Genomic DNA, 144,179 nt, shown 5'->3' on the forward strand with positions numbered 1-144,179 from the left:
AGCCCACAATGAGTGTAGACAGCCTACTGCCTCTCTGCTAGTCATCAGATGGGGGGAGGAGAGGAGGTAGGATGTATGTTTTTTTAATTCATTATTATTTATTTTTTATCCAACAACAGGAGCCTGCTTTCAATGTTCAAAATACACCAGAGAGTAATATTTGGCCACAGAGGATCCATTGTTTCTAAAACATTACTGTGGATTAAATTTTATCACAAGCACATACAGGTAACTGTCAAAATAAAGGAACACCAATTTAGTGTCTTAAAATGGTGTTTGGCCACCACGAGCTGCCAGAACAGCTTCAATGCGCCTCGGCCAAGATTCTACAAGTGGACCTAAACCATGCCAGGAAAATGCACCCACCCCATAACATAATAGTTATATTCCTCATTTACTCAAGTGTTTCCTTTTATTTTGGCTGTTAAAAGGCCATTATTTTCCGGAACCAGGGCCTATGATTTATTAATCTGCACCTGTGTACATTATACAATCAACTGAGAGATCGAGAGAAAGAGCCTAAAATATCACATTCATTTTTATATATCCATTGTATGCATGAATCACGGCAAAGTTGGTTGCTGTTTCAGTCATGTCTTTGGTCACATTCGCGTGGGTAAAAAAAAACAGCTTAATGATTGGTTGACAATAGAGCCTCCCACAATGCAGGCGATGGATGCAGGATTAAGCTGGTGAAGAGCAACTGCAGAAACTTGCAGTCAACTGCAGTCAAAACTTCTTGACCCTTGATCACATGATTTATGTAAGGTTTATGCAGTCATTGGCAGTGTTCAAGAGGATCGAAACGGTAATGTATCATGAGTAAATTGTGACTGACTGACTACAAATAATCCGAGGTCAAAGTAAGGCGGTACGGTCCGGGAAAAGATGAGCCTCTCACAATAATTAAAACAAAATGTCAAGAAAACTGTAAACTATTACACCACTTTCTATCATTACCGCATGTCAGAAGCATGAAAAATTAGCGAATGGACTTGAAAACGGGTGGTACAGCCTACGCTCAAAAATGCGATGTGGTTCAACACTGACATTTTGACAAGGCAGAGATGAGTGGCAGAGATGAGTGGCCGACACAGAGACGCAAGCAAACTGCAGTGGACGCATGAATTCTGCCCTAATGACAATCGCCAAATGTCATTACACTTTTTGGTGTCTTGCGTAACAGATGTCACTTTTCATTCACCAAGGTTGGAGGCTGAAATATGTTGCGAGTGGATGAATGTGCGCGGGTAGCCTATTAAAGGAGCCCTTTGAAGTGATTGTTTAACAAGCTGATGAAAACATAACTATTTGTGTTCATGCAACAATAAAAGGTAATCTGCTACTGTAAAAAGTGCTTTATAAATACATTTGATTGATTGAATACAGTTAAATGACAAAGCCTACAGAGATCCTATTGAATGAATAGGGATTCTATTTGTAATTCTCTGATTAGGCCCATAAATAATGTTGGTGCACACGTAAGTGCATGCAGATATACGAGGTCCCTACTGGGAAGAGTTGAATTCTACTTTCACCCCTGTAAATAAAAATAATGAGTAGTTATTATGATGCAAGGTTCTTTGTAGATCAGTCAGTCGGCAGACACATGCACTATCGGCAGCAGTAGTTAATATACATGTAGTACATGTAGGCGCAAGTCGAACAATTTTTTCCCCCCATAATGCAATACACTCTGAAAGGCGACTTGACAAAGTGATCTGCTCGAACGCACTCAATGTTGCAACTTCCAGCAGCTTTGCCATACTCGTTTTTTCCCCGCACATATCTATTGTCACGTTCAATAACTCAGTGGTCGTTCTATATGTTTGAGATGACAAGGGCGTTGTAACGCTGCGGGCGTACTGCTCCTGGAGAAGATAGTGTGTTATGTGATGTTTAAGCATACACCGGACAGCGTGTTGGAAGCATTGTTAGGGTTGTATAATGAGATGTGGAGGACTAGGGTGATGATACACACACAGCCCCAGGACAGCAACACAATTAGACCCAACCACATCATGAGAAAACAAAAAGAGAATTACTTGACATATTGGAAAGAATTAACAAATAAACTGAGCAAACTATAATGCTATTTGGCCCTAAACAGAGAGTACACAGTGGCAGAATACCTGACCACCGTCATTGACCCAAATTAAGGAAAGCTTTGACTATGTACAGACTCAGTGAGCATAGCCTTGCTATTGAGAAAGGTTGCTGTAGGCAGACCTGGATGTCAAGAGAAGACAGGCTATGTACACACTGCCCACAAAATGAGGTGTAAACTGAGCTGCAATTCCTAACCTCCTGCCAAATGTTTGACCATATTAGAAACACATATTTCCCTCAGATTACACAGATCCACAAAGAATTCTAAACAAATCCAATTTTGATAAACTCCCATATCTTTTGGGTGAAATACCACAGTGTGCCATCACAGCAGCAAGATGTGTGACCTGTTGCCACAGAAAAGGGCAACCAGTGAAGAACAAACACCATTGTAAATACAACCCATATTTATGTTTATTCATTTTCCCTTTTGTACTTTAACTATTTGCACATCGTTACAACACTGTATATAGACATAATATGACATTTGAAATGTCTTTATTCTTTTCGAACTTGTGTGAATGTAATATTTACTGTTAACTTTTTATTGTTTATTTCACTTTTTTTTTTAGCAATGTAACATGTTTTCCATGCCAATAAACCCCCTTGAATTGAATTGATACCTTCTGGGTGGAAACGTGCGGTTGTGTTGCCATTTGTAAAACCAAGTAATGATCCTGCTAGGGTGGGCAGTTATAGTGTAACGGGTGTCATGTGTGGAGGACCAAGACGCAACAGGGAAGTGTATACTCATCTTCTTTTTAATATTGACGAAGGTGAAACAAGTATACAATTACGAAAACGACACTAACAGTTCTGTCAGGTGAAGAACACAAAACAGAATACAACTACCCACAAAACCCCAACGGAAAACAGGCTGCCTAAGTATGACTCCCAATCAGCGACAACGATGTACAGCTGTCCCTCATTGAGAGCCATACCAGGCCAAAACAAAGAAATACAAAAACATAGAAAAAAGGACATAGAATGCCCAAAACCCCAAAACACACAGAAAAACACCCCCTGTCACGCCCTGACCAAACTACAAAATAACCCCTTTTACTGGTCAGGACGTGACATATAGGCCTATAGCGCTGACATCGAACATGTATAAATTGATGGAAAAGATTATAGTGAGTAGAATGATGTATCTCTTGGAAGTCAGGGGTTTGATGAGCGTTGCACAGAGTGGGTTCAGGAGAGGGAGGTCTGCCATGGATGCCCTGGTGACAGTTAGTACAGGGATCGCCAAGGCCCTGAAAATAAAAGAGGTAATGAGTATGGTATTTTTCTTCTACATTGAGAAAGCTTACGATACCATGTGGAGGGAAGGGTTGTTGATCAAGTTGAGTGCATTGGGCACTAAGGGTCGTCTGTATAACTGGATCATGGAAATCCTGTTTGATCTAGTCATACTGGTGAGGGTGGGGTCAGAATTGTCAATGGGGTTTGAAGTGGACAACGTTACTCCTCGGGGAAGTGTGGTTAATCTGGTTTTGTTCTCCCTGATGATAGATTCCATATTTAAGGATGTGGGACAGGGAGTGGGTGTGGCCTTGAATGCGATGATGGGGATATTTAGGAGAGAGGTGGGAAGGGAAATATGCAATGAGGAAGATACAAGAAGCTGTGGGAGTTGTGGAAGATTGGTCTCTGATATGCGGTTTAGGATGTCTGTGGCCAAGTCTTAATTTATGGTGTATTTTAGGAGGAAGGTTTTAACCTGTTAAATGGAAGGAAGGTTTTAACCTCTTAAATGTAAAAGACCCTATTTGATTTGTTTTATTCAATTCAGTCTGGTATGAGAACGGTAACCCCTATCTGCAAAAGTAGGGTGTCTGCGGAAAGCTGAGTATCTTGGCTATTGATCGGTGCTTTCACATCTTTGGTGTAATTTACAACCATATATGGGCATACAACTGTATAAACACAGGCCGAACCAATGACCTCATTTCAAGATGGCTGCTACCTACATTCCGGTTAGCGTTGTGAAGTACAAACGAAATAAACACGGAATACGTTGATACACACTGAAAGCTGGGACTCCACAGATCATGAGGATATCATATGTGTCTGCCTGTGACCTACCGTTATTGATCACCAGCCCCGAGAGTCATTTTTTATTTATTTTACACAACATTTTCACCAAACAGCAAACATCTTACAAGGTAAGCTTCGATTTGGTCTGTGTTTCAGCAATAACTACATGGGGGGTGTGTATCAAATTAATCCTTAGGTTGGTAGGAACAAATCTAGACTATTGCCAATGTTATCTGATTATATATGACTTAATGTGATGTTGCTTACGCTCTGTAGGCATCCATTACACAGGGGATTGGCGACTATGGCACCTTGACAGTCTTGTAGCCAATGAGATAAGCTTTCCAGGGATATATAGTTGATCTGGGTGGGACAAAGCAAGGCTTAGACCTTTATGCGTAATGCGAACTATTGCGACCTGGCTCAGAGACGAGACGCACTGAGCACCCTACATTACGTTGTAAACAGATTTAATCGCTTTAATTGAATTTCTTTAGCGTGAAAGATGGCTTCTCAAGGGGGGAGGAGTTAAAAACTAAGAATATTGAACAGGAACCTTAAAAGAAGGCAGTGTGGCGATCCACACTTATTTTCATGACATTATATAGCTAATTTACTATATGTATTTCGTTTTTTTATAAGTTGTCTGCTTTTTGTGCTTTGGATTTAGTTTACATAGGCCTATGTAACAAGTCATTTTAATGTTATATAATTCCAAAGTAGTTATTGGCAATGTTTCATATTAGTTCACTGTTTCCTGTTCCATTCTTGTAACTTTGGAGAGGCCACAAATCTCTCATGGCCGTGGTTTTCACCTCTGCCTTTTCTCCAAAGTGTTACTGTTTGCATTGTGTGTGTCCTTCACCTTCTATGTGAGTCACTGTACAGGTGAAGTTTAGGCTTGGTGTTTTTACTTTACAGTAATGTCATTTTGTAAATTTACTTAGCTGTAATTCTGTGACTTACAAAAATATCCCTTTATTTTATTCACCACAGAGTGGAGGATGCAGAGGATTTGGATGATGAAGTTAGGGAGAGACCCCTCCCCAGCAAGTGCTACCACCAGTCAAGGTCTTCACCCCCCACTGCAATGTCAATCACCCCGCCTGATGGTTCTACATCCACCACTCGACAAAGACCCCACTCCTCTTCAACCACCCCCACTGCAGCCCTGGCACCACTTCCCACTGCAAGTTCATCTGGAGGTGCAGGGCAGGGAGGAGATCTAGGCCTAAACAGAGGAGAGGCAGTGGAAGCAGCACAACAGAGGGAGATGACACTGAGGACAGGTGGCATACGGTCCTTGAGGATGATGAGGAGCCAGAACAATTTAGGTTAACCCAAAAGACCGGATGGCCCACAGTTGCACAGGAAGGAAGATGTCCTAGAAACCTGTCACCATGGGTGTCATGCTCAACTACATTTCCTTGGTGATTTACATGGGACTGGTAAAGGTATCAAGACTAGTTGACAACTGGAACAAGTCCCCACTCTATAGGTTCGAGTCCCTCACCTCCATCATTAGTGAAAACCGATTCTTGGCCATCAACCGTATTCTTCACATGAGTGACCCACAAAAGGATCAGGAGAATGACCAGAAGAGGGGCACTGCAGGGTATGATCGTATTACAAGAGTCATGGTGGAGGCATGCAAAACGTACTTCCAGCCTGCTCAAAATTAATCTATAGATGAGCGCATGGTTGCCTCAAAAGCTCGAATTGTCTTGAAGCAATATATGAAAAATAAGCCGACCAAATGGGGCTACAAGCTCTTTGTGCTAGCCGATTCTGCCTACACGTGGAACTTTTCATCTATGAAGGCAAGGTGATCACACCCACTGGGAAGGGCCTTAGTTATGACTCTGTCATGCAACTGATGGACTTCCCCTTACTTGGCAGTGGGTACAAGCTCTTTGTGGACAATTTTTATACTAGTCCCATGCTTTTCATAGACCTCTTGAAAAAGAAAATGGGGGCGTGTGGCACCATTCGTCCTAACAGATTAGGTTTCCCCAAGACCAAGGTAAACGACATGACAAAGACAGTGGAGAAGGGGACCGTACGTTGGGTCAGGACTAACACGCTGCTTTTTGTGAAATGGAACGACACTAGGGAAGTAACCATGCTCCCCACACAGCATAAGGCATTCAATAACGGGGCATGGGTGAGGAAGAATGTCCCTTTTTCTGTGAAGGACTAAAATGCCAGCATGGGGGGTGTCAACCTATCTGATGCTCTGACAGGCTACCACCCGGTCCTCCACAAGACCAGGATGTGGTATAAGACCATTTTTTTACCACTTTGTGGACATTTCTACAGTAAATGCTTTCATTCTGCACAAGCAGATGGCCAAAGCAAAAAAGTCAAACCCCTCTCTCACAGTTGGCCTTCTGAGAGCAGCTGGTGTTGGAAATGGCTGAATTGGGGGGCCCAAAGCAACCTCACAACCATCACAAGACCCCCCACTCAAGGTGAGCGCCACTATCCAACAGACATGACAAAAGGAAGAACTGCACAAAACACAGGGGCAATTTGTTTTTTGAAATGCCAAATCTAATGTCTGAAATCACTGCCTCATTGCCTGCATCCGTAATGGGTCTGCGATCAAACGACCACCCCTCATCACTGTCAAACGCTCCCTAAAACACGTCTGCGAGCAGGCCTTTCTAATCGACCTGGCCGGGGTTTCCTGGAATGACATTGACCTCATCCCGTCAGTAGAGGATGCCTGGTTATTCTTTAAAAGTGCCTTCCTCACCATCTTAAACAAGCATGCCCCATTCAAATAATGTAGAACCAGGAATAGATATAGTCCTTGGTTCAGTCCAGACCTGTCTGCCCTTGACCAGCACAAAAACATCCTGTGGCGTTCTGCATTAGCATCGAATAGCCCCCGTGATATGCAACTTTTCAGGGAAGTTTGGAACAAATATACACAGGCAGTTAGGAAAGCTAAGACTAGCTTTTTCAAACAGAAATTTGCATCCTGTAGTACAAACTCAAAAAAGTTCTGGGACACTGTAAAGTCCATGGAGAATAAGAGCACCTCCTCCCAGCTGCCCACTGCTCTGAGGCTAGGAAACACTGTTACCACCGATAAATCCACTATAATTGAGAACTTCAATAAGCATTTCTCTACGGCTGGCCATGCTTTCCACCTGGCTACCCCTACCCCGGTCAACTGCCCGGCACCCTCCACAGCAACCCGCCCAAGCCCCCACCATTTCTCCTTCACCCAAATCCAGATAGCTGATGTTCTGAAAGAGCTGCAAAATCTGGACCCCTACAAATCAGCCGGGCTAGACAATCTGGACCCTTACTTTCTAAAATTATCTGCCGAAATTGTTGCAACCCCTATTACTAGCCTGTTCAACCTGTTTTTCGTATCGTCTGAGATTTCCAAAGATTGGAAAGCTGCCGCGGTCATCCCACTCTTCAAAGGGGGTGACACTCTAGACCCGAACTGCTACAGACCTATATCTATCCTACCCTGTCTTTCTAAGATCTTCGAAAGCCAAGTTAACAGATTACCGACCATTTCGAATCCCACCGTACCTTCTCCGCTATGCAATCTGGTTTCAGAGCTGGTCATGGGTGCACCTCAGCCACGCTCAAGGTCCTAAACGATAGCATAACCGCCATCAATAAGAGACATTACTGTGCAGCCGTATTCATCGACCTGGCCTAGGTTTTTGACTCTGTCAATCACCGCATTCTTATTGGCAGACTCGACAGCCTTGGTTTCTCAAATGATTACCTCGCCTGGTTCACCAACTACTTCTCTGATAGAGTTCAGTGTGTCAAATCGGAGGGCCTGTTGTCCAGACCTCTGGCAGTCTCTATGGGGGTGCCACAGGGTTCAATTCTCGGGCCGACTCTCTTCTCTGTATACATCAATGATGTCGCTCTTGCTGCTGGTGATTCTCTGATCCACCTCTACGCAGACGACACCGTTCTGTATACTTCTGGACCCTCGTTGGACACTGTGTTAACTAACCTCCAGACGAGCTTCAATGCCATACAACTCTCCTTCCGTGGCCTCCAACTGCTCTTAAATGCAAGTAAAGCTAAATGCATGCTATTCAATCGATCACTGCCCGCACCAGCCCGCCGTCCAGCGTCACTACTCTGGACGGCTCTGACTTAGAATACGTGGACAACTACAAATACCTAGGTGTCTGGTTAGACTGTAAACTCTCCTTCCAAACTCACATTAAGCATCTACAATCCAAAATTAAATCTAGTATTGGCTTCCTATATCGCAACAAAGCATTCTTCACTCATGCTGCCAAACATACCCTTGTAAAACTGACCATCCTACCGATCCTCGACTTCGGCGACGTCGTCTGTAAAATAGCCTCCAACACTCTACTCAACAAATTGGATGCAGTCTTATCACAGTGCCATCCGTTTTGTCACCAAAGCCCCATATACTACCCACCACTGCGAACGGTACGCTCTCGTTGGTTGGCCCTCGCTTCATACTCATCACCAAACCCACTGGCTACAGGTTATCTACCAGTCTCTGCTAGGTAAAGCTCCGCCTTATCTCAGCTCACTGGTCACCATAGCAGCACCCACTCGTAGCACGCGCTCCAGCAGGTATATCTCACTGGTCACCCCCAAAGCCAATTCCTCCTTTGGTCGCATTTCCTTCCAGTTCTCTGCTGCCAATGATTGGAACGAACTGCAAAAATCACTGAAGCTGGAGACTCGTATCTCCCTCACTAGCTTTAAGCACCAGCTGTCAGAGCAGCTCACAGATCACTGCACCTGTACATAGCCCATCTGTAAAGAGCCCATCTATCTGCCTCATCCCCATACTGTATTTATTTATTATCTTGCTCCTTTGCACCCCAGTATCTCTACTTGCACATTCATCTTCTGCACATCTACCATTCCAGTGTTTAATTGCTGTATTGTAATTACTTCGCCACCATGGCCTATTTATTGTCTTAACTTACCTCATTTGCACTCACTGTATATAGACTTTGTTTTCTTTTTTCTACTGTATTATTGACTGTATGTTTTGTTTATTCCATGTGTAACTCTGTGTTGTTGTATGTGTCGAATTGCTATGCTTTATCTTGGGCAGGTCACAGTTGCAAATGAGAACTTGTTCTCAACTAGCCTACCTGGTTAAATAAAGTTAAAAAATAAATGCCAGATCGCTTTTTGTTTCCTGGCAGAGAGAGACTGCTTCAAAGACTATCATGACACGCACAAGCTATGGTGAAAGTGAAATCTAATCATCTACACCTGGGATGTAATATGAATGCCATTTGTAAATAGTTCAGCTTTTTTCTAATTTTGCACATTTTTAGTGAAGGGCACGTTTGTAACTAAGTTTGTGTTTGAGACATTTCTATAAATGTTTTAATATATTGTATGTCTGTTGCTTTTATATTGTTTTTGTTAACAGTTCATTTGTATGTGGGACCAATACATTGGACATGCCAAGGCTAAACGTTCAGGCACTTTGGAGAGGTTGGAAAAAACACATCCCTGTATGTCCCCTGACACCACCACAATGTTTGAGAGATGTTGGTGTTGTAATTTATTTTTTTAATAGTGAACAAAACTTAGCCACATCCAGTGTGCAAAAACAGTGCAGTTACCATATTCGGACTCTTTGGAGAGGTTGAAAAGACACTTGAATGTACCCTGGATACCCCATAACACCGCCACAATGTGTGAGGTTGATATGTTAGAAATTGTGTTTTTATACTGAACAAATAGCATTTAGGGATTGCAAATATGTAATGGCATGTGAATTATCTAATTTACAGACACATGCCACTTTGGAAAGTTTTAGGGACACTTGGAAATGTCCCGTGACCACACCTGACATCACGTTACGTGCTTCAGCACTCGGCTGTCCCGTTCTGTGAGCTTGTGTGGCCTGCAACTTTGTGGCTGAGCCGTTGTTGCTCCTAGATGTTTCCACTTCACAATAACAGCACTTACAGTTCACCGGGGCAGCTCTAGGTGGGCAGAAATGTTACAAACTGACTTGTTGGAAAGGTGGCATCCTATGATGGCACCACTGAGCTCTTCAGTAAGGCCATTCTACTACCAATGTTTGTCAAGGGAGATTGCATAGCTGTGTGCTCAATTTTTTTGTATACCTGTCAGCAGTGGGTGTGGATGAAATTGCTGAATTCACTCATTTGAAGGGATGTCCACATACCTATGTGTATATATAGTGTATATAGATATTTGTTTTTATTTGTTTTTAAGGATATATACAGATGGTTCAAAGGATTCAGTCTGTGGTAGGGTGGGGGCAGGGGTGTATATCCCAGATTTCAATGTTAGAGTATGAAAGCGGTTAACTGATTGTGTCAATGTATGTGGCCGAGTTCATGGCCGCTCAGTGGTGATCTGCTCTGATTAGGCTGCAGTGTCGAGTAGTGTATAGACGAGCAGGTCGGTTAGGGGAGACTTGTTTGTGGAGATGGTGGTGCTGTTAATGGGATTGAAGAGGATGGGAGTGGTGGTAAGCTTTTGCTGGGTTCCCACCTATGAGGGTGTGGAGGGTAATGAGAAGGCCAATGTGGTGGCTAAGAGTGCTGTGAGGAGAGAGGGGTCGATATTCAGGTCCCGCTTCGCCGCAGGGAAGTCAAGTCCTTGATCTGGGAAAAAAGGGCTCGATCTTTGGCAAAGGGAGTGGGGATGATAGTATTAAGGGGAGGCACTTTTATCACTTGCACCGGTCAGCAAAGGAAGAGGTGGTGTCTAGGGCTCTTTCACTTAGAGTAAGAGGAATAATGAAGATAATTTAATGTAGGTAGGCCATGACTGGCGTTACACTCCAGTACAGTAGGTGGCGGTGTTTGTACCTTAACGTTGGATGCGATCTGCCAACCCAATCCCAAAGAACAACGCCGTGGTCAGCTGACGAGCAGCGTCTTTGGCTGTCACAACACACGATATGCCGTGTTCAAAGTGCTGCTACAATCTCTAACACTTCTGCGGCTCGACTAGGGTGTTATGTTACGGATAGCCAAAACCAGCGAAGCAGCTAGGCCTATACCTCCGGAATGGCGGCACAAATACAACCCAAACCGCAGACTCGAACTCCTGTTCTGCTCAACAAAATAGAGGCTTCCCAAGATGTTGTAAACACGGCGGTCATAATTCCAAAGGAGGACGGGGTGATCAGCGTCTCCGAGGACAGGTAGGATGATACTGTTTGAGACCATGTCAAATATGTGACTACAGTAGGTAAAACATAATATTACAGATTGTGCACTATTTATAGTACCGCAAACATGTACTGGCCCTATCGTCATCATGGCTGGCGTTAAAACAGAGACAAATTACCCTCTATTCACGCCACTAAGATACGAAGTCATTTTCGTAGCAGGTTAGGAGAGCATTTTCTCCAGCCCTAAACCAAACCATAAACTCAGTATCCTAACTGAGGAACGCGAAACTCCGTTCTTACTTCGAGACGGAGTTGAGTATTGATAACTGGTTGCGCCATCTGTTAGCAATAACAATGCGTCACCATCAGTCGATACTTGTAAAAATGTAAGTAATGATAACTGTTAGGCCAGCCTGTACCTACAATTGCGGTCTTTCCGCGGGGTTCTGAAATTCATACTTGTCATGACTTTTTTCAAATACATCCACCGACTTATGAGAAAAAGGTCGGTGGTTTTATTCAATAAAAGTATGAACCCCACAGTTGTACAGGACAAGCATAGGTACAATCATTTTCAGAATTTACATTTTTACAAGTATCGACAGGTGGTGACTCAATGTTGCTAACAAATCGCGCGACCAGTTATCGATACTCAACTCCGCCTCGATATAAGCGAACGGAGATGAGCGTTCCTCCGCTCTCTTCCAACGTGCAGCATAAATTCTCATAACCTGTTATGAAAAAGTGACGTCGGTAACGAAGTGGTGTGAAAATAGTTTTCTTAACTAAAAGACGCAGAGATTGAAACTCAGCAAAAAAAAGAAACGTCCTCTCACTGTCAACTGCGTTTATTTCCAGCAAACTTAACATGTGTAAATATTTGTATGAACATTAGATTCAACAAATGAGACATAAACTGAACAAGTTCCACAGGCATGTGACTGACAGAAATGTTATGTGCCCCTGAACAAAAGGGGGGGGGGGTCAAAATCAAAAGTAACAGTATCTGGTGTGGCCACCAGCTGCATTAAGTACTGCAGTGCATCTCCTCCTCATGGACTGCACCAGATTTGCCAGTTCTTGCTGTGAGATGTTACCCCACTCTTCCACCAATGCACCTGCAAGTTCCTGGACAATTCTGGGGGGAATGGCCCTAGCGTTCACCCTCAGATCCAACAGATCCCAGACGTGCTCAATGGGATTGAGATCCGGGCTCTTCGCTGGCCATGGCAGAACACTGACATTCCTGTCTTGCGGGAAATCACGCACAGATCGAGCAGTATGGCTGGAGGGTCATGTCAGGATGAGCCTGCAGGAAGGGTACCACATGAGGGAGGATGTCTTCCCTGTAATGCACAGCGTTAAGATTGCCTGCAATGACAACAAGCTCAGTCCGATGATGCTGTGACACACCGTCCCAGACCATGATGGACCCTCCACCTCCAAATCGATCCCGCTCCAGAGTACAGGCCTCGGTATAACGCTCATTCCTTCGACGATAAACGCGAATCCGACCATCACCCCTGGTGAGACAATACCGCAACTCATCAGTGAAGAGCACTTTTTGCCAGTCCTGCGACGGTGGGTTTGTGCCCATAGGTGACGTTGTTGCCGGTGATGTCTGGTGAGGACCTGCCTTACAACAGGCCCACAAGCCCTCAGTCCAGCCTCTCTCAGCCTATTGCGGACAGTCTGAGCATTGATGGAGGGATTGTGCGTTCCTGGTGGAACTCGGGCAGTTGTTGTTGCCATCCTGTACCGGTCCCGCAGGTGTGATGTTTGGATGTACCAACCCTGTGCAGGTGTTGTTACACGTGGTCTGCCACTGCAAGGACGATCAGCTGTCCGTCCTCTCCCCCTGTAGCGCTGTCTTAGGCGTCTCATAGTACGGACATTGCCATTTATTGCCCTGGCCACGTCTGCAGTCCTCATGCCTCCTTGCAGCATGCCTAACATGCTGACCAGACCGGACACGTCACATGGGCGTGCGTCGCAAAATAAATGTAGAAATCCATGTTATTCAATTATTGCACCCAATTATTGCTTACGCGCGCCAACAAACGTCTGCGATGCCAAGGGCTAAAATAGAACTCCTTTCTATTTCTGACGCAGATCGCTCTGAAAGTCCTGCCTCTCCCATCTCCTCATTGGTTTATAGAAGCAGGTACCCACGTGCCATCTCCTCATTGGTTATACCCACGTGGGTGATTGAAAGACGAACTGTTTTGCCGGTCGTCGTGGTAATACTATGAATGTTTAGATGCCGATCACCATATAAAGTCCAAAGAAGAGATGACTAGAAACGATTCGGTTGGCCGTTTTATGTGTGAATTAATTGTCGGAGTAGAGGACCTTGTGCATTTCAGGTAAAATAACAACCTAATGTTTATATCCCAGGACAAATTAGCTAGCAACAGCAAGCTAGCTAAATAGGACAAATTAGCTAGCAAGTGCAAGCTAACTAGTTAAATTGCCATACATGTTTAATGCTTTTTGACCTGTCCCCAAATTAATATAATTGGTTGAGTTTGTTTTGATATTTTAACCTGCGTGTTGTGATCGCGTTTGGTGTAGGGGGACAAAATAAATTTATGCACGATGGCGCACACGCTCAGCCGTTTTGGGTTTCGAGTTAGGCACATTCACGCAGATGAGCAGGGACCCTGGGCATCTTAGTTTTGGTGTTTTTCAGAGTTCGTTGAATGGCCTCTTTAGTGTCCTAACTGTGACCTTAATTGCCTACCATCTGTCTGTAAGCTGTTAGTGTCTTAACGACCCTTCCACAGGTGCATGTTCATTAATTTTTATGGTTCATTGAACAAGCATGGGAAACAGTGTTTAAACCCTTTACAATGAAGATCTGTGAAGTTATTTGGATTTTTACGAATTATCTTTGGAAGCAGGGTCCTGAAAAAGGGAGATTTCTTTTTTGCTGAATTTATTATATGCTACTTTATTTTAGTCAATACCTCTCTGACATGGTGGTGCCTATGGCAGTTTGATAGTCCCGACCAATACATAACCAGAATGGCTTTATGTGACCCGCAGGACAATCCGGATATGGCTAAAGAGAGACAGTGGCCAGTACTGGCCCAGTGTTTACCACACAATGCCAGGTGAGTCATCACCTCTCATGACTTACTGGGCGATTCCACGCCAGCAGGAGTGGAAAATATGTTTGGTATCTCAGATTGTTCAGGCAATTCTCACGTTAGAACTTAATTGGGAGGAAGTATGTTTAATATGTTTTTTTACATTTATATTCCAAACCATTTTTGGGGAAAATCATGATGACATTTTGCCATTTTAGGTCCTTTTTTGACCTATACATGCCTCCTGTAAGACTTTGTCGTTATACTCCTTTATAGTGTGCTCTAACACATGGACTATGTCTAGATTCTGAAATGCAAATCTTCACATTAATTTATTAAACATAACATGAATATCTCAAAAGTACCCTTTTTGATTTAGTTAATTTTAAGACGTATTGTTTGGAACAATATACTATATAAGTGCATAACATTTCCAGAGTGGGCCTTGACTTTTTCCACATTTTGTTACATTACAGCCTTATTCTAAAATTGATTAAATTGTTTTTTTCCCTCATCAACTACACACAATACCCCATAATGACAAAGCAAAACGTTTTAAGTTTTTATGCATCTAAACTGAAATCACATTTACATAAGTATTCAGACCATTTACTCAGTACTTTGTTGAAGCACCTTTGGCAGTGATTACAGCCTCGACTCTTCTTGGGTATGACGCTACAAGCTTGGCACACCTGTATTTCGGGAGTTTCTCCCATTCTTCTCTGCAGATCCTCTCAAGCTCTGTCAGATTGGATGGGGAGTGTCACTGCACAGCTATTTTCAGGTCTCTCCAGAGATGTTTGATCGGGTTCGAGTCCGGGCTCTGGCTGGGCTACTCAAGGACATTCAGAGACTTGTCCTGAAGCCACTCCTGTGTTGTCTTGGCAGTGTGCTTAGGGTCATTGTCCTGTTGGAAGGTGAAACTTCACTCCAGTCTGAGGTCCTGAGCGCTCTGGAGCAGGTTTTCATCAAGGATCTCTGTACTTTCCCCGTTCATCATTCCCTCGATCCTGACTAGTCTCCCATTCCCTGCCACTGAAAAACATCCCCAAAGCATGATGCTGCCATCACCATACTTCACCGTAGGGATGGTGCCAGGTTTCCTCCAGATGTGACGATTGGCATTCAGGCCAATCTTTATTTCATCAGACCAGAGAATTTTGTTTCTCATGGTCGGAGTGTCCTTTAGGTGCCTTTTGGCAAACTCCAAGCGGGCTTTCATGTGCCTTTTACTGAGGAGTGGCTTCTGTCTGGCCACTCTACCATAAAGGCCTGATTGGTGGAGTGCTGCAGAGATTGTTGTCCTTCTGGAAGGTTCTCACATCTCCACAAATTCTTGGGTCACCTCCCTGACCAAGGCCCTTCTCCCCCGATTGCTAAGTTTGGCCGGGCGGCCATCTTCTTCCATTTAGAAATGGAGGCCACTATGTTCTTGGCGATCTTCAATGCTGAAATGTTTTGGTACCCTTCCCCAGATCTGTGCCTCGACGCAATCCTGTCTCGGAGCTCTACGGACAATTCCTTCGACCTCATGGCTTGGTTTTTGCTCTGATATGAACTGTGGGACCTTATGTAGACTGGTGTGTGTTTTTCCAAATCATGTCCAATAAATTGAATTTACCACAGGTGGACTCTAATCAAGTTGTAGAAACATCTCAAGGATGATATATGGGAGCAGGATGCACCTGAGCTCAATTTCACGTCGCATAGCAAAGGTTCTGAATACTTATGTAAATAAGGTATTTTTTATTTTTAATACACATTTGCAAAACATTTCTACAAACCTGTTTTCGCTTTGTCATTAGGGTTAGATCGATGAGGATTTTTTTTATTAAATACATTTGAGAGTAAGACTAACAATGTAGAAACAGTCAAGGGGTCTGAATACTTTCTGAATGCACTGTAAGTGCTTAGTTTGGACGTTGTCAATACTTTTTGGTTTATTGTCCTAGCTCTAGTCACCAGCTAGGCCAAAACTCTATACCATAAAAACAGGCTAACATTTCAGACAGTCTTTTCAAACAGCTCTTACACTAATTGTCCATTATCATATTGTTCACAATTTCACAGTATTAGTCTATTCCAACCTCCCATACTGTGGAAATGTAGAGGACACAGGAAAATCACTTTTGTCTGCACTGGGCTTTTAATGAATTGGTGCATTGTGCCTGGCAGGCTTTTAAGTTTTAAATGCATTCCAAATTGTGATTCCTAGAGATAAGCCTATGCCTGTCTGGAACGGCTGTCTTAAGTCATTCAGGAAGTCACCACCCTCTTCAGTTCCATTTCCTAAAGTGTACTGAAAGTAATCATCTTAATTTTGACATGTTCCCTACTTCCCTTGTTTTTTCTTTCTGCATGTTGTGCAAGACACTTTAATTCCATCATGTAGTCACTTGCCCAGTCAGTGATTTTCCCCTCAAAGCACATTGCAATGTCACTGGAGAGTGGAGACACCCCACACTTGTATATGTTGCAGACATTTTCTTACTTTATTTCCTTTCTCTTCCTAGATTCTTGCTCCTGTATGTCCTTTAACCCAGAGACCAGGAGGCTGTCTATGGGTATGGAGAATGGAACCATCTCCGTAAGTGACTGTTTCTGTTGTCGAAGGTACACTCATGATTGGCCGTCGTACTTTTATACCAAGCATCCAGCCTTATCCCCCAGTCAAGCCTGATACACATACCAAAACCCATACCCCAGGGCCAGATTGGGTCATGATTTCATGTTTAACATTTAGCAGGTCACTAAGTAGCTAGCTACTGTCTCTTGGTCTCGCGCTCTTTCGCACTGACTCTTTGCTTCTCCATACACCAGCACTGATCAATACTGCCAGAGGGGTTGCATCTCTGAGTAACCTAATCTTCCGCATGATTGGTTAAGCAGTTAGGTGTATCAATCAACACAGGGATACTAAATATGTCTATATACAGGAGGTGTAGATCTGGGTTTCTGTATGGGATTCATAGCCTAAAACTAACATGGATATACTTTGCTAAACCTAAGCTCTTCCTTTTGAGTCAGAAGGTAATTTCAAGCGTTGTGTAATTTTGACCTAAAAGTATGTCCATATCAAAGAAATACTGTGCTTTCTCTTGGGAAAACCAGTGAGTGACATACTTTCTGTGTTTCAGGAGTTCATCCTGTCAGAAGACTACAACAAGATGACCCCGGCACAGACCTACCAGGGTGAGATGGGAAGTGTGGCCACAGGCTGTGTTCTTTGTGACTCAGCTGACTCTGGTCAATGGCAGGAAGGGATGAAACATGGCAAAATAATGGATTTTTTTCTATTGATGGCGCTTTGGTTGGTTTTTAGCTACAAGGCCTCTAAAAGCAATGCACTAATATTGAGCTTCCTGCCAACAGTTCTACTGTACGACTGCCATCTTGTCTGTTTTTATCCATTTTAAAGGATGCAAAGAACACCAATCCGTTTACTTTTTTCCTATGTACAGTACATGACCAGTATTTTTTTGTTGATTATCATGACATTGTTCTGTGTCAGCCCACCAGGGCAGAGTGACAGTGGTGCTGTTTGTGTTGGAGATGGAGTGGGTCCTCAGTACAGGACAGGACAAGAACTTCACCTGGCACTGCTCTGAGAGTGGAACACAGCTGGGGTTATACCGCACCACCGCCTGGGTCTCTGGACTGCAGTATCCTTCATCTTTTACAAACCACATTTCTCTATTCTATTTTATTCTAGTCATTCTATTCCATTCACATGCTGTTAGTGATGGGGTAAAAAAAATCACTACAGTTACATATCGCAATATTATTTTTGGACGATATTTGATTCCAAGTATCAATTTGTAAAAAATAATAAAGATTTAAAATAATAATAATATGCTACTGTAGGTAGCGTTAGCTCTAGTTGCTCTAGTTGCTATGTAGCAAATATCTTAACAAGTACTACCTGTGTGTGAAGTCTAAAGCCACAGACAACATTTCAAGTGGTAACAGCACTCGACTGTCTCCTTCACCTCAAAGAAGTATATATTCGAGGCGCTATGGGAGGATATGGCCCTCTTGCGCTTTCTCCTACGATGCAGTAGACCAGAGAGGGAGCCAGGTAAGCGTTCCAGTAGCTTTTCTTAACTGGGAACGCCAACGATAGCTTTCAGTCATGCGGCCCAAGGCAATGGTCCGGGAAATTTCTGTAATGGCAAGATAAAAGGTTTGGGTCCACTCCTCTGTGGTGGACTCTCGCTATCAACTAGCTCTGTGAGGTCTTGAGACTGACTTATGCTTCAAAGACAGGGATAAAGAATTCCAATGTTAAGTACAACAAACAATTTTTTCGGATTTCTTCCTGACATGCATATGGCAGCCATTTTGTTTGTTTTGGCTTTGTATACCTTTTTACAAACCCAGAGAAGTCATTATTACATTTGTACATAGATTTTTCTATTGTGTTATTGACTGTATGTTTGTTTATCCCATGTATAACTGTTGTTTTTGTCGCACTGCTTTGCTTTATCTTTGCCCAGTCGCAGTTGTAAATGAGAACTTGTTCTCAACTGGTCTACCTGGTTAAATAAAGGTTAAATATTTTAATTTTTTATGTTATTCAAAATTCTTGACATGAAGGAACTACTTGGAATGTGTTTTTCCTTTAGTATGTCATCCAGCAAATGTTTCTAAACAACCACGGTTTCGAGTTGGCCTGGGATCAGATTAGTACAGCAACCCTTTTCAGGAGGAGAAATTTGATTGTGTTCTGAGAAGATTTGTCTTATTGTTTTCTCTCTCTTGATTGCTTTTATTTATCCTTCTGGCCTCTCACTGAAAGGTCTCTCTTGAGCTCAGAGACTAAATACATATGATTTTGTAGCTAATGAACAGTTAACTGTGGTGGTAAGTTTTTACTGATGTGGGTTGTTTTTTGTTGGTAATTTAAGAGGTGTAAGGCAGTCAGTCCTTCATTGAATAGAATGAACCACATACAGATCAGATACGAATAGGTTTCAACCAGGAAACACTGATTGAATAGAATAAATAGTGTGTGCAAATCCGTGAAGTTGCTCAGATGCAAACAGTTCAGTTAAACGATCATTGCCATCCTTGACCCTGCCCCTCCCAGGTTCGACGTGGAGACGAGGCACGCCTTTGTGGGCGACTACTCTGGTCAGGTGACCATCCTCAAGCTGGAGCTGGACAGCTGTAGTCTGGTCACCACCTTCAAAGGACACACAGGTATTACTACTACACCCCATGTTGCAAAACAACACTCGTCCCCTACCCCCTAGTACCCCATCCTCCCCCAGCCTTGAAACACCACCATTTGGGACTACTCCATTGGTTCCAATACGCAGAGGAAGCTAAATAAAGTGCCCCTGAATATTTGAAAGAAAACACACATACTATTTTAATCCCATGGAGATTTTATAAATCGGTCTACTACCACTGTTTATTTCCATGTTTTCACCCTAACTGACCGTCCCTCCTGGCCACTCGGCCACCTGCCACCAGTGACAGAGGTAGTGTGGGACATTGTACACTCCAGAGGACAACACTCACAGCTATTTATAAACTCTCTGTTCTGATCTGGGGTCAGTTGTTTTAGCACTCTCACATCTCCTACTTCCTATATTGACAGAAGAGCGTGTGACTGACAATGCTGCTGACAGCACCACTATTCCAGGCCTATCTGTTATCAGTGGGGTTACACATGTTTGTCATTATGCAAATATCTGCCGGTGAAAAGCACTGGAACATATTTCTCTTTGAATTAGACACAAGATGCATGGCTCAAGATGGATGAATTTTGGTTCATTAAAAGCAAAATACTTTTATTGACAATTATTGAGAGGTTAGTTAATTTCAACTTGAATTTGCTCTGAGTCACTTTTGTCCACTTTCTAATAATTGAAGCCTTTTAGTTTCTTGTTTTTGTTCCATTTGTCAAGTTTAAGATCCAGTGATGAGCTGAGGAATGTATGTTTTGTGTTCTGCTGTCTTTAGGCAATGTGACAGCTCTGTGTTGGGACCCAGTCCAGAGAGTGTTGTTCTCCGGCAGCTCAGATCACTCCATCATCATGTGGGACATCGGGGGATGCAAAGGCACCGCTATCGAACTTCAGGGACACAAGTAAGATTCACACACTGAACCTCAACAGAGTCCTCCAATACAGTCTTCAAATGTCTCCATTGTAGTATTAAAACCCCCATTATAAACTGCGTGGTTCGAGTCGGGAATTCTGATTGGCTGACAGCTGTGGTATATCAGACTGTATATTTCTACTGCTCTAATTTCGTTGGTAACCAGTTTATAATAGCAATAAGGCACCTCGGGGGTTTGTGGTATATGCCCAATATACCACGGCTAAGGACTGTATCCAGGCACTCAGCATTGCGCATAAGAACAGCCCTTAGCCGTGGTATATTGGCCATATACCACACCCTTCGTGCCTTTTTGCTTAAATATATTAAAGGTCCAATGCAGTCGTTTTTATCTCAATATCAAATCATTTCTGGGTAACATTTTCAATTAAAATGGTCAAAAAGAAGCAAAAATAGCTTCTTAGCAAAGAGCAATTTATCAAGCAAGAATTTAGCTAAGACTGTTGAAGTGGTCTGAGTGGGGAGGAGAAAGGGGAAAAGTATCTGTTATTGACAGAGGTTTGGAACACTTCTTATTGGTCTATTAATTAATGGTGATGTCACCAGGCAGGCCAAAATCCATCCCACCAAAATAGGCTGAAATTTAAGGCGGTCTTTTCAAACAGCTCTTACACGAAAAGGGCTTTATCATAATTTTCACAATTTCACAGTACTATACCAACCTCATAGTGTGGAAATGTGTATAAAACCACAGGATAATCACATTTTTGACTGCCCTGGGCCTTTGATCAATATGGTAGTCTTAGAAACTGTTGAAATGTCCTTAGTAGTCTCCTTTAGGGCGCTTCATTATCCATAACTCCAGGATGTTTCACGTTCAGTTATGTTGTTGGGAGAGTTGGAAAGTGACTCATGTCACACCCAAGGATGTCATTGTGGTGGTGGGGAGAATCTACAATATTTCTGTACCACATACTCGTGTGTGTGTGTGTGTGTGTGTGTGTGTGTGTGTGTGTGTGTGTGTGTGTGTGTGTGTGTGTGTGTGTGTGTGTGTGTGTGTGTGTGTGTGTGTGTGTGTGTGTGTGTGTGTGTGTGTGTGTGTGTGTGTGTGTGTGTGTGTGTGTGTGTGTGTGTGTGTGTGTTAACAATGCAGTGAGAAGGTCCAGGGCCTATGCTACGCGCCACACTCACGTCAGCTGATCTCCTGCAGCTCAGATGGGGGCATCGTCATCTGGAACATGGACGTGACCAGACAGGAGGTGAGGGAGGGATGGACTGATAAAGATGGAGGAGGAAGACACAACCTCAAGTCAGTGAGACGTGCGTTTGTGTGAAGTAGACAGGTTGAGTTCCTGGCACATATTGTCACCAGAAGGGGTTCGAAGGTTCACACACATCCCACAAACTTAAGCAACTTGGATGCAATAGGACTGTGAGGGAAGTAGAATTAATGTGCTATGGAGCTAAATCTGCAGTGAGGCCTGAGTGTTGGGCAGGGCTGTGTATAGGATTTGCTGGAGCACAGGGCCGGGTTGTGTCACTCAGACATAAGCACACCTTTCTTCCGTAGAATCCGTCTAGCCCTAGATATGGGCCAGTCACAGCTCTGTGAGTCACCTCTGTCATTGACAGCATGGTATGGCAGAGTGCTTTGTCTGGCTGTTTCTGTCACCATGGAGGGATACCTGAAATGTGAACACGTACAGAGAGAGAATGACAAACTCTGAATGAAATTCAGAATGGTAATGTACTGAATGCAAATGAGTGTTCAGTGTAGACTACCTGTGACTCTGACTGGTTCTTTCTCTCACTTTCGTTATACCTAACCACTGAATCTGGATTAGTTTCCTTTTAAAACTCCTGATAGTTAAAGGTAGGATTGAGTAAGGAAAAGCTGACTAGAGTAGTATTTAGAGTCTGTATTTAACCTGTCTCTGTTCCCTCAGACCCCAGAGTGGCTGGACAGTGATTCGTGTCAGAAGTGTGAGCAGCCATTCTTCTGGAACTTCAAACAGATGTGGGACAGTAAGAAAATTGGCCTGCGACAGGTAAAGTGGGCACCATACTGTCACTGTGGGATATAGTTCACATATTGTCCACAAGAGGGCAGGAGAAAAACGTAGTTAATGTTGTTCCTATAAACGGGTTCGGTCACAAACAATGCTCGCTCTTCAATGGGGCAGAAATTTGTGTTGTTGTGATTCTGGATGGCTAGATAGCTCGCAACAATGACAAGAAGCTGCCATGTGATGAATCAAGGCTCGTTTTAGCTAGTTTCATCTTGTTCTTGATACCATGTCTTGTTTTGACTGATATACTCTTGTCTGCTAATATGGCCAAAATGTGATGTAGTTGAGAGACAAGTGCTCATTGTGCAAATGTATTTATGTTTTCAATAAACATTGGAGACAAAATGGCCAACCCTGCCTGTTTTGCCCCATAATTGCTTACACGCGTCAGTTTTGTTGCTAAACAACCAAATCAAATTGTATTTGTCACATGCACCAAATACTACAGGTATTACAGTGAACCCCTCTGTGGCAATGTGAAATGCAGAAACATAGACCTGGTGTGGCCTCCGCTGTTTGTGACTACATGAGTGAGGGCAAGTGAGATACATGCACATTGGCCTTATCTGTAGGCTGAACCCAAGGCTCAGTGTCTCCTGTCTCCTCTCCCCAGCACCACTGCAGGAAGTGTGGGCAGGCAGTGTGTGGGAAGTGCTCGGCCAAGCGCTCCACCATCCCTCTCATGGGCTTCGAGTTTGAGGTGCGGGTGTGTGACAGCTGCCACGAGTCCATCACGGACGAGGAGTGAGTAACATGCACTCACAAAAAAGCCTTAAATATCATCCTCTGGTCATCACAAGTAATCCTATACTTTAATTCCCATGGTGATAACACTATTTTGCCCCCTCCCCATGTCTTACAGCCGGGCGCCCACGGCAACATTCCATGACAGCAAACACAGCATAGTTTACATGCACTACGAGCCTACCACGGGCTGGCTACTGACCTCTGGGGCAGACAAGGTCGTCAAGGTGAGACAAACACTATGTCTCTAAGGCAGTGTTTAGATAGGCAGCCCAATTCTGATCTTTTTTCCACTAACAGGTCTTTTGACCAATCACAGATCTTTTCACATCAGATATTTTTCAGAGTTGAGCTGATTGAGGGAAGAACAATTAGTGAGAAAAATATCAGAATCGGATTTGACTGTATAAACGCAGCCTAATACAGGAATGGGAGGCATTGATTTAATGACAGTGTGTATACACGTATGAAGGGGGCATTGTTTCTTTTGTTATATACCTTTTATGTTTGTGTCAACAGCTCTGGGACATGACTCCAGTGGTGTCCTGAAGGTCATTGTTGATGGAGCTTACATCATGGTGGCCGTCATCCTGAGAGGTGGTGGTAATGTCCACGAGAACAAAAACCACCACAACAATAGCTGAGTAATATCCACAGAACCTAGAAACACCAGGCCTTTCTTGCCTGCCCTTGTCCCTCTTGGTGACTAAATGTGCTGAGGAAGAGCTGTACTCTGGCACCCCATATGGATGGAAAGATTTGGAATAGACGCCTTGAAGAGGACAAAGGTGTGTGTGCTGTATCAGGACTATGAAAGAGCATTTTTTTTGTTTGTTTTATGGATCCCCCTTACCTACAGTATGTCACTCTGGAACAACATTTTGGAACTTCAACTAAAATGTTATTGTGCATACATAATTTCCTATATTCTTTGGTTTATTATATTTATAACAATGGGTCCATAGTAAAAGGAACTCCGTGTAGGCTACCTGCTGAACAACAAATACAGCTAGTCGGGCAAATATAAAGATTATATTTAAGTGCCTTCCTCTTATCATATTGCACCTCTCACTATGGCAAACAGAAAGCATGAAAAAAGTAGTTTATGAACGAATTGTTAAAATAACGTTATACATTTTTTTTTACTGGGGTTGTTATATGATTATCAGTGAGGTATGTACAGTAGCAAGACGGAATAATCTAATATAATCACGAAACTCAAGAAGGTCCCAAAGTTGACCTCCTTACAAGACTCATCCTGTTTGGATTGGCTCTTTGCTTGTTAGCTGCTGTACATAGAAGCAGCAGGTGGAGGGTAGAATAGCCCTGTTTCTGGGTGGACCCTGTTTCAGTTGAGGTGTCAGAAGTGTTCATAGCCTACTGTACATACAGATAACTGCCAAAATAAAGGAACCACCAACAGTGTCTTAATAGGGCATTGGGCCAACAAGCTGCCAGAACAGCTTCAATACGCCTTGGCGTAGATTCTAAGTGTCTGGAACTCTTTTGGAGGGATGTGTCACCATTCTTCCACAGGAAATCTGTAATTTGGTGTTTTGTTGATGGTGGTGGTAAAGGCTGTCTCAGGCACCGCTCCAGAATCTCCCAGAAGTGTTCAATTGGGTTGAGATGTGGTGGCTGAGACACACAGTTTAAACCCCCTATGCTCATTTGAGACCCCCCTTTCAAATTCACTAAGTTCTCTTCTAACCATGCTAGCCAAAATAATTGGGCAACTGGGCATTTTTGTACATGACCCTAAGCATGATGGGATGTTAATTGCTTAATTAAGTCAGGAACTACATCTGTGTGGAAGCACCTGCATTCAATATACTTTGTATCCCTCTTTTACTCAATTGTTTCCATTTACTTTGGCAGTTACCTATAGCTTATAGACTATCCTATAGTCATACATACACACAACTGGTGAACAAGTCTACATGTGGTATCTCACTGTCGGGTAACGGTTGACGACCACAGATGTAGGAGACGTGGAGTAAGACATTTCATTCTTTAGTATTTTTTTCAAATTAATATTGATTTGCTAACTGAAGTTCTTGATTAGGCTTGCCAATTGAAATGATAAATCGTAAAGAACACGTTAATACCAATCATCTTTTTATGATTTTTTTTTACTCTATTGTAGAGTTATTGAAATGTCACCTACTACTCTTTGGACTTCGGTGGTGGACCAAAACATTATTCACCATGTGTCGTCTCTAGTTTCTTTGCACTTCAGTTGTTACGGTTTGATTTCTAAGAGAACAAAATCATAGCTAAGCACTTTTTGTCCAATGCATACACTTACAATATGTTATTATCTACAAATGACACATGGTTCAAGGCTGAAAAGATTTTTCTATTGTGTACGTATAACTGACTGGTGATATGTTAGTGGCTGTGTGTTATGAGTTTATTTATTGCTGTGTGTTACTGTTGCCTCAAAGCTAGACATCTCTCATGTAGCCTACTACACCACACGTGTCAAGGTCATTCTCAAATGGTATTGATGGTTATGATAGGGGTTATCATGGATATAATATAGTTCAAGTTAAGTTCATGCACTGGATTTGCTTTTGGATTTGTTTTTAGACAGAACCACTATTGTAAAACAACAATCTGTCTGCATGTTGATATTTGTGATATAAAACCTAATTACCCATTGTCATTTTTCACGAGTACTAGCATGTTGATTTAATAATCAGTGAAGCCACACATCTTGGGCCTAGGCTAATGCATATCTACTGGTGGAGAATGCTCTATCAGGCTCTAATGCTATTTACAGTAGTAGTCAATCACTGGATTAAATAATTATACTATCCCTATTCGTTTCCTCATTTAATGCCCTCTGTACATTAAAGAACAATATCTGTTATCATTGTTGGTGGTAAAAATGTGTATTAGTTCCATGTTGATTCATACAGCAAGACTAATTTACATTATCTGAATGACTGCCCTAGGATTTGAAATAACTTCATAATAATATTATTAGGTGTGTATTGTAGCCTGGATACCAGTCTGTTTTTCTGCTCATGTCAGCGTTTTGTCATTGGCAACAGTGTTGTTAATACAAAAACTGTCTTGCTCCCAGGCTAGTGCTTCTGTGTGGTCTAGTATGATGCTCACAGGTGGCTGTACTGTATGTGTGTGTGTGACTCCAGGGGGGGTTTGTCACAAAGCCGGATCTGTTTATCAAAGTAAGGTGGATAAGTCCTTTATCCTGCTTTGTGACATTCTCCTCAGATCTTGATGTGCGTGGTGTGTCCAAGCAGCAGACTAATGAAGATCAGCAGTCCTACAGGAATATCATTACTGCATGTCTCGTCCTGGCCCTAAAGCTGATCTGGGTACTGATCATCTGAGTAGAGATGTGTTCATATCATTCCATAATTACAGTTCCTCTTGTTGTCCTGCTGCTGATGTACACATGTTTTGAATTTGATTAAATTGATATGAGGTGACTGAAAGACAGGATGTCTCTTTTTCATGTGAATGCTTGTGCTTACAGTGGGGGAAAATAGTATTTGATCCCCTGCTGATTTTGTACGTTTGCCCACTTACAAATCATTTATCAGTCTATAATTTTAATGGTAGGTTTATTTGAACAGTGAGAGACAAAATAACAACAAAAAAACGTTATAAAATTATTTTGCATTTTAATGAGGGAAATAAGTATTTGACCCCCTCTCAATCAGAAAGATTTCTGGCTCCCAGTTGTCTTTTATACAGGTAACGAGCTGAGATTAGGAGCACACTCTTAAAGGGAGTGCTCCTAACCACAGCTTGTTACCTGTAAAAAAGACACCTGTCCACAGAAGCAATCAATCAATCCGATTCCAAACTCTCCACCATGGCCAGGTCCAGCTATATGGACACTCAATCACTATGGTACTTTTTAATGGTAAATTTACAAACGTGTCTTATGGTGAAATAAGTATAGCCAGTTGTAATTGTAATGGCTTAGCAGATAAGAAGAAACATATTTACCTGGCTCAAAGAGAAGGAATATCATATCTATTGTTTACAGGAAACTCATTCAACAATTTTAGATGAAGTTGTGTGGAAAAAGGACTGGGGGGGGGGTGAAATATAGCTCTCCCATGGGCAAAGAAACTCGAAAGGGGTGATGATATTAAGTCATTTTGATCCGAATGTGCAAATTGTCCAAATAGATCCGCAAGGTAGATGGATGATTTTAAAAATGTTATTGGACCATAAACAGATATGGCTCATTAACCTTTACGGACCAAATAATTATGATCCACACTTTTTTGAAAATATATATAATAAATGATCAACCCTGCAAGCAATACAATATTCTATTATTATGGTGGGAGATTATAATACTGTTTTAAATACCTCAATGGACCAGAAAGGAAACCACACTACAGACTATCATCCTCATGCTCTTAAGGAAATCATGAATGTCATGGATATATTGGAATTAGTGGATATAGGCTTAATGATCTATGTTGATATAGGCTTAAATCTCCTGACCTAGTAAAATATACAGTTGAAGTCGGAAGTTTACATACACTTAGGAGTCATTAAAACTGGTTTTTCAACCACTCCACAAATTTCTTGTTAACAAACTATTGTTTTGGCAAGTCGGTTAGGACTCCTACTTTGTGCATGAAGCAAATTATTTTTCCAACAATTGTTTACAGACAGATTATTTCACTTATAATTCACTGTATTACAATTCCAGTGGGTCAGAAGTTTACATACACTAAGTTGACTGTGCCTTTAAACAGTTTGGAAATTTCCAGAAAATGATTTGATGGCTTTAGAAGCTTCTGATAGGCTAATTGACATCATTTGAGTCAATTGGTGGTGTACCTGTGGATGTATTTCAAGGCCTACCTTCAAACTCAGTGCCTCTTCGCGTGACATCATGGGAAAATCAAAAGAAATCAGCCAAGACCTCAGAAAAAAATGGTGGACCTCCACAAGTCTGGTTCATCCTTTGGAGCAATTTCCAAACGCCTGAAGGTACCACAATCATCTGTACAAACAATAGTACGCAAGTATAAACACTATGGGACCATGCAGCTGTCATACTGCTCAGGAAGGATACGCGTTCTGTCTCCTAAAAATGAATGTACTTTGGTGCGAGAAGTGCAAATCAATCCCAGAACAACAGCAAATAACCTTGTGAAGATGCTGGAGGAAACAGGTACAAAAGTATCTATATCCACAGTAAAACGAGTCCTATATCGACATAACCTGAAAGGCCACTGTGGTGGATGAATCAGAATTAGTTGGGTAACATAGGTAATTAAGATGTCTTATCTGCATAATATGCTTATGTGATATACTTGTTATTAGAATGTATCCCTTTGGACTTTGGTGTTGGCAGTTGTATTTCTTCCCTCAGCTGGGGCTCAGTCACTTGGGGCCCAGATAGGGGAGAGGTCAGGCTTGTCTTTTACATGTCTCTGGTGCTATGCAGAATATCAGAAAGGGAAGAGGACAGGATGGAACATTGTCTTCATATGTGAATGTGCCTTTACCTTTTCTTAAACCATGTGAAGGGATGGCGTGATTAATGGGGAACCAATTACTTGTCTCCACAATGTCTGTGCGCAAGTCACTCCCTCCTTTGGCATTGGGGGGAGGTATATGGCAGTGTCTGGAACCATTGTATGCCCCCTCTGATGTTGCACTTATCCTGGGATAGTGTATGACCTAGAGGCTCACTCCCCTCAGTGAGCTTGTCCAGGAGAGGGGTCAAGAAGGGGTTTTACTTGAGATGGGAGTATCTAGAGTTGACAATTGAGTTATGCAATTGGATGAGTTGGTGTTTTTGTGCTATGATGTACCAGGAACGAGATTAGAACCTCGTTTTAGGGACCAAACTGAACGATAATTTATAGCGAATGCTATCTGGCTACGGGATACTCCTTTCTCATTATAAAGTCTTCCTTTGTGAACTGTTCCTAATGTCTGTGGTTTGTTATGTCGACTAGGGGGGTGGATCTTTGCTATAGAAGATCTCAGTAGTCTTTGTGTTGTCACTCTCAACGGTTCATTAGAAATAGGGAATCGTTGAAAGTCATTGCTATTGCAAAGTTCTTATTATTAAAGATGTAGTTTAAGTATAACTCTGACTGGTGTGTGAAGTTTGTCTCTCCTCATTTGGTAATACAGAAATTAACCACCACACCGCTCAGCAAGGAAGAAGCCACTGCTCCAAAACCGCCATAAAAAAGCCAGACTACGGTTTGCAACTGCACTTGGGGACAAATATCATACTTTTTGAAGAAATGTCCTCAGGTCTGATGAAATAAAAATAGAACTGTTTGGCCATAATGACCATCGTTATGTTTGTAGGAAAAGGGGGAGGCTTGCAAGCCGAAGAACACCATCCCAACTGTGAAGCACGGGGGTGGCAGCATCATGTTGTGGGGGTGCTTTGCTGCAGGAGGGACTGGTGCACTTCACAAAATAGATGGCATCATGAGGATGTAAAATGATGTGGATATATTGAAGCAACATCTCAAGACATCAGTCAGGAAGTTAAAGCTTGGTGGGAAAAGGTTCTTCCAAATAGACAATGACCCCAAGCATACTTCCAAAGTTGTGGCAAAATGGCTTAAGGACAACAAAGTCAAGGTATTGGAGTTGCCGTCACAAAGCCCTGACCTCTATCCTATAGAAAATTTGTGGACAGAACTGAAAAAGTGTGTGCGAACAAGGGGGCTACAAACCTGACTCAATTACACCAGCTCTGTCAGGAGGAATGGGCCAAAATTCACCCAACTTAATGTGGGAAGCTTGTGGAAGGCTACCCGAAACGTTTGACCCAAGTTAAACTATTTAAAGGGAATGCTACCAAATACTAATTGAGTGTATGTAAACTTCTGACCCACTGGGAATGTGATGAACGAAATAAAATATTCTTACATTTCACATTCTTAAAATAAAATGGTGATCCTAACTGACCTAAGACAGGGAATTTTTACTGGGATTAAATGTCAGGAATTGTGAAAAACTGAGTTTAAGTGTATTTGGCTGAGGTGTATGTAAACTTCCGACTTCAACTGTACTGTACATGGCGGAGGCTTAATCAAGATAGTCATCTAGACTTTTTCTTATGTCATTCTCGTTGGCACCAAAAGTTTAAAAAGTGTTGATAGGAGATAGAATGCGGTCGGACCATCAGATAATTGGCATATACATTACTCTTACTGAATTTCCATGTGGGTGAGGATATTGAACATTTAATCAAAGCCTATTATTGCATCAAATGGTTGTTTTATGCAACAGAATAGAGTATTCTGTTAACTATTGTGTGTGTGTGTGTTCTACTGAGGATGGGCCTCTGGGAGATAACACTGAAAGGAGAGATTTACGATGTATTTTGGGTGATAAAACCTACAGAGCATTCCAGAGCATGAGTTAATGTTTCTGTTCTATACCGTACCAGGGAGAGATGGTACCAGTTTGGAGTCGGAGGGACAGACACTGGTCTCTATGCAATGAAAACTGTTGACACAGCAGATACTGTCTGCTATGTATTATAGGTATCTTTCATACAAATCTTAACCTTGTGACCCATTCTACATATCTGTTGTTCGTCATGTAGGTTGAAAGGGGTGTATCTTGGCTATAAAAGACCTTTGTACTTTTGTCTCGGCGCTCTCAACTAATCATCAGAGAGGGTGATTCGTCGACCAGCCATCGCTATTGCAAAGCTCTCACTAATAAAGATTCAGTTTAAGTATAACTCTGACTTATGTGATAAGTTTGTCTGTCCTCATTTGATAATACAGGAATTAACCACCACAAAGGTCTAACAGAACAAATAGAAAAGACTGGTTGATAAATGGATAAAAAAACTGTACCATGGAGGCTCAGAATAATTTAGAGGAAAAACAAAAAGAAATGGAGGAACTTATTCAAGAAAGATCAAGTGTAATATATTATAAAAAATAGAGCAAACTGTAGATAAGATCTTGCTACCATGTAAAGGTAAATACCTGCCTATTTGTGGAAAAATCCCCCCGATTAATTTGTTTGTCATATCCCAGTTTACCTTTTTGCTTATGGTCTTGCCTACACCTAGCGAACATTTTTTTTTTTTTTTTTGCGGAAAAAATAGTTTTTTTTTGGAATGGCAAGCCAGACAAAATTAAACGGGCCTATAGTGGTTCTGCTTCTCTAGCAAATTAGTAAGAATGTCTCACCCTATGTTCAAGAATGGCCTTTTTTCCTTTATTCAGATTACAACCTCTCACTTTCAGTTATTTGAAAAGGAAATCATCTCCCAAATATCGCTATGTTTAAAACAAGCCATAGAAAGTCGGTTGCAATTTCAATTTAATCCACCAGAAAAGACAGAACAAATAATACAACAAATTGTGGTTATACTCAAATATACAAATTGATAAAAAAACAAAAGTATAATCTACGCAAAAGATATCATAAATAGGACTGGTGGAGTTATGTCACACATGCAGCTAACAAAAACATTTGGAAATTTCTGCTCTACCCAACACTAAAACCAACTAATTGCAGCGTTACTGCAAAAATGGAAGAGGAAAGTGGAAGGGGGAAAATTAAGAAACGTGTCTCTCTGTGTACCTGCTCAAGTAATTCACAATGTTTCTACTTCATAAACGCTACCTTCATGAGCTTATATTGCAATAAAATGTTGGCAGCGTCCATTCCAAGTCGAAGAACAGGCATGACTGTAGACTCAAGGAAACCACCTCCTTCCTTCCCAGGTGTGTTGCTCTTCTTGAACTCCTCTATTTCCTGTCTCATTAAGTCAGCCTTCTCCTTGTGGCCCTTCTCCAGCAGATCCTTCTGCTCCTGCATCTTGCACTCCAAGGCCCTGTGGAAGTCCCGTTCCTGTTGCTTCATCTCCTCCTTCATCTTGTCTTCCATCTGCTTCAACTTCTCGTCTTTGCTTCTGCGATCGTCCTCCATGGTGCGCTCCATCTCCAACCGCTTCTCTTCAGCAGCCTTCTTCTCCTGCTCCAGCACAGCTGATCTATCCTTCTCCTCTGCATGGTCCAAAAGAAGAGTTGAGGTAGGAAAACACAATAACTTCTAGACTACTCATGTTCTCTTTCATATGGAGGCAACAGACAGCCCCTGATCTTTTCCAAGTTCTTGAGTAAGCCATAACTTTTAGGTTAAACTTTAGCCCGCATACGTACTCTTTCAAACATCCCAGATCTATGTTGACTTCGTGCAAGTGCTAGATTATCACATATTTATTGTGAGAAGTCACTCAAACCAGAAACCTGAATTCAAGCAGAAAATAACATCCCAATGCTATATTTTGGACTTACCGTAGATCTTTTTCTCATTTTCTGTCAATTTTTTGTCAGCCTGCAAGATGGAATTCTTCTCTAGACTCTTCTCCCTCAGGAACTGCTCAAGAATCTCCTCAGCCTGCAGAAAACACCCCCAAAGTCTACATGTTTTACCATTGTTTGATGGCAATCTAAAACCGGTTGGATGTGTTTCTGGTATGATGCTGTAGATGCCTAGAAATACTTTATGGAAGATAATGTGAATCATAACAGTCACAGAGGTTCATAGAAACAGCAATCCATCTACGACATTGAAACTACTGTGAGTCGATTGACCTGAAAGACGAGAACAACTCCAGTGTTCAATATGGATTTTTTTTAAATTAATGTTTCAGCCCTAGCAAGCATTCAGCTCGAAGCTCTTACCCTAACTCCTTTGACGGGCTCGGCTCGGTACTGTGCAACCATGTTGTCAAGGTGATTGCAGTAAAGCTCATATCCTCCAGGTGTGGTGTAGATCCCCTCCTTAATCTTCTGGGCCACCGGAGCAGACAGCTTCTCCAGAAGGGCCGCACACTTCTTCTCTGAGGCATCCTCATTCTGGATGAGGAGGTCAGCGTAGTGCTTTGCAATGGCCACCTGCAGGAGTCAAGACTGTTTTAGGGAAGCATTTGTAAAAAGTGGTCCTTGACAGAGTTAAGAACTAAAGCAGTGTTTGTGCCAGGCACAGATCTCAAATGATGACCCTTACCGCCAACGCGTTCAAGAAATCCCCATTTTCGTCTTTGAAGGATCGTTTCATGAAAGCCTGCGTGGCCTGGTGGTCTGAGCGGAGGTGATGAGCTGAAATCTGAACCATGTCCACAGGGAATAAGGCCTTCACCTCCTCCATGCCCCTCTGGTACACCGCCAGGCCCTCATCCACAGCAGCCTGGTTCTCAATTTGAGCCATGGCCAGCACCGCATTCTCCAGACAGGGCACAGAGCCTTTGGCTATGGTCTCCACATAGGTGTTAACCAAGTGGCCGAGCACTGCAATCAGATAGAGGCGGGAAGAAAAATATAAGTGTATACATTTGGTGGTACAATAACATAGGCTACATTCAATGCATCTGTGCAGAATCTGCTAATATTTGACTTACTTCTCCCGGTAACTTTGTGGCCCCCTTTGACAGTTTTTGTACGGCTCTCCTGGAAAATAAAGCAGCAGAAAGTGTCTGCAACCTTTCGGAAGCTTCCACAGAGGTCAGCCTCGTCCATGGAATCCAGATGGGGCATGTTGGCAGGAGTTGTAGGGGTGGGGAATACAAAGCACTTGCGCGAGGGGAAGTAGTTCCGGATGCACTCTCGTGGGAGGTTGTACATCAGGTTCTTTTTACCCCCACCTGAATGATAGTAAGCATTCACCATTACAGTTGACATTACTCCATTTTTAGGGCTGGTTTCCCAGACACAGATTAGGCCTTGTCCTGGACACAAAAGTGTGTTCATTGGAGAATCTTGTCTGGAGGCCTAATCTGTGTCTGGGAGACTGGCCCTTTGTTGACCATCCAAACACACAGTCATTACAGACAAGCATATACAGAGATATGCTTATATTAACATGAGGCAGAATACTTTATGTCCAATAAACCAACTGGATAAAATCATTTGGTTTATGTGTCTGTTTGATTATGAGTGTAATCCTATATTACATTTTCATAGCAATGATTTTATAATAGGTCATTTTGACAGGCAGAGCCAATATCAATCATCTTGTTTCACAACCCCTATGCTCTTTGTGAGATAGTGATTGTTCCAACTGAATAATTGTTCATGGGAGCTCTATTCTAGAGACATTGTGCACAGTTGATCATTGGGGTGGTGGCTAGTGCTAATGTCACCTTTTCTGAGTTCCAGGGAATGCTCCAGATACTCATCTTCGGTGACGTTTCTACCGTCGATCTCGAGTAGTAGAGTGAAATCTCTGATGGCCCACACAAAATTCGGAAAGAACTGCACAAACTGGGCATCCCCTCCTTCCTCGTCATCGTGAGAGGATGAAGCTGCACTGGAAGAATTCACCTTGATCCGCTCTGTCAGCTCACTCACATATCTATAGGGCCGGTTGAGGATTGACTGATAAAAGCTACCAAAGTAAAAAAAAATCATGTGCGTCTACATTGACATGTGCCTGCTACAGTTGTACAAGGACTTGCTATACAACAGTTATAGCATACGAGCAGTTTCAGTTTCTTTTTGAATGGACTGTGTCCACATGCACTGAGTAACCCCTAAGGGAATGGATCCAACAAAGTACAGTGTGTTGAATATTCTGCAAACACGTAATTAATGCTGTCAGTAACACACTATATTGCTCCAGGTCTATAAGGACATTTTGCTCAGCATCCAACAGATATACAAACATACAGCACTTTCACTTTCAATATAAGAGGGAGTTCTAAGAAATGGTCTGGTTGGGGGAAATATCCCCTACCCATGTGATATGTACACCTGTTAAGTCAACAGGAGAGGAAACAGGGGAGGTTTGCCATGGGGAAATAGATATTGGTTTAAAGGATACTGGAGATTCTCCACGGCTTGATTGTCGATGGTCCCTCGACTGTTGTAGACCAGAGTACTGCTTAACAGAATGGCCAAGGAGAAGATCCAGGCATCATTCTTAGAATCTCCCTGAAACAAGTATGACAACAGCAACATGCCTATTGGTGATACGGCTAAATGAAATGAAATCATTTCAAATACACTATATATACAAAAGTATACGACTCATTGCGAGCTCACAGAACAGGGCTCCGGGCAGCCGAGCGGAAATGGAGGAAAACTCGCCTCCCTGCGGACCTGGCATCCTTTCACTCCCTCCTCTCTACATTTACTCTTCTGTCTCTGCTGCTAAAGCCACTTTCTACCACTCTAAATTCCAAGCATCTGCCTCTAACCCTAGGAAGCTCTTTGCCACCTTCTCCTCCCTCCTGAATCCTCCTCCCCCCTTCCCTCTCTGCGGATGACTTCGTCAACCATTTTGAAAAGAAGGTCGACGACATCCGATCCTCGTTTGCTAAGTCAAACGACACCGCTGGTCCTGCTCACACTGCCCTACCCTGTGCTTTGACCTCTTTCTCCCCTCTCTCTCCAGATGAAATCTCGCGTCTTGTGACGGCCGGCTGCCCAACAACCTGCCCGCTTGACCCTTGCTAACAGGTGTATAAAATCGAGCACAAAGCCATGGAATCTCCATAGACAAAAATTGCCAGGAGATTGGCCTTACTGAAGAGCTCGGTGACTTTCAACGTGGCATCATCATAGGATGCCACCTTTCCAACAAGTCAGTTCGTCAAATTTCTGCCCTGCTAGGGCAGCTCCGGTGAACTGTTAGTGCTGTTATTGTGAAGTGGAAATGTTTAGGAGCAACAACGCAACGGCTCAGCCGTGAGTGGTAGGCCACACAAGCTCACAGAATGGGTCCGCTGAGTGCTGAAGCTCGTAGCGCAAAAAAATCTTCTGTCCTCAGTTGCAACACTCACTACGGAGTTCCAAACTGCCTCTGGAAGCAACGTCAGCACAAGTCCGGTTCATTGGGAGCTTCATGAAATGGGTTTCCATGGCCAAGCAGTAGCACAAAAGCCTAAGATCACCATGTGCAATGCCAAGAGTCGGCTGGAGTGGTGTAAAGATTGCTGCCATTGGACCCAGCAGCATTGAAAACGCGTTCTCTGGAGTGATGAGTCACGTTTCACCATCTGGCAGTCCGACGGATGAATCTGGGTTTGGTGGATGCCAGGAGAACGCTACCTGCCCGAATGCATTGTGCCAACTGTAAAGTTTGGTGGAGGAGGAATAATGGTCTGGTGCTGTATTTTATTGTTTGGGCTAGGCCCCTTAATTCCAGTTAAGGGAAATCTTAACGCTACAGCATACAATGATATTCTAAACAATTCTGTGTTTCCAACTTTGTGGTAACAGTTTGGGGAAGGCCCAGTTTGCACATGACTTTGGAATGAGATGTTAGACGAGCAGGTGGCTACATACTTTTGGTCATGTAGTGTATGTGTGTTTCGATATTTGTTCACTGTGCTGGATTACTAATGTGAATTGTAAAGAGACTGAACTTTGACCTCTCACCTTCTCCACGTCCCCCAGCCCCTCTGTATCCAGCAGCACCAGGGTGTGGTCTCTTTTTTCAGGGTGAGGCACACACCACATCCAGATTCCCTTAGTCTTGGATTGGATGGTGGCTCCCAGGGCAAAACCTAAATCAATATTTCAAAGACTGTTTTAAGACGAAAAAATTGAATATACTTATTCTTCTGAAAGAAATGTACAGATGCAAAAAATTGGGAATTGTCTATTGAGGCACAGATTATACCCAAACCAGTTTGTGAATTCAGATATGTCTCTCAGCATCAGTCAGTCTCTGTCTCACCTTCTCTCTTTCCAGCCAGCTTGTTCATGAGGTAGGACTTGCCGGTGCGGTACAGCCCGACCACCGCCACCACTATGACTTTCTGGTTCAGTCCCATCAGGTACTTAATGGCACCAGGAACTACATGAAGCTCGCCATCTGCGTTTTCGACCAGGCACATTGGGGAATCCATGGTCAAGTGGCTTCACAGGATGATCAGCCTACAGCTCCCACAAATAGTCAATCTATAATACAATTATGAATTAAATATAGTTCAGGTGAATTATGTGAATATTATATAGACTAGGACTATTGCGAAGGTTAGGTAAGAAATATTATTAAGATCTGCATAATTAAACAGCTGAGCCATATGCATACACAATTAAAAGTGAAGTAAAAATATTGTCCAAATGTTAGCTTCAATTTCATTACGAAATTTGTCTTCAGACATGTAACTGTTTTCCTGCTATGGAAAAGCATTAGTCGATAGTAGCCTACTCACATAAACGACCTCTCCAAAAGCCTGCTCCAAACCAACTGTAAAATTGCAGAGGATGTCGCAATCTCGAGTACCTATTTCAAGGGGGTTTCAACTAGTTACCACGTTACCACAGCCACAAAGTCAAAATTGTCTGTAATCATAAAAATGAATGAAAACCCCCAAAAAATGCTTTTTGGTCTTAATTTAAGATTAGGGCTAGACATAATGTTAACAGTGTGGTTAAAGGTTAGGTTTAAAATTATATTTTAAGAATGGTAATTATGGAAATAGATGAGGTTTATGACGTTGTGGCTGTAGTAACTAGTTGAACCTATTTGTCTGCAGATACAGAAAGTGAAAGTTGTCTAGACTATGTTTCATCAATTATTTTCACCAGTCAAATAAGATATTGAACTGACGCATCCGAATTTTAATTAAAAAAAAATATATATATATATTTTTTTTAATGGCGTTATTGAGCCAATTATCTGTCTTTTGTTCCAGATAGGAACAGTGATTCGTTCTAGTGCTAGTTGGAACAAGAAAACTCGGGTATGGTCGACTTGCTAACTGGTTGTAGTTCTACTGTAGGCTATTCACATATCGCGTTCACACCATTAGTAAGTCGAACTTTTCTGAGTTCCTAGTACCTACCAGCCCGTGAACGCGGTATTTGTCAGGTCATGTTTCACTGCAGCAGAGTTTTTTTGGGGGGAAACGTCGTGCTTTCCCGGAAGCTTAATTGTTAATTTAAGAGAAACACTTTCAGTTTCAATATCACAACCGATCTCTTTTGCCATGCAAACGCGGACAACAGACTGAACAACAAGCTCACTGTACGGTATAGTGTTGCCGAGGTAAGCCTAAACTCTCTTTCACTTCTAAATGTGGGCTTTTTTACTATATGATATATAGCTATTGATTTGCAAAATGACTGGTTTAATGTTGGCTGGTGAAAAAATATTTTTTACAATAAAACATTTGCGGTCAATTAATTGATTGGATAACCACGCCTGTACATGCAAGCACATTCAGAACTATTCATGGAGTAGCCTCTACGAATCAGAGAGTGGAAGACTCCTCTCCTGTCTTTGAATTTGAACCTGTTGTCTGCTGTTATTATTTTTATGACACACATACAGTACCAGTTAAATGTTTGGACACACCTATTCATTCCAAGGTTTTTCTTTAATTGTACTATTTTCTACATGGTAGAATAATAGTGAAGACATCAAAACTATAAAATAACACATATGGAATCATGTAGTAACCAAAAAAGTGTTAAACAAATCAAAATATATTTTATATTTGAGTGTCTTCAAGGTAGCCACCCTTTGCCTTGACGACAGCTTTGCACACTCTTGGCATTCTCTCAACCAGCTTCATAAGTTAGTCACCTGGAATGCATTTCAATTAACATGTGTGCCTTGTTAAAAGTTAATTTGTGGAATTTCTTTCCTTCTTAATGCATTTGAGCCAATCAGTTGTGTTGTGACAAGGTTGGAGTGGTATACAGAATATAGCACTATTTGGTAAAAGACAATAGGTAAAAGACAATAAAGACAAGTCCATATTATGGCAAGAACAGCTCAAATAAGCAAAGAGAAACGACAGTCCATCATTACATTAAGACAAAAAGGTCAGTCAGTCCGGAAACTTTTAAGAACTTTGAAAGTTTCTTCAAGTGCAGTCTCAAAAACCATCAAGCACTATGATGAAACTGGCTCTCATGAGGACCGCCACAGGAATGGAAGACCCAGAGTTACCTCTGCTGCAGAGGATAAGTTCATTGGAGTTACCAGCCTCAGAAATTGTAGCCTAAATAAATGTTTCACAGAGGTCAAGTGACAGACATCTCAACATCAACTGTTCAGAGGAGACTGCGTAAATCAAGGCTTCATGGTCGAATTGCTGCAAAGAAACCACTACTAAAGGACACCAATAAGAAGAAGAGACTTGCTTGAGCCAAGAAACACGAGCAATGGACATTAGACTGGTGGAAATCTGTCATTTGGTCTGATGAGTCCAAATGTGCGATTTTTTTTGTTCCAACCGCCGTGTCTTTGTGAGACGCAGAGTAGGTGAACAGACAATCTCCGCATGTGTAGTTCCCACCGTGAAGCATGGAGGAGGAGGTGTGGGGGTGCTTTGCTGGTAACACTGTCAGTGATTTATTTAGAATTCAAGGCACAATAACCAGCATGGCTACCACAGCATTCTGCAGCGATACACCATCCTATCTGCTTTGCGCTTAGTGGGACTATCATTTGTTTTCCCACAGGACAATGACTGTGTATTTTTAAAATCTATATATATTTTTAAATTTAACCTTTATTTAACTAGGCAAGTCAGTTAAGAACACATTCTTATTTACAATTATGGCCTACCGGGGACAGTGGGTTAACTGCCTTGTTCAGGGGCAGAACAACATATTTGTACCTTGTCAGCTCGGTCCAGCAACCTTTTGGTTACGACCCCAATGCTTTAGTGGATGTTGAGAATTGAATGTTCACCTCTCTACCATGTAAGGGCTATTTGACCAAGATGGAGGGTGATGGAGTGCTTTATCAGATGACCTGGCATCCACAATCACCCGACGTCAACCCAATTGAGATGGTTTGGGATGAGTTGGACTGCAGAGTGAAGGAAAAGCAGCCAACAAGTGCTCAGCATATGTAGGAACTCCTTCAAGAATGTTGGAAAAGTATTTCAGTTGAAGCTGGTTGAGAGAATGCCAAGAGTGTGCAAAGCTGTCATCAAGGCAAAGTGTGGCTACTTTGAAGAAACTCAAATATATATATAAAAAAAATGTTTAACACTTTTTTGATTGCTATATGATTCCATGTGTGTTATTTCAAAGTGTTGATGTCTTCACTATTATTCTACATTGTAGAAAATAGGAAAAATAAAGGAAAACCCTTGAATGAGTAGGTGTGTCCAAACTTTTGACTGGTACTGCGCACACACACACACACACACACACCACACACACACACACACACACACAGTGTCCTACTCAATCAAAAGTTATTATGCGTGTCCTTGCCTTCGTTTCAATAGGTCAGCATCATGTCAGGCCAGACAGTATCCATGAAGGAACCAGTATGTCTGATAGAGAACGACAGTGACGGGAAGCTGCGTGTGGTCCGCAGTGCACTGGACATCCTGGACCAGATATACCAGCATGTGGTAGTGGTGTCGGTGGTCGGGCTGTACCGCACCGGCAAGTCCTACCTCATGAACAAGCTGGCTGGGGAGAGGAAAGGTAAGCACATCCACTAAAGCATTTTTTAAATCTATGTTCCGATCAAGTTTCATGAGCCTAAAATAAAAGATCCTAGACATTTTCTTTATACACAAAAAGCTTATTTCTCTGAAATGCTGTGCACAAATTTGCTTACATCCCTGTTAGTGAGCATTTCTTATTTGCCAAGATAATCCATCCACCTGACAGGTGTGGCATATCAAGAAGCTGATTAAACCGCATGATCATTACACCAGTGCACCTTGTGCTGGGGACAATAAAAGGCCACTCTAAAATGTTCAGTTCTGTCTCACAACACAATGCCACAGATGTCTCAAGTTTTGAGGGAAAGTGCAATTGGCATGCTGACTTCAAGATTGTCCACCAGAGCTGTTGCCAGAGAATTGAATGTTAACTTCTCTACCATAATGTAACGGCTGTTTTTGGAAGAAGAGATCCAAGGTGCAGCGTGGAATTTGTTAATCTTTTATTTTGGATGAAAAAAGGCACTTCAAAGAAAAAACAAACGACAGCCAAACAGTCCTGTCAGGTATCCTAACACACTAAACAGAAATTAACCACCCACAAAACCCAAAGGAAAACAGGCTACCTAAGTATGACTCCCAATCAGCGACAACAATGTACAGCTGTCCCTGATTGAGAGCCATACCAGGCCAAAACAAAGAAATACAAAAACATAGAAAAAAGGACATAGAATGCCCCAAAACACACAGAAAAACACCCCCTGCCACACCCTGACCAAACTACAATAACCCCTTTTACTGGTCAGGACATGACAATACCCCCCAAAGGTGCAGACCCCGAAATGCACCTCAAACAACAAAAAAAACACAAAAACAACCCCAAACTAAAAGGGAGGGAAGGGAGGGTGGCCACCGTCAACGGCGGTTCTTGTGCTACACCCCACCCCCCCACCTTTCCAATCCTCCCCCCTACGGAGGTGGCTCAGGAGCGGGATGCAGACCCTGCTCCACCACTGGCTCACCCCACTTTGGTGGAGCCTCTAGAGCGGGGTCCCTCGCCGCTGCGCCGGACAGGCGGGCGACTCTGGCTGCGCCGGACAGGCGGGCGACTCTGGCTGCGCCGGACAGGCGGGCGACTCTGGCTGCGCCGGACAGGCGGGCGACTCTGGCTGCGCCGGACAGGCGGGCGACTCTGGCTGCGCCGCAAAAAGTGCTCTTCACTGACGAGTCGCGGTTTTGTCTCACCAGGGGTGATGGTCGGATTTGTGTTTATAGTCGAAGGAATGAGCGTTACACCGAGGCCTGTACTCTGGAGCAGGATCGATTTGGAGGTGGAGGGTCCGTCATGGTCTGGGGCGGTGTGTCACTGCATCATCGGACTGAGCTTATTGTCATTGCAGGCAGTGTCAACGCTGTGCGTTACAGGGAAGACATCCTCCTCCCTCATGTGGTACCCTTCCTGAAGGCTCATCCTGACATGACCCTCCAGCATGACAATGCCACCAGCCATATTGTTCGTTCTGTGCATGATTTCCTGCAAGACAGGAATGTCAGTGTTCTGCCATGGCCAGCAAAGAGCCCGGATCTCAATCCCATTGAGCACGTCTGGGACCTGTTGGATCGGAGGGTGAGGGCTAGGGCCATTCCCCCCAGAAATGTCTGGGAACTTGCAGGTGCCTTGGTGGAAGAGTGGGGTAACATCTCACAGCAAGAACTGGCAAATCTGGTGCAGTCCATGAGGAGGAGATGCACTGCAGTACTTAATGCAGCTGGAGGCCACACCTGATACTGACTGTTACTTTTGATTTTGTTCAGGGACACATTATTCTATTTCTGTTAGTCACATGTCTGTGGAACTTGTTCAGTTTATTACCCAGTTGTTGAATTTTGTTAAGTTCATACAAATATTTACACATGTTAAGTTTGCTGAAAATAAATGCAGTTGACAGTGAGAGGACGTTTCTTTTTTTGCTGAGTTTATATATTTGGCTTCTTCACCAGCGGGATCGTCTGAGACCAGCCACCCGGGCAGCAGATGAAACTGTGGGTTTGCTCAACTGAAGAATTTCTGCACAAACGGTCAGAAACCGTCTCAAGGAAGCTCATCTGCGTGCTCGTCGTCCTCGCCATGGTCTTGTCCTGACTGCAGTTTGGTGTCTTAACCGACTTCAGTGGGCAAATGCTCACTATCAATGGCGTTATGGTATGGGCAGGCATAAGCTACTGACAACGATACCGTGACGAGATCCTGAGGTCCATTGTCGTGTCATTCATCCGCCGCCATCACCTCATGTTTCCGCATTATAATGCAGGGCCCCATGTCGCAAGGATCTGTACACAATTCCTGAAAATGTCCCAGTTCTTACATGGCCTGCATAGTCACCAGACATGTCACTCATTGAGAATTTTTGGGATGCTCTGGATCGACGTGTTCGACATCGTGTTCCAGTTCCCACCAATATCCAGCAACTTCGCACAGCCATTGAAGACGAGTGGGACAACAATCCTCACACCACAATCAACAGCCTGATCAACTCTATGCGAAGGAGATATGTCACGCTGCATGAGGCAAATGATGGCCACACCAGATACTGACTGGTTTTCTGATCCACCCCCCTATTTTTTATGTTTTATTTTCTGATTTCCTTATTTGGACTGTAACTCAATAAAATCTTTGAAATTGTTTCATGTATTTTTGTTCAGTGTACATAACAATATGCATGACCTCAACACTGTTATATGGATAAGGAATGATTATGTATAAGATAATGATTTCTCATAAAGATAGGGTAATAGAAATGTGAAACAGAAAGTGTTAACTTATGTACAGCATGTCTATATATGTACTGCATTTGTCATTCAGAGTTAGACAGATATGCTGCACCAAAGTACAGATTTGTCCTGTTCTGACCACATTGTGCTTTGATTTTTTTTTCTCTCCAAAATTGGAAATTCGACACACCCTGTTATTGCGTCTTGGAAACTACAGTTTCTCTTTTACACCATAACGTACAACCAGACAGCAGAGCAAATGTCAAAAAAACATTTTGTTCCGACCACATTTGTTCTAGATGGGTTGTGTAGATAAGTGTGCCGTTTTGCACTGGCTGCTAGTTTCACTTTCAGTCTGTCAGTATGATATACAGTATAACTAGACAAAAAGGTTAATCTGAAAACCAGCTGCCTTGAGTAAACACTTTACATCCTGCTGCCTCTTTACAGATTCCATCCTAAGAACCGTTTTTATCCTTTGCCCTGGGAGCCACCATCCAGTCCAAAACTAAGGGCATCTTGATGTGGTGTGTGCCTCACCCTGAAAAAAGAGACCACACCCTGGTGCTGCTGGATACAGAGGGGCTGGGGGACGTGGAGAAGGTGGGAGGGCAAAGTTCACTCTCTGTCAAAAACCTTTTATGGCTCAGATTGTTTAGATGACAGAATATAACATTGCTATGGGTAAAATCCCATGTTATCTCAATAAACTGTGTGTAGTACTGATAGCTGATGTCATCAACTGTATATAATGTCTGACTTATAAATGTATGATATTAGAGGTCGACCGATTATGATTTTTCAACGCCGATACCGATTATTGGAGGACCAAAAAAAGTCGCTCCCGATTAATCGGCCGTTTCTTTTTATTTTTTATAATGACAATTACAACAATACTGAATGAACACTTTATTAAGTTAAAATAATACATCAATAAAATCAATTTAGCCTCAAATAAATAATGAAACATGTTCAATTTGGTTTAAATAATGCAAAATAAAGTGTTGGAGAAGAAAGTAAAAGTGCAATATGTGCCATGTAAGAAAGCTAATGTTTAAGTGCCTTGCTCAGAACATGGGAACATATGAAAGCTAGTGGTTCCTTTTAACATGAGTCTTCAATATTCCCAAGTAAGAAGTTTTAGGTTGTAGTTATTATATTATTATAGGAAATATAGGACTATTTCTCTCTATACGATTTGTATTTCATATACCTTTGACTATTGGATGTTCTTATAGGCACTTTAGTATTGCCAGTGTAACAGTATAGCTTCCGTCCCTCTCCTCGCTCCTACCTGGGCTCAAACCAGGAACACATCGACAACAGCCACCCTCGAAGCAGTGTTACCCATGCAGAGGAAGGGAAAAAACTACTCCAAGTCTCAGAGCGAGTGACGTTTGAAACGCTATTAGCGTGCACCTGGCTAACTAGCTAGCCATTTCACATCGGTTACACCAGCCTAATCTTTGGAGTTGACAGGCTTGAAGGGGTGGGTATAATTTGTGGAACGTTCCAACAGGAATCTGTTCCAAAAAACGTAAAGTAAAAGGTTGCCAACCAACAACGCATACAAAGTAGCAACGCATACAAACCTAGCTAACTAGCTGCCGAATAGGCATCAACTCACCACGTAGCTTATTCTTAATGTTTGTCCATAGGCAAACAGACATGTGAGGACAGACATTTTTCGGAATAAACGTGATGAGTGAAAAACGCTATGAAATAGACCACTCCCTACCCGGTATCTTATTCTGCCGCTATACAACTTTGTATGCGTTGTTTTTTGGAAACCTTGTTATTTACGAAGTTTTTGGAATAGATTCCTGTTGGAACGTTCCACAAATTATACCCACCCAGGTTGAAGTCATAAACAGCGCAATGCTTGAAGCACAGCGAAGGGCTGTTTGAATTAATGCTTATGAGCCTGCTGCTGCCTACCACCGCTCAGTCAGACTGCTCTATCAAATCATAGACATAATTATAATATAATAAACATACAGAAATACGAGCCTTGGGTCATTAATATGGTCGAATCTGTAAACTATCATCTTGAAAACAATTTTTTTTTTCTTTCAGTGACATACGGAAGCGTTCCGTATTTTATCTAACGGGTGACTAGGTCTAAATATTCCTGTTAGGCATTGATGTTTATGGTTAGGTACATTGGTGCAACGACAGTACTTTTTTTGCAAATGCGCTTGTTAAATCAACACCCATTTGTCGAAGTAGGCTGTGATTCAATGAAAATTAACAGGCACCGCATCGATCATATGCAACGCAGGACACGTTAGATAAACTAGTAATATCATCAACCATGTGTAGTTAACTAGTTATTATGTTAAGATTGATAGTTTTTTATAAGTCCAATGCTAGCTAGCAACTTACCTTTGCTTCTTGCTGCCCTCGCGTTACAGGTAGTCAGCCTGTTAATCCTTGTGGAGTGCAATGTAAGGCAGGTGGTTAGAGCGTTGGACTGGTAACCGAACGTTGCAAAAACAAATCCCCCCTGAACAAGGCAGTTAACCCCCGTTTCTCGGCCGTCATTGTAAATAAGAATGTGTTCTTAATCTGACTTGCCTAGTTAAATAAAGGTGTAAAAACTTCGTCAAATCGGTGGACAAAAATACCGATTACCGATTGTTATGAAAACTTGAAATCGGCCCTAATTAATCGGTCGACCTCTATATGATATATACCAATTGATTCTATAGAGTATAACAAATAAATAATGACCCATGAGCTTAGTTATAGGCTTGTTTTACTCCAATGTTTGTAAATGTAATTAAACACTATAACATCATGGTTAACTACAATTATGATGTCACGGATAGTGTGTCATTGCACCCTGTTACGCCCTGACATTTTACATTACATTTTAGTCATTTAGCAGACGCTCTTATCCAGAGCGACTTACAGTAGTGAATGTATAGAGAGCCTTTTATTCTCTATGTTGGTTAGGTCGGGGTGTGACGAGGGTGGGTAATCTAGGTTGTTTTATTTCTATGTTGGCCTAGTATGGTTCCCAATCAGAGGCAGCAGTTTATAGTTGTCTCTGATTGGGGATCATATTTAGGCAGCCATTTCCCCATTGTGTTTTGTGGAATCTTGTTTTGTTTTTGTGTAGTTGCCTGTGAGCACTCCAGAACGTCACGTTTCATTTGTTCTTTGTTTTTTTTGTGCGGTACACTTCAAATAAAATGTTGAATCGATTTCACGCTGCGCTTTGGTCAGAATGTTCTTACGACTATCGTGACAGAAGATCCCACCACATCAGGACCAAGCAGCGTGCCCAGGAGGAGAGAGTATCCTGGACTTGGGAAGAGATTTTGGATGGGAAAGGATCCTGGACTTGGGAGGAAATCCTGGCAGGACAGGATCGCCTTCCTTGGCGGCAGACGCAAGGAGAGAAGCAAGGACAGCGACGACGCCGGGGTTTGCGGCCACAATGAAAGCCCAAAGGACAGCCCCAAAATATTTTTTTTTGGGGGGGGCACACGGGGTGGTTGGCGGAGCCGAGGAGCGAACCAGAGCCAATCTGGGAGAAGAGGGAGAAATTGGAGGAGAGTGAACGGAGAGAGTCAGAGACCGTCAGTGAGTTGATGGAGAAATTGGAGGAGAAAGAAATGAGAGTTGTTATGTTGGTGTATAATGCACGACATTCGCCCTAAGGAGCGTGTTATCTGTTTGATACCACCTGAGTCAGCTCTCCGTACTTGTCCTGAGGAGCGTGCTAGCAGTCTGGTAAAAACTGTGCCGGCTCCACGCACCAGGTCTCCTGTACGCCTCCACAGCCCTGTACGTCCTGTGCCAGCTCTCCGCACTCGCCTTGAGGAGCGTATCATTTGTCCGGTACCATGTGTGCCGGCTCTACGCACCAGGTCTACAGTGCGCCTCCACAGCCCAGTACGTCCTGGGCCAGCTCCCCGCACTCGACGTACGAAGTGTGTCATCATTCCGGTACAATTTGTGCCGGCCCTACGCACCAGGTCTCCAGTGCGCCTCCACAGGCCAGTACGTCTTGTACCAGCTCTTCACACTCGCCCTGAAGAGCGTGTCACCAGTCCGGTGCAACCTGTGCCGGTCCCACGCATCAGGCCTCCAGTGCGCCTCCCCAGTCCGGCAAGTCCTGTGCCTGCTCCCTGCACTCGCACTGAAGTGTGTGTCACCAGTCCGGTGCAACCTGTGCCGGTCCCACGCATCAGGCCTCCAGTGCGCCTCCCCAGTCCGGCAAGTCCTGTGCCTGCTCCCTGCACTCGCACTGAAGTGCGTGTTACCAGTCCGGTGCCACCTGTACCGGCTCCACGCACTAGGCCTCCAGTGTGCATCAACAGTCCAGAGCTTCCGGCGACGGTCCCCAGCCCGGAGCGTCCGGCGACGGTCCACAGCCCGGAGCGTCCTGCGACGGTCCACAGCCCGGAACCTCCTGCGACGGTCCACAGCCCGGAACCTCCTGCGACGGTCCACAGCCCGGAACCTCCTGCGACGGTCCACAGCCCGGAACCTCCTGCGACGGTCCACAGCCCGGAACCTCCTGCGACGGTCCACAGCCCGGAACCTCCTGCGACGGTCCACAGTCCGGAACCTCCTGCGACGGTCCACAGTCCGGAACCTCCTGCGACGGTCCACAGTCCGGAACCTCCTGCGACGGTCCACAGTCCGGAACCTCCTGCGACGGTCCACAGTCCGGAACCTCCTGCGACGGTCCACAGTCCGGAACCTCCTGCGACGGTCCACAGTCCGGAATCTCCTGCGACGGTCTACAGGCCGGAGCCCTCCTTTGCGCCGGTGCCTAGTCCAGGCACGGCGTCCAGTCCAGCTCCAAGGCCGGAGCCTTCCTCTGCGCCGGTGCCCAGTCCAGGCATGGCGTCCAGTCCCGCTCCATGGCAGGAGCCTTCCTCTGCGCCGATGTCCAGGCACGGCATCCAGTCCCGCTCCAGGGCCGGAGCCTTCCTCGGCGCCGGTGCGCAGTCCGGGTGCGCCGTTCAACCCAGCTCCATGGCTGGGATCCTCCTCTGCGCCGAGGCCCAGTCTGGGCACGGCATTCTACCCGGCTCTATGGCCGGACCCGTGGTCTGGGCGGGGGCAAAGTCCCGCACCGGAGCTGCCACCGACGCTAGATGCCCACTCGGACCCTCCCCTATAGAGTCAGATTTTGCAGCCGGAGTCTGCACCTTTGGGGAGGGGGGGGGGGGGGGGGGGGGGGTGTACTGTCATGCCCTGACCATAGAGAGCCTTTTATTCTCTATGTTGGTTAGGTCGGGGTGTGACTAGGGTGGATAATCTAGGTTGTTTTTATTTCTATGTTGGCCTGGTATGGTTCCCAATCAGAGGCAGCCGTTTATTGTTGTCTCTGATTGGGGATCATCTTTAGGCAGCCATTTCCCCACTGTGTTTTGTGGGATCTTGTTTTGTTTTTGTGTAGTTGCCTGTGAGCACTCCAGAACGTCACGTTTCGTTTGTTCTTTATTGTTTTTTTTGTGCGGTTCACTTCAAATAAAATGTCGAATCGATTTCCCGCTGCGCTTTGGTCTGAATGTTCTTACGACGATCATGACACACCCATAGCTCAGTCTATGAATTTGAGTGGTTACATTTCTCCAGGCCCATCCCTCAGATTTTTTTTGTTAGCTTTTTTTTAACCAAAACTGAGGCAGGGTGGGGCTTGGTTAATGTTTCAATTAAGGATTCCAGCTTTGACCTTTATTTAGGTAGGGAGCCCATAAAACGGCGTATGGAGTAGACATTTAGTTACTGACTTAATTTCACTCTAGTATGAACAGAGTACCAATGTGTTCCTTCTGTTGTGTCTGCAGGGTGATGAGAAGAATGACAACTGGATATTTTCCTTGGCTATCCTGCTCAGCAGTACTCTGGTGTACAACAGCCTGGGAACCATCGACAACAACGCACTGGAGAAACTACAGTATCCTTCAGCAGGCCTATAAAGAAATATAGTGTAGTGTTGTATGTCTGGGTTCATTTCATCTCCAACAACCGAACCGACCTCAAAAAGCACTAATCGCTCAGCACTATACTGCATGTTAGTAAATCTGGGTTCATTTTGTTCTCAACACCGCCTTCTACAGCTATGTGACAGAACTGACAGAGCACATCAAGGTGAAGTCCAACCAGCGAGACGGTGAGGAATCTTCAGAGTACCTGCGTTACTTTCTTCCTTTGTGTGGACAGTGTGGGAGTTAATGTAAAGAAGCTAGATGCAGCTGCTATGCTGAAGAAACATAATTGAATAGCAGGAAGTAGCAAGGACAATGAGTACATTGACCGGATAGAGAGCTAGGGGGCTACTAGGGGCAGCTGATATGCTGAGCCACTAATGTAAACAATGAGTACATTGGCCGGATAGAGAGGTGGGGGCATGCAATACAATTGCCATCTCTGAGTAGGATGTCATGCCAAAGATTGCATTAGCTGAGAACATAGATACATTTGTGCCTTCTGATGTACCAATGTCAGGAGGAAGGATGGTGGCAAATTGACCAACATGTGAACCATATGCAGTAAATATATTATTTGTTGTATGAGATAGGTTCTGCCACTATTGTAATCCAAACCGGAACAGATGTGTGTGTCATCAGGCGTAAACAAGCAAGAAACTCGGGTTGGAAGACAATGGTAGCGGAAGTGCTAAGGGGATGTACCCATATGCTGTATGTGCATAAAAGCAGAGCCGATGCTCAGGGAAGTTAGATGTTCCGCGGACCACCTCGGCTTTTGCTACTTTGTATTAAAGCCTATATTGAATTCATAAGTTCTTGTAAGAGTATTATATTCTTAAGACAATTTTCCACGACATATTTGGCGAGCTAGCCAGGAGATCGAAGAGACCTCGGACAGTGGCGTTCTTGGCTGGTGACAGTTTCGCTGGACAATCTCACAAACGGGTGGCCGCCCAAACCTATCAGGTAAGCTTGTTCTTACGCAGTTGAAATGTTTGTGTAGATTGATTCAGGGATTCTGTCTCAGCGGAGGGGACGTCACGTAGGTCTCTCTTTAAATTCCTAAAAAAACAGTAATACTTAGAGCTTTTGAATTCAATAAAACTGCATGCATGCATGAATTTTGGGGGCTGTTAAATGTATGCATTTGTGAGGACTAAATGTGTGGTGAGCGGTAGGCCTGGCCTGGTATGGGGCTGCTGCTGCCTGCCCATATGGTCAAAACAAATAAATAAGTAGGTAGAAAGTTCACGAGACCACCCCGGGATGGGGGTCGGCCTGGGTGAATAGTTAGGGAGTAGGAAAAAGTCGACCCGATTAGGCGAGGTTCAACTACAAAACAGATCCTACAGATAAAACACTCCGTCTAGCTAACGGGGTCGGTAAATCAGTAGGCCACACCTCATTGCTGCTCTGAGGAACAGAGTATAGCAGGGAGGGGGTGAGTGAGATATGAAGGGAAACTGACCCGTTTAGGCAGAATTTCCGTCATATCGTAAAATCCTGTACAATAATGTCTTCTGTGTTGAGGAAGTGTATCAGATTAGGCTAAAATGGGTTGTTTTAGGTAAAACGAAGTGTGTATGAACGTGAATAGGATGTGAAGAAAGACTGACCCGTTTAGGCAGAATTTCCGTCATATTGTGTATGAACGTGAATAGGATAGGAAGGGAAACTGACCCAATTAGGCAGGACTTCCGTCATAGCATAAAATCCTGTAGAATAAAAGCTTCTCTGTGTCTGCGGAAGTGTATCAGAGAAGCTAAAGACTGCAGTTAAATATAGTATATACTGGTGTGTGTGTGTGTGTGTGTGTGTGCCAACTAGACAAGGGGAAGGAATGGGCAAACCTCTCTGTGACAGTTGCTCGAGTGTAATATGAGAAGGGTGTGTCTAGAGTGTACTAGGAAGAAGAAATAATAAATCAATAGGTATTGATTAAAAGGAACTATGTAAAGATAACACATTAACATAATACATGTGTTAAATAACTATTCTGGAATGCATAGAACTTGTGGTAAAAAGTATTAAACAAGACACATCGTATATACGGTGTGTGAAGTGAGAAGATAAAACATACAGATAAGCAAAAGATATACTATATGGTTACAATAAACTCAGGCTATCTAGAGTAAATAGTGACAGCAAATACATAAAGAAAAGTACCATGGTATAGTCTGTAGTATATACTAGAGATATTACAGCACCGTGAAGGACGGTAGGAGGAAAACAGTGGGTAACATTGTAGCTGCAGGACCCTTAGGAAGTTACAGCCTGGGGGGAGGACAGAAGCGTAAAGTTACAGACACTAGCAGAAAGAGTGGGCCTGGAGAAACTCAGTGAAATAGGAACTAGCGCTGAGAATAGATAGGATAAATTAGGAATATAAGTAATAGTAGGATAGAATATCATAAGTGAATAAATATTGTGGCAAAGAATGGGGTCGAGTGATAAATGGCAGATATGTGAGGGCAGAACTAATAAACGGGCTCTGCCCGATCACTAAAATGGCCACAAAATTGCCGACTGCAAAAACTACAATTCCCAGAAGCAAGGGGAACCCTCAGAAGGTGGAGCCGACCCACAGATAAAGGGTCAAGAAAAACCAGGAAGAGAGAGAGAGAGGGCGGGAAGGAGCTATGAACCATAGAGAAAGAGACAATCTACATTGGCTGGATTTACTGTGTACGAACTGGACTGTTTTGGACTTACCTGTTGCCGTTTAGACCTGGACCTACCGAGAACCAGATTTGTGTACCGAACCCTGTTATCCTTGACCTTACCTGCAGCCTGGGTGGACCAGGACAGAGAAACAAACACACAGGTACTGTCATGTTCGAAAGAACTTTCATTCTGGGCTGACTTTGGTGACAGTTTCCCACTTAATGTGTGACAAACGCTCCTAACTTTGAAGAGGTTTGCCACAATATAAAGAGATAAGTAAGTGTAGATATTATAAACAGCTGAATTAGACAGAAAAGTGTTAAATAGGATGTAATAAAGTTAAAGTAATGGAATTTAGTAAAGCCATGGAGTCGCTGAGAGAAGCGCACAATAATTCCACCAATTCGGCTTGAATGTGAAAGAGCAAACTGGATAATGTAGGGCAAAATTACCCGGTAAACTGGATAAATAAAATACAATAAAAAAAAGAGGCAGGTATGAATTGAAACAATCACATTAAACCAGAATAAGAAGCTCAACTTGCCAGTGTTTTGAAATCAGCATTCTATCATCAGAAAATACATTACGATGGGGGGCCAGATATGACTCTGCTCGCCTCGCAGACGTGCGAGGGGAGAGTAGAGCCATAAAATATCAAAGCGTAAGAAGATATCTAAAACAGGGAGCTATGGGACTATGGGAAGAATGTGGGAAGAATGTGTGTAGGGAGACACTGGAACCTAGTGCAGTAGCAGGAAATGCAGTTATACGAGAGTTAGTAAGTAAGAATGGAACTTTCACATAGCGGTGTATGATCTCTGATCGATCAATGAGTGGTTCATAGAGATTACAGTTTCTATGGAAGGCGTATTAGATCACGTTTTACCTAACTTCTAGTAGAGTACCGATGGGATTTACAAATAGCCCCACTTGGTATCATTTTGCATTGAAACAATCGTTTCTGTGGTGATAAAATACGAGGATGATTTGTTATTGGCGTCAAACGACGGAAAATAAAGTTATATAGTTAGTAAATTAATTGGAGGAACAGGCAAAGCAAAATGTAACATATTTGAGGTTTTCGATTTCTGAGGGCAAGACATAACCCGGGATCAGGTAGAAACTAGGCGTTCTGTGGCATGGCTAAGCACTCCGCGCATGCTCAGGAAAACGTAAGGGGTTTTCAGTTTTGTTAGACATATTATGCCGTCATTCTCAGAAAGTGCTAAGACACTTATAGAATGGAATCAATAGTGTGAGGAAATGTTTGTCGAGTTAAAGAAGTAATTGGGTTAAACGTCAGCATTGGGATCGCCAAATTTAAATTCAACTTTTAAAATGTTTTAGTTGGTTTATGAACATAGTGGAGGATGAAACAAACATTTAATGATTGGAGTAAGGATAGTGGAATTATAATTATAATGTTCAGTATATAAGTAATACTATTGGCTTGCTGATTAAAAGGTAACATTGTGAATACTAAGGAATTGTACACTTTCTTTTCCAGAAGGGGTTTTAATTTTCTCTTGTCGGAAATGTCCTTGGAGACTGCGATACTGGGAAAAGCAGTTAGTGATAGTCGGCTGTTTTAAGAGTAAAAATATCTAGATTAGGCTATAAATGGAGTTCCGGATAAGTGAGGCCGGTTCCTGTGTGATCTTGACCTACCAGCAAGTACACACCATACCGGGAAAGAATATGCGTTAGTGGATTTATTTTGAGAAGGGATAGTGTAAAATGGGGTGCTTGGTAATGTTGTTCAGGCTATTTTGGTGGGATGTCAAAAGCACTAGTATGGATATACCAGAGTGCAGAATAACGGATTAGTTTACAAATGTCTGATTGAATATTGCCAGTGTCAGTAAACATCAGGGAAGTAACATCATTGGAATTATTGCAAGCAGCACAGTTAAACGTTAGCTTGGGTGTTTGACTGCCAAATGGGAAAAGTAGTAGGAACTAATGATTCAGAAAGTTTGGTTCAACCCTGTTCAATACGACATATTTGGGGTTTTGAGAACCATGTGACTCAAGAAAAACGTAGTCTTTGTTTCAGTATTCGAAATAAATGTATTAAAGTGACATAAGAATTGGCTGATGTATTTTCTACATTTGGTGCTTTACAGGTTCATCTTAAACTAACGGATGTTTAATGAGTGTTGACAGTATGTGAATGATAATATATTATGTCTTTATAGCACTCAAATGATGCGATATTTTAGTAAATTGAAAAACAAAGGTTTCAATACAAGGATATATGATGAGTAAATTGAACCTTGAGATTGTAAAAATAATAAAAAATAAAATAACTTGCGGTTGGAAGCAAGCAAGCAACTAGTGCGATGTTTGAAATAAAGGTATGAATAAACATTACTATTGTTTGGTTTTATAGTTAGATAACACTAGTAAATTTGAGCAGGAAAGTTATGTATTCTGGACATTATAAACTGTTTCCATTATGTGGTACAGTGTCTAGTAATACGAGTAGAATGAATTACGTATTGACTAACAAGATGATAAGACATCAACTTTTTGAAGGTTCTACAGTGGTTAACCAATAGTTTTGTATTATACTAAACTAATTACACAAGTTAAAATGATAAGATTACTGGAAAGGGCCTCTGGGTGTTAATTTGGATGGACCTTTTACAATTCAGTTTTAAACTGGGTATAGAGAAGGGACAGAGAAGGGAGAGGAAACATTTAATGGCGTCAAATGCCCTGAATCCTAAAACTTTCCCGTGAAGACTGATCAACTTCACTAGAAATTATTGGAACAGGTGGGATTTAAATATAAAATGACTAAGAAACACCAGTCTCTATTCAAAGTGTACAATTACTTTGAAAGTCTATTATTTCCATATGAAAATTATGAAGAGGTGTAATCTTGAATTGACTAGTTACTCAAATAACTGTATTTTTTTATTTAACATGTTGTTATTGAATCATGTGTTCATAGGGAAAATGATCAGCTCCCTGGAGTTATGGTCTTTGGGAAAACATGCAAATGTGCTTTGTTCAGTCTGCCTATAGAAGGGTATGTTATTCTGTTTTTGGGTTGGACAATTTATAAACGTTTTAGTTATGATTTGGATATAGAACTGTTTAAATTTACTAGGCCTAGGCAAGCTCTGGAAACTAAATCCTGAGACAGGGAGGTTGACAGAACTTACAAAAGATTAGATTAAAGGTTTTTGTTTCTTCTGTTTTATTATGTCATTGGAAATGTAATGTTAACTTGTATTGATATAATAAATGACATAAAAGGTTAATAGTCTGATTTGCGATAACACCCAGGGATGGAGAAGGAGACCAACATAACATGCGCATAGAACGAAACGGATGGACGTGTTCCCCAGGTTTAGTTACATTCTGAGTGGTGGTGATTTGTTAAAAATATGCAGTTATTATATTTTAATTTTCTCTTTTCTTGTCTGGTCAATTTATATTTGTTTTAAGGAACATAAGTGTGTTTATTGTTCCTGAGGAGGGAATGTTATAAATTGACAAAAAATGATTTGAGAATGTTTTGGTATGTATCAAACGGTGGAAGGAAATAGAAGTAGTAAATGATGTGTTATGGGTTAGAAGAACTGACTGCATTGGGGATCTGAGGGGGCTCAAATGAAGGTTATGGTAGTAGAGGGGTGTTATTTCTAGAGACAATGTATATTAGAGGAAGATAACTCACAGAAGAGAAAGGACAGCTGGATGTGTAAAATATAGGGACAATTCTAAGTAAATTGAACATTACACATACCTAGATTATGGTAAGAGTAAAAGTGATAGTGGTGACATTTAACACTATGGTAAAAGTTTAAGAAACTTATGATTTGGATTTTTAAGAGGTTGGATATTCTTCCAACTGGAAGACACTTGACTGATTACATGTTATTCTTACAGCAGTTGCTATAGGGACCATAATTTGGCTATCATTATGTATAAGTATATCTGTGGTAGGAGGCGAGGTATTTGAGACAATGTTTAAATAGGGCTGTTATTTAAATATTACAAAGTAGTGATCTTGACATAAGAAGAAAGTCTGTTGTCAGGAAATAACCCATGTGTTAGTGTGTATGTCCACAGGAGAAAAGCAGCACATAAGAAGCCAGAAATAACCAAGGGCATGGGCTGAATTCTGGAGATTGAGTGTACATCAAGGTACACCAGGCTGGGGGTATACTTCTTACAGCACCTGCAGTGGTAAAGATCGTCATGTCTCTCTTCGGTGGGTGCATAATTCTCACAAGAAGTAAGGCCCAGCTGAATAATGGGTGAGCTTGAAAACTCTATGACACACAGACAGACACACAGACAGACACACAGACAGACACACAGACAGACACACAGACAGACTAGATTCCACTGTAGACATATAGATGGGTTGGGTTTGGGACCTACTTATTTTATTGGTTAATGCATCATATGAAAAAGGATAGATGTTAGGGTAATTGTGCTCTAAACAACATGTTGAAAGCATTAATGTGAAAGCATATACAGTGTTGAATTACTTCAAGAAGATATAATGTTGATTAGGGATATGCACATGCCTATCAGTTGAAATGGAGCAGATGGGAAACAAAGTGAAAATGACATGATTTGGGAACACCTCTCAGAACCTGGGGCCGAAAGGGGAAGACTGGGTGAAAGCATGAGGAAGCTTTTTAAGGTTTTTATTTTTGTGGATTCCAGCAGAAAAGTATCCTGGAGGCATAGAGTCAGGTGAAGAGAGAGTGGGAATTGTCATGGTCTCAGATTTCGGTTTTCATTAAAATATTTATGCATGACATATCACATTGTCAATAATGTTGTGTTTTTCACTTTCCAAGTCTTATGCTTAGGAACCAGAAGGAGAGGGGTCGCCAGCTTCAGCTGGAATGTTAGTTGGTGTATGATGAGTGATGGAAATAAGTGGATGTATGGTATGATCATAAAACAGAGGCCATAAGTCTAAGTTTGAATGCCTCACAGAAAAAAGGCAGAAACCTGAACCAGGACCAGAGGTTCCACGTCTGGTGATCCAAAGTGACCAGGTCCGAGTGTTCCGGAAGAAAGGAATGAGCCAAGAAGCGAGGGTCCCTACAAGGAGGCTCAAACAATGTTAAAACCTCTTACATCTAGATGTGCCGCTAGCGGAACGCCTCGCCAATATCCAATGATAGAGCGTGGAGCGAATTACAAACACCTCAGAAATCCCCAAACTTCAATTTTTCAAACATATGACTATTTTACACCATTTTAAAGACAAGACTCTCCTTTATCTAACCACATTGTCCGATTTCAAAAAGGCTTTACAACGAAAGCAAAACATTAGATTATGTCAGGAGAGTACCCAGCCAGAAATAATCACACACCCATTTTTCAAGCTAGCATGTAATGTCACAAAAACCCAAAACACAGCTAAATGCAGCACTAACCTTTGATGATCTTCATCAGATGACAGATGTAATTACATTGTTTCAGATGTAATTACATTGTTTCTTATTCAGGAGTGGTGTTTAAAAAAAAAAACTGGAAAACCCCTAAATTATCACATGATGAAAATCAGGAAATCACAACCAATAACACTTTCGTGTGTGTGTGTGTGTGTGTGTGTGTGTGTGTACATGCATGTTTTGTTCAATCATGTTCATATTTATATCAAAAACCAGCTTTTTACATTAGCATGTGACGTTCAGAACTAGCATACCCACCGAAAACATCCGGTGAATTTACTAAATTACTCACGGTAAACGTTCACAAAAAACATAATTATTTTAAGAATTATAGATACAGAACTCCTTTATGCAATCGCGGTGCCGATTTTAAAATAGCTTTTCGGTGAAAGCACATTTTGCAATATTCTGAGTAGATAGCCCAGCCATCATGGCTAGCTATTTTGACACCCACCATCATGGCTAGCTATTTTGACACCCACCAAGTTTGGCCCTCACCAAACTCAGATTTACTATAAGAAAAATTTGATTACCTTTGCTGTTCTTCGTCAGAATGCACTCCCAGGACTTCTACTTCAACACCCAATGTTGTTTTGGTTCCAAATAATCCATAGTTATATCCAAATAGCTGCGTTTTGTTCTTGCGTTCAAGACACTATCCGAAGGGTGACGCGCCGGCGCGTATCGTGACAAAAAATGTAGAAATATTCCATTACCGTACTTCGAAGCATGTCAAACGCTGTTTAAAATCCATTTTTATGCGATTTTTCTCGTAAAAATAGCGATAATATTCCGACCGGGAGACCTTGTTTTCGTTCAAACACTGAAAATAGAAAATGGAGTCTTCACATGCACGCGCGCACCCGTGTCATTGTTCTCAGAACGACCACTTCCCAAAAGCCCTACTGTTTTTCGCCCAGGGACTGCAGAGTCATCATTCCCCGTTCTGGCGCCTTCTGAGAGCCTATGGGAGCCTTAGAAAATGTCACGTTACAGCAGAGATCCTCTATTTTCCATAAAGAGGCTATAGAAGGCCAAGAAATGGTCAGAGAGGGCACTTCCTGTATGCAATCTTCTCAGGTTTTGGCCTGCCATATGAGTTCTGTTATACTCACAGACACCATTCAAACAGTTTTAGAAACTTTAGGGTGTTTTCTATCCAAATAAAATAATTATATGCATATTCTAGTTTCTGGGCAGGAGTAATAACCAGATTAAATCGGGTACGTTTTTTATCCGGCCGTGAAAATACTGCCCCCTATCCTAAACAGGTTAACTGCTGTCCAGGTGAAAGGAAGAAACACGTGGTACCGTATAAACCACTGTACCAAAGTCCTGTCGGAAAGGAGGAGACAACCACCAGGCCATGAAGACGCAGAGGATGCTGATACATCAGGTGGGTGTCCAAAGGGAACGGGAGCAGAGGAGATCGAGGAGCCAGGCAGGAGACAGGCAGGAGCCGAAGAAGAGGTGGAGCAACTTCCAACAGCAGACAGACACTATCTCCTGAAAATCCAGAGAGTCCAGGGATGGGGAGGAGTGACATGCCTGTTGCTCCTGATTATATACCTACTCTGGCAGATACCCCTGACAGAGGTGCTGTCCAACGGGACGGAGAAACAACGACAGGAGAATGGAAAGGAGACTTTCTTATCAACTTCTCTGTCCTCACATGGTCTTTCTAACAGACAGTGAACCAGGACAGATGAAGAATGGTAGAATGGTCTTGACAGCAACAGCGACAAACTTACAAGAAATTGTAAAATCACCTCCCGCTAGAGACTAGTACACCAACTAAGACAATAGCAAAACCACAAGAAAGTGGGTTGATGCAGAGAATCTGGACATCTGTTACCAACTGGGGTAGCTACAATGAAGAAACTACCCCAGAATCAAACATTGATCAAACATTTTGAAAATCAATAACAAATGGCGTGTATAAGTGGGCTCAGTAAGCAGCAACTAAACATAGGATGGACAATTGCATTTTGTCTAGCAAATCACATTTGTCTGATCTTTTAATAGTACCTGAACTTGCATCTTTTGAAGAATGTGTTAGGTGGAAAATGTTCAACGTATTCAGAGAAAATACTGTATCTCTTTGTGCAACATAGAATGTAGAATTGCCTTACGTAGTACCAGGGGTAGAAGTGTCTTAAATTAAACTATGTTGGGAGAACATGAATGTACAACATATGATATAAGAACTGAATTAAATGGTCCTCATAATGATAGGTTTACTATTTTAAAAAGTAGATAAATGTTTCTACAGCTATGGAGATAATGGGATAGATGTGAGAAACACTACAGTTAATTGTTAAATTATTTGGGTGTTAGAAACTGCAGGAGTTGGTAAATTTGATGATAAAGGAATGATTGTGAATCACAAAGGTAAATGTGGTACTAGAAAAGTGTCAATACAAACCAAGGCGAACATAATCTGTTTCTTAATAGTGTGACCCTATGGTTGAGAGAATGCCACTTCCTTTTCCTACCATTAGTGTACTGTACAGTGTTGTAGACATTACAAAGGTCATTGGATATTCATTGAGCCCACACATTCACACCCCTTAGTGGGTCCAAAGGCAAGGGTTATTATGGGTAGGTTATTCATATGGGTTGAGAGAGCGAGAAAGCGTTTTCTGTTATTGTGGATGTGTCTTCCTGTGGCTGCTTACAAATTGAACATAAACGTAAGTCCAGTTATACATCCAAATGAACATCAAAGACCAAAGTATATATTCTAGCTATTCCTTCAGGTCCTACTGTAGAAATTGCCATCATAACATTTTCAGCAACCTGTCTGAATGACTCATCTCACTGCAATTACAAGGCTATTAAAAGGTGACTCAGTAAATAGGAGAAATTTTGCTGGGGTAACAGTTGATTGAATGCACTGCATTTTCCCCAAGGGAACTTCAGGTGTGGCATTTGTTATTCAGAAACACACAATGCGTGAGAGAGAATCCATGGCCTTAGCAATGGAGAGAAGAGGGAGAAGTCATGCAGAAAAACAACTTCTGACTTGTTATAAATTTCTGGTTGTTAAAAGTGAGATTAACATGATTAAATTAGCAAAAAATGTGTAGGTAATCAAATTTTAGAACTCAAGATCAACACAGGAGGAAAAGATTGACAGAGAGTGAGTTAAGTCATCTTAATCGTGTTAGCTAGCCAAATTCAAATTTGTCAACTAGCTTACCGTCTAGTTCCAACCGTTTACTGGTGGTAACTGTTACGGAGTCTAGTTGATAGGTAATCGACTAGCCGGACTGTTCCCCGGACTACGCGTGTAGGGATTTGTACAATGCATGAACAAGGCTATTGAACTTGACATTGGTGTCTGTCTTTATTCCTTTATCCAACATATCATACTGAAACAGTAACCATAGCAACATGGCCACTGAGGCAGCGCTAGCAGCACCAGCAGAAGCAGAGACTAATAGACTCCCCCCCTCTTTTTGAATTTCCAGCAGGAATTGTTGTGGAAATATTCAGTCAATCATATTTCTCAAATACCTGAGCCTGTGAGTTCAAATATACTTTTATTACGACATAAGAAAAGCCGAGCTAGTTCATGAAAACAACTAACTTTCCAGTCTTGGCACATACTTCTTATACATTTTTCCTGCTTACAACACACCCATAGTAAACTCCTCTTAATGACTCATCCCATCTGGCATTTAGCCACCGTTATCGTATTGCCTTGCACTAGGTTTAGTTTGGTTTCATATTAGGGCATGAAAACAGTAGAGCCACAGCAACAGTTCAAAAGGACAGACATGTTCTCGACTAAGACAGGTGAGTGCATGTAGGACCAGTCCTTGGCACTTTACAGAAATAACCAACATGTCATCCTGCTAACTCCTCTGAAAGGGACACCCATGTTCTGGAAAATACCCAAGCGGTGTAACCATAGCAACAGTATATCAGGCCATAATACAGTGACTGGAATAACCAGTCGTGTCCACACCCCGACATGTGCATGTCTAATGGTGTCTAATGACCCAGAGCACATATAGAGTGCACTAGTTTTGCTGACTATCCTGAAATGTATAATGGCCACACATGTTCTGGAAAATTCTCAATAGAATCAAATCAGAGAACGGAAGAATCAATTTTAGACACAGAATTCTGAGGGAGAACCCAGAAACTTTATTTGCCGACTGCTCACACAACAGGACTGTTACAAACCTGTTATTTTACACAGACCACACTACTGCCTGGCATACAGCTGTAACCAGGCATTTCAGCTATGCGACAAAGAAAGGCATCTGCAAGAGAAGGCAAATCCACATTTTTGAGGACAGTGAGAAGGATCAGGAAAACAGGTTTCTGACGGTAAACGTACCAGAACGGCACTGTCATGGTCCAGGGCAGTGAGGCTGCACTCAGCTCTTTTGTGCAAGATAGCGGAAACAAAAAAAGACAAGGACAGCACCTCGACCTCTCCCCTCACCTCAGGCACCCCAACAGCAGGAGCCCGGGCCCACACCTACACCTACACAACAGGTCTATACTCCCCCTGCCTGCCTACCACCACCAGAGCCAAGACCACACTACCATCAGCCTGCTGAGAGACAGGCTGGCTCTGTTAGATGTATGGGTTACTGAGCTACACCACCTCGAGCCCAGACACAGAGCTACTACAGGACCAGATCAACCAGTACAGGACACAGCTGAAGAACTCTGTCCAGGAGCTGAGAGAGAGCCTTACCACAGCTCTTGAGGAGGTAAGGCCACCATGAGGAGAGAGCTAGTGCAGGTAAAGGAGGAGATGGCAAAGGAGTTCAGTCATCAAGAGGGTGCTGCAGCACAGAGAGCAAACTGTAGAGACTCCTAGATAGAAGCTGCAGCCCCTCACCACCCCTAACAACCCCACTGACCCACCTTCACCCACAACCCTCCCATACCAACAACCCTTTACCCACACCCCCAGTCAACAAGGAGGCTCACATTGGGACACCTACTACAGAGAGAAGCTCTCTGCCCCCCCTTGACACACCCCCACACACCCCTCCTTGTACACAGGCCCTGTGTACCCCAGCCCCAGACCGTAAAACCCACTGATGTGGCCATCCTCATTGACTCAAATGGGAAATTCATCCAAGAGGATAAACTCTTCCCCCACCACAAGGTGTCCAAAATATGGTGTCGAAAAACACAGGATGCACTCCACATCCTGTCCCAGTCTGACTTTGGCACACCAGTCCACATTATTATTCACAGCAGCACCAACAACCTGCGAGAGGAGCAGGAGAGAGTAGGCAGCTCTGGTCAACAGAGTAGCAGAGAGGGCCTTTGAGTGGTTCCCCAACTCCCACATCACCATCTCCACTCTGCTGCCCCGCAAAGACTTTCATCCCCATACCATTCAGAAAGTCAACGCTGACATCACCAGAGGGTGTGGCCTACTCCCATCTGTGGCCTACTGCGGCATATCAAGAAGATGATTAAACAACATGATCATTACAGAGATGCACCTTGTGCTGGGGACAATAAAAGGCCACTCAAATGAGCAGTTATCACACAACACAATGCCACAGATGTCTGAAGTTGAGGTAGCATGCAATTGGCATGCTGATTGTAGGAATGTCCACCAGAGCTATTGCCAGAGAATGGAATGTTCATTTCAGTATGTCTAACCGGCCTCAACACCGCAGACCACATGTAACCACACCAGCCCAGGACCTCCACATCCACTTTCTGCACAAACTGTCTCAGGGAAGCTCACCTGCATGCTCGTCGTCCTCAACAGGGTCTTGACCTGACTGCAGTTTGGCCACCTTCGATGGCCACTGGCACGCTGGAGAAGTGTGCTCTTCACGGATGAATCACAGTTTCAACTGTACAGGGCAGATGGCAGACAGCATGTAGGGCATTGTGTCGGCGAGCGGTTTGCTGATGTGAACAGAGTGCCCCATTGTGGCGGTGGGGTTATGGTGTGGGCCAGCATAAGCAACGGACAACAAACACAATTGCATTTTATCGATGGCAAGTTGAATGCACAGAGATACTGTGACGAGATCCTGAGGCCCATTGTCGTGCCATTCATCTGCCGCCATCACCTCATGTTTGAGCATGATAATGCAAGGTCCCATGTCGCAAAGATCTGTACACAATTTTTGGAAGTTGAAAATGTCCCAGTTCTGGGATGCTCTGGATCGACATTTTGTTCCAGTTCCTGCCAACATCCAGCAACTTCACACAGCTATTGAAGAGGAGTGGGACAACATTCCACAATCAATGCCCTGATCAACTCTATGCGAAGGAGATGTGTTGTGCTGCATGAGGCAAATGGTGGTCACACCAGATACTGACTGGTTTCCTGGTCCACCCCCCTACCTTTTTTTAAAGGTATCTGTGACCAACAGATGCATATCTGCATTCCCAGTCATGATAAATCCATAGATTAGGGCCTAATGAATTTATTTCAGTTGATTGATTTCCTTATATGTAATTCAGTAAAATCTTTGAAATTGTTGCGTTTATATTTTTGTTGAGTGTATATTACAGTTAAAGATAAGTCTTAGTTATAGTCTACAAATATTTTTATTAAAGCCTCTAGATTTAAGCGCTATAGTAGTACAGTGATAATTTCACCAAAACCTGTAAATACATATTGTCACGTTGTTCGTGCAAGATACACAAATAAACTAAAGAACAAAAACAACAAACCGTGACGAAGAGGTGCAACATACACTAACTCAAAAACAATCTCCCACAAACCCAGGTGGGAAAAACAACTACTTAAGTATGATCTCCAATTAGAGACAACGATGACCAGCTGTCTCTAATCGGAGCTCATCCAAAAAACAACATAGAAATACAAAAACTAGAACATAACAACATAGAAAATCTAAACTAGAAAAACCGCCTGTCACACCCTGACCTACTCTACCATAGAAAATAACAGCTTTCTATGGTCAGGACATGACACATATACTGTATAAGAAAAATAATAATATTTCACTCTTGCATATAAAGCTTATATGGATTCTAAGCTTGGCTATTAACTTGACTTTTCGCTTTACATTGCTAGATAAAGCTAACAAATGTGTACATGCTCAAGTAATACACAATGTTTCTACTTCATAAAACCTCCCCTCATGAGCTTATATTGAAAGAAAGTGTTGGCAGTGTCCAATCCAAATCGAAGAACAGGCATAACTGTAGACTCAAGGAAACCACCTCCTTCCTTCACAGGTTTGTTGCTCTTCTTGAACTCCTCTATCTCCTGTCTCATTAAGTCAGCCTTCTCCTTGTGGCCCTTCTCCAGCAGATCCTTCTGCTTCTGCATCTTGCACTCCAAGGCCCTGTGGAAGTCCCGTTCCTCTTGCTTCATCTCCTCCTTCATCTTCTCTTCCATCTGCTTCAACTTCTCGTCTTTGCTTCTGCGATCGTTCTCCTTTACATTTAAGTCATTTAGCAGACGCTCTTATCCAGAGCGACTTACAAATTGGTGCATTCACCTTATGATATCCAGTGGAACAACCACTTTACAATAGTGCATCTAAATCTTTTAAGGGGGGGGGGGGGGGGGGTTAGAAGGATTACATTATCCTATCCTAGGTATTCCTTAAAGAGGTGGGGTTTCAGGTGTCTCCGGAAGGTGGTGATTGACTCCGCTGTCCTGGCGTCGTGAGGGAGCTTGTTCCACCATTGGGGTGCCAGAGCAGCGAACAGTTTTGACTGGGCTGAGCGGGAACTGTGCTTCCTCAGAGGTAGGGAGGCGAGCAGGCCAGAGGTGGATGAACACAGTGCCCTTGTTTGGGTGTAGGGCCTAATCAGAGCCTGAAGGTATGGAGGTGCCGTTCCCTTCACAGCTCCATAGGCAATCACCATGGTCTTGTAGCGGATGCGAGCTTCAACTGGAAGCCAGTGGAGAGAGCGGAGGAGCGGGGTGACGTGAGAGAACTTGGGAAGGTTGAACACCAGACGGGCTGCGGCGTTCTCCATGGTGCGCTCCATCTCCAACCGTTTCTCTTCAGCAGCCTTCTTCTCCTGCTCCAACACAGCTGATCTCTCCTTCTCCTCTGCATGGTCCAAAAGAAGAGTTGAGGTAGGAAAACACTCTAGCTTCTGGACTACTCATGTTCTCTCTCATATGGAGTCAACAGACAGCCCCTGATCTTTTCCATGTTCTGGAGTAGGCCATAACTTTTAGATTACTCTTTCAAACATCCCAGATCTATGTTGACTTCGTGCAAGATTATCACCAATTTATTGTGAGAAGTCACTCCAACCAGAAACTTGAATGGAGCCAGATAATAACATCTCAATGCTATATTTTGGACTTACCGTGGATATTTTTCTAATTTTCTGTCCATTTTTTGTCAGCTTGTAGGATGGAATTTTTCTCTAGACTCTTCTCCCTCAGGAACTGCTCAAGAATCTCCTCAGCCTGCAGAAAATACCCCAAAAGGCTACATGTTTCATCATTCGTTGATGGCAATCTGTTTCTGGTATGATGCTGCAGATGGAAGCTAATGTGAATCATAACAGTAACAGAGATTGATAGAAACAGCAATCCATTTACGGAATATAAACTAAGTGGATCGGCCTGAAAGATGAGAACAGCTCCAGTGTTTAATATGGATTTTTTTATGAATGTTTCAGCCCTAGAAAGGATTCTTACCCTAACTCCTTTATCAGGCTCGGCCCAGTATTGTGCCACCATGTTGTCATGGTGAATGCAGTAAAGCTCATATCCCCCAGGTGTAGCGTAGATCCCCTCCTTAATCTTCTGGGCCATCGGAGCAGACAGCTTCTCCAGAAGGGACGCACACTTCTTCTCTGAGGCATCCTCGTTCTGGTTGAGAAGGTCAGCGTAGTGCTTTGCAATGGCCACCTGCAGGAGTCAAGACTGTTTTAGGGAAGAATTTGTAAAAAGTGGTCCTTGACAGAGTTAAGAACTAAAGCAGTGTTTGTACCAGGCACAGATCTGAAATGATGACCCTTACCGCCAACGCTTTCAAGAAATCCCCATTTTCGTCTTTGAAGGATCGTTTCATGAAAGCCTGCGTGGCCTGGTGGTCTGAGCGGAGGTGATGAGCTGAAATCTGACCCATGGCCACAGGGAATAAGGCCTTCACCTCCTCCATGCCCCTCTGGTATACTACCTGGCCCTCATCCACAGCAGCCTGGTTCTCAATTTGAGCCATGGCCAGCACTGCATTCTCCAGACAGGGCACAGAGCCTTTGGCTATGGTCTCCACATAGGTGTTAACCAAGTGGCCGAGCACTGCAATCAGATAAGAGGCGGGAAGAAAAATACAAGTGTATACATTTGGTGGTACAATAACGTAGGCTACAATTTTTACATTTTTTATTAGACCTTTATTTAACCAGGTAGGCTAGTTGAGAACAAGTTGTAATTTACAACTGCGACCTGGCAAAGATAAAGCAAAGCACTTCGACACAAACAACAACTCAGAGTTACACATGGAATAAACAAGCGTACAGTCAATAACACAATAGAAAAAAAAGAAAGTCTATATACACAATGTGTGCAAATGAGGAGGTAAGGCAAAAAATTGTCCATAGTAGCGAAGTAATTACAATTTAGCAAATTAACACTGGAGTGATAGATGTGCAGATGATGACGTGCAAGTAGAAATACTGGTGTGCAAAAGAGCAGAAAAGTAAATAAAAACAATATGGGAATGAGGTAGGTACATTGGATGGGCTATTTACAGATGTGCTATGTATAGCTGCAGCGATCGGTTAGCTGCTCAGATAGCTAATGTTTAAAGCTAGTGAGGGAAATATAAGTCTCCAGCTTCAGCGGTTTTTGCAATTTATTCCAGTCATTGGCAGCAGAGAACTGGAAGGCGGCCAAAGCAGGTGTTGGCTTTGGGGATGACCAGTGAGATATACCTGCTGGAGTGCGTGCTACGAGTAGGTGTTGTTATCGTGACCAGTGAGCTGAGATAAGGCGGAGCTTTACCTAGCAAAGACTTATAGATGACCTGAAGCCAGCGGGTCTGGCAACGAATATGTAGCGAGGGCCAGTGGACGAGAGCATACAGGTCGTGGTGGTGGGTGGTATATGGGGCTTTGGTGACAAAACGGATGGCACTGTGATAGACTGCATCCAGTTTGCAGAGTAGAGTGTTGGAGGCTATTTTTTAAATGACGTCGCCGAAGTCGAGGATCGGTAGGATAGTCAGTTTTACGAGGGTATGTTTGGTGGCGTGAGTGAAGGAGGCTTGGTTGCGAAATAGGAAGACAATTCTAGATTTAATTTTGGATTGGAGATGTTTAATATGAGTCTGGAAGGAGAGTTTACAGTCTAGCCAGACACCTAGGTATTTGTAGATGTCCACATATTCTAAGTCAGAACCGTCCAGAGTAGTGATGCTAGTCGGGCGGGCGAGTGCGGGCAGCGAACGGTTGAAAAGCATGCATTTAGTTTTACTAGCGTTTAAGAGCAGTTGGAGGCCACAAAAGGAGTGTTGTATGGCATTGAAGCTCGTTTGGAGTTTGGTAACAATATCCAAAGAAGGGCCAGATGTATACAGAATGGTGTCGTCTGCGTAAAGGTGGATCAGGGAATCACCCGCAGCAAGAGCGACATCGTTGATATATACAGAGAAAAGAGTCGGCCCGAGAATTGAACCCTGTGGTACCCCCATAGAAACTGCCAGAGGTTCGGATAACAGGACCTCCGATTTGACACACTGAACTCTGTCTGAGAAGTAGGCCAGGCAGTCATTTGAGAAACCAAGGCTGTTGAGTCTGCCGATAAGAATACTGTGATAGACAGAGTCGAAAGCCTTGGCCAGGTCAATGAATACGGCTGCACAGTACTGGCTTTTATCGATGGCAGTTATGATATAGTTTAGTACCTTGAGCATGGCTGAGGTGCATCTGTGACCAGCTCGGAAAGCGGACTGCACAGCGGAGAAGGTACGGTGAGATTCGAAATGGTCATTGATCAGTTTATTAACTTGGCTTTCAAAGACTTTAGAAAGGCAGCGCAGGATGGATATCGGTCTAGAGTGTCACCCCCTTTGAAGAGGGGGATGACCGCGGCAGCTTTCCAATCTTTAGGGATCTCGGACAATACGAAAGAGAGGTTGAACAGACTGGTAATAGGGGTTGCAACAATGATGGCGGATAATTTTAGAAAGAGAGGGTCCAGATTGTCTAGCCCAGCTGATTTGTACGGGTCCAGGTTTTGCAGCTCTTTCAGAACATCTGCTGTCTGAATTTGGGTGAACGAGAAGCTTGGGAGGCTTGGGCAAGTAGCTGTGGGGGGTGCGGAGCTGTTGGCCGGGTTAGTCAGGAGGAAAGCATGGCCAGCCATAGAGAAATGCTTATTGAAACATTCAATACATCTGTGCAGAATCTGCAGATTTTTTACTTACTTCTCCCGGTAACTTTGTGGCCCCCTTTGACAGTTTTTGTACGGCTCTCCTGGAAAATGAAGCGGCAGAAAGTATCTGCAACCTTTCGGAAGGTTCCACAGAGGTCAGCCTCGTCCATGGAATTCAGATGGGGCATGTTGGCAGGAGTTGTAGGGGTGGGGAATACAAAGCACTTGCGCGAGGGGAAGTAGTTCCGGATGCACTGTCGTGGGAGGTTGTACATCAGGTTCTTTTTACCCCCACCTGAATGATAGTCAGCATTCACCATTACAGTTGACATTAGTCTATTTTTAGGGCCAGTTTCCCAGACACAGACTAGGCCTTGTCCTGGACACAAAAGTGTGTTCAATGGAGAATCTCGTCTGGAGGCCTAATCTGTGTTTGGATGGCTCTTAGTTCACCATCCAAACACACAATCATTAACAGATAAGCATATACAGAGATATGCTTAAATTAACATGAGGCATAAGACTTTATGACCAATAAACAAACTGGATAAAATAATTGTGTCACTTGATTTATGAGTCTGTTTGATTATGAGTGTAATCCTACAATACATTTCCATAGGAATGATTTTATAACGTGTAATTTAGCAAGTGTCAGAGCAAATATCAATCATCTTGTTTCCCAACCCCCATGCTCTTTGAGATAGTGATTGTTCCAACTGAATAATTGTTCATGGGGAGCTCTATTCTAGAGACATTGTGCACAGTTGATCATTGGGGTGGTGGCTAGTGCTAATGTCACCTTTTCTGAGTTCCAGGGAATGCTCCAGATACTCATCTTCGGTGACGTTTCTACCGTCGATCTCGAGTAGTAGAGTGAAATCTCTGATGGCCCACACAAAATTCGGAAAGAACTGCACAAACTGGGCGTCCCCTCCTTCCTCGTCATCATGAGAGGATGAAGCTGCACTGGAAGAATTCACCTTGATCCGCTCTGTCAGCTCACTCACATATCTATAGGGCCGGTTGAGGATTGACTGATAAAAGCTACCAAAGTTCTTAAAAATCATGTGCGTCTACATTGACATGTGCCTGCGACAGTTGTAAAAGGACTTGCTATACAACAGTTATAGCATACGAGCAGTTTCAGTTTATTTTTGAATGGACTGTGTCCACATGCACTGAGTAACCCCTAAGGGAATTGATCCAACAAAGTACAGTGTGTTGAACATTCTGCAAACACTTAATTAATGCTGTCAGTAACACAATATATTGCTCCAGGTCTATAAGGATATTTTGCTCAGCATCCAATAGATACACAAACATACAGCACTTTCACTTTCAATATAAGAGGGAGTTCTAAGAAATGGCCCGGTTGGGGGAAATATCCCCTAACCATGTGATATGTACACCTGTTAAGTCAATAGGAGAGGAAACAGGGGAGGTTTGCCATGGGGAAATAGATATTGGTTTAAAGGATACTGGAGATTCTCCACGGCTTGATTGTCGATGGTCCCTCGACTGTTGTAGACCAGAGTACTGCTTAACAGCAACATTCCTATTGGTGATCTGGCTAAATGAAATGAAATAATAAAAAATGCACTATATATACAAAAAAAAAAGTGGACACCCCTTCAAATGACTGGGTTGAGCTATTTAAGTCACACCCGTTGCTGACAGATGTATAAAATCGAGTACACAGCCATGCAATCTTCATAGACAAAGATTGGCAGGAGAATGGCCTTACTGAAGAGCTCAGTGACTTTCCAACAAGTCACATTGTCAAATTTCTGCCCTGCTAGAGCTGCTCCGGTGAACTGTAAGTGCTGTTATTGAGAAGTGGAAACATCTAGGAGCAACAACGCAAAGGCTCAGCCGTGAAGTGGTAGGCCACACAAGCTCACAGAACAGACCGCCGAGTGCTGAAACGCATAGAGCTTAAAAATCGCCTGTCCTCGGTTGCAACACTCACTACCGAGTTCCAAACTGCCTCTGGAAGTAACGTCAGCACAAGAACTGTTCGCAGGAGGCTCATGAATGGGTTTCCATGGCCGAGCAGCCACACACAAGCCTAAGGTCACCATGCGCAATGCCACGCGTCGGGTGGAGTGGTGTAAAGCTCACCGCCATTGGACTCTGGAGCAGTGGAAACGCATTCTCTGGAGTTATGAATCACGCTTAACCATCTGGCAGTCCGACGGACAAATCTGGGTTTGACGGATGCCAGGAGAATGCTACCTGCCCGAATGCATAATGCCAACTGTAAAGTTTGGAGGAGGAGGAATAATGGTCTGGGGCTGTTTTTCATGGTTTGGGCTAGGCGCCTTAATTCCAGTGAAGGGAAATCTTAATGCTACAGTATACAATGACATTCTAGGACAATTCTATGCTTCCAACTTTGCGGCAACAGTTTGGGAAATGCCCTTTCCTGTTTCAGCATGACAATGCCCCTGTGCACAAAGCGAGGTCCATATAGAAATGGATTGTCGAGATCAGTGTGGAAGAACTTGACTGGCCTGCACACAGACTTGACCTTAACCCTGTCGAACACCTTTGGGATGAAATGGACCAGCAACTGCGAGCCAGGCCTAATCGCCCAACATCAGTGCCCAACCTCACTAACGCTCTTGTGGCTGCATGGAAGCAAGTCCCCGCAGCGATGTTCCAACATCTATTGGAACGCTTTCCCAGAAGAGTGGAGGTTGTTATAGCAGCGAAGGGAGGACCAACTCCATATTAATGCCTATGTGTCCACATACTTTTGGTCATGTAGTGTATGTGTGTTTAGATATTTGTTCACTGTGCTAGATTACTAATGTGAATTTTAAAGAGACTGAACGTTGACCTCTCACCTTCTCCACGTCCCCCAGCCCCTCTGTATCCAGCAGCACCAGGGTGTGGTCTCTTTTTTCAGGGTGAGGCACACACCACATCCAGATTGCCTTAGTCTTGGATTGAATGGTGGCTCCCAGGGCAAAACCTAAATCAATATTTCAAAGACCATTTTAAGAATATTTTTTTTTATTTTTTATATATATTTATTTTAAAAGAATTGACTATTGAGGCACAGATGATGCCCAAACCAGTTTGTGAATTCAGATATGTCTCTCAGCATCAGTCAGTCTCTGTCTCACCCAGGGGCGGAAATCCCGGGGGGGACGGGGGGGACACGACCCCCCCATCCTGGGAAAAATATGATTTGTCCCCCCCAATATATCACTGAAACATAACTATGTAATTTAAATAATATTAATAATACTCAATGAAAGCAATTGTGCTGATTATAGACACTTAATAGCGCGTTTTTAAGTTTCAAAAGATTGCAAGCCCCCCACCCTTTGCCTCACAATGGTTTGATCCACTGCCAGTTCCTTAGCTTGCTAGCTAACAGAGAGGTCGTATCTACTGTCTGAAAGGCACTCAATGCACATAACTGACGTGAGGTTAATCCAGTCAATCGCGCACACACACTAGCTGAATATGCAGAGCTAGCGCGCAAATATTAACTATTAAGCTAGCTAGTACCTATTCCATTTATGTGGCGTCGTCAAAGATGGAATCAGCATGCAGATGATGTAAGTTAGTGCTTCAAAGTCCCTGTGATAAGGTTAGCGATAAATTGAAATCCAAACCGAACAGAACTACACTCTCTTCTACCATTGTCTTAAATATATTTAATGGTCTCGTTGCAAAAGCTAAATTGTCGCAAGTGAACTTTTATTTATTTATTTTATTTCACCTTTATTTAACCCGGGTAGCAAAGATTATAGCAAACACCACTGAAACTGAATTGGTGCTCGCTCGCTTTGCAAATTCAGCTATTGTTGGAAGCCAGCCAATATGAAACAAACTATTAAAATTACAAAAGGTTGCAGCATATGTTGTGTAAATGGTGAACTCATACAGCTGTCAACTCTTGTCATTTTAATCCGTTTCACATTTGCTAGCTACCTTTTAGATCGAAGCCCAAATAGAATGATTGAAGATGATAGAAGCCCATCTCCTACTGTAAATAACCTGTGTGTGTGTAGCCAGCCAGCCAGCCAGGTAGAAAAATGGCAGAAAAATAAAAGACGGACATCAGAGTATTTTTCAATACACCGAAACGCATAGTAAGAACCCTAGTAGCCTAATATCTCAAAGACTAGTTGATAAAATGTTCATAAAGAAAGAAATGAAATTCTAATGGAAATGTTTCACAATGATGTCATTAGGCAGAGCAGGCAACAGATGGCACACAGACAGCAGAGTTGGGGACAGATATGCAGGGACAGACTGGCAGAGACAGGGAGTCTCAGGTAAGTTTGTTGAGTCTTTGTTTGGCAACATTATGAAAGGTTCTCAATTTTTTTTACTTGTAAAATAGGAACATAATTGGAAAATGCCATGGATACCCCCACTCTCAACTTAAACTGGTGACTGAACTAAGATTTGTTAAAGGCAATGGTATTGCTGTTGTGATTAGTTGTGTAGTTTTGGGTACCGGTAGTTAGGAGTACGGCAAACACCTTATTTCTTTGGTTCCTCAATATACATTTACCATATTACAATGTAGGCTATGTTTTACAGCACTACTTTTGGTGTCCCCCTCAGGAATTGCTCTTGAGAAAATTTCATGTAATTGTCCCCTCCAAAGTTGATATCAGATTTTCACCAATGGTCTCACCTCTTATCTTTCCAGCCAGCTTGTTCATGAGGTAAGACTTGCCGGTGCGGTACAGCCCGACCACCGCCCCAACTACGACTTGCTGGTTCAGGCTCATCAGGTACTTGATGGCACCAGGAAGTACATGAAGCTCACAGTCGGCGTTCTCGACAAGGCACATTGGGGAATCCATGGTCAAGTGACTTCACTGGATGATCAGCCTACAGCTCCAACAAATATTCAATCTATAATAAAATGATTAATTAAATATAGTTCAGGTGAATATGATATAGCCTAGGACTTCTGTATAGGCTATGTATTTTCTTTTTAAGATCTGCATAATTAAAATGGCTGAGCCATATGCATATACAATTAAAAGTGAAGTTAAAATATTGTCCAATGTTAGCTTCAATTTCATTATGAAATTCGTCTTCAAACATTAAATTGTTTTCTGGGTATGGAAAAGCATTTGTCGATTCTAGCCTACTCACATAATTGACTTAAGCCTGCTCCAAACCAGCTGTAAAATGGCAGGGGGTTGATACACTGTAGAATACCTACAGTGCATTCGGAAAGTAGTCAGACCCCTTTTACCCTCATCAATCTACATACACACAATACCCCTTAATGACAAAGCAAAAACAGGTTTTTAGAAATGTTTGCAAATGTATTACAAATAAAAAAACTGATATCACATTTGCATAAGTATTCAGACTTTTTACTCAGTACTTTGTTGAAGCTTCTTTGGCAGCAATTACTGCCTTGAGTCTTCTTGGGTATGACGCTACAAGCTTAGCACTCCTGTATTTGGGGAGTATCTCTCATTCTTCTCTGCAGATCCTCTCAAGCTCTGTCAGGTTGGATGAGAAGCGTTACTGAACAGCTATTTTCTCCAGAGATGTTCGATCGGGTTCAAGTCCGGGCTCTTGCTGGGCCACTCAGGACATTCAGAAACTTGTCCAGAAGCCACCCCTGCGTTTTCTTGGCTGTGCTCTTAGGTTTGTTGTATTGTTGGAAGGTGACCCTTCATCCCTGTCTGAGGTCCTGAGCGCTCTGGAGCAGGTTTTCATCAAGGATCTCTCTGTACTTTGCTCCGTTCATCTTTCCCTCGATCCTGACTAGTCTCCCAGTCCCTGACTCTGAAAAACATCCTCACAGCATGATGCTGCCACCACCACCATGCTTCACCATAGGGATGGTGCCAGGTTTCCTCCAGATGTGACGATTGGCATTCAGGCCAAAGAGTTAAATCTTGGTTTCCTCAGACCAGGGAATCTTGTTTCTCATGCTCTGAGAGTCTTTAGGTGCCTTTTGGGAAATTCCTTGCGGGCTGTCATGTGCCTTTTACTGGGGAGTGGTTTCTTTCTGGCCACTCTACCATAAAGGCCTCATTGGTGGAGTGTTGCAGAGATGGTTGTCCTTCTGGAAGGTTCTCCCATCTCCACAGAGAAACGCTGGGTCTCTGTCAGAGTGACCATCGGTTTCTTCGTCACTTCTCTGACCAAGGCCCTTCTCCCCCGATTGCTCAGTTTGGCCAGGCGGCCAGCTCTAGGAAGAGTCTTGGTGGTTCCAAACTTCTTCCATTTAAGAATGATGGAGGCCACTGTGTTCTTGGGGGCATTCAATGGTGCACAATTTTTTTGGTACCCTTCATCAGATCTGTTCCTCGACACAATCCTGTCTCAGAGCTCCACGGACAATTCCTTGGCTTGGTTTTTGCTCTGACATCAACTGTGGGACCTTATATAGAGAAGTTTGTGTCTTTCCAAATCATGTCCAATCAATTGAAATTACCACAGGTGGACTCCAAACAAGTTGTAGCGACATCTCAAGGATGATCAATGGAAACAAGATGCACCTGAGCTCAATTTCCAGTCTCATAGCAAAGGTTCTGAATACTTCTGTTGTAATTTTTAATACATTTGCAAACATTTCTATAAAAAGCTGTTTTCACTGTCATTATGGGGTATTGTGTGTAGATTAATGAAGAAAACATTTAATTTAATCAATTTTAGAATAAGTATGTGATGTAACTAAATGTGGAAAAAGTCAAGGGGTCTGAATACTTTTCGAATGCACTGTATTCCAAGGGGAGTTTCCACTAGTTACCACAAGTCAAAAATGTCTATAATCATAAAAATTCAAAACAATGTTGCTTTTTGGTCTTAATTTAAGGTTAGGCATAATGTTAACAGTGTGGTTAAGGTTAGGATTAGAATTAGAATAACATTTTAAGTAGGTACATTATAACTAGTGACACCCATTTGGCTGCAGATACAGAAAGTGAAAGTTGCCTAGACAATTTTTCTTGGCTTATTTTCACCAGTCAAAAAAGAGATGGAATTTACGTATCCGACTTTTTAATGAATTAACAAAATGTTAAATTGTGTGAACGGCGTTAATGAGCCAATTATCGGCTATTGTTCTCCGTAGGAATAGTGCTGCCTTCAAGTTCTATTTGGACTTGCTAATTGGTTGTAGTTATGTGTTGGTTATGCACAGGGGAAAGCACGACGTTTATTCACAAAAAGTCCCTACTCAGCTTCAGTGATACATGACCTGATCTAAGCCGCGTTTAAGTCGTTAGTAAATCGTACATGTCAGAGTTCCTAGTATCTACCAGCACATGAACGCGGCACAAGTATGGAATGTTTTTGATACGTCGTGCTTTCCCAGAAACCTAATTTTAAACATTAGAAAAACTCTTTCAGTTTCAATATAATCACTGATCTATTTTTTGCCGTCCAAACGCAGACAACAGACTGAACAACAACCGCACTGTACAACGTCGCCGAGGTAAGCCTAAACTCTCTTGCACTGGAAAATGTTAGCTTTTTTACTATATGATATATAGGTATTGATTTGCAAGTTGACTGGTTGTAATGTAAGTTGGTGAAACACCAGCCATCACAAGTCAGACTGTTGAATTAACTTTATTTGAACGTACTTTACCTGTTGTCTGCTGGTTTTGTCCTTATGTAAGTGGTCATCTGAGACAAAATCCACAGGGACGTTTTATTAGCCCGATTTAAGTATGCTGGTCTGTAGGCCTATGGTTGGTATTTTTGTTTTTATTTTCAACACTGATGTAATTAGTACAGTCATTGGTTCGAAAGTATTATCCCACCTTGGCATTTTTCCTATTTTGTTGCCTTACAACCTGGAATTAAAATAGATTTTTTTGGGGGGGTTTGTATCATTTTGATTTACACAACATGCCTACCATTTTGAATTACAGCTGCAAGTCTCTTGGGGTATGTCACTATAAACTTGGCACATCTAGCCACTGGGAATTTTGCCCAGTCTCCAAAGCAAAACTGCTCCAGCTCTTTCAAGTTGGATGGGTTCTGCTGGTGTAGAGCAATATTTAACCTCTTACATCTAGACGTTCCGCTAGCGGAACACCTGCTCCAATATCCAATGATAGGCGTGGCGCGAATTACAAATTCCTCAAAAATACAAAAACTTCAATTTTTCAAACATATGACTATTTCACAGCATTTTAAAGACAAGACTCTCCTTTATCTAACCACACTGTCCGATTTCAAAAAGGCTTTACAGCGAAAGCAAAACATTAGATTATGTCAGCAGAGTACCAAGCCAGAAATAATCAGACACCCATTTTTCAAGCTAGCATATAATGTCACAAAAACCCAGAAGACAGCTAAATGCAGCACTAACCTTTGATGATCTTCATCAGATGACACACCTAGGACATTATGTTATACAATACATGCATGTTTTGTTCAATCAAGTTCATATTTATATCAAAAAACAGCTTTTTACATTAGCATGTGACGTTCAGAACTAGCATACCCCCCGCAAAACTCCGGTGAATTTACTAAATTACTCACGATAAACGTTCACAAAAAACATAACAATTATTTTAAGAATTATAGATACAGAACTCCTTTGTGCAATCGAGGTGTCAGATTTTAAAATAGCTTTTCGGTGAAAGCACATTTTGCAATATTCTGAGTAGATAGCCCAGCCATCACGGCTAGCTATTTAGACACCCAGCAAGTTTAGCCCTGACCAAACTCCGATTTACTATTACAAAAGTTTGATTACCTTTGGTGTTCTTCGTCAGAATGCACTCCCAGGACTGCTACTTCAATAACAAATGTTGGTTTGGTCCAAAATAATCCATCGTTATATCCGAATAGCGGCGTTTTGTTCGTGCGTCCCAGACACTATCCGAAATGGTAAATCAGGGTCGTGCGCATGGCGCAATTCGTGACAAAAAAAATCTAAATATTCCATTACCGTACTTCGAAGCATGTCAACCGCTGTTTAAAATAAATTTTTATGCCATTTTTCTCGTAAAAAAGCGATAAAATTCCGACCGGGAATCTGCGTTTAGGTAAACAGACGAAAGAAAACAAAGCATGAGGTCGACTCGGGCTCGCGCCTGAGTCTCACAGTACTGTAACCAGCCACTACCCAAACGCACTACTTTTTTTCAGCCAGAGCCTGCAAAGCCACGATTCAGCTTTTTGCCGCCTTCTGAGAGCCCATGGGAGCCGTAGGAAGTGTCACGTAACAGCAGAGATCCCCTGTAATGGATAGAGATAATCAAGAAGGGCAAGAAATTGTCAGACAGGGCACTTCCTGCATGGAATCTTCTCAGGTTTTGGCCTGCCAAATGAGTTCTGTTATACTCACAGACACCATTCAAACAGTTTTAGAAACTTTGGAGTGTTTTCTATCCAAAGCTAATAATTATATGCATATTCGAGTTTCTGGGCAGGAGTAATAATCAGATTAAATCGGGTACGTTTTTTATCCGGCTGTGAAAATACTGCCCCCTAGCCATAACAGGTTAAGTCATACCACAGATTCTCAATTGGATTGAGGTCTGGGTTTTGACAAGGCCATTCCAAGAAATGTAAATGTTTCCCCATAAACCACTCAAGTGTTGCTTTAGCAGTATGCTTAGGGTCATTGTCCTGCTGGAAGGTGAACCTCCATCCCAGTCTCAAATCTCTGGAAGACAAACAGGTTTCCCTCAAGTATTTCCATGTATTTAGCACCATCCATCATTCCTTCAATTCTGACCAGCTTCCCAGTCCCTGCCGATGAAAAACATCCCCACAGCATGATTCTGCCACCACCATAATTCACTGTGGGGATGGTGTTCGGTGAGGAGAGGTTTTGGGTTTGCGCCAGCGTTTTCCTTGATGGCCAAAAAGCAACATTTTAGTCTCATGTGACCAGAGTACCTTCTTCCATATGTTTGGGGAGTCTCCCACATGCCTTTTGGTGAACACCAAACATGTCTGTTGATTTTTTTCTTTAAGCAATGGCTTTTTTTCTGGCCACTCTTCCGTAAACCCCAGCTCTGTGGAATGTACGGCTTAAAGTGGTCCTATGGACAGATACTCCAATCTCCGCTGTGGAGCTTTGCAGCTCCTTCAGAGTTATCTTTGGTCTCTTTGTTGCCTCTGATTAATGCCCTCCTTGCCTGGTCTGTGAGTTTTGGTGGGTGGCCCTCTCTTGGCAGGTTTGTTGTGGTGCCATATTATTTCCATTAAAAAAAAATTGATTTAATGGTGCTCCGTGGGATTCAAAGATTCAGATATTTTTTCATAACCCAACCCTGATCTGTACTTCTCCACAACTTTGTCCCTGACCTGTTTGGAGAGCTCCTTGGTCTTCATGGTACTGCTTGCTTGGTGGTGCCCCTTGCTTACTGGTGTTGCAGACTCTGGGGCCTTTCAGAATAGTTGTATATATACTGAGATCATGTGACACTTAGATTGTACACAGGTGGACTTTATTTAACTAATTATGTGACTTCTGAAGGTAATTGGTTGCACCAGATCTTATTTAGGGGCTTCATAGCAAAGGGGGTGAATAAAAATGCATGCATCACTTTTCCGTTTATTTAAAAAAAAAAAAAAAATTGAAACAAGTTATTTTTTTAATTTAACTTCACCAATTTGGACTATTTTGTCTATGTCCATTACATGAAATCCAAATAAATAAAAAAACGTTTAAATTACAGGTTGTAATGGAACAAAATAGGAAAAATGCCAAGGGGGATTAATACTTTTGCAAGGCACTGTACATCACAAAAATGTGTACAATATGGCCGAGCCTAACCGAACCACAGCTGACTGTGAGGAAACGTGCTTCGGTCGACTACTTTTGGTTATGTTCGGCTATTGTTGACATAGTGTGGGTCATGTACTAGTGGTGCGCGGGTCAGCTGTTCGTTCACCCTCACCCGCCGCAATTGCTAATAACCCATTCCCAACCGCCCGACTACATGTGATGAAGTGACAATCTGAAGCCCGCACCCAACCCTAATCTCCAAATATAGAAAATGTGCTATAGGCTACAGTCAAAGACTGCAGAACGATTTTTTTGTCAGAGGTTGCAGGATTTATTTTGCCTGATTTAGGTATGTTTCTGATTAGAATTTCCGACATTTTGATAGGCTATTTGTTAGTCAACCTGTCTATAATCAGATACATGTAGCTTCTCTTTTGTTATTATATGTTGCCCTAGATGACTAAATAAACCCTTGCTCAACAGAATAATGTAATAGATCGATTGAATAATTAATTATATCTAGTTGACATCGGTAAAGTTCTCGGTCATCTTTCACGTAGCAAAGACGTTTATGGACTGGGAAGAAAATACAATAACACAACAAAAAAACGTGAAAGATTTTTTTGTGCAAAATGTCCAAATGACATCTGTTTGACCGGTTGTAAGGACAAAGAAAGCTCTGACAACGACCCAACTTGTTTCTGATAAGATGCTTCGATGCGTATTTTATGTTGTTGAAGTACTAACAGATTTTATGATGTTTTTATGATAAAGCCAGCACCTCTACAGATGGTATCTAACTGAGAATTGCCTTCTCTCAAGAAATTAATAAATCATATTTATCCAGTCCTGTTCCCAAGTCCAAATTTTGCCTACATTTGGTGTATCATTTTACTGCAAGAAATGCTTAATTCTACAGGAGTTATTACTACAGCCCTATTCACACAGGACTAGTATTACTTACTAGAGAATGATCTTTCTCTTTTTTTTCAATAATTTGACAGTTATGACGGAAGCCTGGCGTGAAGATATTTCAACAAATCCAGGCGATAACAGGCTACACTGATAACTCGAGTTTGGTTATTGTCATGATGGAGGCCAGGCAGTGAGTAATCCGGTTTAGTTATGTTTAATAATTCAGAAATGGTTTGTATTGAAACGGTCCACAGGGTGAATATTTGTATTCCGTAGAGAGGATGTTATAGATTTGATTTCTCTCAGAAAAGGGGAAATGTAGTGATGTCTGATAGATTTGTCCCTAATTGATTGGTGTCACGTCCTGACCATAGAAGCTGTTATTTTCTATGATAGAGTAGGTCAGGGCGTGACAGGTTTTTTTTTCTAGTTTAGATTTTCTATGTTGTTATGTTCTAGTTTTTGTATTTCTATGTTGGGTTTTTTGGGATAATCTCCAATTAGAGGCAGCTGGTCATCGTTGTCTCTAATTGGAGATCATACTTAAGTAGTTGTTTTTCCCACCTGGGTTTGTGGGAGGTTGATTTTGTGTAAGTGTATGTTGTAACTCTTCGTCACGGTTTGCTGTTTTGTTTATTTCAGTTTATTTGTACGTATTGCATAGTTTCACAGTTTAATAAAGAAAATGTGGAACGATACACACGCTGCGCTTTGGTCCGCTTCTTCATCCTGCGACAACCGTGACAATTGGTTGTGTGTCATCGTCATAACCGAATATGACTAACCAAGCAATGATGACTAGCAGATAATAGCTCTGTGGACTGCATGTTAATTGCCTGATTTTAAATGTCAGTAAAAAAAAATTGTAACATAAGTTTAGTTTTTCTTTAACATCGACAACACACGTAACTGTGTCAACTAGGACATCGGTGTAGACAGCCCTTTGTCCACAGCAACATTGGGATTATTCTGTCCCGAAACAGTTGCTGTATGTACCTCTTTCTTAATTAAAAAAAAAATGATTTTGTTGCTCTTTTCAGAACAGAAAAGTAAGCATGTTTCTTTCATGTCTCTGAACCTCAGTGGTAGTTTTACCTCTTGACTTCTCGAGCTTATTCTCACCAGTTGTGGTGAGGCTGGCTGAGGTGGTGATCAGAGTGAGTGGATGGGAGTTGGCTGGCTCACAGTTGGGACCTGTGTGCTGTCCTCACTGGTAGACTGGGGGACTCCTTTGTTGTTCTGCTGCTGTCTCTCTGGAGTAGGTAACTGAAGGTGTCGCCTGTTTCTCCGCGTGATGGTGTCGTGTGCAGTTTCCACAACGTAGGATCTTGGCTCTGGAGATTTGCTGATGACAACTGGAAGTGTTTTCCGTCCTTTCTCTCCATCCAGCTTGACTCTTACTCTGTCCAGGGTGTAATTCTGGTAGGGGGCGCACTGAATGCCTCCTCTTATAGAAGAAATGGTAAGCTTGTTTGGCTTTCTGGTCCTTCTGTTTAACGCTGTCGTAGCTGATGCGTTTTGGTTGGAGTTTCCCATCCAGCACGGGGACCGTCGTCCAGATCTGATGTCCTGTAATGAGTTGCGCTGGGCTTGCTCCTGTTGCGCTGATGGGCGTACAGCTTTCTCCGCAGCTCCGTTTGACTGCAAGTAATGGAGACTGGAGGTAGTATGAGTGAAACGTCATTCAGGGGTCGCCACTGCTCGTGTGCCTGTTTTGCATGTTATTTTGGCATTAATACGTGTCACATATCGGTTTGTAAAAATATATATAATTGATTTATCAAAGCCACATGCAAACATGTTCTATTTTTTTGCTTTCTTGAGTAATGCAGCTCCAAAATGTAGGTGTTTCAGCCTAGCTCTGCTTTCTGTGGTGGTGAGGCAGCTAGCGTAAAATAAGGAGCGTTGGGGTTGGTAATGTTCTCTGGTTGCACCGTGATTGGCTCAGTGTTCTGTTACTTATGGGGACACTACGTCACTGCAAAATCTATGGGGAGAGCTTGAAAATTCAAGCCCCTTGGGTGCTGCCATAGAGTTACATTAGAAGTGCCCATCCAAGAAGGCTCAAGGTCATTGGCCACAGGTAAAATGACGTCAAATCACGTTATATCTACCGTAGCTTTGATAGGAGTGATCATGTCAACATCATACTTTCAAAATCTTAGCTAGCAAGCTAGCAGTCATCATCATGAATTAAGTTGACAATCTACTGGCAAATCCTTTTCATATGAAGAGAAATGATGGATAAAACGTATTGATGCTCATCGGCCAGTGGACATAAACATTACACAACAAGTTTAAAATCGCAAATTCAACAATGGAAGGATGGGCTAACTGCAGGAGTTGGAAAGTAATCTACTAGCCTGCTATTCAGTGGAGTAGGTGTGTGGTTGGTGATAATGGCGCCAATGGACATGGCTCCCGTTTTACGATCCTGTAACCAATTGTGCTAATGTGTATGTTTTTTCGCGTTATTTGTAACTTATTTTGTACATAATGTTTCTGCCACCGTGTCTTATGACCGGAAAGAGCTTCTTGATATCAGGGCAGCGATTACTCACCCCGTACTGGAGGAATTCTTCTTCTTCTTCAACGAGTCTGACGGGAAGGATTTACTCCAGACACCCGACAAGGCCATGATCCCTGTCATTCGCAGGGGAAAAGATGGAGATATCATGGACGACGGTCCGGGTGCCTTGTAAGGATCGTCGCTGAGAGGGTAATCTACCTTTACCAACGGTCCTATTAGCCAATGTACAATCAATTGATAATAAAATAGACGAACTATGAGCACGTATATCCTACCAACAGGACATAAACTGTAATATCTTATGATTCACGAGTTGTGGCTGAACGACGACATGATTAACATACAGCTGGCAGGTTTTAAGCTTATTCGGCAGGATAGAACAGCGGCCCCTGGTAAGACAAGGGGCGGCGGCCTGTGCATATTTGTAAACAACAGCTGGTGCACGAAATCTAAGGAAGTCTCAAGGTTTTGCTCGCCTGAGGTAGAGTATCTCACGATAAGCTGTAGACCACGCTATGTTTCAAGAGAGTTTACATCTATATTTTTAGTAGCTGTCTATATACCACCGTAGACCGATGCTGGCACTAAGAGCGCACTCAATGAGCTGTATACGGCCGTAAGCAAACAGGAAACCCTCATCCAGAGCAGGAAGCACCAGTGACTCGGTCAATAAGAAAGTGGTCAGATGAAGCAGATGCTTAGCTACAGGACTGTTTTGCTGGAATATGTTCTGGGATTCTTCCGATGGCATTGAGGAGTACACCACATCAGTCACTGACTTCATCAATTAGTGCATTGATGACGTCGTCCATCAAACAGGCAAACCGTCAATACAGGACTAAGATTGAATTGTACTACACCGGCTCTGACGCTCGTCGGATATGGCAGAGCTTGCAAACTATTACAGATAACAAAGGGAAGCACAGCCATTTTACATTACATTTAAGTCATTTAGCAGACGCTCTTATCCAGAGCGACTTACAAATTGGTGCATTCACCTTATGATATCCAGTGGAACAACCACTTTACAATAGTGCATCTAAATCTTTTAAGGGGGGGGGGGGGGTTAGAAGGATTACTTTATCCTATCCTAGGTATTCCTTAAAGAGGTGGGGTTTCAGGTGTCTCCAGAAGGTGGTGATTGACTCCGCTGTCCTGGCGTCGTGAGGGAGCTTGTTCCACCATTGGGGTGCCAGAGCAGCGAACAGTTTTGACTGAGCGGAGGTAGGGAGGCGAGCAGGCCAGAGGTGGATGAACGCAGTGCCCTTGTTTGGGTGTAGGGCCTGATCAGAGCCTGAAGGTACGGAGGTTCCGTTCCCCTCACAGCTCCGTAGGCAAGCACCATGGTCTTGTAGCGGATGCGAGCTTCAACTGGAAGCCAGTGGAGAGAGCGGAGGAGCGGGGTGACGTGAGAGAACTTGGGAAGGTTGAACACCAGACGGGCTGCGGCGTTCTGGATGAGTTGTAGGGGTTTAATGGCACAGGCAGGGAGCCCAGCCAACAGCGAGTTGCAGTAATCCAGACGGGAGATGACAAGTGCCTGGATTAGGACCTGCGCCGCTTCCTGTGTGAGGCAGGGTCGTACTCTGAGAATGTTGTAAAGCATGAACCTACAGGATCGGGTCACCGCCTTGATGTTAGTGGAGAACGACAGGGTGTTGTCCAGGGTCACCCCAAGGTTCTTAGCACTCTGGGAGGAGGACACAATGGAGTTGTCAACTGTGATGGTGAGATCATGGAACGGGCAGTCCTTCCCCGGGAGGAAGAGCAGCTCCGTCTTGCCCAGGTTCAGCTTGAGGTGGTGATCCGTCATCCACACTGATATGTCTGCCAGACATGCAGAGATGCGATTCGCCACCTGGTTATCAGAAGGGGGAAAGGAGAAGATTAATTGTGTGTCGTCTGCATAGCAATGATAGGAGAGACCATGTCAGGATATGACAAAGCCAAGTGACTTGGTGTATAGCGAGAATAGGAGAGGGCCTAGAACAGAGCCCTGGGGGACACCAGTGGTGAGAGCACGTGGTGCGGAGACAGATTCTCGCCACGCCACCTGGTAGGAGCGACCTGTCAGGTAGGACGCAATCCAAGCGTGGGCCTTCGCCGGAGATGCCCAACTCGGAGAGGGTGGAGAGGAGGATCTGATGGTTCACAGTATCAAAGGCAGCCGATAGGTCTAGAAGGATGAGAGCAGAGGAGAGAGAGTTAGCTTTAGCAGTGCGGAGCGCCTCCGTGACACAGAAGAGCAGTCTCAGTTGAATGACCAGTCTTGAAACCTGACTGATTTGGATCAAGAAGGTCATTCTGAGAGAGATAGCAGGAGAGCTGGCCAAGGACGGCACGTTCAAGAGTTTTGGAGAGAAAAGAAAGAAGGGATACTGGTCTGTAGTTGTTGACATCGGAGGGATCGAGTGTAGGTTTTTTCAGAAGGGGTGCAACTCTCGCTCTCTTGAAGACGGAAGGGACGTAGCCAGCGGTCAAGGATGAGCGAGGTGAGGTAAGGGAGAAGGTCTCCGGAAATGGTCTGGAGAAGAGAGGAGGGGATAGGGTCAAGCGGGCAGGTTGTTGGGCAGCCGGCCGTCACAAGACGCCAGATTTCATCTGGAGAGAGAGGGGAGAAAGAGGTCAAAGCACAGGGTAGGGCAGTGTGAGCAGGACCAGCGGTGTCGTTTGACTTAGCAAACGAGGATCGGATGTCGTCGACCTTCTTTTCAAAATGGTTGACGAAGTCATCCGCAGAGAGGAGGGGGGGAGGGGGAGGAGGATTCAGGAGGGAGGAGAAGGTGGCAAAGAGCTTCCTAGGGTTAGAGGCAGATGCTTGGAATTTAGAGTGGTATAAAGTGGCTTTAGCAGCAGAGACAGAAGAGGAAAATGTAGAGAGGAGGGAGTGAAAGGATGCCAGGTCCGCAGGGAGGTGAGTTTTCCTCCATTTCCGCTCGGCTGCCCGGAGCCCTGTTCTGTGAGCTCGCAATGAGTCGTCGAGCCACGGAGCAGGAGGGGAGGACCGAGCCGGCCTGGAGGATAGGGGACATAGAGAGTCAAAGGATGCAGAAAGGGAGGAGAGGAGGGTTGAGGAGGCAGAATCAGGAGATAAGTTTGAGCAGAGGGAAGAGTAGCGGGGGAGGGAGAGCGAAGGTTGGGACGGCGCAATACCATCCGAGTAGGGGCAGAGTGAGAAGTGTTGGATGAGAGCGAGAGGGAAAAGGATACAAGGTAGTGGTCGGAGACTTGGAGGGGAGTTGCAATGAGATTAGTGGAAGAACAGCATCTAGTAAAGATGAAGTCAAGCGTATTGCCTGCCTTGTGAGTAGGGGGGGAAGGTGAGAGGGTGAGGTCAAAAGAGGAGAGGAGTGGAAAGAAGGAGGCAGAGAGGAATGAGTCAAAGGTAGACATGGGGAGGTTAAAGTCACCCAGAACTGTGAGAGGTGAGCCATCCTCAGGAAAGGAACTTATCAAGGCGTCAAGCTCATTGATGAACTCTCCAAGGGAACCTGGAGGGCGATAAATGATAAGGATGTTAAGCTTGAAAGGGCTGGTAACTGTGACAGCATGGAATTCAAAGGAGGCGATAGACAGATGGGTCAGGGGAGAAAGAGAGAATGTCCACTTGGGAGAGATGAGGATCCCAGTGCCACCACCCCGCTGACCAGAAGCCATGAGCTGCCCAGTGACACGAACCTACCAGACGAGCTAAATTACTTACTTGCCTCAACGCGAGCATATAACACTGAAACATGCATGAACACTGCCTGGTAGGTTAACTGCTCGGCCTCCGACCGCAAGGCACTACAGAGGGTAGGTGCGTACGGCCCAGTACATCACTAGGGCCAAGCTTCCTGCCTTCCAGGACCTCTATATCAGGCTGTGTCAGAGGAAGGCCCTAAAAATTGTCAAAGACTCCAGCCACCCTAGTCATAGACTCTTCTCTCTGCTACCGCACGGCAAGCAGTACCGGAGCGCCATGTCGAGGCCTAAAAGGCTTCTTAACAGCATCTGCCCCCAAGCAAAAAGACTCCTGAACAGCTAATCAAAGAGCTACCCAGACCCCTTTTTTACGCTGCTGCTATTCTCTGTTTATAATCTATGCATAGTCACTTTAACTCTACCTACATGTACATAACCTCAATTACCTCGACTGACCGGTGCCCCCGCACATTGACTCTGTACCGGTACCCCCTGTATATAGCCTCGCTTGTTATTTTACTGCTGCTGTTTAATTATTTGTAACTTTTATTTTCTATTTTTTACTTAACACTTTTTTTCTTAACTTCTTAAAGCATTGTTGGTTAAGGACTTGTAAGTAAGCATTTCACTGTAAGGTCTACACCTGTTGTATTCGGCGCATGTGACAAATACAATTGGATTTGACTTGATTTGGTCTAAGTCTGGGTTTAATGGTCTATTTTCCAAGCTTAAAAGGATAAACATTCAACATTGGCCATGCTGTCAATCCAGCATGACTTCTGCCGCATTCAAACCAACTGGGAACTGGGAAATCTCAGACTTCAGTGAGTTCAAGACAACTAAGAACTCAGGAAAAAACTAGCTCAGACTAGGAAAATACGGTCATCCAACTCGGAATTCCAAGTCGGGAAGTTGGGCCTCTTTCTAGAGCTCCTAGAACGATCACTGACGTCATGATTCAATCTTGATTCAATCCCAGTTGTCTTGAAAGCCCATAAATCCAGAGAATGCCAGACAAAGTTGGATGACAGAATTTGCCCATGAAGGACTGCCGTGCTACCTTCCTGTTCGAGTGAGCACAGCACAACAATGTTGTCGTCCCCTTATACCATAGTTTGTACATCGCAATTGTCAGTAGAAACTAGAGGTCGACCGATTAGTCGAAATGGCCGATTTAATTAGGGCCGATTTCAAGTTTTCATAACAATCGGTAATCAGCATTTTTGGACACCGATCATGGCCGATTACATTGCACTCCACGAGGAGACTGCGTGGCAGGCTGACTACCTGTTATGCGAGTGCAGGAAGGATCCAAGTTAAGGTGCTAGCTAGCATTTAATGTATCTTATAAAAAACATTCAATGTTAACATAATCACTATGTAACGGTTGTCATCGGGAATGGAGGACCAAAACGCAGCAGGAATGTGGATGCTCATCTTGTATTTATTTTCAATAAAGGTGAACACCAAAATAACAAAAGAAGAACTCACGAACAACAAAACAGTCTTGTCAGGCTCACACACGCAAAACAAGAAACAATCTCCCACCAACACTAAACCAAACACATACCCATATATAGGACTCCCAATCAGAGGCAACGAGAAAACACCTGCCTCCAATTGAGAGTCCAACCCCAATAAACCAGACATAGAAATACAAAAGACCAGAGACCACATACAAATACAAACATAGAACATTACCCCAAAACCCGGGAATAATAAATCAAACGCCCTACTAAATAAACCACCACCCCGAACCACATAAAACAAATACCCTCTGCCACGTCCTGACCAAACTACAATAACAAATAACCCTTATACTGGTCAGGACGTGACACACTAGTTAACTACACATGGTTGATGATATTACTAGTTTATCTAGCTTGTCCTGCGTTGCATATAATCGATGCAGTGCCTGTTAATTTATCATTGAATCACAGCCTACTTCGCCAAACGGTTATTTAACAAGCGCATTCGCGAAAAAGCACTGTCGTTGCACCAATGTGTACCTAACCATAAACATCAACGCGTTTCTTAAAATCAATACACAAGTATATATTTTTAAACCTGCATATTTAGTTAATATTGCCTGCTAACATGAATTTCTTTTAACTAGGGAAATTGTGTTCTTGCGTTCTGTGCAACAGAGTTAGGCTATATGCAGCAGTTTGGGCCGCCTGGCTCGTTGCGAACTGTGTGAAGACCAACAACGCCAAACGGGGGATGACTTAACAAAAGCGCATTTGCGAAAAAAGCACAATCGTTGCACGAATGTACCTAACGATAAACATCAATGCCTTTCTTAAAATCAATACACAGAAGTATATTTTTTTTAACCTGCATATTTAGTTAAAAGAAATCCAGGTTAGCAGGCAATATTAAACTAGGGAAATTGTGTCACTTCTCTTGCATTCATTGCACGCAGAGTCAGGGTATATGCAACAGTTTGGGCCGCCTGGCTCGTTGCAAACTAATGTCAGAATTTTACGTAATTATGACATAACATTGAAGGTTGTGCAATGTAACAGGAATATTTAGACTTATGGATTCCACCCGTTAGATAAAATACTACTTCGAGGGTGGCTGTTGTCGATGTGTTCCTGGTTCGAGCCCAGGTAGGAGCGAGGAGAGGGACGGAAGCTATACTATTACACTGGCAATACTAAAGTGCCTATAAGAACATCCAATAGTCAAAGGTATATGAAATACAAATCGTATAGAGAGAAATAGTCCTATAATTCCTATAATAACTACAACCTAAAACTTCTTACCTGGGAATATTGAAGACTCATGTTAAAAGGAACCACCAGCTTTCATATGTTCTCATGTTTTGAACAAGGATTATTGCACTTTTACTTTCTTCTCCAACACTTTTTTTTTGCATTATTTAAACCAAATGACAATTACAACAATGCTGAATGAACACTTATTTTAACTTAATATAATACGTCAATAAAATCTATTTAGCCTCAAATAAACAATGAAATATGTTCAATTTGGTTTAAATAATGCAAAAACAAAGTGTTGGAGAAGAAAGTAAAAGTGCAATAATCCTTGTTCAGAACATGAGAACATATGAAAGCTGGTGGTTCCTTTTAACATGAGTCTTCAATATTCCCAGGTAAGAAGTTTTAGGTGCCTATGTCCACATAAATATAATTGTATTCAAATTCTGGCTTGTAGGAGACTATTGCGTCTTTTTTAGGGTGACTTTGGTCAGATTGATAATCCGTGGATTAGCGATCGTAACAGTTTGATATTTGACAATTCATGGAGCAATATTGTGTCCGTTTCTTGTAAACTATAAAATGTGATATAGGCTAGTCTCCTGTGTTGAAAGAAACCAAGTGTAACGACGGTCGTCAGGAATGGACCAAGGCGCAGTGGGTTGAGTGCTCATAATTAACTTGAATGAAAACACTTATACAAACAAAACGATGGACGACGAATACAGACTTGACGGCAAAAGACAGCAATTCAAGTGACAACCTCCCACCAATACAAACAAACACACCCCAATATGTCGGACTCTCAATCAAAGGCAACTAGACAACACCTGCCTTCAATTGAGAGTCCACACCCCAATTAACTAAACACAGAAACTGACTAACCAGAAAGAACATAGACTAACAGAGCAGTGACCAAAAAACCCCGGAATACACAAATCAACTACCCTCTACATAATACACACACCCCGAACCACATAAACCAAATACCCTCTGCCACGTGCTGACCAGCCTACACTAACAAAATAACGTGACACCAAGTAACAATTTAAGATGAAATAATTATTTTGTGTCACTGTAAACCCAATCTGTTATGATCAGCATTTATTCACTCCACATCACCAGCCCCTGTGGCGCCTTTATCACTTTACATTTAATTGCACAAAAAAAGTTGAGGGATGTTTATGACACACACACAATCAAAAGTTCTTATGTGTGTCCTTGCCAGTGTTTCTATAGGACAGCATCATGGCAGGCCAGACAGTACCCATGAAGGAACCAGTATGTCTGATAGAGAACGACAGTGATGGGAAGCTGCGTGTGGTCCGCAGTGCACTGGACATCCTGGACCAGATTGACCAGCATGTGGTAGTGGTGTCGGTGGTCGGGCTGTACCGCACCGGCAAGTCCTACCTCATGAACAAGCTGGCTGGCGAGAAAAAAGGTGAGCACATCCACTAAAGTATTTTTTAATCTATGGTCCGACCAAAGTCCAAACTAAAATATAAACACAACATGTAAAGTGTTGGTCCCATATTTCATGAGCCTAAATAAAAGATCCCTGAAATTTTCCATATACACATTTTCCATATACAGCTTACTTCTCTGAAATGTTACGCACAAATTTGCTTACATCCCTGTTAGTGAGCATTCCTCCTTTGCTAAGATAATCCATCCACCTGACAGGTGTGGCATACAAGAAGCTGATTAAACCATTCACTTTGTGCTGGGACAATAAAAGGCCACTCTAAAATGTGCAGTTGTCATACAACACAATGCCACAGATGTCTTGAGGGAGTGTGCAATTTGCATGCTGACTTCAGGAATGTCCACCGAGCTGTTGCCAGAGAATTGAATGTTCACTTCTCTACCATAAGCAGCCTCCAACGTCATTTTGGCAGTACGTCCAACCGACCTCACAACGCAGACCACGCGTAACCATGCCAGGCCAGGACCTATATAACCGGCTTCTTCACCTGCGGGATCGTCTGAGACCAGCCACAGGGACAGCAGATGAAACTGATGAACAAATGAAATTTGCTCAACTGAAGAATTTCTACACAAACTGTCAGAAAATGTCTCAAGGAAGCTCACCTGCGTGCTCGTCGTCCTCACCATGGTCTTGACCTGACTGCAGTTCGGCGTCTTAACAGATTTCAGTGGGCAAATGCTCACCTTCGATGGGGTTATGATATGGGCAGGCATAAGCTACTGACAACGAACACAATTGCATTTTATCTATGGCAATTTTAATGCACAGTGATACTGTGACGAGATCGTAAGGTCCATTGTTGTGCCGTTCATCCGCCGCCATCAGCTCATGTTTCAGCATGATAATGCACGGCCCCATGTCGCAAGGATCTGTACACGATTCCTGGAAGCTGAAAATGTCCCAGTTCTTTCATGGACTGCATAGTCACCAGACTTGTCACTCATTGAGCATGTTTGGGATGCTCTGGATCAATGTGTACGACAGTGTGTTCCAGTTCCCGCCAATATCCAGCGACTTCGCACAGCCATTGAAGAGGAGTGGGACAACATTTCACAGGCCACAATCAACAGCCTGATCAACTCTGTGTGAAGGAGATGTGTTGCGCTGCATGAGGCAAATGATGGTCACATCAGATACTGACTGGTTTTCTGATCCACCTCCCTACTTTTTTTTTAAAAGGTATCTGTGACCAACATATGCATATGAAATCCATAGATTAAGGCGTAATGAATTTATTTCAATATTCTGATTTCCTTATTTGAACTGTACTCAGTAAAATCTTTGAAATTGTTTCATGTATTTTTGTTCAGTGTACATAACAATATGCAAGGCCTCAACACTTATATGGTAAGGAATGATTATGTATAAGATAATGATTTCTCATAAAGATAGGGTAATCGCAATGTGAAACAGAAAGTGTTAACTTATGTACAGCATGTCTATATATGTACTGCATTTGTCATTCAGAGTTAGAGAGATATGCTGCACCAAAGTACAGATTTGTCCTGTTCTGACCACATTATGATTTGATGTTTTTTTTCTCTGCAAAATTGGAAATTTGACACATCCTGTTATTGCATTGTGGAAACTACAGTTTCTCTTTTACACCATAACGTACAACCAGACAGCATAGCAAACATCAAAAAATTATTTAGTTCGAACCACATAGATGGGTTGTGTAGATCAGGGTGCCGTTTTGCACTGGCTGCTAGTTTCACTTTCAGTTTGTCAGTATGATATACAGTATAACTAGACAAAAAGTTTAATCTGAAAACCAGCAGCCTTGAGTAAACACTTTACATCCTGCTGGCTCTTTACAGATTCCATCCTAAGAACCGTTTTTATCCTCTGTCCTCAAGGTTTTGCCCTGGGAGCCACCATCCAGTCCAAAACTAAGGGCATCTGGATGTGGTGTGTGCCTCACCCTGAAAAAAGAGACCACACCCTGGTGCTGCTGGATACAGAGGGGCTGGGGGATGTGGAGAAGGTGGGAGGTCAAAGTTCACTCTCTGTCAAAAACCTTTTATGGCTCAGATTGTTTAGATGACAGAATATAACATTGCTATGGGTAAAATCCCATGCTATCTCAATAAACTATGTCTAGTACTGAGAGCTGATGTCATCAATTGTATATAATGTCTGACTTATAAATGTATGATATATACCCATTGATTCTAAAGAGTATAACAAATAAATAATAATCCATGAGCTTAGTTCAACTGTCATACCCCATCAGAACCCAAAATATAAGCTTGTTTTACTTGAATGTTTGTAAATGTAAATAAACTCTGCATAACATCATGGTTAACTACAATTATGATGTCACGGATGGTGAGTCATTGCACCCATAGCTCAGTCTATGAATTTGAGTGGTTACATCTCTCTAGGCCCATCCTTCAGCTTTTAATTATTATTTTTTTTAACCAAAACTGAGTTAGGGTGCAGCTTTGTTAATGTTTCAATTAAGGATTCCAGCTTTGACCTTTATTTAGGTAGGGAGCCCATAAAACGGCGTATGGAGTAGACATTTAGTTACTGACTTGATTTCACTCTAGTATGAACAGAGTACCAATGTGTTCCTTCTGTTGTGTCTGCAGGGTGATGAGAAGAATGACAACTGGATCTTTTCCCTGGCTGTCCTGCTCAGCAGTACTCTGGTGTACAACAGCATGGGAACCATCGACAACAACGCACTGGAGAAACTACAGTATCCTTCAGCAGGCCTATAAAGAAATATAGTGTAGTGTTGTATGTCTGGGTTCATTTCATCTCCAACAACCGAACCGACCTCAAAAAGCACTAATCGCTCAGCACTATACTGCATGTTAGTAAATCTGGGTTCATTTTGTCCTCAACACCGCCTTCTACAGCTATGTGACAGAACTGACAGAGCACATCAAGGTGAAGTCCAACCAGCGAGACGGGGAGGAATCTTCAGAGTACCTGCGTTACTTTCCTTCCTTTGTGTGGACAGTCAGAGATTTCACCCTGACCCTGGAGTTTAATGGGAGACCCATCACAGCAAATGAGTACTTGGAGAATGCTCTTAAACTAAGAACAGGTGAAGGGAACACATGCTAGCACAGCTAACTTAATCTCTTATTCTAAACCATGGTTAGATTGAATTTACCAAAGTTAACAATACTTTTACAAAAGACATGTTGGATATAAAAATATTAAATGCTTTTCTTCCACAAAAAATGTCACGGTTATACATTTAATTTGTTAATTAATGATTGATGTACTTTTCCTTTCATTTACAAAGGTCATAGTAAGAAAGATCAGGCATACAACCTGCCTCGTAGCTGTCTGCGGAACTATTTCTCTCCTCGCTGGTGCTTTGTGTTTGAGAGGCCAGCCAGCGGAGACAAAATGAGACGTATAGAGGAGCTGACCGATGCTGACCTGGAGCCTGCCTTTGTGGAGCAAGCCAAGGAGTTCTGTGACCACGTCTTCAATGAGGCCAAGACCAAGACCCTGAAACAGGGCCTGAAAGTTACCGGCAGACGTGAGTATTACAACACTGATATTGAGGATGGAAAGCACTTATGAAAGTAGGTCATGATGTTTGATAATACAACTAAAGTACTGCTGCTACTATAACCACTTCCTCTATTATTATAATTACGATTACTACAAGTACCATGACCAGTACAACTAACAACACCATTAGTACTTAAATTACTACTAATTCTACTACTTACTTTACTTCTATACAAGCACCACTGACCACCACAGTATCACACCATCACTACCACAACTACCAGATGTGCTGATTTCCTGCCCTCTACTGCAGTGCTGGGAAACCTGGCAGAGACGTATGTGTCCGCCATCCGGAGCGGGCAGATCCCCTGCCTGGACAATGCTGTGTTGGCGCTGGCCCAGATTGAGAACTCCAGTGCCATCGAGAGGGCCAGGGCCCACTACCAGAAGGGTATGGCTGACTGGGTAGCCTACCCCACAGAGACCCAAGAGGAGCTGTCTGAAGTGCATGCTGCCATGGAGAAGGAGGCTGTGGCCATATTCATCAACAACTCCTTCAAAGACGACGACCAGAAGTACCAGTTGGAGCTCATGGTATGGGAATGTAGATTCTATATTCAATGAGTCAATATTCAATTCAGTGATGCATGTATTTAGCAAGATGAGGATAATTTGTCATTTGGGTGAGCTACCCCTTTATGCTACACTTACATGTACATTTTAGTCATTTAGCAGACACACTTATCCAGAGCGACTTACAGCAGTAATTAGGGTTAAATGCCTTACTCAAGGGCACATTCACAGATTATTCACCATTTATTACCTCAACTGAACCAAGACATTCTGGTTTGTTCTGGTACATTCTGAACCAACCTCTTTCTATAGAAAGTGCTTCAAGAGGAGTACGATAAGATCTGTGAGAGGAACTACAAGGAGTCCCAGAAGGCATGCGAGTCCAAAATCGAATGTATCTTTGCCCCCTTGGAGGAGAAAATAAGGGATGGCTCCTACATGACCCCTGGAGGATACAAAGAGTACTGCAACGACCTGAAACTGGCCACCAGCGAATACAGATCTGAGGGAGGCAGGGGAGTGAAGGTATGTTGGGGAGGTGGTGCTATTTTAGGATATTATGTAATTATCATGTTTTGTGGATGCTGGTCAAAGGAATTATGAATGCACTGATGTGATGTTGAAAGTTAAATATTATGTGTGATTGTTCCAGGCTGAAGAGGTACTGAAGGAGTACTTGGAAAGGAAAGCCAGCATTGGTCAGGCCATCCTGTCAGCAGACCAGTCCCTCACTGAAGCTGAGCAGAGAGCAGAAGGTGATATAATAAATATAAAACTAACATCTGCCTAATCAGTGTGCTAAAATGACAACACGCAACCTGACGACAACATTCTAATGACCACCACATGAAGGCTTACCTATCACTCTCTCTTTCCCTTGGTCTCTCTCTGTCACTCATACTCTCTCCCTCTGCAGCCGAGCAAGCAAAAAGGGAGGCATCTGAGCGGGAGAATCGAGCCATGGAGGAGCAGCTGGTTGTCCAGGAGAGGTTGAGAGCGGACCAGCAGAGGACGTATGAGGAGAATGTGAACCAGCTGATGGAGAGGATGGAGAGAGACAGTAGAAATGCCATAGCAGAGCATGACAGAGTTCTGCAGGCCAGACTCAAGGTAGGAACCTAAAACACAAACATTGAGAAGTACACTTTAAAACTAGAATATCTGTAGGGGTAAGATTAACTGTGTGTATGTGTTTTGTTTTAATGACACAGTCCGTGATGTGTAAAAACAAACCTTGTAATTTCAGGAGCAGAATGACCTTCTCCAGCAAGGGTTTGATGACAGAGCACAACAAATGCAAAGAGAGATAGATGCCCTTAAGGGTGCGAAGGCACAAGAGGAAGAGAAAAAACCCTCATTTATGAGCACAGCGCTGGATACTATAGGGACTGCAGCTACCTTGTTCCTTCCAGGAATACTTCCCAAAGTAGGAGGAATGGCTGTGAAATGGCTGTCTAAGTGGTTTTGATGTAGGTTCCCGAGGAGGATGACGAGCTATTATTCTTATAGACATGTGGATTGACTGAATCTGTATTTATTGGTAGTTGATTCATGGATTTAGGTTACTCACACAGTTAAGGTTTTAGTTTATGTTTTATAATAAATATTTTGAATGCCTAATTATGATAAACTAAAGCTTTTAGAAAACACACTTAAATGGTTTTGCACTGGTGTTTTTCAAATGTTACTATTACCAAATAGGCCTACTTTTTAACACTGATGACGTTTACATGCACACCAATATCCCGTTATTATTCGGGATACTCAAGTATTCTGTTCTTGAGTTGACTCATATAAACGTCATATCCCATTTACAATAACCCGAAAAACTTGACGTATTGTAACGCCCTGGCCATAGAGAGGGGTTTTTGTTCTTTATTTTGGTTAGGCCAGGGTGTTACATTGGGTGGGCGTTCTATGTGCATTTTTCTATGTTGGTTTATTTCATTGATTTTGGCCGTGTGGCTTCCAATCAGGCACAGCTGTAGAGTGTTGTTGCTGATTGGGAGTCACACATAAGTGCCTGTTTTTCCGTTGGGGTTTTGTGGGTAATTGTTTCTGTTTAGTGTTTTGCACCTGACAGGTCTGTTTGGCTGTCAGTTTTCTTGTTTTGTTTTGTATAGTGTTCTTTCTGTTATTAAATTCAATGATGAACACTAACTCTGCTGCGCCTTGGTCTACTCTCTCTCCCGACAGCCGTAACACGTATGCTGTGGCATGTATACAGTGGCGGTTCTCGCTTGTGTGGCTCCCTGAGCGAACCCCCCCTTCAGCCCCCTCCACTTGGAACAACACAAATAAATAATCATAACATTTAAAACTGTATAAAAATAAAATATATACCAAAATAAGACTCAAATATCAAAAAGAAGTAACAAAGACAAATAGCAACAAATTTGTGTTGATTTGGCACTCGAGTATCAATACATTACCCATTCCTCAACACTGTTAACCAAGAGTCAAGACTAAACCAATTCACCTTGGTGGTGTGCAGACTTGTTTTATATTATTCTTAACCGCACAAACCAGAAAAAAAATGCAAAAATATGTCTGTGACACTATATATTCACAGTATTATGAATGAATTGTGGTTTATTTGGTATAATTTCTTAGTGTGACTGATTTTACTAATTGCATTAGTATTGTACAAAGTTAGAGGTGCGATATTTGATAGATTCCCCCTACGTCAGGCTTCCAGTGGGGAGACCTGAGGTCAACCTACCCCCACCCCCCTCTCCATCTCGTACTTCTGAGTGGGAGACCTTCCCAGGCAGTAGCCTGCCTGGCTCACAAACTAGAATCAGGGCGGCCACTCCGACAAGGTTAATTGACCCACAGTCCCACACGGTGACATGATATCATTGACGTGACGTGCAAATGAGCGATAGAAAACAGATTGCGCAAATGTCACCATTCCAAAAACAATTGTGTGGGCGTCCCGTGCCGCCCTGGGCCGCTGCCCATGTCGCCTATACCTAAATCTGCCACGGCATGTATACATCCTATTCCGTTTACTGTTTTCCACGGTCTGCACAGGCTCAGTTTCGCATATCATTGATGTTGTGTGATGATGTTTTCATCTTATTGTCAAACAAATCACTTCAAAAAGTTTGCTGATACTCCATACTGGACCGTATAGCGTACTAGCTACTTTCACCCTTAATTTGACAAGTTTCTACTTATAATTTTCGACATTTAGTAGGCCATATTATAATTTCTGAGGTTTGAAAGGCCATTTGCTTGTCAACTATAGTTAGGTACATGCAGCTTCTTGTCTGTCATAAATTGTTGCCCCAGAAGACTAAATAAAGTAGTGCTCACCAAAATAATGTCTTACATCGATAGAATGAATGCATTATTATAGAATGAATGCATAATTAATGTAGTTAACACCGTATAGTCTGTTTTGTTTAGGGACCGGGTAGAAAATTCAATAACTCCAAAACAGTGGAATGATTGGTCCATTTGAACATCCATCAACCTAAACCAGGCGCCTAGAGCACATTCTGAAACGGAAGGTCCAGTGTCAAATAAAAGTTCTAAGGTAAACGCTTGCTCAATTACGCTGTGGTCTCAGTGCTAGTATGTGATCTATTGGTACGTAGTATGCAACATACAAGCTAACGGAATATCCTTTCTAGCAGAATTTGAGAAAGAAGTAGTATATTGGTAAAAGTAATGGAGCATCAGATGACCCCGAACATTACCATTTGGAATGTTCTGTGTGGCTACACTTTGATCTTAGCAATATCAATCAATCATACATAAAAAATACTGTATGTATTGTGGTGTCCGGGGACGTCTACCCCAGGGGTTGGTGATAGAGGGGATGACAGAGATTTGACCAGTGGTGAGAGAGCACATGGCCCAGGCGCAATGCGCCCAGGAGCGTGTATACATCCGGGGGGCCCAATCAGGAGTTCCACCCGGGTGAGAAGGTCTTGTTGCTGATCCCCACAACGGAGATCAAAATCCTGGCAACGTGGCATAGGGCCCTACGACATCGTCGAGCGGGTAGGCAACGTCAATTATAAGGTCTGCCAACCGGAGCTGAGAAAATCCCTCCAGCTTTACCATGTGAACCTACTGAAGAAGTTGCACGCACGAGAGGCGCTGTGCACAACGTGGCCCCGGCCACAGCAGAACCCGCCCTTTGTCGAAGTTGCCATGGGGGAAGACCTCAGCCCGACCCAACGACAAGCGCTCTGAGATTTGGTCCAGCGGAATATGGCCGTGTTCTCCGAGGTGCCGGGGCGCACGGATCTCGTGGAACATCATATCCCCACACGTCTGGGAGAAAAAGTGCGTAAATGGCCAATGGCCATACCGGATTCCAGAAGCCCAGAGGGCGGTGGTCCAGCGGGAAGTGACGACAATGCTAGAGATGGGGGTACTGGAGGAGTCTTACAGTGAGTGGTCTAGACTATTGTGCTGGTACTGAAACCGGAAGGAACCGTCTGCTTCTGCAACGATTTCTGGGGCCTGAACGAGGTCAGAAAATTCGACGCCTACCCCATGCCCCGTGTGGACGACCTGATTGACCGCTTGGGGAAGGCAAGATATGTCAGCACCCTGGACCTGACGAAGGGGTACTGGCATGTGCCGCTGGCAGCGGCCTCCTGGGAGAAGTCATTCCTGGGGTTAGCAAGCTACTACCATCGATTTGTACCTAACTTTGCTGCAATAGCTTCTCCCCTCACAGACATAAAGAAGGCACACCTACCCCAGACAGTGCGATAGACGGAGGACACAGAGGCGGTGTTACAGGTCCTGAATGACGCTCTATGTTGGTAAACCCAGGAGGTTGGTGATAGAGGGGAGGTATGTGCCGCAATGTTGGCTCCCTCTGATGGGGGTACACTGGCTGGGAACCCCGACGCTGATGGCCCAAGTTGAGGTAATTAGGGGAGAGTGCCAACCAGTCGTGCAGGCCACATAAAGGGAGCCTGCATGGCTGAGAGACAGACACAGAGCAGAATCTGAGAAGGACTAAGCCAAACCTAAGTTACTTTGTGTTATGTTTATTTTGCTGCCTAGTAAAGTCCTGTTTTCTGACTAGAACCTCCCTGTCTGTGTTAATCTGTACACGCTCAACCCAACACCCCACAGTTTACCACAGTATTTACAGATCATAAGGCTTAAATAAACATTTATTTTTAAAATACTAATGCTATGTCCGCTTTATACAGTGCATGTCCTTAATGAGGTGTATTTGTCAACGGACACATTGGCTGGATGTTCTGTCTGTGCTTAACCTTTTGACCCCTGTAGGAAAGGTCAAGCTGTGCCAGCTGCTCCAGTGTCGTCTGCAACTTCTCATCGGCCGGAGAAGACCTGGATGAAGCCAGGGGCAGGTGTGTGGGCACCGCCTTCTGGTCTGGGGCATTATGGGAAAGAAAAAAGGGGATCAGATGTAAGAGATGTCAGGAAGGTATTTGAATATAGTCAGGATGTGTCTATCGAGGCAATTCCAAGAAGAAGAAAAACCCCTCCCCTTCCTGTTCCAACCCCTACCCTCTCCATCCTGGAGTTTTCTTGTTTGTTCAAAAGTCTGTCCTCAGTCCCGGAAACCGATAAGTGGTCGAGGAGTATGTCAATTCTTTAGTAGGCAAATTGAAGGTGGTCCTCCCCTCCTCGATAGCCTACTTTTGGCGAGGAAGCACAAGTGTATTCTACCCAAGTCCCTTCGCGGAAGAGTTTTGAAATCTGCCACACCCCTTTGAATCAGCTATTGTTTTCTCAAAGGAGAAAAGCATGCCAACATTTAAAAACAATATGTTATTTATCCTTTTGTCTATAAGATGTCTTGCACAACTAACAAAATGTGTTTTTGTCACTTTATACATTTATTTTGATATTCCACCCTGTAAACGTAATTTGCCTGATGACTTGCAATTGGAGAAGGATATTCTCATTTCATACAAGCGCATTTTCATCCACTTTCCCTCTCCTCGATTACCTTTGACCTTTTTCAAAAGGAGGCCAGAGAGGATGGAGGAGAGAGGACTTAGGAGCAAATCTAATTAAGAAAAGGCCCCTGTGTCTCACCCTGGAAGAAGAGTCCCTTGGGCTGCTTGAAGCTCACAGCTGAGACAGACAGACAGCCACACCCCCATGTCAGCCCTGATGGCCTTGGTACGCAGCTTGTTCTTCATCTTAGCATGGAAGTCAGGCATGGACAACTGCACGGCTACATGGAACACACAAACACACACACTGTCAATAAAGATGTAGGGCAGCGGTGTCAAACTCATTTAGCCCGGCGACCGTAATTGGTCTTCAACGAGGTCCCGAGAGCCACACTGAAAATTGGTTATATTTCCTTGCTGTGAAAATTTGCAACAAAAAATTGTCCTCTATCCATCAGTTTTTGAATATTGATGCTCCCTGACTGTGTAGTGATTTATTAACTATTTATTACTGTATGAATATAGGTCCATTATCATTTCTACACTGTTCCGATTTGGTTTTAGTCATTTTAAAGTATATTGAGTTTGATATATATATTTTTTAAACAAACCACCCATGGGCTGTATTTTCAACACCCCTGATGTAAGGTGTTTTCCTTAACAGAATCGTTCAAGAAATGCATGAACGATTATAATTGTCACGACTCCCGCCGAAGTCGGCCGCTCTCCTTGTTCGGGCGGCGTTCGGCGGTCGACGTCACCGGCTTTCTAGTTACCACCGATCGATGTTTCACTGTTCGTTTGGTTTTGTCTTTATTGTGTACACCTGTTTTTGATTTCCCTAATTATGTTCATTATTTAACCCTCTGCCTTTCCTGTTTGTCTTGTCCGTGATTGTTTCCTGTTTTGTGGTTGTTAGTGTTTTTTTTTAAACCATGTTATTTTCTGTGAGAAGTTTATTGATAAATTTGAGTAAACACGTTTTGGTTTACACTTATTCCTGTGTCCTGCGCCTGACTCCTCTACTTCTCAATAGAAACCATTACAGAATCACGGACCACGACTATGGAGTCAGCAGGAGCAGACAGCTTTCCTATTACTGTAGAGGAGTGCGTCTAGCAGCAAGCAAGTAATATACAGAGTCTCATGACAGCTATGGATTGTGTGCTGCAGACCATGGAGAGAGTGGAGAGATCAAGATTTCCCTTCAACCCAGCCACACCACCGCCAGTCGCACCTCCCGATACACCCATTTCTACCCATCCGTCGTCAGTATCCGGTGGGATTCGGGCTCTCGCTACCAGGAGCGTATGACGGAACAGCTGCCGGGTGCCAGGGGTTCCTACTCCAGCTGGAGCTCTACCTGGCGGCTGTCCAGCCGGCACCCTCGGGACGCGAGAGAGTGAGCGCCCTCATCTCCTGTCTGACTGGTAAAGCCCTGGAGTGGGCCAATGCCATCTGGGAAGAGGAAGGCCCGACTCTGGAAGACTACGAGGACTTCTCCTGCCGCTTTCGTGCAGTTTTTGATCATCCACCAGAAGGGAGAGCAGCGGGAGATTTGGCAATTGTTACATTTAAGACAGGAGATGAGGAGCGCTCAGGAGTTTGCACTGGACTTTAGAACTCTGGCTGCTGGTGCAGGATGGAATGAGTGGGCCCTGATCGATCACTACAGGTGTGGTTTGCGAGAGGACGTTCGTAGGGAGCTAGCCTGCAGGGACACCACCATCCACCTGGACCAGCTGGTGGACTTATCGATCCAGCTGGATAACCTGCTGGCCTCCCGCGGACATCCGGATCGGGGTCCGTTGGTTCCATCCCCCAGTCCCTTAGATCCAACTCCTATGGAGTTGGGAGGGGCTGGTACTAGGGAGACCGGAGGAGAGACCATTCCAGGCACTAGAGGTGTTTCCTTAGGTGCCACTACGGTGGAAAGTCCAAACCAGGTTTCCACCATGCACATTCCTCCCGAATATGCCGATTTGGCAATCGCCTTCTGTAAAAGGAAGGCGACTCAATTACCACCCCATCGACCAGGGGATTGTGCGATAAATCTCCTGGAGGGCGCTGCACTTCCCAGGAGTCACGTGTATCCTCTGTCACAGGAGGAGACGGCGGCTATGGAAACATATGTCGCTGAATCTCTGGGACAGGGATACATTCGGCCCTCCATTTCACCTGTCTCCTCGAGTTTCTTTTTTGTGAAGAAGAAGGATGGAGGTTTACGCCCGTGCATTGACTATCGAGGTTTGAACCAGATTACTGTTAAATACAGTTACCCGCTGCCTCTGATCGCCAGTATGACAGAGTCATTGCTCGGGGCGCGCTTCTTCACAAAATTGGACCTCAGGAGCGCGTACAACCTGGTGCGTATCAAGGGAGGGGATGAGTGGAAGACGGCATTTAGCACTACTTCTGGGCACTATGAGTACCTCGTCATGCCGTATGGGTTAATGAATGCTCCATCCGTCTTCCAATCATTTGTGGATGAGATCTTCAGGGACCTGCACGGGCGGGGTGTAGTGGTGTATATAGATGATATTCTAGTATACTCCACTACCCGTGCTGAGCATGTGTCCCTTGTACGAATGGTGCTTGGTCGACTGTTGGAGCATGACCTTTACATCAAGGCGGAGAAATGTCTGCTCTTTCAACAGTCCGTCTCCTTCCTTGGGTACCGTTTGTCCGCGTCAGGGGTGGAGATGGAGACTGACCGCAATTCAGCCGTGCATAATTGGCCTACTCCAACCACGGTAAAGGAGGTGCAGCGGTTTTTAGGGTTTGCCAACGACTACCGGAGGTTTATCCGGGGATTTGGCCAGGTGGCGGCTCCCATTACCTCCTTACTGAAGGGGGGACCAGTGCGATTGCGTTGGTCGGCTGAGGCGGACAGAGCTTTTGGTAACCTGAAGGCTCTGTTTACCACGGCTCCAGTGCTGGCGCATCCTGATCCCTCCTTAGCGTTCATAGTTGAGGTGGACACATCCGAGGCTGGAATAGGGGCTGTGCTATCTCAGCGCTCGGGTAAGCCACCAAAACTCCGCCCCTGTGCTTTCTTTTCGAAGAAGCTTATTCCGGCGGAGCGAAACTATGATGTGGGGGATAGGGAGTTGTTAGCTGTTGTCGGGGCTCTGAAAGCGTGGAGACATTGGCTTGAGGGGGCTAGACACCCTTTCCTCATTTGGACTGACCACTGAAATCTGGAGTATATTCGGGCAGCGAGGAGACAACCCTCGCCAGGCTAGGTGGGCTATGTTTTTCACACGCTTTTCTTTCACTCTTTCCTACAAACCAGGTTCCCAGAACGTCAAGGCAGACGCACTGTCCCGGCTGTATGATACAGAGGAGCGGTCCACAGAGCCCACTCCCATAATTCCAGCCTCATGCCTGGTGGCACCGGTGGTATGGGAGGTGGACGCGGACATCGAACGGGCGTCACGTGCAGAACCCACTCCCTCCCAGTGTCCCGTTGGGCGCGTGTACGTGCCGTTTGATGTTCGCGATCGTTTGATCTGTTGGGTGCACACATCACCCTCCTCTGGTCATCCTGGTATCGGTCGGATGGTGCGCTGCCTTACGGGGAAGTACTGGTGGCCCACGTTAGCCAAGGACGTGAGGGTTTATGTCTCCTCCTGTTCGGTATGCGCACAGTGCAAGGCACCTAGACATCTGCCCAGAGGGAAATTATAACCCCTTCCCGTTCCGCAACGACCGTGGTCACACCTATCGGTGGATTTCGTGACGGATCTTCCCCCGTCACGGGGTAACACTACGATCCTGGTCGTTGTGGACCGGTTTTCTAAGTCCTGCCATCTCCTTCCTTTGCCCGGTCTCCCTACGGCTCTACAGACTGTGGAGGCCCTGTTCACCGATGAATTCCGGCACTACGGGGTGCCTGAGGATATAGTGTCTGATCGGGGTCCCCAATTTACGTCGAGAGTCTGGAGGGCGTTTATGGAACGCCTGGGGGTCTCGGTCAGCCTTACCTCAGGGTTCCACCCCGAAAGTAACGGGCAGGTGGAAAGAGTCAACCAAGAGGTGGGTAGGTTTCTGCGGTCCTATTGCCAGGACCGGCCGGGAGAGTGGGCATAGTTTATCCCCTGGGCAGAGATGGCCCAAATTTCCCTACGCCACTCTTCTACTAACCTGACCCCTTTTCAGTGTGTGCTAGGGTATCAGCCGGTCCTGGCACCATGGCATCAGAGCCAGATCGAGGCTCCTGCGGTGGATGAATGGTTTCGGCACTCAGAGTAGACATGGAACGCTGCCCATGTACGTCTTCAACGAGCCATCAGGCGGCAAAAGGCGAGTGCCGACAGCCACCGCAGTGAGGCACCGGTTTATGCACCGGGGATCGGGTCTGGCCCTCGACCCGAAACCTGCCCCTTCACCTGCCCTGCCGGAAGCTGGGTCCGCGGTTTGTGGGGCCATTTAACGTCCTGAGGAGATTGAACGAGGTTTGTTATAGGTTACAACTTCCCCCTGATTATCATATTAACCCCTCGTTCCATGTGTCTCACCTCAGGCCGGTGGTGGCTGGTCCGCTCCAGCAGTCTGAGGTACGGGAGGTTCCTCCGCCCCCTCTGGACATCGAGGGGGCCCTGGCGTATACAGTACGAGCCATTATGGACTCCAGACGTCGGGCGAGGGGCCTTCAGTACCTCGTGGAGTGGGAGGGGTACGGCCCGGAGGAGCGAAGCTGGGTACCGGCGGAGGACATCCTGGACCCATCATTAATCCAGGATTTTCACCGCTCCGGTCTGGATCGCCCTGCTCCCCGTCCTCCGGGTCGTCCCCGAGGCCGGTGTTGGCGCGCTGCTGGAGCCGCGCGTCAGGAGGGGGGGGTACTGTCACGACTCCCGCCGAAGTCGGCCCCTCCTTGTTCTTGCGGCGTTCGGCGGTCGACGGCACCGGCTTACTAGTTACCACCGATCGATGTTTCACTGTTCGTTTGGTTTTGTCTTTATTGTGTACACCTGTTTTTGATTTCCCTAATTATGTTCATTATTTAACCCTCTGCCTTTCCTGTTTGTCTTGTCTGTGATTGTTTCCTGTTTTGTGGTTGTTGGTGTTTTTTTTTAAACCATGTTATTTTCTGTGAGAAGTTTATTGATAAATTTGAGTAAACACGTTTTGGTTTATACTTATTCCTGTGTCCTGCGCCTGACTCCTACTTCTCAATAGAAACCATTACAATAATGATCATACTCGTGGATTTCTGTCTACACACTGTAAAAAATGGCCTGTAATTTTTACAGTAAATTACTGGCAGTAAAGTAGTCAGTAGGTTACTGTAAATGTACAGTAAATTACTGGCAGCACAGAAGCAGGTAAATTACTGTAGATTTACAGGATCTTTACTGTAACAGAAATGTACAGCATATTACTGGAACACCTGACTCTACAGTAACATGCTAGAATGTACTGTGCATTACTGGAAGCACAGTGGTTAGTAAACTGTTGCAGATTTACAGTGCATGTAGCTAGTGCCAATGACGGGCAGTATTTCTTATTCAATTTCTTATTTTCTTTTTTACCTATTTTGTAACAGTTTAATTCAACTACATGTATTTTGTATTTTCTGATACAATTATATACTTGCAAATAGCCCACTTAACTATAACATTCTCTGTAACGCTAACATAATCTCTTTACTTGCTATGACTGTGGTATATTTAAGCAACAAGGCATGAGGAGGTGTGGTATATGCAAAATATACCACAGCTAAGGGCTGTTCTTACGTACGACGCAACGGGGAGGTGCCTTAATGCTATTATAAACTGGTTACCAATGTAACTAGAGCAGTAAAGATAAATGTTTTGTCATACCTGTTGTATATGGTCTGATATACCACGGCTGTCCGCCAATCAGCATTCAGGGCTCGAACCACCCAGTTTATAATCTTGTTTACCTTTGTTTTAATACATTGTATTACGTTTCAGGTAAGACCCAGATGCAGACAGCATCGAAGCAACAACAGTTTATTAATCGGACAGGGGGAGGCAGAGGTCAGTAATCCAGATAGGTGGGGCAAAGGTACAGGATGGCAGACAGGGTCAGGGCAGGCAAATGTCAGTAATCCAGAAAGGTGGGACAGGACGGCAAGCAGGCACAGGGTCAGGGCAGACAGAATGGTCAACACCGGGAAAACTAGGAAACAGGAACAATCGAGAGACAGAAGCAGAGGGAAAAACGCTGGTATGCATGACGAAACAAAACAAACTGGCAACAGACAAACAGAAAACACAGGTATAAATACACAGGGGATAATGGAAAAGATGGGCGACACCTGGAGGGTGGTGGAGACAATCGCAAAGACAGGTAAAACAGATCAGGGTGTGACACACTGACTAAGTTGTTCTGGATAAGAGCATCTGCTAAATGACAAATGTAAATGTAAAAATGAACACTTGCAAAGCACATTGCTTGGTGTTATTTTAATCAACTCCGAGTATTACTATAATAACGAGCAGTGTGCTTTGCAAATGTTCATTTTTAACATTTACATTTTGGTCATTTAGCAGATGCTCTTGTCCAGAGTGACTTAAAGTCAGTGCCTTTGTCGTGGAAAATAGTCTTCAAATATAACACTTTCACAAGAACTTGTAAATTCAATGTAGACTTTAATACAAAGTAGTTGGTCCGCGGAAAACAACTCACTTCCCCAAGCCCGGCTCTGCTTTTTATACATACATTTCATATGGTACATTCTTTATGTAAATGAAGTCATTTGTCTTAGGTTTTCTGCCACCATCATCTTTCAACCCCATGCATAATGCCCAATTTTTAGGATAACGCCCACATCTGCTTTCGATTTATATTATAATGGTGGCTGAAACCTCCTTATGTTGATACAAAAATAATGCATGCCTTGTATGCTCATCCTTTTCTCTGTGTCACTTTGTCTGGCTATCTTGAGTATTTGGGGCCCTTCCTGCATAACTCAAGTACAGTTGTCAGGTCGCTATGCCTCCCACCGTGGCCTGTTGCTCTTATCAGAACCAGATGTCTTCTTCTCCTCCTATAGCCAAAATATTTATGTTCTTTCCCCTTCCACACACCTGCTTATCTCCCACACATTCCTCTAAAGTTGATAAAATATCACAATCAATATTAATCAATCAGAATCATATACGATCATAGCAAGTCATATCACATTCATAGCAAGTAAAATGTTTCTGTAACCATTACTGGGAATGTTGTTGTAGTTAAGGAAACATTGGTCTTCAAAATATCCTCTATTTGAACCACATAACTTTTGGATGTATCTTTGCTCATCTCTGTCTAGTGCAAAGTGTGTTACTGTAATTTTCACAGTAACTTGCCACTACCTTCCTGTAATTTAAAGGAAAGTCCAGAGCAATGACACAGTACAATACTGTACAATTAGCATACTATACTGTAACAAAGGAAATGCTACTGTAATCTTGTTGGTATTTTACATGGGATTAGTGCAAGCATGTTGGCTGCTAGGTATTTGTATATTACAGAATATTACAGAATATTACAGAATATTTTGTTTTATATCACTGCACTTCTGGAGGCCTAAACAAAGGCTTCCAAACTGGCTGTGATTACAGGATGCTGCAATAAATATACAGCAAAACAATACTTTATTGTTAGATTGTATGGTAGTAATAATACAGCAATTGCTAACAGTGAATATATAATTTTATATTACAGCATACCAATTAATATTTGGTATTTTATGTCACGTGCGTTTGTAGAGGCCTTAACAAAGGCCTCTAAACTGGCAGTGACTACAGGGTGAAACAGATCAAAAGGACATGGCTAAACACTCAACCATTAAAGGTTTGAGATTGCTGCCACTCTGATCTGTCCTCTATATACACTGAACAAAAATAAAAGCAACATAAAACAATTGCAAAGATTTTACTGAATTACAGTTCATATAAGGAAATCAGTCAATTGTAATAAATTCATTAGGCCCTAGTGTCACGACCTGACCAGTAAAAGAGGTTATTTGTTATTGTAGTTTGGTCAGGACGTGGAAGGGGTGTGTTTGTTTTGTCGGGGTTTTTGTGTTGTGTTCTATGTGTTGTATTTCTATGTTCTATTTTCTATTTTTTCTATTCTATGTCTAGTTTATTGTTTTGACCTTCAATTGGAGGCAGCTGTTCCTCGTTGCCTCTAATTGAAGGTCCTATTTAGTAGGGGGGGGGGGGTTCTATGGGATTTGTGGGTAGTTGTTTCCTGTTTAGTGTTTGTTGCACCTGACAAGACTATTTTCGTTGTTCTTTGTGTTAATTTTTGTTTAATAAAGAAGATAATGAGCATTCACGTACCTGCTGTATTTGGTCCAATTCATACGACGCCTGTGACACCTAGTCTATGGATTTCACAGGACTGGGAACACAGATATGCATCTGTTGGTCACAGATACCTTAAAAAAAAGGTAGGGGGCGTGGATCAGAAAACCAGTCAGTCTCTGGTGTGACCACAATTTGCCTCATGCAGCACGACATATCGCCTTTGCATAGCGTTGATCCTGCTGTTGATTGTGGCCTGTGGAATGCTTTCCCACTACTCTTCAATGGCTGTGTTAAGTTGCTGGATATTGGCGGGAACTGGAACACGCTGTCATACACATCAATCCAGAGCATCCCAAACATGCTCAATGGGTGACATGTCTGGAAAGTATGCAAGCCATGGAGGAACTGGGACATTTTCAGCTTACAGGAATTGTGTACAGATCCTTGCAACATGGGGTTGTGCATTATTATGCTGAACATGACGTGATGGAGGTGAATGAATGGCACGACAATGGACCTCAGGATCTTGTCACGGTATCTCTGTGCATTGAAATTGTCATCGATAAAATGAAATTGTGTTCATTGTCCATAGTTTGTCAGCCCATACCATAACCCCACCATGTGGCACTCTGTTCACAATGTTGGCTTTGACAAACTGTTTGCCCACACAACTACATACACACTGTCTGCCATCTGCCCGGTACAGTTGTAACCAGGATTAATCCGTGAAAAGTGCACGTCTCCAGCATACAAGTGGCCATCAAAGGTTAGCATTTGCACACTGAAGTCGGTTACAACACCGAACTGCAGTCAGGTCAAGACCCTGGTGAGGATGACAAGCACGCAGATTAGCTTCCCTGAGACGATTTCTGACAGTATGTGCAGAAATTCTTTGGTTGTGCAAACCCACCACAGTTTCATCAGCTATCCGGTTGGCTGGTCTCATAAAATCCTGCAGGTGAAGAAGCTGGACGTGGAGGTCCTGGGCTGGCATGGTTGTACGTTGTCTGCGGTTGTGAGGCCGGTTGGACCTACTGCCAAATTCTCAAAAATGACGTTGGAGGCAGCTTATGGTAGAGAAATGAACAGTAAATTATCTGAACATTCATGCAGTCAGCAAACAAATTGCACACTCCCTCAAAACGTGAGACTTCTGTGGCATTGTGTTGTGTGACAAAACTACACATTTTAGAGTGGCCTTTTATTGTCCCCAGCACAAGGTGCATGCGGTTTAATCAGTTTATTGATATGCCACACCTGTCAGGTGGAGGGATTATCTTGGCAAAGGAGAAATTCTCACTAACAGGATGTAAACAAATTTGTGCACAAAATTTGAGAATTTGAAAGAAATAAGCTTTTTTGCATATGAAACATTTCCGGGATCTTTTATTTCAGGTCATGAATTTACATGTTCTGTTCATGTTTTTGTTCAGTTTACATTTAATTGTTAGGGTACGTCTTCTTTGGTATTATAATGCCAGTTGCAAACAAAGGTTATAGGTGCATGCCGCCACCTACTGTATTGGTTGTGCAAATCAAATCAAATTGTATTGGTCACATACACATGGTTAGCAGATGTTAATGTGAGTGTAGCAAAATGCTTGTGCTTCTAGTTCTGACAGTGCAGTAATACCTAGCAAGTAATCCATCAATTCCCCAACAACTACCTTATTAATACACACAAATCTAAAGGGATGGAATAAGAATATGTACATATAAATATATAGATGAGCGATGGCCGAGCGACATAGGCAAGATGCAATAGATGGTATAAGATACAGTATATACATATGAGATGAGTAATGTAAGATATGTAAACATTAAAGAGGCATTGTTTAAAGTGACTAGTGAGTCTGTAGGCAGCAGCCTCTCTGAGTTAGTGACTGCTGTTTAGCAGTCTGATGGCCTTGAGATAGAAGCTGTTTTTCAGTCTCTCGGTCCCAGCTTGGATGCACCTGTACTGACCTCGCCTTCTGGATGGTAACGGGGTGAACAGGCAGTGGCTCGGGTGGTTGTTGTCCTTGATGATCTTTTTGGCCTTCCTGTGACATCGAGCGCTGTAGGTGTCCTGGAGGGCAGGTCGTTTGCCCCCGGTGATGCGTTGTGCAGATCGAACCACCATCTAGAGAGCCTTGCGGTTGAGGGCTGTGCAGTTGCCGTACCAGGCGGTGATACAGCCCGACAGGATGCTCTCAATTGTGCATCTGTAAAAGTTTGTGTTTTCGGTGACAAGCCAAATTTCTTCTTGCTGTTGCGCCTTCTTCACTACACTGTCTGTGTCGGTGTACCATTTCAGTTTGTCTGTGATGTGTACGCTGAGGAACTTAAACTTTCCACCTTCTCCACTACTGTCCCTTCGATGTGGTTAGTGCTCCCTCTGCTGTTTCCTGAAGTCCACGATCATCTCTTTTGTTTTGTTGACATTGAGTGAGAGGTTGTTTTCCTAACACCACACTCCGAGTGCCCTCACCTCCTCCCTGTGGGCTGTCTCGTCGTTGTTGGTAATCAAGCCCACTGCTGTTGTGTCATCTGAAAACTTGATGACTGAGTTGGAGGCATGCATGACCACGCAGTCATCAGTGAACAGGGAGTACAGCAGGAGACTGAGCACACACCCTTGTGGGGCCCCAGTGTTGAGGGTCAGCGAAGTGTAGATGTTGTTTCCTACCTTCACCATATGGGGGCGGGCCGCCAGAAAGTCCAGGACCCAATTGCACAGGGCGGGGTTGAGACCCAGGGCCTCCAGCTTAATGATGAGCTTGGAGGGTACTATGGTGTTGAAGGCTAAGCTGTAGTCAAGGAACAGCATTCTTACATGCATATTCATCTTGTCCAGATGGGATAGGGCAGTGTACAGTGTGATGGCGATTGCATCGTCTGTGGATCTATTGGGACGTTAACTTCTATGGGCATATGACTATTTTACACCATTTTAAAGACAAGGCTCTCGTTAATCTAACCACACTGTCCGATTTCAAAAAGGCTTTACAACGAAAGCAAAACATTAGATTATGTCAGCAGAGTACCCAGCCAGAAATAATCAGACACCCATTTTTCAAGCTAGCATATAATGTCACATAAACCCAAACCACAGCTAAATGCAGCACTAACCTTTGATGATCTTCATCAGATGACAATCCTAGGACATTATGTTATTGTAACAGAAGTTGTCATGGAGAGAAGACCAAGGCACAGCAGGTATGTGAATACTCCTATTTAATTTAAAAAAAGGAGTAAAGCATCCACTTGACAAAACAATAAAGGTGACAACAGCAACAGTTCTGCAGGCTATTAAACGCAGTGCAAAAATCGGGCTGGGCCGGAGGGCCACTCGGGCTGGGCCGGAGGGCAGGAGGGCCACTCGGGCTGGGCCGGAGGGCAGGAGGGGAAGTCTGGCGGCTCCGGGCAGTCTGGCCGCTCTGGCGGCTCCGGGCAGTCGGGCGGCGCTGGCGGCGACTTACGACTGGCGGGCGGCGACTTACGACTGGCAGGCGGCTCTGGCGGCGACTTACGACTGGCGGGCGGCTCTGGCGGCGACTTACGACTGGCGGGCGGCTCTGGCGGCGACTTACGACTGGCGGGCGGCTCTGGCGGCGACTTACGACTGGCGGGCGGCTCTGGTGACTCTTGACTGGCGAGGCTGGGCTGACGCACTAGACTCCTGATGCGTGGGGCTGGTACTGGACATGCCAGCCTGGGGACACGCACCTCCATGCTAGTGAGTCTAGCGGGAAACACCGGACCGAAAGGGGGCACTGGCGGTCTTGAGTGCAGGGTTGGCATCACCCCTTCCGGCTCGATGCTCACCTTGCCCTGGCACCTGCGGGGCGCTGGTACTGGGCAGACTGGGCTGTGCGTCCGTATAGGCGAGATGGTGCGTACCTCAGCGTAACATGGCGCCCTCCACCTCATACGCACCTCCCTGTAGTCACGGGAAGCTGGCTTACGGCTCTTCCCTGTGATGGCCAAGCTATCCGTGTGCCCCCCCCAAAAAAATTATTGGGGGTGCCTCTCGGGTTTCCTACCCAACCGTGTTCCAGCATAACGTTCCCGTTGGTTCCTCTGTCCAGCTGCCTCCACTCTCCTGAGTGCCTCCACCTGTTCCCATGGGAGGCGATCCCTTCCGGCCAGGATCTCTTCCCAGGTGTAGGCTCCCTTGCCATCCAGGACGTCCTCCCATGTCCATTCCTCCCTTTTTTTCTCCTGTGGCTTCCTCCTCTTCTGCTGCTTGGTCCTTTGGTGGTGGGTGGTTCTGTAACAGAAGTTGTCATGGAGAGAAGACCAAGGCGCAGCAGGTATGTGAATACTCATATTTAATTAAAAAAAAAGGAGTAAAGCATCCACTTGACAAAACAATAAAGGTGACAACAGCAACAGTTCTGCAGGCTCTTAAACGCAGTGCAAAAACAACCACCCACAACCCCAAAGAAAAACACACACACCTATATAGGACTTCCAAACAAAGGCAACTCAACACACCTGCCTTCAATTGGAAGTCCCAATCAACAACACAATCATTCACATACACAAAAACTGCCACGTCCTGACCCCAAAACGAATACAATAGCTCCATCTGCTGGTCAGGACGTGACAGTTATACAATACATGCATGTTTTGTTCAATCAAGTTCATATTTATATCAAAAAACTGCTTTTTACATTAGCATGTGACTAGCATGTGAGTAGCATTCCCACCAAACACTTCCGGTGAATTTACTAAATTACTCACGATAAACGTTCACAAAAAACATAATTATTTTATGAATTATAGATACAGAACTCCTTTATGCACTCGCTATGTCCGATTTTAAAATAGCTTTTCGGTGAAAGCACATTTTGCAATATTCTGAGTAGATAGCCCGGCCATCACAGGCTAGCTATTTTGACACCCTCCAAGTGTGGTACTCACCAAACTCCGATTTACTATTAGAAAAGTTTGATTACCTTTGCTGTTCTTCATCAGAATGCACTCCCAGGACTTCTACTTCAATAACAAATGTTGGTTTGGTTCCAAATAATCCATAGTTCTATCCAAATAGCGGCGTTTTGTTCGTGCATTCAAGACACTATCCGAAGGGTAAAGAAGGGTGATGCGCCCGACGCGTTTCGTGACAAAAAAATTCTAAATATTCCATTACCGCACTTCGAAGCATGTCAACCGCTGTTTAAAATCAATTTTTATGCTATTTTTCTTGTAAAAAAGCGATAATATTCTGACCGGGAGTTGTTGTTTTCGTTCAAAGAGAGAGAAAGTAAACATGGTGTCGGATCGTGCACGCGCCTCCAGACTCATTGTCCTCAGATCGACCATTATCCAAATGCGCTAATGTTTTTCAGCCATGGCCTGCAAAGCCACCATTCATCGTTCTGGCGCCTTCTGAGAGCCTATGGGAGCGTTAGAAAATGTCACGTTATGCCAGAGATCCCCTGTTTTGGTTAGAGATGATCAAGAAGGCCAAGAAGTAGTCAGAGAGAGCGCTTCCTGTTTGGAATCTTCTCAGGTTTTGGCCTGCCAAATGAGTTCTGTTATACTCACAGACACCATTCAAACAGTTTTAGAAACTTTAGGGTGTTTTCTATCCAAAGCAAACAATTATATGCATATTCTAGTTACTGGGCAGGAGTAGTAACCAGATTAAATCGGGTACGTTTTTATCCGGCCGTGCAAATACTGCCCCCTATCCCCAACAGGTTAAGAAAATTTAAGTGGGTCTAGGGTGGCAGGTAAGGTGGTGGTGATATGATCATTGACTAGTCTCTCAAAGCACTTCATGATGTCAGAGGTGAGTGCTAAGGGACGATCGTCATTAAGTTCAATTACCTTTGCCTTCTAGGGTACAGGAACAATTGAGGCCATCTTGAAGCATGTGGGGCCACAGACTGGGATAGGGAGCGATTGAATATGTCCGTATGCTCTGAGGACGTGGCTAGGGATACCGTCTGGGCTAGCAGCCTTGCGAGGGTTAACACTTTTAAATGTCTTACTCACGTCAGCCACGGAGAAGGAAAGGGGGGCCCGCAGTCCTTGTTAGCGGGCCACGTCGGTGGCACTGTATTATCCTCAAAGCAGGCAAAGAAGGTGTTTAGTTTGTCTGGAAGCAGAACGTTGGTGTCCGTGACGTGGCTGGTTTTCTTTTTGCAGTCCGTAATTGCCTGTAGACCCTGCCACATATGTCTCGTGTCTGAGCCATTGAATTGCGACTCCACTTTGTACCTATACACATTTCCCAGTCCGCGTGAACAAAACAAACTTGAAGCATGGATTCCGATTGGTCAGACCAGCATTGAATGGTTCGAGTCACGGGTACATCCTGTTTGAGTTTCTGCCTATAGGACGGTAGAAGCAAGATGGAGTCGTGGTCGGATTTGCCTAAGGGAGGGCGAGGGAGGGCCTTGTATGCGTCGCGGAAGCTAGAGTAGCAGTGGCCCAGTGTATTGCCCGCGTGAGGGCTGCAATCAATATGCTGATAGAATTTAGGTAGCCTTGTTCTCAAATTTCTCTTGTTAAAATCCCCAGCTACAACAAATGCAGCCTCATATATATGGTTTCCAGTTTACGTAGAGTCCAGTGAAGTTCCTTGAGGGCTGTCGTAGTATCTTCTTGAGGGGGTATATACACAGCTGTGACGATAACTGACAAGAATTCTCTTGGGAGATAATATGGTCAGCATTTGATTGTAAGGAATTCTAGGTCAGGTGAACAGAAGGATTTGAGTTCCTGTATGTTGTTATGATTACACCATGAGTCGTTAATCATGAAGCATACACCCCGCCCTTCTTCTTCCCAGAGAGATGTAATCATGACGCATGAAGAAACCCGGTGGCTGTACCGACTCCGACAACATATCCCGAGAGAGCCATGTTTCCGTGAAACAGAGAATGTTACAATCTCTGATGTCTCTCTGGAAGGCAACCCTTGCCCTAATTGTATTAGCCTTCTATCCTCTGTGATTTATGTTCCTGTGGTACAACTGACAACCATGGCCATGAACGCCCAAAAAAACTATCACTCTCTATTGACCTCGGCCTACTCTTAGGATCCCTCACCCTGGACCCATCTTCCTCTACTACTTTCTTCACTGCCTCAGCAAACAACATCTTCTGCACTACTCTGATCCTGACGACCTCAACCTGCCTTTCTCTCACCCCTACAGTTAATACACACAACTTTTTCCACCGATACTACACGTTCCTTTCTCTCGTGTCCACCTGCACATTTCTCACATCTAGGAATCTCTATCCACACTGCTGCCACATGACCATACACCGGAATGGGTTCGGGACAAAATCTCTCACGTGATATCTGCCACATCCTAACTTGACTTTATCTGGTTAAGACTCTGCATCAAAACTCAGTAGTACAGACAGTGTCTTCTCTATTTCACCACTCTCTCCACCAGGTCTGCATCTTACCAAACGGTGGGCGTTACAGACACCGGCAACCTTCAACTTCAGTTGATTCTCCTTAACCCCACTCCAGTTATCACTCATTTCTTGTTAGGGACCTACTACCACATATCATTTAAATTGGTAGAGCAACAAGTATAGGCTCTTACAAGTCATGTCTCAAAATGTGTTAATGAGCCACAACAATACCATGCACCCACAAAGAATATTTTTGGCACTCCAAAATTACGGTATGGTACTGTTTTATGTTGGGTTGGTACTGAATTACAGTAAATTACAGACAGCACAGTAGCCAGTAAATGACTGTCAACTTACAGGAAAACGTTTTTAGATGCCATAAATACTGTATGGTACTGAATTATAGCAAATTACTTGTGTTAGTAGTTGATGTTATTCTTTAATAACACAGACCCCAAAGAAAATCAGGGTGAGGAAAATAGGTTTATTCGAAAGGACAAATCATACAGGGAGGTAAATGGTCATTCTCCCCTGTCCTCAGAGATTCTCTCTCAGTTCTCTTCTGTGGTTCTCTCCTTAGAACAAAGGGACAGCATGTAGTTTTATAACCCAGCCTTAGCCTGTGGTTGACCAATTAGAATTCCTTATAATAAAACTGGGCCAATGGCCAACTAACAAGTATCCTATTTCAGACTCGATGCCTAGACAAATTCCTCCCATGTCTCTAACCCATTGTTCAATAATTCCCTATTACAGAAAAAAACACTATTTCCATTGATCGTTAGTACTCTATTGACTTTCGTCCTCTGTGTTGTGTACTTATCTTCAAAATATTCTTACACCTGCAGCACAGTTGCCAGTAAGCTATTATAGATTTACAGGACAAATATAAAAAATATACGGTATGGTACTGTATTCTGTGGGGTACAGCATTCTCACTAATGGGTGCAACAAATAGAGACTCTTAAAAGGCACGCCTCAAAATATGTTAATGAGCAAGAGGTTACTTCTCCACCTGCAACATTTCCCCACAATGCACCATAATGCACCATAAATATAGAAAAAAATAAATAAAGTACTCTACTGTAAACTTTTATTGTAAAATGACAGCAATTGCTGTCATTTTACAGCAGTGTAGCAGCATGCCATTGAGCGCCCCTAATGCATTGCTCTTTACAGTACTGTACTGTAACATAGAAACAAAGTAGCTAACTGTAACAGTTTTGCTGTAAATGTACAGTCGTGGCCAAAAGTTTTGAGAATGACACAAATATAAATTTCCACAAAGTTTGCTTCTTCAGTGTCTTTAGATATCTTTTGTCAGATGTTACTTTGGAATACTGAAGTATAATTACAAGCATTTCATAAGTGTCAAAGGCTTGTATTGACAATTACATGAAGTTGATGCAAAGAGTCAATATATTCACAGAGAATATAATTTTTTTTTACAGAATTATTTTGTGGTCCAAAGGGTTAACTGAGACAAAATGTTGTATCCTACAGTATGTCAGCACAGTCATGGGCTAGGTAATGCATTCACTCAGGGGTGATGAGTGGGTAGTATAAATTTGCCATATCCTTATATTGTTCTGCAAGTAGGCCATATTGCCGTCGAACGTCCGCTTTGCTTAATCTGTGGCTGAGAAACTGGCCCATAAGGTTCAACTTCATTCATGAAAGTGTGAATAAAAGCCAGCAAACATAATCTGTTTTTTTTTTGTAGAAGTAAAGATACCTGAATAGAAAATGACTCAAGTAAAAGTCATCCAGTAAAATCCTACTTGAGTAAAAGTATAAAAGTATTTGGTTTTAAATATACTTAAGTATTAAAAGTAAAGGTATAAATCATTTCAAATTCCTTATATTTAACAAACCAGATGGCAGCGTTTTATTTTTAATTTTTTTTATTTACGGACAGCCAGGGGCACTCTCCAACCCACAGACATAATTTACAAACGAAGCATGTGTTTCGTGAGTCTGCCAGATCAGAGGCAGTAGGGATGACCGGACGGCAGTTCCTGTTTTAAGAGGCACTAGCTCCTCTGAACATACACATTTGTGGGCTATTTCCCTCTTTGTGTCAATAACTAGAGCCAGTCAAACAGAATAATAAATGAAATCCAAAATGTAGATGTGAGATGAACCTGTAAAGACTGAGTCAACCATTTACACTAAACTATTACAGAGGGCTATGCGTTGGCCATGTGTGCCTCTAAAATAAGGTGAGGATGTAGTGTTCAGCTCGTTAAAAACCTATAAGAGTATTGGGTCATCTGGGTGTGTTGCCAGAGAGATTCGATCTAGGGCTCCAATGATAAAGCAGAATGAGTGCTGTCATGACAATGGTACAGCATCATAGGAGACTTAATCCAGAGAAATAAGACAATATGTCACCCTTCACAACACAATATGTCTCAAAGGCAGGGTTCACCTGGGGGGGAATTCCGACCCAAGTTAAGCGCATGAATGGAACGTAATTCCCTTTTCATGCACGTCTCTCTATGCATATTCTGACCTTGAACTTAAAGTGATACTTCAGGATTTTGAGAATGAAACATTTTATCTACTTCCCCAGAGTCAGATGAACTATGACAATCTGTGCTGTTAGACTTATATACAGATGGGACATGTTCTTATCTTGTTTTTTTGTAATATCTAATAGATTCCTTCGATGCAGTTGTTCAGACACTAGTTCCTCTGCTGGTGAATTAGGTGTTAATACAAACACAATAACACAGAACTAATGGGGGAAAGGCCAAACAATAACTTTTAACTTTAATTTCCAAGGCTTTTCATTGATGTGACGATGTTCAGTATTTGGCCAATGTAATTTGTATTAGGCATGACATCACTTGTGGGTCTTGTGCCTGTTTCAGGGTTGGTATCACTGGTAAGGATAAGAATATTTGAAGATAAATACAGAATGCAGAGGACTTAAGGTCAAGAGGGAATTAACTATCAATGGAGGTAGTTGTTTTTCCTGTTATTGGGAACTAATGATTAACCTGTTAGGGCTAGGGGGCAGTATTGACACGGCTGGATAAAAAACATACCCGATTTAATCTGGTTACCACTCCTACCCAGTAACTAGAATATGCATATACTTATTACATATGGATAGAAAACACCCTAAATTTTCTAAAACTGTTTGAATGGTGTCTGTGAGTATAACAGAACTCAAATGGCAGGTCAAAACCTGAGAGATTCCTTTACAGGAAGTGGCCTGTCTGACCATTTCTTGAACTTCTTTTCCATCTCTATCATTTACTAAGGATCTCTGCTCTAACGTGACACTTCCCACGTCTTCCATAGGCTCTTAGAGCCCGGGAAAAAACAGAATGTCGTCATTCCAGCCCCAGGCTGAAACACATTATCGCCTTTCTCAAGTGGCCGATCAAGGGACACTGGGCTTATGCGCGTGACCCCGACCGCCCCCGCCTTTGGGATTTTTTCCTCTGTTTGCCGAAAAGGAGATTCCCTGTCGGAATATTATCGCTTTTCTACGAGAAAAATGTCGTAAAAATTGATTTTAAACAGCGGTTGACATGCTTCGAAGTACGGTAATGGAATATTTAGAATTTTATTGTCACGAATTGCGCCATGCGCGCGACACTTCTTTACTATTTCGGATAGTGTCTGGAACGCACGAACAAAACGCCGCTATTCGGATATAACGATGGATTATTTTGGACCAAACCAACATTTGTTATTGAAGTAGCAGTCCTGGGTGTGCATTCTGACGAAGACAACAAAAGGTAATCAAACTTTTATAATAGTAAATATGATTATGGTGAGTGCTAAACTTGCCGGGTGTCTAAATAGCGAGCCCGTGATGCCTGGGCTATGTACTTAGAATATTGCAAAATGTGCTTTCACCAAAAAGCTATTTTAAAATCGGACATATCGAGTGCATAGAGGAGGTCTGTATCTATAATTCTTAAAATAATTGTTATGCTTTTTGTGAACGTTTATCGTGAGTAATTTAGTAAAATGTTAGCGAATTCCCCGGAAGTTTGCGGGGGGTATGCTAGTTCTGAACGTCACATGCTAATGTAAAAAGCTGGTTTTTGATATAAATATGAACTTGATTGAACAAAACATGCATGTATTGTATAACATAATGTCCTAGGGTTGTCATCTGATGAAGATCATCAAAGGTGAGTGCTGCATTTAGCTGTCTTCTGGGTTTTGGTGACATTATATGCTGGCTTGAAAAATGGGTGTCTGATTATTTCTGGCTTGGTACTCTGCTGACATAATCTAATGTTTTGCTTTCGTTGTAAAGCCTTTTTGAAATCGGACAGTGTGGTTAGATTAACGAGAGTCTTGTCTTTAAATGGCTGTAAAATAGTCATATGTTTGAGAAATTGAAGTAATAGGATTTTTAAGGTTTTGAAAATCGCGCCACAGGCTGGCAGTGGCTGTTACGTAGGTGGGACGCGAGCGTCCCACCTAGCCCATAGAGGTTAATGGGTCAGAGACACGAGAGGAATTTCAGTCCGGGACTGATAGCTACATGTGGCAAGTTCTCATTGGTCCAAGTTGTCTATACATTGAGCTTGAAATGGGATACTTGTTATTTGGCCATTGTCCCAGTTTTATTGCAAGGAATTCTAACTGGTCAACTACAGGCTAAGGTTGGGTTATAAATTACATCCTGTCGCTTTGTTCTGTGGGGAGAATCACTGAGAATAGCGAAGAATGACCATCTACATCCCAGCATAACAACTATGACTTGTTCTCTTTGAATAAACCTATTTTTCTCCCCCTGATTTTCTGTGGGGTCTGTGTTGTTGAAGAATAACATCAACTGCTAACAGGATGAATGTACCTAACCAAGTGAAGACTAATGATGAGGAAGAACATTGTGAGTAAACAACCTATGCAAGGAAGCGTTGTGCTATCAGGATAAGGTAAGACCCAGACCATGTCGAAGTAACAATGTTTATTGTTAAATCAGGGAAAGGCAAACGACAAGTCAAGGCAGGCAGGTCAAGGCAGGCAGGGATCGAAAATCCAGAGTAGGAGCAAAGTTGCAGGACGGCAGGCAGGCTGTGTCAGAGACAGGCAGAGTGCAGTAATCCAGTGGTGGAGCAAAGGTACAGGATGGCAGGCAGGCTCAGGCATGGGCAGAGTGGTCAGGCGGGCGGGTCAGGACAGGTAAGGGTCAAAAACCAGGAGAGAGAAAGAGAGGCAGGGATAAGAGCTGGCAGGACGAATGCTGATAAGCTTCACAAACAAGATGAACTGGCAACAGACAAACAGCAAACACAGGCATAAGTACACAGGGGATAATGGGTGACACCTGGGGGGGAGGAAAACACAGACAGGTGAAACAGATCTGGGCGTGACATTTGGGTGGGTTTGGAAACAGGAGACAAGGGGCAGTCAAACATAGTTTTGACTCTAGACACAGAAAAGGTAGGAAAAATAAGGAGGGTACGGGGCAACAGAGGATGAACAGCAGAGGGGCTAATGATCTTGGAGCGGGGGGGGGGGGGAGGTCTCGGCTTCCAGGGGTGTGGCTGCGGCACAATAGCGGTGTGCCAGCGCCTCAGGCTTGACCTTTTTGGACACCGGTCGGTGCGACACCGGTCGGAAGCGAAGTGGCTCGGACCTTACTGTACCCCTCCCGGAGACCTGGTACTCTGCGGGGCTGGCGGAGAGGTCCGGGGCAATTTCCCTAAGCCCCTAAGAAGACGTCCCAGGGCAGGCAGAGCTGCCTTCAGGCAATGAGTGTGGCAGAATGGGCTCCAGCCCAAAATGGCACCAGTAGACCAGTTGATGAGGGGATTGTGTCGCTGGAGCCAGGAGAATCCCAATACCACGGGAATCTGAGGAGACTTGATGAGCAGGAATTGAATAGTCTCACTGCGATTCCACGACACCCGTAGGTTGATGGGAGTGGTAAGATGAGTGACCCGGCCCATAGGGCGCCCGTCCAGCGCTCTAACCTCCATGGGAGTGGAGAGGGGATGTGCAAATCGGATGCCAGGGTAATGTCCAAAAAAAAAACTCTTGTTGGCCCCAGAGAGATTTAGACTGGCTACCCTACAGCAGAATGGCAGGAACAGGGGTGCGAACAAGGGAAGCAGGAAAGTTCTCCATATGGCCCACCAGAGTACTCGTTCCTACCAGTGAGCCTCTTTAAAAGGACACAAAACGACCAAGAGTCCCGCAATACAGACAAACTTCGTGTTGATCCTGTATTGCTGTTCCGCTGGCGATAGCCCAGCTCTACCTAGTTGCATAGGCTCGGGAAGAGGCGACTCCGCCGACTCTCGGGGCCGGTCGGGAGGCCTCTGGTTCTCTCGGCAACGGGATCATTGGGGACCTCCAGAATGACTTGTAGGCAAGGTGGAATCCCTGGACGTGTGAGCGAAGTTGAATTTCCTCTCCCTCCGTAGTTCCCGTAGTCGCCCATCAATACAGATGGTCAAAGTTATGAGGGAAACCGAGATCCGTAGGTAACTCCTGAGCAGCAAGCTCATCCTTGACCTCCTCCGAGACGACGTGCAGGAACATATCGAACAGTGCTCCCTGGTTCCAAGCACTCTCCGCTGCCAACGTGTGGAAATCCATCGCATAGTCTGCCACACTGCAGGAGTCCTGCCGAAGCTGGATTAGCTCCCGGGCAGCTTCTCTCCCGGGGAAGGGGGCACCTCTTCCACGAACCCCTCCAGACTAATGCATATGGCTGGCTGCTGTTCCCATACAGCAGTAGCCCAGGTGAGAGCCCTCCCAGACATCAGCGTGATGAGATAAGCTACCTTGGAGCGATCCAAGGGGAAGGAGGGCTGAAGTTCGAAAATGAGGACACACAGCTAGAAACGCCCGACAGGTAAAACGGGGCTCCTGAAAAGGTAGAGCGGCTGATGAGACGGCACTGCTAGCAGCTGAGGAGCTGTAGGGTTACCACCATGGTGGGCTGCCTCCCAGACAACCCACAGAATTACTCCAGCAAACTGTTCAATGCCCAGTCATGACATTCAGCCAACATTTGGACCCCCGCCATAAGGCCACGAAGCAGTTCCTCGTGCCTCCCAATGGCGGCTCCTTGGAAGGAGATGGCGTTGCATAGCTGGCCTGGGTCTGCTGGGTCAGTCAGGGCCAGTTCGTACTATCAGGATAAGGTAAGGCCCAGATGCAGACCGTGTTAAAGTAATAATGTTTATCGTAAAACCAGGGGCAGGCAAACGACAGGTCAAGGAAGGCAGGGGTCGAAAAATCCAGAGTAGGAGCAAAGGGGCAGGACGGCAGGCAGGCTCAGGGACAGGTAGAGTTCAGTAATCCAGAGGTGGAGCAAAGGTACAGGACGACAGGCAGAGTGGTCCAGCGGGCGGGTACAGGACAGGCAAGGGTCAAAAAGCAGGAGGACTAGAAACCGCGAGGCAGGGAAAGACAAGCGCTGACAGGATGAACGCTGGTAAGCTTGACAAACAAGATGAACTAGCAACAGACAAACAGAAAACATAGGTTTATGTACACAGGGGATAATGGGGAAGACGGGCAACACCTGGAGAGGGGTGGGGACAAGCACAAAGACAGGTGAAACAGATCAGGGCATGACATGTGCATTGTTTCCAATGAGATGTGACTACTGCCCTTGGGTTCTTCTCATCGGTTTCTGTCAGCTCACTCTGGTTTACCATAGACCCTGCATTGTTGATCTGGGGGAGTAAGAACCCAAATGAATAAACTTGTATTCAATTAACTCAAATCGAATCCAATCACTTATGTTGACTCATACAATCACGCATATTGAATTGACTTATGTTGAATCAAATTGAATAATTCCTATAGCATCATATTCTAAGTCTATTCAAACTACCAGGGGTAGTAAAACAATGATGTTTTTGTGTGGTACAGTATGATTTGCATAGGTTGATACTGGATACTTTGTGTGCTTGGGTGTGTGTTACCCAGGGGGTGTATCACGAAAGCAGGATCTGAAGCTACCCTGCTGAAAAAACAGCATAGACCAGCATACAATTTAATCTTGTCCATGCTGGTTTATGCTGGTCAGTGCTGGTCGGATGCTGGTCAAGATGGTCTGACCAGCATGGTGTCATGACTTAGGCCTGTTGGTGAGGTTTATGACCCCCATAAATACCTTTCCCTCTTTCCTCTCTCTCTACTCTACAGAGTGACTATTGGAAAGCCCTTTGTTAACATAGAGAGAGAGAGTCTGGTAACATCAAAAGGTGGGGAACGGAATCATATTTTGGTAATCCAACCAGTTGAAAATATCCATTGGTACTTAAAGAATATGATTGTCAGATCAGTTGTCGTCTGAGACATTATTACTGATGATAGGATGACAAACTGTATCTTGGAAATTCTACACATTCTAGTTATCAGATTCACATGGAATTGTTGTGCAATTTAAATGTTTAAATATGAAACTATTTGTGAAAAGATGAAACGTAATTTTAGCTTCTAAATGAGAGAATTGTTTTCATAGAGTAAAAACACTGTCAACACAGTGGCCCCGCCCATGTGAACAGACATTGGTTGTAAACTATGAAACACGCCCTTCTCTCCACCACTATATAAGCCCTTTATGAAAATGTAACATTTGTGTTCCCAAGGACGACAGTCCATACGTTAAAAGGGCTAATATCAAACTACTGAACTAAGCCAACTTCAGCGTGAGCTCAAAGTATGGCAACTTGGTATGATCTTTGAACTCTTATTCACTAAATAAGTGATACCTCCTAGCCGTTGAGTTAGCAGCAGAAGCTGTGAACGTGGGCTAGGAAAGGACGGACAAAGTATCAGTTTTACCACACGATGACGGTACTACGACGTATCCGTTCTACCACAAGACAAATTCCTCAAAGGACAAGGGAGATCTCTGTTGGGCAACACGGCCTTCCATCTACGACCAACCTATTGAAGCACAGCTCAGAGTAAATATTTCTTGCATTTTCCTTTTCCAAATGGGCGGTTATTTAGAATGCATACGATTCTGTATTTACGCTAGCATAGCTTTACAAGGTCCGATCAGAGACTGTCGTGGACGAATCAGAATTAGTTGGGTAACATAGATAATTAAGATGTTTTATTAGTATAATATGCTTATTTGAGGTACTTGTCATTAGAAAGTGTCCATTGGACTCTGGTGTCTTTTCAGTTGCACGTCTACCTTAGCTTGGGCTCAGACACTTGGGGCCCAGAGAGGGGAGATGTCAGACTTGACGTCATGGGAATGTGTCTTTACCTATTTCTTAAACCATGTGAAGGGATGGCATGATGAATGGGGAACCAATGACTTGTCTCCACAATGTCTGTGAGCAAGTCACTCCCTCCTTTTCTTTATTGTGGGGAGGATTATGGCAGTAAATGGACCCTTGTATGTCCTCTCTTAGATCTCGCACTTATCCTGTGATAATATATGGCCTAGAGGCTCACTCTTCCCAGTGAGCCTGTCCAGGAGTGGGGTCAAGAGGGGGTTTGCTTGAGATGGGAGTATCTAGAGTTGACAATTGATATATGCCATTGGATGAAATAGTTCTGTTCAATACCGTACCAGGGAGGGACGGTTCTAAGGAGACCAGATACTGGGCTGTACCATTAATCCTGTTGACATAGCAGCTACTGTCTGATGTGTTTTATTGATATCTGTCATACAAAACCTAACCTTTATGAACTGTTACTAAGTATCTGTGGTTTGTCAATGTACGTTGAAGTGGGTGTATCGTTGCTGTAAAAGATCCCTGTAGCCATTGGGTAATCACCTTGTTCAATAGTTAATTCGTGAGAGTGCATTATTGAAGGTCAAGAACTTTTGCATAAGTATCTTAAGTATTAAAGATGTAGTTTAACTCGGACTGGTGTGTTTGTAACTCCTCATTTGGTAATGCGGAAATTAGCTACCACAAGACCAAATCCTTTGTTCCTCAGTCTTCCCGCGCTTTCATTCAAACCCCAATCCCCTTTCTTTGTGTAACCAGCCGTCATATCTGTTCCGTCCGCTAGGGACGTTTTCTTTTATGACATAACTAGCAATCAATATATGACCCATCCTGTGTATATGTAATTCGGTATGATTGTTTAGGTATTAGTAAATAAATAATTAAAACAAATGTTGTATTGCTGATTCAACTTGTTAGCCAGGGTTCGTGAAGATAACCAAGAGTTTATGATGTTCAGATGAGACTAAGGTGACGATTAATAATTGACTGCTGTTGATGTAAAAGATTACCAGGTCTTTAAGAGTTTATTCGGAAGATAACAGCTCTATAAACATTCTTGGTGCCCCGACTTTCTAGTTAATTACATTTACATGATTATTTTAATCAGGTAATATTAATTACAGAGAAAGGATTTTATAGAATAGCATGTCATATCACTGAATCCGTCCATCCTTCACTGTGTTTTTGCAGAAAAAAAATGTAAATGTATAGCTGACAGACCAGCCTCCTGACAGTCCAACATTCATTGTATTTTTGCTAGTGACCAGCCTTTGCTGTGTTTTGGACACTGGTGACCAGCATAAGCTAAAAAAAAACAGCCTCAAGATACATATTGCCGGCTTGCAAGGTGATGTTTAATTATGCTGGTAGACCAGCCTTTGTTGTGTTTTTGCTGGTGACCAACCTTTGTTGTGTTTTCGCTGACACACCAGCCATCATTGTGTTTTTGCTAACAGACCAGCCTTCATTGTGTTTGCGCTGACAGATCAACATTAATTGGGTTTGCGCTGAGAGTTGCCAGCAACCTGAATTTCCTGCTACAGCACTGGATCTGGAGGTGTGATAAAGATTGTTAAAATATTAGAACCAATAGACATTATGTAATTTATCCCTATGGGGGAACCCTTTTGGGTACCATGTAAAACCCTTGATTTGTCATTGTAGGTAATGGAACACTTTTGAGTTCCAATTAGAACCCTATCATGAAGAACCCTCTGGTTCCAGGCAGAACCAATGACAGGTTCTACAGTTATACTTATCGGATACTTCAGATGTGCTTATGGCACACACTGTTAAAAATTACCAGTAATTTCACATTAAGTTATCGGCTACTGAGTTACAGTACAATTAAGGTGTTATTGTTGTAAAATGACTTGTTGCCGTTTACCTTACTTTCACTGCGCTTTGAAATGTAGGTGAAGGCAATGTGCTCGCCGGGGCTTATTCGCATATTTGGAGACATGGTTTAATGCTTTAGACCATCTGTGGAAGCGTTAGTGCACGTGCTGTACCAGTTGAAGTGGTTGATCATTATGCTGACTTTGGTCGCCAGCTGTACGGCATTTCCTCCGACACATTGGTGTAGCTGGCTTCCGGGTTAAGCAAGCAGTGCGGCTTGGCGGGGTTTTGTTTCAGAGGATGTTGCAGTGGCGGGACAAGACTGTAACTACCAATTAGATATCATGAAAAGGGGTAAAAAGAACTATAAAAAATGTTGTGTATATATATATGGAGAAGGCTGATGTACAGCTGTATGTGGCGCCGAACATGGTCAGGATGTGTAGTGCCAGTTTCTTGAGAACAGGGACATCAGCTGCAAGCACCATCTTTCCCCAGAAAGGGGCAGGGTCACAATCAGCCTGCTCCTTCAAGGCCACATTTTTTTGTAGCTCAATCAACTCCATTTGCAGTGACGTGACATCTACCCATCTGAAAATCTGTTTTTCCTTCCTCTGACAACTTTGTCACATTTATGACCAAGAACGTTCTGGATTAGCAGCAGCAGTTCTCTTCCAACAGTGAAGTCATCAAGCTGGGCATTGAATCATCCACATCTAATGAAGTGCATGGTGCATTTTGAGTGGCCTCAACAATTTGTTAAGTCAAAACTTCAGCAAATATTTCAGTTCTCATTGCTGTGGAATCTGACAGTGGGATCAGTTTTATATTTTCCATTCAAGCAAGGTGTCAGTAACTCCACACAAGCATTCTTTTACCATCTCAGCGTCAGAAACACTTTTGTATTTTCCCAAAACTCAAGCTATCCGCAGTGAACACTCCCTTACACGTTGTTTGGCTGTCAGGGAATTGACAAGGACTTTGGTGGATCTGGGATTTGATTGGTGTCATAATAGAGCTTAATTTTGCCACTTTTCACGAGGACGACGGACTTGCTGCATGTCAGGCACGTTGGTTTTGTATGCATACTTTTCTGTCCACTCGTCTTCGAATATTTTTTTTAACAAGTCATAAACAAAGATACTGCTAACTAAGCTCTTTCTTCTATCTGTGATATTAACACTTGAACCATGGTCAAATCTTTGTTTCTTTCTGCCTGCTTGTCACGAGGTTCCACGGAGTATATTTGCATTTATGTGATTGGGTAAAATGAGGAGTTGGATTAGACGGGGAACTAGTAGAGGTGAGGGTTGCACCAACCCTGACAGGAAGATCACGTCAGTGACTCAACCCACTCAAGTGGCGCACCCCTCCTAGGGACGGCATGGAAGAGCACCAGTGAGCCAGTGACTCAGCCCCCGTAATCGGGTTTGAGGCAGAGAATCCCAGTGGAGAGAGTTGAACCGGTCCTGCTTGTATTTATGAATCCCTTTTTACATCAGCCGATGTCACAAGATGCTACACAGAAACCGAGCCTAAAACCCCAAACAGCATGCAATGCAGATGTAGCAGCACGATGGCTAGGAAAAACTCCCTAGAAGAGATTATAACAGTAAGAGAGAATACAGTAAGCGGCACACGTCAAACGTTTGATTCATGACCCTGTGTCATGGGTCACGTGTGTATGGCCATATATGGGCATCCTGTCAGGACATCCTGGCGGGAAGTTATCACGTGCTCTAGGGAGTGCCCATATATGGGAATCCTGTTGTTTCTGTTCTCACGCTTTAGAGTGAGTGTTAACCTCTATGGGCTAGGTGGGACGCTTGCGTCCCACCTACGTAACAGCCACTGCCAGCCTGTGGCGCGATTTTCAAAACCTTAAAAATCCTATTACTTCAATTTCTCAAACATATGACTATTTTACAGCCATTTAAAGACAAGACTCTCGTTAATCTAACCACACTGTCCGATTTCAAAAAGGCTTTACAACGAAAGCAAAACATTAGATTATGTCAGCAGAGTACCAAGCCAGAAATAATCAGACACCCATTTTTCAAGCCAGCATATAATGTCACCAAAACCCAGAAGACAGCTAAATGCAGCACTCACCTTTGATGATCTTCATCAGATGACAACCCTAGGACATTATGTTATACAATACATGCATGTTTTGTTCAATCAAGTTCATATTTATATCAAAAACCAGCTTTTTACATTAGCATGTGACGTTCAGAACTAGCATACCCCCCGCAAACTTCCGGGGAATTCGCTAACATTTTACTAAATTACTCACGATAAACGTTCACAAAAAGCATAACAATTATTTTAAGAATTATAGATACAGACCTCCTCTATGCACTCGATATGTCCGATTTTAAAATAGCTTTTTGGTGAAAGCACATTTTGCAATATTCTAAGTACATAGCCCAGGCATCACGGGCTCGCTATTTAGACACCCGGCAAGTTTAGCACTCACCATAATCATATTTACTATTATAAAAGTTTGATTACCTTTTGTTGTCTTCGTCAGAATGCACACCCAGGACTGCTACTTCAATAACAAATGTTGGTTTGGTCCAAAATAATCCATCGTTATATCCGAATAGCGGCGTTTTGTTCGTGCGTTCCAGACACTATCCGAAATAGTAAAGAAGTGTCGCGCGCATGGCGCAATTCGTGACAATAAAATTCTAAATATTCCATTACCGTACTTCGAAGCATGTCAACCGCTGTTTAAAATCAATTTTTACGACATTTTTCTCGTAGAAAAGCGATAATATTCCGACAGGGAATCTCCTTTTCGGCAAACAGAGGAAAAAATCCCAAAGGCGGGGGCGGTCGGGGTCACGCGCATAAGCCCAGTGTCCCTTGATCGGCCACTTGAGAAAGGCGATAATGTGTTTCAGCCTGGGGCTGGAATGACGACATTCTGTTTTTTCCCGGGCTCTGAGCGCCTATGGACGACGTGGGAAGTGTCACGTTAGAGCAGAGATCCTTAGTAAATGATAGAGATGGAAAAGAAGTTCAAGAAATGGTCAGACCGGCCACTTCCTGTAAAGGAATCTCTCAGGTTTTGACCTGCCATTTGAGTTCTGTTATACTCACAGACACCATTCAAACAGTTTTGGAAAATTTAGGGTGTTTTCTATCCATATGTAATAAGTATATGCATATTCTAGTTACTGGGTAGGAGTGGTAACCAGATTAAATCGGGTATTTTTTTTATCCAGCCGTGTCAATACTGCCCCCTAGCCCTAACAGGTTAATGTATGCATATAGTGCATCTGTTCCTTTGAAGCTGTCATGATGATTGATGTGTAGGGACCTCGTTGAACCGGGGGATGTGTTTGAACATTTCAAAGAGTATGGCCCCCACCCTGTTTTAGTGATCTTAGGGCTGTTGTCTATGAAACAGGAATGTCCGGGGGTATTGGGGGGCAGACGCATTATAAATAAGCCCCAGAACACCACAAGCGCCCACGATAAACCACTAAAGAAATTAAACATGGATTTTGTGATCAGTGACACACACGTGATGACCGTAACAATGGAGCAGGACCTCGGTTGAAACAGAGAAAGGTCCGAGTATAAAGCATCAATATACGATGCGCCAAAAAAGTGGTTTCTAAATATGTATAGAACCCAAATACCGCCCGCAACTGCGCTGAAAGATCAAGTGATGATGTCTAATGGACAGCAATGGGGTTATCTGTTTGATTACTCAGCCTGTAGAGTGAAACTCTATACCGAAGGAGAAGAATATACAGACCAGACTTTAGGAGTGGACTACAGGCTTGAAGACTGGCAGGTTTTTCGCAAGGTGGTGTGTCCCGAACTGAGAGTTATCACAAAGGGTTATAGCTTGTTCACGGGCTACGAGACCCATTGGGAAGGTGCCCCTGACTCCTCAGGAAGAATATTTTATAGGGTGAAAATACAAAGAAAGAATGGACTTTCATGTGGGTGCGTGGAGTTGTATATCAGCAACAAGGAAATCCGCAACGGCAACAACAGGGATGGTGGCCTGACGGGATTTTAGGTTGCGTATGCTTATTCCTTTTAAAAGTTGGGACCTAATGGAATTGAAAATATTAGAGTTTGTGGATGCTCTTTTTGTACAGAGCCAACAATGGCAGAGCATTGTTCGGCTAAGGAAGTGCATAATATATACGAATCCTGAGGATTATGATTAAAAGGAACCCCAAGAAGGGTCCTCCTCAGAAGGGTCAGCCCCCAAAGAAAATTAAGTACGCGGCTGCTACGTTAACCACGCCCCGATACAAAAGGACTGGTTCAACAATAAAAGGAGTGCCCATAAAGCCTCCGGTTCTTCATTTCAGCATATACCATGGATATTCATATACCACACCAGGACTCCGATACGTCATGGGTAACCAACCCTAAATACTCTATGCCTCACAGCCCTCCATTCTACTCCCCCAGGCAAGACCCCCAACATCCCCTACATGTACACCGCCTGAGGATGTGTTTGATGGGGTGGTCAGTACTATTTTTGTGGACACCATCAAGGCCTCTGTAGCCGCACTTTTAGACGTTCTGATTGGAGAGTATAAGACAAAAATGCATCGGCTGTGAGATCAATCACCCCAGCCAACGACGACAACTGTGTTTATACGACCCCACCACGGTACTACTTCTTCAACCATTTTGAGGAGCTGGTGAAAAGACTGTGGTCCAGCCGGTTTATACCTTCGATGGTCAGAGCCCTGGAGTCTGTGGGTCTTGTGCCATCTATTCCCAGAGTTTACAGGGTAACCGAGGCTTTCCTACATGAACTGAAGGAGGCGAGCTACATCCACGAGAAACTCAAAGAAATCCGGCACACACTGGTGGACGACAACAAATACAAGGAAGCTTTGGTGGCGGATGTGGTGACTTTCTGGCTCAATAAACCCCAAGAGAGCGAGACAAAATACATATTTTTTATTTAGATGTAAAGCAATGGCTAACTATATGCATATGATGTTAGAGAGAATAAATACATGTTTTCTTTTGAGAGAACTTGCAAATGTTATGCAGCAAATTATTGAAAATGAAGTGAACAATGTATCGTTCTACACAACCCACAATACATGGGCTAATGCAGAGTGTGTGCTAAAAATGGAGCAAATCATGAATCATGTACGACATACGGGCGAGAGTCTACAATGGACACAACTGATATCCCGTCTTGTGGATGATTCTGAAGAACTAGAAACAACCTTGTCTAAGATTTTACTTTATTTGTTTGAAACACTGTTTAATTGTAACATGTATCATATTTGTTGTTTGTATACATATATAACGGATGTGTGTGTTTTAAAAATTCAGCGACACAAGCCTGTAAATGTAAACCAAATATACAAGGTACCCGACAGATGTGGGTCATGAGAAAACGGGGACTAGCATCCTGCTACGTATCCTGAATTGTCTGTGTACGTAATACTTAATGTTTGCAAAACTAAAAATTCAAAATGAAAATGAAATGTTGTCGTTATTTGAAAGGGGCTCATTAACGTTATTGTACATCAGAGAGGCAAGAAGGATGGCAGAGCAGATGTTGAAAAACATTTGTTATACCCCCTCTAAACCAGGGTCTTATGGGGGTAAGGAGTGGTTACAGAGAGCTATAGCCGAAGAAACAGGTAGCAGGTTAGGCGCTGCTCAAGTGAATGAATGGCTAGCAGAGCAGGGTAATTACACTCTGCATAAACCTGTGTGAAAACATGAAATAGAGTTTTTTCTACTCATCCCTTGTCCCAGTTTCAGGCGGCTCTATGTGACATGCAGGCCCTTGCAGATAAATATGATGGAAATCGCTACATGCTAACGGTTATAGATATTTTCTCTAAAATAGCATTTTGTAAGGGTCTTAAAAAAATAAGAGCGGGGCAGAGTTGACCCGGGCCTTTGACTCTATCTTGAAGCAAGGAGGAGCCCCCAAGAATGTGCAGACTGACGGCGGATTTTTAATTTTTAATAATACTTTCAGAAACTCATGAAGAAGCACAATATTGTACATTTTGCTACAGGTTCGGATTTGAAAGCTTCAGTTGTTGAATGCTTTAACAGAACTTTGAAGGAGAGGATGTGGAAATACTTTACAGCTCACAACACATATAGATATGTTGATATAGTTCAAGATTTAGTAAAGGGTTACAACTACAACTACCATAAGAGTATACGGATGAAGTCCTCCGAGGTCTCTTCTGAAAACTCTTTTCATGTCTTTAAAAATCTGTATGGTTTGTTCCCCCTTCGTCGTAAGAAAATAATTGATTTCAAATCAAATGTAATTTATTTGTCACATACACATGGTTAGCAGGTGTTAATGCAAGTGTAGCGAAATGCTTGTGCTTCTAGTTCCGACCATGCAGTAATATCTAACAAGTAATCTACCAATTCCACAACAACTACCTTGTACACACAAGTGTATAGGAATGAATACGAATATGTACATAAAAATATATAAATGAGTGATGGCTGAACGACATAGGCAAGATGTAGTAGATGGTATGGAGTACAGTATATACATATGAGATGAGTATTGTAGGGTATGAAAACATATAAAGCAGCATTGTTTAAGGTGGCTAGTGATACATTACATCAAGATGGCAAGATGCAGCAGATGGTATAGAGTACAGTATATACATATGAGATGAATAATGTAGGTTATGTAAACATCATCTAATATAAATCATATAAAGTGGCCAGTGATAAATTGATTACATCAATTTTCACATTTTTAAAGTGGCTTGAGTTGAGTCAGTATGTTGGCAGCAGCCACTCAATGTTAGTGATGGCTGTTTAACAGTCTGATGGCCTTGAGATAGAAGCTGTTGTTCAGTCTCTCAGTTCCAGCTTTGAAGCACCTGTACTGACCTCGCCTTCTGGATGTTAGCGGGGTGAACAGGCAGTGGCTCGGGTGGTTGCTGTCCTTGATGATCTTTTTGGCCTTCCTTCTCACATCGGGTGGTGTAGGTGTCCTGGAGGGCAGGTAGTTTGCACCCGGTGATGCGTTGTGCAGACCTCACTACCCTCTGGAGAGCCTTCCGGTTATGGGCGGAGCAGCTGCCGTACCAGGCGGTGATACAGCCCGACAGGATGCTCTCGATTGTGCATCTGTAAAAGTTTGTGTTTTTGGTGAAAAATTCATAGTGGGGGACTTGGTACGTATATCCAAGTTGAGGGGTGTTTGACAAAAAATATGAGCAAGGTTACAGCGATGAGTTGTTCATAGTTACCGAATGTCTACCACGTATACCCCCTGTCTACAAGTTAAAAGATTATGACGGGGAGCTTATTGTGGGTTCCTTTTATGAGAAGGAACTACAGAAGGTACAGCTGGGTAAAGACAAAGTCTTTACCCACGTGGAGGAGATTCTGGATCAAAGGGTAAAAAATGGGTGTTGGTCTTTTGGAATAACTGGCCCCAAAAGTTCAACAGTTGGGTATTAGAGCACGATGTGATGGAGGCAGCGGGGGTTAACTTAAACCCTCATGCATGATAAAAACAACATAATTCGAGTGTACACAGGAGTGCATCATGGAACACAACGGATTCTACCTGACTCTCCCCAGTAATGCGTCTGCACATATATATATATATATATGAATAACCAAAGTTTGAATTATACAACCAATTTTCCAAAGCCTATAGAGTTATCAGAGGCCTGGGAAGTAGGTCTCAGCGAGATTACATACCCCCATAGTTGGAATAATATTAAGGATAAGGGCCGTGATTTTTATTACAAAAGGATATCGGAACCCCCAAAACTTATAAAGATTAAAAAAGGGTTCTATAGAACTGTCGACAGGATCATCTCAGAGTTGAACGAACTCCTAACCCTGAACAATATGGAAATGCTCTTGAACTACAACCCTATTCATAAACGTGTACAAATCTCAGGGGCTGCTGATGGGGGTATAAAGACCAGAAGTAATTTAGCCTACATGTTGGGGATGAGTTCCAATAAATGGACTTATGTGAGAGAGAAATTATTTCCATTCCCTGCGGATATACATGCAGGGTTTTACAACATATTTGTGTATACCGACATCATATCCTATCAAAGGGTAGGAGACAGTTATGTGCCCCTCCTGAGAACAGTTCATATAGAGGGAAAGGATGGTGATGTAGTCACTGTTAACTATGACAAGCCACACTATGTACCTGTAAGCAAGAAATATATTGAAAACATTCTGATTGAGCTTAAAACGGATCAGAACGAAAATATTGAATTTACTTATGGTAAAACGATTGTAAAACTCCACTTTAGACCCACCAAAACCTCTCTAGATATTTAATATATTATTGGTATTATATAAACATTTTATAAACATAATACAAATAAATTAAAATGGTTATGGAACACAACCACCATCTCGACCCTAACCGCTATGTCTCATACTATGTTGATCAAGTGGGTAATGGATTACCCGGCTATCACGGCTCCCCAACCATGTACGGTTTCTGGGATAGGAGGCGTACTTCGTAACCTCTTTAGGATGGTTTTACCGTTTATGAAGAGAGGCCTCAGCATAGCCAAACCACATTTAAAATCAGCGGCTAAAAATGTTGTAAGTGAGGTTGTAGCCAATGCTATGACCAGAAGGGCGTCATGAGATGCCGAGCATCAAGAAGGCTCGGGGCTTATGCTGTTGTCTCGAAGACCAAAAAAGAGACCTCCGGGTATAAGGCGCAGGCCAGCCCCTAAAAAGTAGAGGTTAACCGTTAAAAGAAACTCAGTAAGTCAAAGATGAGGTGAAATGAGGAGGTCTGGACCAAAAACGGCAAAAAGAATACTCGGAAGTATTTTCTGAAAGAACAAGCAACATGGCTCTTTTACATCGCATGTCCTCTGAAGCTATAAAGACAGAGCTCGATCTTTTCACAGCCCCCTTAACCCACTTTTCAATAGATAGGTCCTGTTGTGAGGAGATAGCCCCACTCTCTGACATTACAGACAACGGTCCGATATAATTTTTCATACCAGGCCACGGTGACAACTACCTGGACCTCAACAACACCTTATTGCATTTACGTCTCAAAGTGACCAAAAGAGATGGTACTAATATTGCAGACGATGCCGAAGTGAGTCTCATTAATTACCCCTTGGCGACCATCTTCTCCCAAGTGGATGTGAGTTTGGGTGAATGCCTAGTCAGTCAAAGCAGTGCCACCTACCCTTATAGGGCCATCTTGGAATGTTTACTAAACTACTCCGAAGACACAATTCAGTTCCGGGCTGTTTAGCAAGGATACTGCAGGATGGAATCGATAGACCCTTCCACCGGTGCAAACAAAGGACTGGAAGCACGTGCTCGCTACTGTGCCGAATCTCGAGAGTTTCATCTGCTAGGGCTTATACACTCTGACATTTTCTTTCAAGAACCGTTACTCTTAAATTCAGTTGATTTAAGGCTAAACTTAACCAGGGCCAAGGATGAGTTTTGTCTGATGTCTGCCCAAGACGGTGACTTTAGTTTAAAAGTGTTAGGGGCAACAATTTTTATTTAAAAAGTGTCTGTATCTCCGGCCGTTCGTCTGGGTCATTCACTGGCGTTGATGAAAGGAAATGCCCTTTAACCTCTCCAAAGAATTACCATGAAAACCTTTAGCATACCGGTGGGCAGTAGAATCTGTAGTCAAGAAAACCTTTTTCTAGTCAAGAAAACCTTTACCCCGCTACATGGTTATAGGTCTGGTTGATCACGCCTCTAATACGGGCAGCTTACATAAAAAAAAAAACTTTAATTTTCAACACTTCAATGCAGAGTATGTAGCTCTCTGTCAGAACGGACGTCAGGTCCCTGCTAAGGCTTTCCAACCACAATTTAATAACAACATATCTGTGCGAGAATTTTACAATCTATTCCTGGCTACCGGGAGGCATCTAAAAGAGCTCTCTTTACCTATTGACAGAAATGATTATGCAGAGGGTTACACATTGTATGCTTTAAATTTATCACCTGATGATGATACCTCAGGAAATCTGTCTATGGTGTCCCAAGGTAACCTCAGGCTGGAAATGCGTTTCCGTACACCTTTAGCCTGTACAGTTAGCATGATTGTTTATGCATGCTCTTATTCAATCTTGGAAGTGAATGCCTGAAGACAAGTCTTAGTGGATTATTATTAATAAAGGATCGTTGAGCAAAGACATGAATACCCAAGCGCTTGAAGGTCTCATGAGCCGCTTGATTGGAAAACAATTTTGTGGAGTGTGGGCTTGTGATGAATTACCTATTGAGAAATGGCCAGAGCGACCAGCCATGTTTATTGTCAATACCCATCCTAAACATATGCCGGGTGAACATTGGCTAGCTGTGACATTAGAAGACGAAGGACGAAGAAAAATCTCAACTCTTTATGATTCCTACGGCTTTCCCAACGGATTTTCACATTTCCCCAAATCTATTAAACAGTTTTTGACCAAAAATGGATCAAAGATCTACTACAGCATCAAACAAGTACAAGGTAACCTTTCCACTACATGTGGTCAACACGGCGTATTCTACCTATGCCAAAGAGCCCGTGGAGTTTCTTTTCAAGATGTTATGTCTCTTTATAATGATGATTTAAGAAGTAATGATAGGGTTGTAGATTGTTTTGTTAGAAAATATCAAAAGTGTTCAAGTATGTGTCCTTTAAGACCCTGTAATCAAGGCTTATGCTCACGTCAAATGTTTCAAGAATGTCACAAATGTTAAATTGTATCATTTTTCAAATAAAATGTGTTGAATTTAATCATAGTCATTCAAAAGTCTAACCACCCTGAGAGATCAGGATTAGGAAAAGGTCCGGAGACGTTCAGGGGTGTAAATGAGTTATCGTCATCCCTTTCAAAGGGGGAGGGGTTGTTAGAACATCTTTAGGGGTGCTGTAGCTCGTTGAAGGTTTTTGTTTTCAAGTTTGAATCTGTTGACAAAGCTTATAGTTGGGTACACCCGAGAGGGGAATGTTGAGGATTGGCAGGGCCTTAAGAAACTGACGCCACCCAGGAGGTCTTCTGTCATCAGCAACCTTGTGGGCTGCTGTGGTACCTTTAAGCAAGTCCATCATATGTGACCCCTTGACAACAGCGCTCTGAAAGATAAATTCTCCTTTGTCATTCTAAGTAGCGGCCCCCTTTGAGTCTTTTATCTTGTTCATAATGCATCTAACATTTTTCCTGTTACGTGCCGGAATGTGTCAACATGTCATGCATAACGTTATCTTCAACAGGCATTTGATCTTCAACCGGTAAGATCACAGGTACAGGCATTACAGGGGCTTGGCTCTCTCTAGGCACGTCATCTTTTAAAGGGTCCGGTAGGGAAAGTGTTAAATGGCTGGTCTCTCTCTCACCTTGTTTTACCAAGGCCAAATACCTTTGCAAGAGGTTTGTGTATTTTTTAACCTTATCATAGGGGTTCAATCCTTTTCGGTTCAAAATATCCTTCATGGCCATATCCAAATCATTTCCCGCTGTTTGCCTGATATTTTCAGGACCCTGTAATTGCTGTTTAAGTCTATCCAACTCTTGTTGAGGCACCAAGTACATTTTCTTTGCCGTCACACTCTGTGTTCAACCCCCACGTCTGGCAGCAATAAGGCTGGTGAAGGGCACGGCTATACTTAGTAAAGGTAGAAGAAAACCCCCAGACTGTTGTATGCTATGTCTTTTCTTTTGAACACTGGCCCTTTTATTGGCAAAGAGTTTGTTCGCGGTCTTTTGTCTCTTTAATTTTTTTAATTTGGTCAGGGTGAGTGGAATGCGTCCTTTGAGAAGATTCAAAGCAATCTCACATAGGGATAATATGAGATCTGAAGAACAGTGACCCAAGATGGCCTTCCGTTCTTTAGCGGTAGCCCCAACTAGGCTTCTCAAGAGCGGCAGGTTTCTTTTTAAACGCAGAGACATAGCGGTTCGGAGCCTCAGGTGTTCTGGAGTATTTCATTTTAAATCCACGATTAAATAAGAAAATGGTGCTTTGCTAGTGTCCTCGTAGCTCTCCATAAAGTAAAATTTCCTTCTAGGGTACATCTGCTGAGATAGTGTTTATTTGTAGTTTGGCTCTAGGGTTTTTGAACAAAACCATGTAATTGGCGTTTAAACTAATGGTACGGCTATTTTTACCTTGGTGAAACACATTCTGCACCAAGTAATGCATGGACAGGTTTCTATGATGAGCATCTTGGGTAAAAACTTGTGCAATTTCATGATGCCCACTACCTGCAAATAGCATATCGTCCAAAACCAGCAGATTGTTTTCATGAGGAGGTAAAAGTTCAGACAGGGATGCGGGTATTCCTTCAACAAATTTGATTTTTATTTTCTTCAACAGCTCATCATACAAAGGTTGATAACATGAATAACACCACACAATATTGTCAGGTTTCTGAGATAATACATGTTCAGAATTCTCTAAAATACTTTTTACAAAACAAGTTTTACCGCTATTGGATGGGCCTGCGATTAATGCCGAAAATGGTAGTTGCAACTAGGGATCAAAACCTTCTACAGCAGCCATTATATCTTAAGCTTTAAGACACACGGGACTTGTAACATAAGTCAGTAGCCAAAGGGCAAGGTGGTCCCATCAGGTAAAAGTAATCTCTTGTCATAGACTACCCGGAATCTTTTAGTAAGTGGGGCATTCTTTAGATGGAAGCCCTTTTTATCTCTAACAATCTTTTTGTAGGAGCTCAAAATTTCCAAGTTACTATTCTGTTTATGAACCCCTCGACCAAGCATGTGATTGATTCCAAGTTTCCTCCTGTGGTCCTCCTGGGACCACAGGAGGACCACTCTGTGATATGGTCACCATCTTTGAGTTCACTCGTTAAACCACCCAGATAGTTGCTAAGTGGGGGGGTTCCAATCACCCGGTTTGCTTACATAGACCACAGAGTCTGTGTCATGGTAAAGAACCCTCCTCTGCAGCTGCTCCATGAGGGTGTATAGTTGAAGTCGACCATAGGCCGTGGTAAATGCTGCAAGAAACACATTTACATTACCCAGGAGTAGAACCTATTTATTGTTATGTCTCCATTGCACCAGGGCAATGTCTTGACTCAAGAATGAAAAATGTGAAACTTCGTATTGGTCCGAAAAAACAAATTCCCAAAATTATTCAGGGTCTTTAACTTCTATGGGATAGGAGGCAGTATTTTCACGGCCGGATAAAAAACGTACCCGATTTAATCTGGTTACTACTCCTGCCCAGAAACGAGAATATGCATATAATTAGTAGATTTGGATAGAAAACACTAAAGTTTCTAAAAATGTTTGAATGGTGTCTGTGAGTATAACAGAACTCATATGGCAGGCCAAAACCGGAGAAGATTCCATACAGGAAGTGCCCTGTCTGACAATTTGTTGTCCTTCTGTTGCATCTCTATCAACATTAACGTGACACTTAAGGCTTCCATTGGCTCTCTAAAGCCGCCAGAAAGTGGAATGGGGTGTCTGCTGTCTCTGGGCAAAGTACAGCAACAGAGTTTGTCAGTGGTCATCCTGGGGACAGTGAGACTGAGATGCGCGTTCACGAGACTTTTTTCTTTCAGCCTTTGAATGAATACAACGTTGCCCGGTTGGAATATTATCGCTATTTTACAAGAAAAACAGCATTTGACATGTTTCTAAGTACGGTAATGGAATATTTTGAATTTTTTTGTCACGAAATGCGCTCGCGCGTTACCCTTCGGATAGTGACCTGAACGCACGAACAAAACGGAGGTATTTGGATATAACTATGGATTATTTGTAACCAAAACAACATTTGTTGTTGAAGTAGAAGTCCTGGGAGTGCATTCTGACGAAGAACAGCAAAGGTAATCCAATTTTTCTAATAGTAATTCTGAGTTTAGTGAGCCCCAAACTTGGTGGGTGTCAAATTAGCTAGCCTGTGATGGCCGAGCCATGTACTCAGAATATTGCAAAATACGCTTTCGCCGAAAAGCTATTTTAAAATCGGACATAGCGTTTGCATAAAGGAGTTCTGTATCTATAATTCTTAAAATAATTGTTCTGTATTTTGTCAATGTTTATCATGAGTAATTTAGTAAATTCACCGGAAGTTATCGGTGGGTATGCTAGTTCTGAACATGATATGCTAATGTAAAAAGCTGTTTTTTTATATAAATATGAACTTGATTGAACAAAACATGTATTGTATAACATAATGTCCTAGGAGTGTCATCTGATGAATATCATCAAAGGTTAGTCCTGCATTTAGCTGTGGTTTGGGTTTATGTGACATATGCTTGCTTGGAAAATGGCTGTGTGATTATTTGTGTCTATGTACTCTAACATAATCTAATGTTTTGCTTTCGCTGTAAAGCCTTTTTGAAATCGGACAATGTGGTTAGATTAACGAGAGTCTTATCTTTAAAATGGTGTAAAATAGTTGATTGTTTGAGAAAATTGAATTGTGGTATTTTAGTTGGTTTTGTATTTCGCGCCGTGCAATGCCATTGGCTGTTGGCTAGGGGTTCCGCAGGCGGAACGGGGTTCCGCTAGCGGAACGTCCGTCCTCAACAGGTTAATGATCGACGTTGTTAGCATAGTGATTCTCTGGGAAAGTTTGCCCCAAAGCGAGTTTAAGTACAATTTTGACAGATTTCTTTTGGTTTTGTTGACTTCTATTCTGTCAGGGTCAAGAAGTATACCTTCTCTGTCGTGATGGTCCTGAATGTACTTGTCTTTGCTCTCTTGATCTGTGACCAATGCAGGATAGCCTGAAGCCATTTGCTTGCATCTCAAGAAGGTCTTGATGTACTGTTTAATAAGAGTGTCTGATTTCCTGGAAAAGTTCCACACTTCAAAGATTTTTGCCACACGATACCCCATCTCTAGAGCCTTAGAGAATTCAACTGTGACCCATACACCTGTCAGGGCTCTTTCTTGATCGGAATGATCACAAGGCTTTTCCTGGTTGTCGTTTTCACTGCAGGTGTGACAAGGGGAAAATAAAAGCTTTCCTTGAGGTCCCTTGTAAGGCAACACTGGCAGAAACAAACCCTGAGGAGGGTAAACAGTTGCTTTGATCAGACCAAAATAGTTTTGGGGTAAGTCAAAGTCACGGTGAATAATTTCAGGATGCCCCATAGGATAGCATGAGGAACTCATTACATGAGGATAAAGGGATGTAAAATCTACACATCCTATTGTCTCGTCGGGTTGTGCTACATACGGCAATGTCAAAGCATTGGTACAGCCTCCATACAAGGCCTGTCGTGGTTCCAAGGGTTCTGGTGTGTCAAAGCTGGAAAGGAAAGCTCGAACATGAGGATCAGACTTTTTGAGTTCAGTCCACTCATGCTCCCACATCACATTCAGTTTGAACCCATAAGTAGCCTGTAAAGATTCCAATTTGTCTTGGAACTCCTGGTACATTTCCCCAAAAGTATTTTGGGTTAGGACACACATGGCCTGGGGCACAAAGCAAGATTTACAACCGTGGCAGAAACAACCGTTGTACTCAAACACGGTCTCAACACCGTCAATCTGTGTGTATCCATCTACGTGATAAGGCCCAAACGCCTTCTCACCCCTATTCAAAGCATGTTGAATAAAAATGTTTTTATCCTGGGCCAAGTACTCCAACCATTGAATGGACCTACTAGAGTATGACTTGAATTGGCGTCGGTAGTTGTCAGGCAATGGAATAACTATAGATGCTGGAGGTAAAAAGTGTGTACGATAGGTTTTCATGCATGCCGATGCAATAGTTGAACAACCCCAGGGGTCAATGCCGGCATCTTTGATTACCTCTTCTCTGAATCTGAGGCATCCTACACAAAGTGTAACCACATCGTTGTCACAGTATGATCTCTTTGTGGAAATCAAAGGTGCTATGACATACTGTCTCATACCATGTCATGAATCTCTCTCGCTCTTTGGGAGACATTTGATCACACCCGTACATTTCGGGGCTGGGATAAGATCCAATATAATGTAGATTCTCCTCAGATGTGAAGAAATGAGGAAACCACCCTTTCACAGAGTTTTCAAAACCCAAGGCCCTTGGCATTTGAGCCAATCTCATGGGTAAGAAACATAAAATGTCAATGTATCTCCGGTTGAAGGCGGGGTCTACAAAACACACGTTTTTACTACCTTGAGCTATGACACTGGGTGTAACGCCTTGTTGTATCAGAGGGTTCAAAAGAAGATAGGAGTCATAGGCTCTAGAATTGTGAGCTATAAATGTGAAGTTTCTGGACTGGGGTTTTCTGAAGTGTTTTAGAAAGAGTAGTGCACAATTGGGCCCCTCTGCCGACCACTTTTCACCCTTAAGTCATGGTAGATACAAAAATAGGCAAATTAACCCCTGATTGCTGATTAGTCTCAAAATAATAAAACACATTTCTCTGAATGTTCATCTTCAGCCAAGGGCTGAATATAACACTCGTCGCGTCCTGACCATTGTAAGAGGTCATTTGAGGTTGTGGGTTGTTCTGGAATTTCAAGAGAGCTGCATTAGCTCTACTGTGGTATAAAACCACAATCTTGATGTTCAGAACATTTTCAAATTTGACTATGTCAGAGAAAGCTACAGCATCCTGTATACCTAGACCCACGTCATTTTGGAGCTCCCTAGCCTTTTGTAAAGCCTCTAGATCAGTACATCCAGGGTTGAGTAAATGTGCTAGGGCTATTGCGAAGCATAACTGATTAACGGGATTGTGAACGTTTATGAGACAT

At 43.3% G+C, this 144,179-nt stretch overlaps 5 protein-coding genes across 12 annotated transcripts; 3 read left to right on the forward strand and 2 right to left on the reverse strand.

Annotated features, from left to right (window-relative positions):
- The first annotated feature begins 4,039 nt into the window (after positions 1–4,039).
- LOC106582235 (WD repeat and FYVE domain-containing protein 2) lies at positions 4,040–26,740 on the forward strand. Of its 3 annotated transcripts, XM_014165102.3 has the most exons (13): positions 4,040–4,277; positions 5,146–6,620; positions 14,348–14,415; positions 16,905–16,978; positions 17,529–17,583; positions 17,903–18,053; positions 19,481–19,593; positions 20,362–20,488; positions 21,614–21,719; positions 22,407–22,508; positions 23,143–23,273; positions 23,392–23,500; positions 23,793–26,740. In XM_014165102.3, exons 2-13 carry the CDS (start codon positions 6,562–6,564, stop codon positions 23,820–23,822), a joined length of 1,125 nt encoding a protein of 374 aa, XP_014020577.2. In that variant the 5' UTR covers positions 4,040–4,277; positions 5,146–6,561; the 3' UTR covers positions 23,823–26,740. The 3 variants fall into 3 exon arrangements, 2 of the variants coding, with proteins under 2 accessions (XP_014020577.2, XP_014020576.3); XR_001323274.3 differs by lacking the exons at positions 4,040–4,277; positions 5,146–6,620 and adding an exon at positions 10,994–11,329 and having other exon boundaries at positions 21,614–21,769; XM_014165101.3 differs by lacking the exons at positions 4,040–4,277; positions 5,146–6,620 and adding an exon at positions 11,000–11,329.
- Positions 26,741–31,578: 4,838 nt separating this feature from the next.
- Positions 31,579–38,177, reverse strand: LOC106582237 (guanylate-binding protein 2). Of its 2 annotated transcripts, none has more exons than XM_014165108.3 (10): positions 38,077–38,177; positions 36,963–37,186; positions 36,662–36,789; positions 35,103–35,212; positions 34,423–34,634; positions 33,682–33,924; positions 33,291–33,571; positions 32,966–33,178; positions 32,576–32,678; positions 31,579–32,284 (listed from the first exon to the last, which is right to left on the reverse strand). In XM_014165108.3, the coding sequence occupies exons 2-10, from the start codon at positions 37,132–37,134 to the stop codon at positions 31,884–31,886; spliced, it is 1,863 nt and encodes a 620-aa protein (XP_014020583.2). In that variant the 5' UTR covers positions 37,135–37,186; positions 38,077–38,177; the 3' UTR covers positions 31,579–31,883. The 2 variants fall into 2 exon arrangements, with proteins under 2 accessions (XP_014020583.2, XP_082823242.1); XM_082967116.1 differs by lacking the exon at positions 38,077–38,177 and adding an exon at positions 37,444–37,592.
- On the forward strand, positions 38,152–60,812 carry LOC106582198 (guanylate-binding protein 2-like). Of its 2 annotated transcripts, none has more exons than XM_082967117.1 (6): positions 38,152–38,279; positions 40,483–40,687; positions 43,873–44,025; positions 49,236–49,345; positions 49,509–50,345; positions 56,115–60,812. In XM_082967117.1, exons 3-5 carry the CDS (start codon positions 43,945–43,947, stop codon positions 49,621–49,623), a joined length of 306 nt encoding a protein of 101 aa, XP_082823243.1. In that variant the 5' UTR covers positions 38,152–38,279; positions 40,483–40,687; positions 43,873–43,944; the 3' UTR covers positions 49,624–50,345; positions 56,115–60,812. The 2 variants fall into 2 exon arrangements, with proteins under 2 accessions (XP_082823243.1, XP_082823244.1); XM_082967118.1 differs by having other exon boundaries at positions 50,251–50,345.
- Positions 50,379–97,060, forward strand: LOC106582236 (guanylate-binding protein 3-like). 4 transcript variants are annotated; one of them, XM_082967113.1, is made up of 14 exons: positions 50,379–56,317; positions 73,010–73,093; positions 73,477–73,718; positions 76,195–76,236; positions 90,581–90,796; positions 92,704–92,831; positions 93,442–93,551; positions 93,715–93,905; positions 94,110–94,352; positions 94,641–94,921; positions 95,213–95,425; positions 95,553–95,655; positions 95,817–96,010; positions 96,147–97,060. In XM_082967113.1, exons 5-14 carry the CDS (start codon positions 90,601–90,603, stop codon positions 96,366–96,368), a joined length of 1,881 nt encoding a protein of 626 aa, XP_082823239.1. In that variant the 5' UTR covers positions 50,379–56,317; positions 73,010–73,093; positions 73,477–73,718; positions 76,195–76,236; positions 90,581–90,600; the 3' UTR covers positions 96,369–97,060. The 4 variants fall into 4 exon arrangements, with proteins under 4 accessions (XP_082823239.1, XP_082823241.1, XP_082823240.1 ...); XM_082967114.1 differs by lacking the exons at positions 50,379–56,317; positions 73,010–73,093; positions 73,477–73,718 and adding an exon at positions 80,502–80,602 and having other exon boundaries at positions 75,778–76,236; XM_082967112.1 differs by lacking the exons at positions 50,379–56,317; positions 73,010–73,093; positions 73,477–73,718 and adding an exon at positions 75,789–76,081.
- LOC106582238 (guanylate-binding protein 1-like) lies at positions 64,566–70,388 on the reverse strand. Its single transcript, XM_045704900.1, has 8 exons — positions 70,278–70,388; positions 69,598–69,809; positions 68,851–69,093; positions 66,442–66,722; positions 66,117–66,329; positions 65,846–65,882; positions 65,414–65,514; positions 64,566–64,886 (listed from the first exon to the last, which is right to left on the reverse strand). Exons 1-8 carry the CDS (start codon positions 70,349–70,351, stop codon positions 64,566–64,568), a joined length of 1,482 nt encoding a protein of 493 aa, XP_045560856.1. The 5' UTR covers positions 70,352–70,388.
- Positions 97,061–144,179: the final 47,119 nt, after the last annotated feature.

The sequence above is a fragment of the Salmo salar genome, chromosome 21 (assembly GCF_965601325.2).
Source record: "Salmo salar chromosome 21, fSalSal1, whole genome shotgun sequence".
Classification (NCBI taxonomy): Eukaryota; Metazoa; Chordata; class Actinopteri; order Salmoniformes; family Salmonidae; genus Salmo; species Salmo salar.

Excerpts from the sequence above, each read along its gene's own strand:
- LOC106582235 (XM_014165101.3), top strand. The coding sequence starts at position 11,193 with ATGGCGGCACAAATACAACCCAAACCGCAGACTCGAACTCCTGTTCTG. Across the intron at positions 11,330-14,347 it reads ATCAGCGTCTCCGAGGACAG|GACAATCCGGATATGGCTAA; the intron begins GTAGGATGATAC and ends TGTGACCCGCAG. Across the intron at positions 19,594-20,361 it reads CACCTTCAAAGGACACACAG|GCAATGTGACAGCTCTGTGT; the intron begins GTATTACTACTA and ends TGCTGTCTTTAG.
- LOC106582237 (XM_014165108.3), bottom strand. The coding sequence starts at position 37,134 with ATGGATTCCCCAATGTGCCTGGTCGAAAACGCAGATGGCGAGCTTCAT. Across the intron at positions 34,635-35,102 it reads CAAGCCGTGGAGAATCTCCA|ATATGTGAGTGAGCTGACAG; the intron begins GTATCCTTTAAA and ends CCGGCCCTATAG. Across the intron at positions 32,679-32,965 it reads AGCCCGTCAAAGGAGTTAGG|GCTGAGGAGATTCTTGAGCA; the intron begins GTAAGAGCTTCG and ends TGTTTTCTGCAG.
- LOC106582198 (XM_082967117.1), top strand. The coding sequence starts at position 43,945 with ATGTGGTGTGTGCCTCACCCTGAAAAAAGAGACCACACCCTGGTGCTG. Across the intron at positions 44,026-49,235 it reads GGCTGGGGGACGTGGAGAAG|GGTGATGAGAAGAATGACAA; the intron begins GTGGGAGGGCAA and ends TTGTGTCTGCAG. Across the intron at positions 49,346-49,508 it reads AACGCACTGGAGAAACTACA|CTATGTGACAGAACTGACAG; the intron begins GTATCCTTCAGC and ends CGCCTTCTACAG.
- LOC106582238 (XM_045704900.1), bottom strand. The coding sequence starts at position 70,351 with ATGTTGCTGTTAAGCAGTACTCTGGTCTACAACAGTCGAGGGACCATC. Across the intron at positions 65,515-65,845 it reads GCAGTTCCTGAGGGAGAAGA|AGGAGAAGGAGAGATCAGCT; the intron begins GTCTAGAGAAAA and ends TGGACCATGCAG. Across the intron at positions 64,887-65,413 it reads AGAACGCCGCAGCCCGTCTG|GAGAACGATCGCAGAAGCAA; the intron begins GTGTTCAACCTT and ends TTAAATGTAAAG.
- LOC106582236 (XM_082967113.1), top strand. The coding sequence starts at position 90,601 with ATGGCAGGCCAGACAGTACCCATGAAGGAACCAGTATGTCTGATAGAG. Across the intron at positions 90,797-92,703 it reads GCTGGCTGGCGAGAAAAAAG|GTTTTGCCCTGGGAGCCACC; the intron begins GTGAGCACATCC and ends TCTGTCCTCAAG. Across the intron at positions 94,353-94,640 it reads CCTGAAAGTTACCGGCAGAC|TGCTGGGAAACCTGGCAGAG; the intron begins GTGAGTATTACA and ends CCTCTACTGCAG.